This window comes from Bos indicus, chromosome X (assembly GCF_029378745.1).
Source record: "Bos indicus isolate NIAB-ARS_2022 breed Sahiwal x Tharparkar chromosome X, NIAB-ARS_B.indTharparkar_mat_pri_1.0, whole genome shotgun sequence".
Lineage (NCBI taxonomy): Eukaryota > Metazoa > Chordata > Mammalia > Artiodactyla > Bovidae > Bos > Bos indicus.
The window spans coordinates 83,308,018-83,409,439 of NC_091789.1; the positions used below are offsets into that span (position 1 = coordinate 83,308,018).

The window sequence follows — 101,422 nt, forward strand, 5'->3', positions numbered from 1 at the left end:
GTGGTGTTGGAAAAGACTCTTGAAAGTCCCTTGGACTGCAAGGAGATCAAACCAGTCAATCCTAAAGGAAGTAAGTCCTGAATATTCATTGGAATGACTGATGCTGAAGCTGAAGCTCCAATACTTTGGCCACGTGATGGGAAGAACTGACTCATTGGAAAAGACTGTGATTCTGGGAACGATTAAAGGCAGGAGGAGAAGGGGATGGCAGAGGATAAGATAGTTGGATGGCATCACTAACTCAATGGACATGAGTTTGATCAAGCTCCGGGAGTTGGTGATGGACAGGGAAGCCTGGTGTGCTGCAGTCCATGGTGTCACAAAGTGTCAGACATGACTGAGCCACTGAACTGAGCTGAATCTGCTTGCATTTGCCACACCTTCTGGGATTGTAAACTGCAGTTGCATCTAGTTCTGCCTTTAGCATTCTTGCTGGCTGTGGTGTAGTCTGGGTTTTTCTACCTTTGGCATTGCACAGTTTATAGACACTGCTCATCCCACCTACGGCATTCTTGAAGGCAGGTTCCTGTGGTCTATGAGCACATAGATTAAGATAGAGTGTCCCTGTGGCATTGACCTCTTGCCTTTCTGGGAAGCCCAGGTTTTTCTCTGGAATCCCTCAGCTGTGTTGTACTAGTTCCTTCAAAGTGTCTTCGCAGCGGTCAAGCCTGGTCTTCTCCCTGGGCCCTGAGCCCCTACCTTAAGCCTTGGCACCCAGCCCCCACTTGTTGTGGTGGATATGCAATCTGCTTCTAGGCTGGTAATTGCTGTTTGGCAATGATCTCTGTGGTGAACTCTCTTCATTTTGCCTTTCAAGCACCTGTTGCTTCATTCCCTTCTGAGGTTCTGAAGCCCTCGTCTTGGCCCCTCCCATGAAGGCATTTCTGAGAGTGTGCAGAAACTTTTCCTCCTTTTTGGCTCCCTCCCAGAGCATAGGTCCCCATCCCCAAATTCTTTGTCTGTCTTTTGCCCTACCTTATTCTGCAGATATTGGCTTGCCTTTTAGGAAATTTGGGGTCTTCTTCTGGTGTTGAGAAGGTATTCTGTAGGAGTTGTTCCACATCCAGATTTATTTTTGATGTATTTGTGGGAAGGAAAGTGGTTTTTCTGTCTTACTCTTCCACCAGCTTCACCATACTGTTTTGTAGTATTGCCTGATGTCAGGGAACCCAATTTCTCCAGCTTTGTCTTTTTCCCCCAGGATTGTTTTGGCCATTTGGGGTTTTTTGTGTTTCCATACAAACTGTAAATTTTCTTGTTCTAAGTTTGTTTGTTTGTTTCTTTGTTTTTGAAGTATAATTGACCTGGGACACTCTGATAGTTCCTGTTACACAATACAGTGGTTCAATATTTGTAAACATTTTAAACTGATCACCAAGATTTTTTTAGTTACAGTATGTCATCATATAAAGATATTACATAATTATTCACTGTTTTCCCTGCACTGTACATTTCACGTCCATAACTCATCTGTGTCACAATTGAAAATTTGTACTTCTTTGTCTTCCTCACCTATGTGTTTCCTCCCCCCAATATTTCTCCCCTCTGGCCTATTTGTTCTGAACCTTTCTGTTCTGTTTGTCTGAATCTATTTGTACTCTGTATCTATAACTTTGGCTCTGTTTTGTTGTGTTTGCTCATTTGTTTGCTTTTTAAAATTCCACATGTAAGTGAAATCAAGCAGTATATGTCTTTTTCTCTGTGACCTATTTCACTCAGCATAACTTTTGCTAGGTTCATCCATGTTGTTGCAAATGGCAAGATTTCATCCTTTTTATTGCTGAATAATATTATATACACACATGCACACACACATCTTCTTCTTGTTTATCCATTCACCAGTTGACTGGCACTTATATTGCTTTCATATCTTGGCCATGCAATGAACATAGGGGTACACATATCTTTTCTAATTAGTGTTTCATTTTGGTAAAAATCTAGGAGTGGAATGGTTGGATCATATATTAATTATATTTTTAGTTTTCTCAGGGACCTCTATATCATTTCCACAGTGCTCCAATTTACATTCTCATCAACAACACATAAGAATTCCCTTTTCTCTACATCCTCACCAACAGTTGTTGTTTGTAGTCTTTTTGATGATAGCCATTCTGAAAGGTGTTAGGTGATTGCTTTGTGACTTTGATTTGCATTTCCCTGATGCTTATCATCTTTTCATGTGCCTGTGGAAAATTGCTATATCTTCCTTAGAAAGATGTCTATTCATATCCTCTGTCCATTTTTAATTGCCTTTTTTAATGTTGAGTTTTATGTGTTCTTTATGTATTTTGGATACTAACCCCTTGTAAGATATATATATTATTTGGAAATATTTTCTCCCATTTGTTAAGTGCCATTTTCATTTTGTTGATAGTTTCCTTCACTGTGCAAACTTTTTTTAGTTTGATACAGTTCCATTGTTTATTATTTGGTTTTGTTTCCCTTGCCTTAGAGACACACACAAAAAAACATATGACCAAGACCAATGCCAAAGCATATACTTTGTTTATTTTCTTCTAGAAGTTTTATGGTTTCAAATCTTATGCTTAAGTTTTTATTTTTGGTTTAGTTTTGAAAAGGGTATGAAAGCATATCCAGTTTGACTATTTTGCATGTAGCTTTTCAATTTTCCCAACACCATTTATTGAAGACATTGTCTTTTCTCCATTAAATATTCTTGCCTCCTTTGATATAAATTAACTGCTCATAGAAGTTTGAGTTAATTTCTGAGTTGTTTATTCTTTTCCATTGATCTGTGGTGTATATTTTTGTGCCAGTGTCATACTGTTTTGACTAGTAAAGCTCTGTAGTACATTTTGAAATCAGGGAGAGTGATAAGAGCAACTTTGTTCTTTATCATGATTGTTTTGGCTATTTGGGATCTTTTGTGTTTCCATGCAAATTTTAGAATTATTTTTAGTTCTGTGAAAAATGTCATTGTTATTTTGATAAGGATTTCATTGAATTTGTAGATTGCCTTGGGTAGTATGGTCATTTTAACAGTATTAGTTCTTCTAACCCATGAGTGTGTTATATCTTTCCACCTGTTTGTATCTTTTTCAGCTTCTTTCATCAAAGTCATATAGTTTTCTGAGTACAGATGTTTTACTTCAATAACTTTATTCTAGGTATTTTTGGATGCAATTTTAAGTGGGGTCATCTTGATGTTTTCTCTTTCTGGTATTTCATTATCAGCTTATAGAAATGCACCAGTTTTTTGTATATTAATTTTATTCTGTAACTTTATGCAATTCATTGGTGAGATCTATGTTTTTTGGTGTTGTTGACATTTTAAGGAGTTTCTATGTACAGTATCATGCCATCATCTGCAAATTGATAGTTTTATTTCTTCTCTTCCAAATTGGATTCCTTTTATTTCTTTTCCTAGTCTTGTTGCTATGGCTAGAACTTTTCCAATAGTATGTTGAATAAAAGTGGTGGGCGTGAGTATCATTTTCTTGTTACTAATTTTAGAGGAAATGCCTTTAGCTTTTCATAGTTGAGTATGATGTTAGTTACAGACTTGTTATATATGGCCTTTAGTATGCTGAGTTATGTTCCCTTTACCCACTTTGTTGAGAGTTTTATCTTAACTGGATGTTAAATTGTCAAAAGCATTTTCTCCATCTACTGTGTTGATACATTATTTTTATTCTTTAATCTATTAATGTAGAATATCACATTAATTGGTTTGCATATATTGAACCTCCTTGCATCCCTGGGATAAATCCTGCTTGATCATGGTGTATGATCCTTTTAATATATTGTTGAATTTTGTTTGCTACAATTTTGTTAAATAATTTTACATGTTCATAAGTGATATTGACCTATAATTTTATTTTGTGATATCTTTGCCTGGTTTTGATATCATGGTAGTGCTGACCTTGTAGAATGAGTTTGGAACTGTTTGTTCCTCTGCAAATTTTTGGAATGGTTTGAAAAAGATGGTTGTTGACACTTTAGATTTGGTAGAATTCACCTCTGAAGTAATCTGGGTTTGGACTTTTATTTATTGGGATTTTTTTTTAAGTTACTGATATTTTTTCATTGCTGGTTATTCATGTGTTCATATTTTATATCTCTTCCTATTTCAATCCTGAGAGATTGTATTTCTAGGAATTTGCCCAGTTCTTCTAGGTTGTGTATTTTATTAGCATATAATTGTTCATAGTAATTCTTATGATTGTATTTTTGTGATACTAGTTGTAAATCTCCTTATTCTGATTTTATTGATTTCATTCCTCTCTTTTTCTAGTTGAGACTGATAAAGGTCTATTAATTTTTCCTATTCAAAAAACCATGTCATAGTTTCATATATCTTTTCAACTGTTTTTAGTCTGTATTTCATTTATTTCTGCTCTGATCTTTATGATTTATTTCTTGTCCTTAATTTGTGTTTTGTTTATTCTTTTTCTGGTTCCTTTAGTTGTAAGGTTAGGTTGTTTATTTGAGATATTTGTTTCCTGAGGTAGGTTTGTATCACTATAAACTTCCTTCTTATAATTTCTTTTTCTGTATCCCATAGGGATATTCTATTTCTGTTTTGTTTTTCTAAGGCATTTTTTGATTTATTCTTTGATTTCTTCCATGATCCATTAGTTCTTTAGTAGTATACTGTTGAACCTACACTTGCTTGTGGTTTATTTATTTTTCTTTAGTTAATTTCTAGTTTCATAGCATTGTGGCTGGAAAAGATGCTGACATCATTTCAATGTTCTGAAATTTACTGAGATTTGTTTTGTGCTTCCCTGGTGGCTCAGATGGTACAGATCTGCCTGCAATGTGGGAGATCTGATTTCAATCCCTGAGCCAGGAAGATCCTCTGGAGAAGGGAATGGCTACCCATTCCAGTATTCTTGCCTGGAGAATCCCATGGAAAGAGGAGCCTGGCAGGCTGCAATCCATGGGTTTGCAAAGAGTTGAGCATGAGTGACTAACACTTTCACTTCACTTCATGTAGTCTTTTATATTCCATGTGTTATTGAAAACTTTTATTCTGATATTTTAATGAAATGTCTTGTGTATGTGTGTGTGTGTACGCATGCTCAGTTGTGTCTGACTCTTTCTGATCAAGTGGACTAACTGTAGCCTGCCAGGCTCTTCTGTCCATGGAATTTTCCAGGCAAGAACACTGGAGTGGGTTGCCATTTCCTACTCCAGGATTGTCCTGTAGATGCCTATTAGGTCTAACTGGTCTAATGTGTTATTAAGGCTGCTTCTTTATTGATTTCCTATTTGTATGATTTGTTCATTGATGTAATGGAATTGTTAAAGTCACCTTCTATTAATATTATTGCAGTATTGTCAATTTATATTCTATTAATATTTGCCTTTTATATTCAGATGCTCTTATATTAGGTGCATATATGCTTACACATGTTATATCCTCTTCTAGTATTTATCCCCTTATCATTAAATAATGTCCTGTCTTGCCTTTTATTATAGACTTTATTTTAAAGTTTACTTGGTCTAATATGAATATTATTACCTAGATTCCATTTTGTTTCCATTAGCACAGAGTATCATTTTCCATCTTCTCCCTTTCCATTTGTGTATGCTTTTAGCTCTAAAATGAGCCTCTTCTAGGCGGTTATAGATGAGTCTTTTTTAAAATCCAATCAGCCACTTTATATCTTTTGATTGGAGCATTCAATCCAATGACATTTAGAGTGATTATTGATAGGTATGTACTTATTGCCATTTTGTTACTTGTTTCCTGGTTGTTTTGCAATTCTCTATTCTTTTCTTCTTCTCTTAGTCTCTTCCCTTGTGGTTTCCTGATTTTCTTGAGTTATATATCTGTGTTCCTTTCACTCTAGATTTTGTGTGTCTATTTTATGTTTTTGATTTGTGTGTACCATGGAATTCATATTTGTTGACATAACTATGTTTGCTTGTATTAAACTGATAGTTCAAACATATTCCAAAGATTTACATTTTTGAATCTCTCACTTTCTTGATTCTGATGTCATATTTTATATCTTCATGTCTCCACCTTAAGTGTCTACTGCAGTTATAGGTAATTTACAAATTTTAGTCTTTGTATTTGCTCATTAAATGCATTGATCTTCAACTTTTAGTATATATTTGCTTTAACAGTGTGATTTTTCCCTTCCTGAAATTTCTTATTTATTTTTGCAACTTTTTTTTCACTTGAAGAAGACCCTTTAACACTTCTTGGAAGGTTTGTTTAGTATAATGAACTTTTTTTAGTTTTCGCTGGTCTGAAGAACTCTTTATCTTTCCTTCAATTCCAAATGCTTAACTTGTTGGGTAGTGTGGCCTGGGTTTTAGGTGTTCTCCTTTTAGCATTTGAATTATACCATAGATGAACAGATTGCCTAAAGAACTATGGATGGCGGTTGGTGATCTTGTAAGGAGGCAGTGATCAAAACCATCCCCAAGAAAAACACATGCAAAAAGGCAAAATGATTTTCCAATGAGGCCCTACAAATAGCTGAGAAAAAAAGAGAAGTGAAAGAAAGGAAAAGGAGAAAAGGAAAGATTTATTCATCTGAATGCAGAGTTCCAAAGAATAGCAAGGAGATATAAGAAAGCCTTCCTCAGCGATCAGTACAAAGAAATAGAGGGAAACAATAGAAAGGGAAAAACTAGAGATCTCTTCAAGAAAATTAGAGATACCAAGGGAATACTTCATGCAAAGATGGGCACAATAAAGAAAATAAACAGTATGGACCTAACAGAAGCTGAAGATATTAAGAAGAGGTGGCAAGAATACACAGAAGAACTATAAAAAAGATCTTCATGGCCCAGATAACCATGATGATGTGATCACTCACCTACAGCCAGATATCCTGGAGGGCGAACTAAGGGGGCCTTAGGAAGCATCACTACAAACAGAGATAGTGGAGGTGATGAAACTCCAGCTGAGCTATTCCAAATCCTAAAATATGCTGTGAAAGTTCTGTACTCAGTATACCAGTAAATATGGAAAACTCAGCAGTGGCCACAGGACTGGAAAAGGTCAGTTTTCATTCCAACCCCAAAGAAAGGCAATGCCAAAGAATGTTCAAGCTACCACACAATTGCACTCATTTCACATGTTATCAAAGTAATGCTCAAAATTCCCCAAGCCAGACTTCAACAATACATGAACTGTGAACTTCCAGATGTTCAAGCTGGATTTAGAAAAGGCAGAAGAACAAGAAATCAAATTGCCAACATCCATTGGATCATAGAAAAAATAAGAGAATTCCAGAAAAACATTTATTTCTGCTTCATTGACTATGCTAAAGTTTTTGACTTTGTGGATCACAACAAACTGCAGAAAATTCTTAAAGAGATGGAAATACCAGACCACCTTACTGCCTTATGAGAAACCTGTATGCAAGTCAAGAAGCAGCAGTTAGAACTGGCCACAGAACAATGGACTGGTTCTAAGTTGAGAAAGGAGTATGTCAAGGCTGTATATTGTCACCCTGCTTATTTAACTTATATTCAGAGTACATCATGCTAAATGTCAGGTTGGATGAAGCACAGGCTGGAATCAAGATTGCCAGGAGAAATATCAATAACTTCAGATATGCAGATGACACAACCCTAATGGCAGAAAGCAAAGAGGAACTAAAGATCCTGTTGATGAAGGTGAAAGAGGAGAGTGAAAAACTAATTTAAAACTAAACATTCAAAAAATGAAGATCATGGCATCTAGTCCCATCACTTCATGGCAAATAGATGGGGAAGCAACAAAAACTATGACAGACTTTATTTTTTTTGGGCTCCAAAATCACTGCAGATGGTGAGTGCAGCCACGAAATTAAAAGATGCTTGCTCCTTGGAAGAAAAGCTATGACAAGCCTAGACAGCCTATTAAAAAGCAGAGACATTACTTTACCAACAAAGGTCCATCTAGTCAAAGCTATGGTTTTTCCAATAGTCATGTATGGATATGAGATTCAGACCACAGGGAAGGCTGAACGCTGAAGAATTGATTCTTTTGTGCTGTGGTGTTGGAGAAGACTCTTGAGAGGCCCTTGGACTGCGAGGAGAACAAATCAGTCAATCCTAAGGGAAATCTATCCTTAATATTCATTGGAAGAACTGATGCTGAAGCTGAAACTCCAATACTTTGTGTAGTGTAAATTTCTAATAATGTAATTTCACAGCCTTGAGAAATTTCATGGAAACAGCACCTGGACAAACAGCATATATTAAGAAACTGTGTTGATGATTATTTTTCATGTCTTTCTTAGAATAATAGCTTTTTTACAAACCCCAGGGTCAGATCCAGAAGGGAGTATGACTGGGATCATAAAAGCATGGACCTTGGAATACCGGGTCAGCATCAGGCATGAATGCTGTCTAATTGTTCCAGAGATTAGCCCAGAAGGGAACAGCCTAAACACAAGGAGATCTGGACTATGTCAGTGTAGTCCATGACATTTAGGAGTAGGTGATTAATACAGTATGTGTCTTGAAAAGGATAAGACTTGAGAAAGTCTTGTAGTCTGCAATTAGGAATAAAAACTGGACTTAGAGTGTACTCTGCCCCTCAGTCCAATAGAGGATGCAGGTCCTCTGACCCATTGCACCAGATTTCGTGTTCTGTCTTCATTCTCGTTGCTCACTCCCAGACCATTAGGGCAACAATTGGCACCCAATGTGGGACTGGAGCGAAAGACCACTATGAGCAAAAGTGAAACTACAGTGATGCAGAACCTGAGACGGTTGAGAGGCCTCTGAAAATTCCTGCTGGTAAGTCCTCAGGGATTTAATTAGGGTTAAAATGGGAAATGTTGACAGTGCAGGACACTATCGCCCATATATTTGTTTATTAAGACAGCTCCTGAAGGCAGGAGGAGCTTCTATTCGTGAAGGGTGATTATTAGAATTGTTGCAAAAGGTGAATAAATACTGCTGCTGGTTCCTGTTGATAGGAACCTTAGATTTAAAAGTCTGGGGAAAAAAGTCTGGGAAAAGGTTGGAGCCGAGTTAAAGAAAGAACATGCAAAAGGAACTCTGCTCCCTCTTTCTATTTGGAGCATGTAGGCATTAATTAAGTCAGTACTGGAACCTTTGCAGACTTTTGAATCTTTTGATGAAAATAATGGTGATTCTCTTGAAAAACCTCAAAGTTCAGAGTATGTGAAGTCTGAGGGAAAGGGCAAACCATCTGCAAAACCCACTCCCTTGGCACTTGAGGAGGATGATGAAGGAGTTTTTCCTCCACCTCCTTCCACTTCCATCACCTGCTTTTGCAGGGAACATCTTTAGTCCAGAATCTATGCCCATTCCTCGTCTTTCATCCATACAGAAAGGAATTTTACAAGAACAAGGGGAAAGAGCTTTAGAGGCTTTTTGTGTTGCCTTTCCCATGGCTATTCATGAGAGGATAGCTCCTGGTGTCGAGCCTAATAACCCTAATGGAGTCTATGAGGCAGTTCAAGAACCTTTTCCTTTTAAAATCCTAAAGGAGTTAAAACAAGCAGTACAAAACTGTGGTGTAAATTCCCTGTTTATGGTGGGAATAGTTCAGAGTGTGGCAGAAGGCAATTGCCTCATTCCAGTGGATTGGTTGACATTAGCAAAAACAGTCTTAGCCCCAGGGGAATTTCTTCAATTTAGAACTTGGTGGCAGGATCATGCTGAGACTCTGGCTACACATAATCAGACTCATAATATTCCTATTTTGTTGGAACAACTTATGGGGGACAGTTCCATGGGGGAGAGTGCAAGACCAAATATGTATGAATGATCAAGCCATAGAACTATTGCGAAGGTGTTGCTTGAGGGCCTAGGAGAAAATAGAGTCAAAAGTCTGTTTCCTTTCAAAAAAATTGTCCAGGGGCCTAAGGAGCCCTATACTGAATTTATTGCCCAATTACAAGAGGCAATCTGCCGACAAGTTACAAATGCCGAGGCCACAGATGTCATATTACAATTGTTGGCTTATGATAATGCTAACACTGATTGCAAGAAAGTAATGAACCCATTCAAAGGAAAAGCTAGTTTGAATGATTATGTTAAGCTATGCCAGGGAGTGGGAACTGAATCCTTTAAAGCTGATTTATAAGCTCAGGCTATGGCAGGATTATGACTTCCTAAATTCCCTGGCACTTATTTTAATTGTGGGAAACCTGGACATACTAGAGTTGAATGTAAGTTCAAAAAAGGAAACTTTCAAAAAGGTAATTCACAAAAAGGGAATGCCCCTGGCCTTTGCCCAAAATGTAAAAAAGGAAACCATTGGGCAAATCAATCCTGTTCTAAATTTCATAAGGATGGCTCCCTCCTTTGGGGAAACAGCCTCCGGGGCAAGCTCCCAGCCCCATCAAACAAGGGAGCCTATCCTGTTCAGACTTCACAAATATCTTTCCCAATTACTCCTGCCAGCAACAACAACAGTCAGAATTACCATGCCTTGTCATAGAATTATCCCCAGTAACCCAAGGAAACACAGCCCTTGATATAAGTAGTAGTCAGGATATTATTGTTAATCATGGAGAGATACCAACTATTATTTCAACAGGAATATTTGGACTGCTTCCACAGGGGACAGTTGGATTATTGTTAGGAAGATCGGGACTAACTTCCCAGGGAGTTCAGATTCATACTGGAATTACAGACAATGATTATGAAGGAGAATTGAAGGTTATGGTCTCTACCACTCTTCCCTGGAAGGTTTCTAAAGGGGATAGAATTGCTAAGCTTTTAATTCTACCTTATATGTGGGTATAGGACATTCAAACAAAAAAATGGGGCTCTGGGGGATTTGGAAGCACAGGCCAGGCTCGTATTTTTCTCACTGAAAAGATTTTGAAATCCAGACCCACTTGTAAAGTCAACATAAGTGGTAAAAACTTTCAGGGCTTAATAGATACTGGAGCTGATGTTTCTATCATCAGCTCTCAACACTGGCCTAAAGCATGGCCAACTAGGCCTGCTCCAATGTCTATTGTAGGTCTGGGACAGGCACAAAGACTAAAACAAAGCACTATGGTATTGTCTTGTTCAGGGCCTGATAAACAACCAGTCACTATCCAACCTTACATTGCTGATATATCTATCAATCTATGGGGTTGTGATCTCTTAGAACAATGGCATGCTGAGATACATATTCCTCCAAATCATTATAAGGAGGCCAGTCATCAAATTATGTTCAATCAAGGTTATATACCAGGACTGGGACTGGGAAAAAATCAACAAGGAAGAATTTATCCTTTGACTACTCAAGAAACCCCCACTCCCCAGGGAGGATCCCCAAGCCTGTGATATCGCCCTCCTCTTCTATGCAGGTCCTGACCAGATTGTTTCTCCTCCTTTCCTGCCAGTCTCTGTATGGATTTTCTCCCATGTCAACTTCAGCCAGAGCCACTCTGCATGTAGATTAAATGGACCTAATAAACATATACAGAATATTTCACCCAACAGCATCAGAATACATATTCTTCTCAAGAGTACATGGAATATTGAATATTCTTCAGGATAGATAAAATGTTGGGGCACCAAAAAAGCCACAAAAAATTTAAGAAGTTTGAAATCTTATCAATTATATTTTCTGATAACTAAAATGATATAAAACCAGAAATCAATAATAAGAAGAAAATTTGTACTTATGTGAAAATTATCACAATACTGTAACAATCAATAGATCAAAGAAGAAATCAAAAGGGAAATAAAAATTATCTTAAGACAAACAAAAGTAGAATTATAACATACTAAAACTTATGGGAAACATACAAGACAGTTCTAATAGGAAAGTTTATAGTGACAAATGCCAACATTAGGTAAAAAGATCTGAAATAAATAACATAACTTTACATCTCAAGATTCTAGAAAAAGTAAGCAAACAATGCTTAAAGTTTGGAAAAAGAAACAGTAATAAATGAAATAGAGACTAGAGAGACAGTAGATAAGATCAATGAAAATAAGACATGGTTATTTTGAAAAAATGAATACAATTGACAAAATTTTTGCTAGACTAAGAAAAAAGAGGAAGGACTCAAATACATAAAATTATAAATGAAAGAGGTTATATTACAACTGATTATCTAGAAGTCCAATGATTATAAGAGACTATCTTGGACAATTATACACCAACAAACTGAATAATCTAGAAAAAAAAAAAAGACTAAATTCCTAGAAATCTACAAACTACCAAGACAGAATGATCAAGAAATACATCTGAAGAGAATAATAACAAGTAACGAGATTGAATCGATAATCTAACAGCAAGGTTCTTAACAAACTAAAAATAGAGTTATCATGCTGCTGCTGCTGCTAAGTCGCTTCAGTCGTGTCCAACTCTGTGCGACCCCATAGACGGCAGCCCACCAGGCTCCCCCGTCCCTGAGACTCTCCAGGCAAGAACACTGGAGTGGGTTGCCATTTCCTTCTCCAATGCATGAAAGTGAAAAGTGAAAGTAAAGTCGCTCAGTCGTGTCTGACTCTTAGCGACCCATGGACTGCAGTCCACCAGGCTCTTCTGTCCATGGGATTTTCCAGGCAAGAGTACTGGAATGGGTTGCCATTGCCTTCTCCTAGAGTTATCATATGATCTTGCAATTCCACTCTTGGGTGTATATCTGGAGAAAACTATAAGTCAAAAAGATATATGCACCCCAATGTTTACTGCAGCACTACTTACAATGTTCAAGACATGGAAGCAACCTAGATGTCCATCAACAAATGAGTGGATTTTATATATGACATCTATGTAAGATGTCATGTATATATATAACATTTATGTCATATATATATGTATGTGTGTGTGTGTATATATATATATCTATATAGCTTCTTCTGTGTGTGTGTGTGTGTGTGTGTGTGTATGGGCTTCCCTGGTGGCTCAGTGGTAAAGAATCTGCCTGTGATGCAGGAGTCACAGGAGGCACAGGTTCGACCGCTGGGTCAGGAAGATCCACTGGAGGAGGGCACGGCAACCCACTCCAGTATTTTTGCCTGGAGAATCCCATGGACAGAGAAGCCTGGTGGACCACAGTCCACAGATTTGCAAATAGTCAGACACCACTGAAGCTATTTAGCATGTATGCATGTATGTACACACACACACACACACACACACACACACTGGAATATTGCTCTTCCATAAAAAAAGAATAAAATAATGCCATTTGCAGCAACATGGATGGACATGAGATATCATACTAAGTGAAGTATCCCAGACAAAGACAAATATCATTTGATATTTTTTATAATGTGCAATCTAAAAAGTTCCCAACAAGATACAAATGGACATTTTTTATAAAACAAAGAGAAACTGACGGACATAGAAAACAAACTTATGGTTACCAAAGGTGGCTCAGATGGTAAAGAATCTGCCTGCAATGCAAGAGACCTAAGTTTGATCCCTGGATTAGGAAGATTCCCTGAAAAAGGGAATGGACACCCACTCCAGCATTCTTGCCTGAAGAATTCCATGGACAGAGGACCCTGGTGGGCTACAGTCCATGGGGTCTCAAAGAGTCAGACAGGACTCAGCAACTAACATGTTTCATAGATAACCAACAAAGATGTACTATATAACACAGGGAACTATACTCAATATTTTATAATAACCTATAAAGGGAAACAAAGCTGAAAAAGAAATATGACTGAATCACTGTGCTGTACACCTGAAACTAACATAATACTATAAATCAACTATACTTCAAGAAAAAAAAATCAAATAACACCAACAAAAATATTCAGGACCAGATGGTTTCCCTGATGAATTCTACTAAACATTTTAAGAATTAATATTGATTGTTTTCTAACTCTTCCAAAATGTTGAAGAAGAGGAAATTTCCAATTTCTTTTGAGAGGCCAGCATTATCCTCATACCAAAGACAAATAGATGTTTCAAGAAAAGAAAAGCACAGCCCAATATCCCTGATGAACATAGATGCAAAGATCCTCTACAAACATTAGCAAACCAAATTCAAGAGCAAATTAAGAGGATTATACATCATGGCCAAGTGTGATTTATCCTTGGATACAAGGATAGCTCAATATATGCTAATCAATAAATGTAATACACCACATTAACAGAATGAAGGATAAAAATTATATGATTATCTCAACAAAAGCAGAAAAAGCATTTGAAAAAAAGTCAATATGCTTTTGTAATAAAAATTGTCAACAAATAAAGTATAGAAGAAATGTACTTGACATAATAAAGGCTATATATGATAAATCTACAGCTAACATCATGCTTAACAGTGAAAATCTCAAATATTTTCCTCTAAGATCAGGAATAAGAAAAAAAAATTCATTCTCATCACTTCTATCAAACATAATACTGGAAGTTTTCACCAGAGGAGTTAGCCAGAAAAGAAATAAAAGGCATCCACATTGGAAAGGAAGAAGCAAAACTTCCCTATTTGCAGATGGCATGATGTTATATATAGAAAACCCTAAAGATTTCGCCAGAAACTGTTAGAACTAATAAATTCAGTAAAGTTGTAGGATACAAAAGCAATATATGCTAATGATAAAGTATCCAAAAAATAAATTAATAAAACAATTTCCTTTTTAATAGTGTCAAAAATATAAAACAAACTTAGGAATAAATGTAACCAAAGAGGTAAAAGACCTGTACACTGAAAAGTCTAAGACTTTGATGAAAGAACAGACAAATGGAAAGATATCCCTTGTTCACACATTAGAAGAGTTATCATTGTTAAAATGTCCATACTACCCAAAACAATATCTAGATTCAATGTAATAAATATCAAAATTTCAGGTATATTTTTCACAGTAGTCATAAAAAGAATCTTAAATTTCTTTTCTTTTTTTTGTTTAAATTATCTTTTATTTATTTATTTATTTTACTTTACAATATTGTATTGGTTTTTCCATACATCAACATGCATCCACCACGGGTGTACACGTGTTCCCCATTCTGAACCCCCCTCCCACCTCCCTCCTCATACCATCCCTCTGGGTGTTAAATTTCATATGGTACCACAAAAGACCCTGAATAGCAAAAGCAATCTTGACCAAGAACACAGCTGAAACATCACACTTACTGATGTGAAAAAATGTAACTGTATGAAGTGATAGATATTAACTAAATTTGTATTACTCATTTCACAAAATATATATGTCAAGTCATTATGCTGTACACCTTAAACTTATACAGTGTTGTAAAGGGGACGACAGAGGATGAGATGGCTGGATGGCATCACTGACTCGATGGACGTGAGTTTGAGTGAACTGTGGGAGATGGTGATGGACAGGGAGGCCTGGCGTGCTGTGATCCATGGGGTCTCAAAGAGTCCGACACGACTGAGCGACTGAACTGAACTCAGCTGAACTGATGTCAATTATATCTTAATAAAACTGGAAGAAAAAAAAAAACTTTAAAAGAAAACCCACTATGCTACAAAGCTATAGTAATCAAACCACTATGTTACTGGCATAATAACACACCTTTAGACCAGTGGAACAGAGTAGAAAGTCCAGAAATATGAATAAACCCATGCACATATGGTCAAGTAATCTTTAGTTAGGATGCCAAAAAAATATAAACTTGGGCAAGTGTAGGCAGTTCAATTAATTCTGTTGGGAAAACTGGATTTCCATGTGCCAAAGAATGAAATTGGGCCCTTACCTTACACCACACACAAAAATTAACTCAAAGTGGATTAAATGTAGGACCTGAAATCAGAAACCTCCTTGGAGAAAATATAGGGGAAAAGCACCTTGAATTTGGTCTTGGCAATGAACTTTTGAGGTATAACACCAAAAGCACAGGTAATAAGTACAAAATTAAACAAATGGGATTACATCAAAATAAAAACTCAGCACAACAAAGGAAACAACCAACAAAATGAAAAGATAAGGCAGGGAATGGGACAAATATTTTCAAACCATATATCTAATAAACAGTTAATATGCAAAATATATAAGGAACTCATAGAACTTAATAGCAAAATAACAAATAATGTAATCAAAATAGACAAAGGACCTGAAGAGATACTTCTTCAAGGCAAACATACAAATGGCCAACAGGTATATTAATGTGTTCAACATTACTAATCATCAGGGAAACCCAAGTCAAAACTACAATGTGGTATCACCTTATGCCTGTTAAGATGGCTATGATTAACAAAAAAGATGAGTGTTGGCGAGGATGCAGAGTAAGGGTACCTTAGTACACTGTTTGTGGGAAAGTAAATTGCACAGCCATTATGGAAAATAGTATGGAATTTTCTTTAAAAACTATGAACAGAGCTATCAGATTATCTATTTCTGGGTATTTTTCAGAAGAAATATTAATATGAATCTCAAAGAGATACCTTACTCCTACATTCATTGCAGTATTTGACAATAGCCAAGATATGGAAACAAATGTCCAACAATTGATGAGTGGATAAAGAATATATATATATATATATATATATATATATATATATACCATATATGATATTCAGCTTTATAATGGAAATCTTGCTATTTGTGAAAACATGGATGGACTTGGAGGATGTTTTCCTAAATGAAATAGGCCAGACACAGAAAGACAAATACTTCATGATTTCACTTACCTAAAATGATCAAATTCATAGAAGCAGAGAGTGGAGCTCTAGTTAGCTGAGACTTGGCGGAGAGGATGGGGAGATGATGGTCAAAGGGTACAAAGTTTTAGTTACATAAGAAAAAATCAATTCTGGAGATCTATACAGCATACTGTGCATAGCTAACAAAACTGTATTGTACACTTAAAATTTCCTAAGAGGCTAGACCTTATTTAAGTGTTCGTACTACAAAAAATGATATTATTAAAGAGTGGGCATGAATAAAGTTTGGGAGTTGACACATGTATTTGTGATCTTGATGGTATACTTACCAAGTTGTATACATTAAATATGTACAGCATTTTACATGTCAGTCATAACCCAATAAAGTAGTTTAAGAAGAAAAGAAGGGAAGAAGTTTAGGGGAGCATGGGAAGGCTTTCATGATCCTATAGTTAGGTAACTGGAGTGCTTCCAGCAATCTGTTATGCCACCCAGACTGCACCGCTGCATTAAGGGCTATTCCTTCCATTGATCTCCTCTGGCTCCATCCCTTAAGATGTTGCCTGATACAACTGGTCTCTCATCCTGCCTAAAGTTTCCTATGAACTGTCTGAACATAGTACCCATCCAGCACTACAGGTTGTAATGGAGTCAATAAATTTTTCCCAAAGGTTATCACTGAAGTGATTTCATGAAATTGCAAATAACCAAGCTCAGGTTTCTATTCTGTACATTTGTATAAGTCAAGATTAGCTACCGGGAAACAGCAGAAGCTTAGAAAATTGTGTCACACAGAAACACTGATTTCTTCAACTACAGTTTTGTAGAATGGGAATGTTCAGTTAGGGGCTAGACTGAGTTCTAAGTTCCAGCCCTATAGGATATTTCAGGTTGTGTTCAGGCCTCAGTCTAGAGTTTCTGAAGTCTGTAATGGAACTTAAGTTAGAGACATATGTCCTCTGAGGAACTCACCAGCTAAACTTTATTCACCCTACATATTTTGTAGCTCTGGGCTGTGAAAGGAGGCAGACTTTCATGCCCACTCTTTAGGCAGGATGAGAGACCAGTTGTGTCAGGCAACATCTTAAGGGATGGAGCCATAGGAGATCAATGGAAGGAATAGCCCTTAATGCAGCGGTGCAGTCTGGGTGGCATAACAGGTTGCTGGAAGCACTCCAGTTACCTAACTATAGGATCATGAAAGTCCAAAATGAACAGGAATTTGGAGATCACATAGTAAAATATTTCATTTTATAAATAGGGAATTGGAAGCTCATTGGAAGCTCATAAGGATATAGGAACTTCTTCAAGGTAACACAGAGAGAAAATGCATTATTTGATGAAACAGTGAAGTGAGAACACTGTGTTAGGACTGATAGATGAAACATGTCTTCCCCTTGAGCTGAGAAATCCAGAAACAAAGGGCCTGAGCAAAGAGGGCGGTAGATGGATCCAGATAGGTCATCATGGCAAGGATAACCAGGATCCAAGTCATAGCAGTGGTATTATTAAAAGGGTATAATGTGTGATTCTGTGTGTGTGTGTGTGTTTAAGTCAGTCTCTGCCGAGTGGTGAATAGGGCACTGTGTGCCTGAGCTGTCTGTGTGTGGGGGGTGGAGGTAAGGAATACAAGTGAAGTCTTGTTGCCAAGTCCTGCTCCATTAAATCCCACCACTGTCACTAGAATGTCTAGTGCTGCTTGCCAAGTTATGCCCCCTTTTGGCATTTTTTCTTATACTTGGGTAACCACCTTTCCAACAAAGTGAAACATGATCAGAAGGTAGCCTCCTTAATTCTCCCTGAAGATAACAAGCCATATGAAGATACAGAGACACCTGGCCCATTTAACAGAATAAAATAAATATCTAGAAACTCAGATCTGAAAAAAAGCTTGAGGAAGCTAATATAAGAGACTGGTGTTGGCTTTTATTATGGTGAAAGGGTGAGATTGGAGTGATGGTCCCCTTTCATAGTTTAAACTTCCAACTGGCACAAAAGTAGGGAGCTCCTAGGTTTTCTGAGCACCTTGCCCAGATTTAGGCCAAGAGAAGAAGAGGTAACGGTAAAGCTTGAAAGTTGTAAGCAGTCAAACATCAGAATCTTCCTCATAGTAAGCATATTATATTTCCATCTTAGCTTTTGTAAGTCAGACTTATTTGAGATCAACTTTGTTATATAGTCACATGACCTGATGGTGATAGTTGTTTGCTTGAGTTATATGATACTTGTCAAGGTAGGTAGTCAAAGGAATTTTTTCTACTTGTCTAAAATTTATGAGAATATAGATGTGTGTTTGGGTATATGTGTGTGTATTTCTGCATGTGTGTGTAAAGCTTGACATTCTACCACAAGCAATGTAAATTGTTCCTTCCACATCCTGCTTATGAGTCTCCCTAACTTGCTGTACTTGAATTTACACATTAACAAGTGGTTGAAGCTAAACAAGTCATTCAAAAAGAATATGATTATTTAATTCAAATCAACGTTGTAGAGTCTTTGGCCTTCTGAAGAGGCCCAAGAACCTTGGAATAAAAAGGGGATTCATAGAATCACCACCACACATTCTACTACTACCCATAGCTGTGCTCAAGATTACACAAGTTTTTAGTATCTGTGTGAAGCTTTCATCAGGCTTTGAACAAGGAAAAGATAAAAGAGGTGCCAACCTGGAAGGTGGAAGTTAGTCAATCTTGAGGAAAAAGGGGGAATAAGAAAGACATCTGAGGAAAGAGGCTTCTTTTGGTCTATGCAACAAAGGAAGGACAAAGAAGACTCATGTTAAATGTACAAAGACACTTGTCAAAGTTTGGGCTGCTATAATGAAATACCATAGAGTAGTGAGTTAAACAACAGATATTTCTTTCTCACAGTTCTGGAGACTGGGAAGTACAAGGTTGAGATGCTGGCCAACTCAGTGGATGAGAGCCCACTTCCTGGTTTGTAGACAGCTGCCTTCTTGATTATGCTGACATTGTTTCCTTAGCCACATGCATATGGATATAGAGGGAGAGATCTCATCTCTTTCTCTTCTTTCAAAGACACTAATCTTATTATGAAAACCCCAACCCTCATGACCTCATCTAAGCCTAATTACCTCCCAAAGGTTCCACTCTAAATACCATCATATTGTGGCTTAGTGCAAGACATGAATTTGGGAGGAAGAGTATATTTAGCTCATAATATTTTACCCCTGGCCTCCCAAGATTCATGTCCTTCTCACATATAAAATACTTTCATTCCATCCCAATAGATTCAATGTCATAATCCATTCCAGCATCAACTCTTAAGTCTAAAGTCCAAAGGTTCATCTAAATATTATTAAAATTAAATATAGATGAGACTCAAGGTATGATTCATGTTGATGAAAATTCTCCTCTGGCTGTGAAACTGAAGCCACGTTATGTGCTTCCAAAATATAATTGTGTCATGAACATAGGATAGACATTTCTATTTCAAAAAGGAGAAAAAACAGGAAAGAAGGAAGGGGTGATAGTTCCCAAATAAGTCCAAAACCCAGCATGACAAATACAATTAGCTCTTAAGAGGCGGTCCTAAGATGGCGGAGGAATAAGACTGGGAGATCACTTTCTCCCCCACAAATTCATCAAAAGAACATTTGAATGCTGAGTAAATTCCACAAAACAACTTCTGAATGCCAGCAGAGGACATCAGGCACCCAGAAAAGCAGCCCATTGTCTTTGAAAGGAGGTAGGAGAAAATATAAAAGACAAAAAGAGAGACAAAAGAGGTAGGGATGGAGCTCCGTCCCAGGAAAAGTGAAAGTGAAAGTGAAGTCGCTCAGTTGTGTCTGACCCTCAGCGACCCCATGGACTGCAGCCTACCAGGCTCCCCCGTCCCTGGGATTCTCCAGGCAAGAACATGGGAGTGGGTTGCCATTTCCTTCTCCAATGCATGAAAGTGAAAAGTGAAAGTGAAGTCACTCAGTCGTGTCCGACCCTCAGCGACCCCATGGACTGAAGCCTACCAGGCTTCTCCGTCCATGGGATTTTCCAGGCAAGAGTACTGGAGTGGGGTGCCATTGCCTTCTCCTTCTGTCCCGGGAAGGGAGTCTTAAAAAAGAGAAGTTTCCAAACACCAGGAAACACTCTCACTGCCGAGTCTGTGGTGAGCCTTGGAACCAAGGAGGGCAACATAACTGGGAGGAAATATAAATAAATACATAATAAAAACCCACTGATTACGTGCCCAACTGTAACTCCCCCAGCGGAGAAGCAGTGCAGACCCCTGCATCTGCCACTAGCAAGCAGGGGCTGGGCAGGGAGGCATGGGCTGCATTGCTTAGAGTAAGGACTGGGCCTGAATGACCCAAGGGCAATTTGAGGGAACTAATTTGGGCTATCAAACAAGACTGTGGGATAGCTACCACGCGAAAAGCCCTAACCTACGACAGTGCCAGGCCTGCTCACAGAAAAAAGGACTGACTAGAGCTACGCAAAAAGCCCTAACCTAAGACAACATCAGGCCCGCTCACAGAACAAAGGACTGAGCAGAGCTAGCCGGCTGCAGACTATCCGCCTCTGGCGACAGGCAGCCAGAGCCAGAAGGGGGCAATCGAGGCCCCAGAGAGGCATTATGTACCAAACTGCAAACAGGCTTCATTGCTAATTAAGACTTCCTGGGATTCTGGACGGTCAACATCCGCCTGAGAAGGTGTGCCGGTTGTACACCCAGAAAACAGAGCAGCAAGGACGGGGGAGGAGATAAGTCACAGTGACCGCGCTTGCCAAACACCTGGTCACCTGAGCTGCTCGGACCTGGGAAGGGCACAAAACGCAGGACCAACCGAGTCTGCGCCTCTGAGGACTACCCAAGTACCTGAACCAGAGAAGCTTGGACCTGGGAAGTTCATACAACCCAGGGCCGGCCTCAGACAGTTCCCAGCAGAGCAACCGAGAGCCTAAGCAGTGTTGACACAGAAAGCACACACACTGTGAGCGGGGGCAAACCCAGTGTGGCCGAGACACTGCAAACACACGCCAGTGTTATTCATTTGCAGCGTCCCTCCCTCCCCACAGCACGACTGAAAAAGTGAGCCTAAAAAAGTGTCCCCTTGTGTCAGGGCGGAAATTAGACACTGAAGAGACCAGCAAACAGAAGAAGCTAAAACAGAGGGAACCTCCTTGGAAGTGACAGGTGCAATAGATTAAAACCCTGTAGTTAGTACTGACTACATAGGAAGGGGCCTATTCAGTTCAGTTCAATTCAGTCGCTCAGTAGTGTCCAACACTTTGCGACCCCATGAATTGCAGCACGCCAGGCCTCCCTGTCCATCACCAACTCCTGGAGTTCACCCAGACTCACGTCCATCGAGGCAGTGATGCCATCCAGCCATCTCATCCTCTGTCATCCCCTTCTCCTCCTGCCCCCAATCCCTCCCAGCATCACAATCTTTTCTGATGAGTCAACTCTTCGCATGAAGTGGCCAAAGTACTGGAGTTTCAGCTTGAGCATCATTCCTTCCAAAGAAATCCCAGGGCTGATCTCCTTCAGAATGGACTGGTTGGATCTCCTTGCAGTCCAAGGGACTCTCATGAGTCTTCTCCAACACCACAGTTCAAAAGCATCAATTCTTCGGCTCTCAGCCTTCTTCACAGTCCAACTCTCACATCCATACATGACCACAGGAAAAACCATAGCCTTGACTAGACGGATCTTTGTTGGCAAAGTAATGTCTCTGCTTTTTAATATGCTATCTAGGTTGGACATAACTTTCCTTCCAAGGAGTAAGCGTCTTTTAATTTCATGGCTGCAGTCACCATCTGCAGTGATTTTGGAGCCCCCCAAAAATGAAGTCTGACAGTTTCCATTGTTTCCCTATCTATTTCCCATGAAGTGATGGGACTGGATGCCATGATCTTCGTTTTCTGAATGTTGAGCTTTAAGCCAACTTTTTCACTCTCCGCTTTCACTTTCATCAAGAGGCTTTTGAGTTCCTCTTCACTTTCTGCCATAAGGGTGGTGTCATCTGCATATCTGAGGTTATTGATATTTCTCCCAGCAATCTTGATTCCGGTTTGTGTTTCTTCCAGTCCAGCGTTTCTCATGATGTACTCTGCATATAAGTTAAATAAGCAGGGTGACAATATACAGCCTTGACGTACTCCTTTTCCTATTTGGAACCAGTCTGTTGTTCCATGTCCAGTTCTAAGTGTTGCTTCCTGACCTGCATACAGACTTCTCAAGAGGCAGGTCAGGTGGTCTGGTATTCCCATGTCTTTCAGAATTTTCCACAGTTTATTGTGATCCACACAGTCAAAGGCTTTAGCATAGTCAATAAAGCAGAAATAGATGTTTTTCTGGAACTCTCTTGCTTTTTCCATGATCCAGCGGATGTTGGCAATTTGATCTCTGGTTCCTCTGCCTTTTCTAAAACCAGCTTGAACATCAGGAAGTTCATGGTTCACATATTGCTGAAGCCTGGCTTGGAAAATTTTGAGCATTACTTTACTAGCGTGTGAGATGAGTGCAATTGTGCAGTAGTTTGAGCATTCTTTGGCATTGCCTTTCTTTGGGATCGGAATGAAAACTGTAGATCTTGAGAAATATAAGCTGGATCAAGGAACTATCCAAAAATGAACTGACCCCACACTGCCCACAATAACACCAGAGAAAGTCCTAGATATATTTTTACTATTTTTACTATCATTCTTTATTTTTTATTAATTTTTTTATTTTAAGTCCTCTATTACTCCTTAATTTTCATTTTTATAACCTACTATCACTTTGCAGAAAAAGAAAGACCACATTTTTAAAAGCAAACTTCATATATATATATATATATATATATATATATATATTTTATAATTATTGTGACTTTGTTTCTTTTCTTCTTTAATATTATATTTTTGAAAATCCAACTTCTACTCTAGATATTTAATCTTTGCTTTTTGGTATCTCTTATCAATTTGTACCTTTAAGAACCCAATCTTCAGTACCCATTTTTACTTGGGAGCGAGATTGCTGGCTTGAGTGCTCTCTCCCCCTTTAGACCCTCCTTTTTCTCCATCAGGTCGCCTCTATCTCCTCCCTCCCGATTCTCTTCTCTACCCAACTCTGTGAATCTCTTTGTGTGTTCCGGATGGTGGAGAACACTTAGGGAACTGAATACTGGATCTGTCTCTCTCCTTTTGATTTCCCCCCTTTATCCTCCTGGCCATCTCTGTCTCCTTACTCACTCTTCTCTTCTCTGTATAACTCCATGAACATCTCTGAGCGGTCCAGACTGTGGAGTGCACATAAGGAAGTGATTACTGACTAGCTTGCTCTCTCCTCTTTTGATTCCACCTCATCTCATTCGGGTCACCTCTATCTCCCTCCTCCTTCTTCTCTTCTCCATGTAACTCTGTGAACCTCTCTGGGTGTCCCTCACTGTGGAGAAACTTTTCATCTTTAACATAGATGTTTTATCAACAGTGCTGTATAGATGGAGAAGTCTTGAGGCTACTGTAAAAATAAGACTGAAAACCAGAAGCAGGAGGCTTAAGTCCAAATCCTGAGAACACCAGGGAACTCCTGACTCCAGGGAACATTCATCGACAGGAGCTCATCAAACGCCTCCATATCTACACTGAAACCAAGCACCACCCAAGGGCCAACAAGTTCCAGAGCAAGACATACCATGCAAATTCTCCAGCAACACAGGAACACAGCCCTGAGCTTCAATATACAGGCTGCCGAAAATCACTCCAAACCAACTGACATCTCATAACTCATTACTGGACACTTCATTGCACTCCAGAGAGAAGAAATCCAGCTCCACCCACCAGAACACCGACACAAGCTTCCCTAACCAGGAAACCTTGACAAGCCACCCATACAACCCCACCCACAGCAAAGAAACTCCACAATAAAGAGAATTCCACAAACTGCCAGAATACAGAAAGGCCACCCCAAACACAGCAATATAAATAAGATGAATAGACAGAGGAATACCCAGCAGGTAAAGGAACAGGATAAATGTCCACCAAACCAAACAAAAGAGGAAGAGATAGGGAATCTACCTGATAAAAAATTCCAAATAATGATAGTGAAAATTATCCAAAATCTTGAAAACAAAATGAAATCATAGATAAATAGCCTGGAGACAAGGATTGAGAAAATGCAAGAAAGGTTTAACAAGGACCTAGAAGAAATAAAAAAGAGTCAGTATATAATGAATAATGCAATAAATGAGATAAAAAACACTCTGGAGGGAACAAATAGTAGAATAACGGAGGCAGAAGATAGGATTAGTGAGGTAAAAGATAGAATGGTAGAAATAAATGAATCAGAGAGGAAAAAAGAAAAACGAATTAAAAGAAATGAGGACAATCTCAGAGACCTCTGTGACAACGTTAAATGCCACAACATTCGAATCATAGGAGTCCCAGAAGAAGAAGACAAAAAGAAAGACCATGAGAAAATACTTGAGGAGATAATAGTTGAAAACTTCCCTAAAACGGGGAAGGAAATAATCACCCAAGTCCAAGAAAACCAGAGAGTCCCAAACGGGATAAACGCAAGGCGAAACACCCCAAGACACATATTAATCAAATTAACAAAGATCAAACACAAAGAACAAATATTAAAAGCACCAAGGGAAAAGCAACAAATAACACACAAGGGGATTCCCATAAGGATAACAGCTGATCTTTCAATAGAAACTCTTCAGGCCAGAAGGGAATGGCAGGACATACTTAAAGTGATGAAAGAAAAGAACCAACAGCCCAGATTACTGTACCCAGCAAGGATCTCATTCAAATACGAAGGGGAAATAAAAAGCTTTACAGACAAGCAAAAGCTGAGAGAATTCAGCACCACCAAACCAGCTCTCCAACAAATGCTAAAGGATCTTCTCTAGACAGGAAACACAAAAAGGGTGTATAAACTCAAACCCAAAACAATAAAGCAAATGGCAACGGGATCCTACTTATCAATAATTACCTTAAACGTAAATGGGTTGAATGCCTCAACCAAAAGACAAAGACTGGCTGAATGGATACAAAAACAAGACCCCTATATAAGTTGTCTGCAAGAGACCCACCTCAAAACAAGAGACATATACAGACTGAAAGTGAAGGGCTGGGAAAAAATATTGCACGCAAATAGAGACCAAAAGAAATCAGGAGTAGCAATACTCATATCAGATAAAATAGACTTTAAAATGAAGGCTGTGAAAAGACACAAAGAAGGACACTACATAATGGTTAATGGATCGATCCAAGAAGAAGATATAACAATTATAAATATATATGCACCCAACATAAGAGCACCACAATATGGAAGACAAATGCTAACAAGTATGAAAGGGGAAATTAACAATAACACAGTAATAGTGGGGGACTTTAATACCCCACTCACACCTATGGATAGATCAACTAAACAGAAAATTAACAAGGAAACACAAACTTTAAATGATACAATAGACCAGTTAGACCTAATTGCTATCTATAGGACATTTCACCCCAAAACAATGAATTTCACCTTTTTCTCAAGCACACATGGAACCTTCTCCAGGATAGATCACATCCTGGGCCATAAATCTAGCCTTGGTAAATTCAAAAAAATTGAAATCATTCCAAGCATCTTTTCTGACCACAATGCAGTAAGATTAGATCTCAATTACAGGAGAAAAACTATTAAAAATTCCAACATATGGAGGCTGAACAACACGCTGCTGAATAACCAACAAATCACAGAAGAAATCAAAATTTGCATAGAAATGAATGAAAATGAAAACACAACAACCCAAAACCTGTGGGACACTGTAAAAGCAGTGCTAAGAGGAAGGTTCATAGCAATACAGGTATACCTTGAGAAACAAGAAAAAAGTCAAATAAATAACCTAACTCTACACCTAAAGCAACTAGGAAAGGAAGAAATGAAAAACCCCAGGGTTAGTAGAAGGAAAGAAATCTTTAAAATTAGGGCAGAAATAAATGCAAAAGAAACAAAAGAGATCATAGCAAAACTCAACAAAGCCAAAAGCTGGTTCTTTTAGAGGATAAATAAAATTGACAAACCATTAGCCAGACTCATCAAAAAACAAAGGGAGAAAAATCAAATCAACAAAATCAGAAATGAAAATGGAGAGATCACAACAGACAAGACAGAAATACAAAGGATCATAAGAGACTACTATCAGCAATTATATGCCAATAAAATGGACAACGTGGAAGAAATGGACAAATTCTTAGAAAAGTAGAACTTTCCAAAACTGAACCAGGAAAAAATAGAAAATCTTAACAGACCCATCACAAGCACAGAAATTGAAACAATAATCAGAAATCTTCCAGCAAACAAAAGCCCAGGTCCAGACAGCTTCACAGCTGAATTCTACCAAAAATTTAGAGAAGAGCTAACACCTATCCTCTTCAAAAGGTAAACTTTCAAACTCATTCTATGAGGCCACCATCACCCTAATACCAAAACCAGACAAAGAAGCCACAAAAAAAGAAAGCTACAGTCCAATATCACTGATGAACATAGATTCAAAAATCTTTAACAAAATTCTAGCAATCAGAATCCAACAACACATTTAAAAGATCATACATCATGACCAAGTGGGCTTTATCCTAGGGTTGCAAGGCTTATTCAATATCTGCAAATCAATCAATGTAATACACCACATAAACAAATTGAAAAATAAAAGCTGTATGATTATCTCAATAGATGCAGAGAAAGCCTTTGACAGAATTCAACATCCATTTATGATAAAAACTCTCCAGAAAGCAGGAATAGAAGGAACATACCTCAACATAATAAATGCTATATACGACAAACCCACAGCAAACATTATCCTCAATGGTGAAAAATTGAAAGCATTTCACCTTAAGTCAGGAACAAGACAAGGGTGCCCACTTTCACCACTATTATTCAACATAGTTTTGGAAGTTTTGGCCACAGCAATCAGAGCAGAAAAAGAAATAAAAGGAATCCAAATTGGAAAAGAAGAAGTAAAACTCTCACTGTTTGCAGATGACATGATCCTCTACAGAGAAAACCCTAAAGACTCCACCAGAAAATTACTAGAGCTAATCAACGAATATAATAAAGTTGCAGGATATAAAATCAACACACAGAAATCCCTTGCATTCCTATACACTAATAATGAGAAACTAGAGAAATTAAGGAAACAATTCCATTCACCATTGCAACAAAAAGAATAAAGTACTTAGGAATGTATCTACCTAAAGAAACTAAAGACCTATATATAGAAAACTATAAAACACTGGTGAAAGAAATCAAAGAGGACACTAATAGAGAAATATACCGTGTTCATGGATTGGAAGAATCAATATAGTGAAAATGAGTATACTACCCAAAGCAATCTATAGACTCAATGCAATCCCTATCAAGCTACCAATGGTATTTTTCACAGAACTAGAACAAATAATTTCACAATTTATATGGAGATACAAAAAAAAACTTGAATAGCCAAAGCAATCTTGAGAAAGAAGAAGGGAACTGGAGGAATCAACCGGCCTGACTTCAGGCTTTACTACAAAGCCACAGTCATCAAGACAGTATGATACTGGCACAAAGACAGAAATATAGATCAATGGAACAAAATAGAAAGCCCAGAGATAAATGCACTCACCGATGGACACCTTATTTTTGACAAAGGAGGCAAGAATATACAATGGAGAAAAGACAATCTCTTTAACAAGTAGTGCTGGGAAAACTGGCCAACCACTTGTAAAACAATGAAACTAGAACACTTTCTAATACCATACACAAAAATAAACTCAAAATGGCTTAAATATCTAAACATAAGACCAGAAATCATAAGACTCCTAGAGGAGAACATAGGCAAAACACTCTCCGACATAAATCACAGCAGGATCCTCTATGACGCACCTCCCAGAATATTGGAAATAAAAGCAAAGGTAAACAAATGGAACCTAATTAAAATTAAAACTTCTGCACAACAAAAGAAACTATAAGCAAGGTGAAAAGACAGCCTTAGGAATGGGAGAAAATAATAGCAAATGAAGCAAATGACAAAGAATTAATCACCAAAATATACAAGCAACACCTGCACTCAACTCCAGAAAAATAAATGACCCAATCAAAAAATGGGCCAAAGAACTAAACAGACATTTCTCCAAAGAAGACATACAGATGGCTAACAAACACATGAAAAGATGCTCAACATCACTCATTATCAGAGAAATGCAAATCAAAACCACAGTGAGGTACCATTTCATGCCAGTCAGAATAGCTGCTATCCAAAAGTCTATAAGCAGTAAATGCTGGAGAGGGTGTGGAGAAAAGGGAACCCTCTTACACTTTTGGTGGGAATGCAAACTAGTACAGCCAGCATGGAGAACAGTGTGGAGATTCCTTCAAAAACTGGAAATAGAACTGGCATATGACCCAGGAATCCCACTTCTGGGCATACACACCGAGGAAACCAGAATTGAAAAAGACACGTGTACCCCAATGTTCATCACAGCACTGTTTATAATAGCCAGGACATGGAAGCAACCTAGATGTCCATCAGCAGATGAATGGTTAAGAAAGTGGTGGTGCATATACACAATGGAGTATTAGCCATTAAAAAGAATACATTTGAATCAGTTCTAATTAGGTTGATGAAACTAGAGCCTATTATACAGAGTGAAGTAAGCCAGAAAGAAAAACACCAATACAGTATACTAACGCATACATATGGAATTTAGAAAGATGGTAACGATAGCCCTGTATGCAAGATAGCAAAAGAGACACAGATGTATAGAACAGTCTTTTGGGCTCTGTGGGAGAGGGCAAGGGTGGGATGATTTGGGAGAATGGCATTGAAACATGTAAAATATCATATGTGAAATGAATCGCCAGTCCAGGTTCAATGCATGATACAGGATGCTCGGGACCTGGCACTGGGATGACCCAGAGGGATGGTATGGAGAAGGAGGTGGGAGGGGGTTCAGGATGGGGAATACGTGTACACCCGTGGTGGATTCATGTTGATGTATGGCAAAACCAATACAATATTGTAAAGTAATTCAGTTCAGTGCAGTTCAGTCGCTCAGTCGTGTCCGACTCTTTGCAACCCCATGAATTGCAGCACGTCAGGCCTCCCTGTCCATCACCAACTCCCGGAGTTCACTCAAACTCACGTCCATCGAATCGGTGATGCCATCCAGCCATCTCATCCTCTGTCGTCCCCTTCTCCTCCTGCCCCCAATCCCTTCCAGCATCAGAGTCTTTTCCAATGAGTCAACTCTTCGCATGAGGTGGCCAAAGTACTAGAGTTTCAGCTTTAGCATCATTCCTTCCAAAGAACACTCAGGACTGATCTCTTTTAGAATGGACTGGTTGGATCTCCTTGCAGTCCAAGGGATGCTCAAGAGTCTTCTCCAATACCACAGTTCAAAAGCATCAATTCTTCAGCACTCAGCTTTCTTCACAGTCCAACTCTCACATCCATACATGACTACTGTACCTCCAATTAAAATAAATAAATTTATGTTAAAAAAAAGATCTTAAGGCAGGAGAATAATCCTCTTTGCTTCAATGCTCCACCCTCCAGGGCCACTGGGAAGGCAACTATGACTCACTGGGGAAGCTCCACTCCTTCAGCTAGGCAGAAAAAAGCCCACATGGCTCTCTATGAAGGCCTAGCCCATGCTGCAGCTCTCTGTAGTGACCCTGCCTCTTGAAACTAAGGTAGAGATAGCATTCTACTCCAGGCCTGTGCACGCTGGGCCTGTGGTGGAAGTAGTAGCCCTGATGATCTCTGAATTGTTTTTAGGATTATTCTTCCTTTTACTTCAGTTCTTGGTGATGGTCCACTTCCTAGCCTGTGTACAGCCATTGTCTTCTTTATTGACTGATTGATTGATTGCAATATAGTTATTGTGTTAACTTCAGGTGTACAGCATAGTGATTCAGTTATATACATATATATACATATAACTGAATATATGTATTTTCCATACTTTTCAATCATAATTTATTGCAAGATATTAAATCTAGTTCTCTGTGCTATACAGGTCAGTTCAGTCACTCAGTCATGTCCGACTCTTTGCGACCCCATGGACTATAGCATGCCAGGTTTCCCCTGTCCTTCACCAACTCCCAGAGCTTGTTCAAACTCATGTCCATCGAGTCGGTGATGCCATCCAACCATCTCATTCTCTGTCTTTCCCTTCTCCTCCTACCTTCCATCTTTCCCAGCATCAGGTTCTTTTCCAGGGAGTCAATTCTTCACATCAGGTGACCACAGTATTGGAGCTTCAGCTTCAACATTAGTCCTTCCAATGAATATTCAGGACTGATTTCCTTTAGGACTGACTGGTTGGATCTCCTTGCAGTCCAAGGGACTCTCAAGAGTCTTCTCCAACACCACAGTTCAAAAGCCTCAATTCTTTGGTGCTCAGCTTACTTTATGGTCCAACTCTCACATCCATACATGACTACTGGAAAAATCATACCTTTGACTAGATGGACCTTTGTTGGCAAAGTAATATCTCTGCTTTTTAATATGCTGTGTAGGTTGGTCATAGCTTTTCTTCCAAGGAGCAAGCGTCTTTTAATTTCATGGCTGCAGTCACCATCTGCAGTGATTTTGGAGCCCAAGAAATAAAGACTCTCACTGTTTCCATTGTTTTCCCATCTATTTGCCATGAGTTTTACAGTAAACCTTTATTGTTTATCTATTTTGTATGTGGTTGTATGCATCTGTTAATCCCATACTTCCAATTTATCCCTCCCCTACTTACCCTTTGGTAACTATAAGTTTGGTTTCTATATCTGTGAGTCAGTTTTGGACAGCCGCCTACTTTGATGTGTGTTCAGATAGTTTCTTCAGTGTGTGTGTGTGTGTGTGTGCGTGCATAGATCATTTCTATCTTCCTCTTCTTATAAGGATACTATCAAATTCATGAGCACTCCATCCTCATGACTTCATAAAAGTCGAATTAGTTATCTCCCAAAGGCCCTACCTCTAAATACTATTAGGTTGGCACAAAAGTAATTGCACTTTTGGACCATAAACTTTAAATCATTATAACTAGGCTCAAAGACATCTTTATTAATCAAAATAGGAACCATTGCAATCAACACATTTTTGCCAACAAGAAATAAATTTGCTTATTCCTGTAGCATAAAAACCATACTTCAGGATTTGATGAACTCTTGGAAAGCATTTTCTGCATCCTCCTGGTTGTGGAAGCATTTTCCCTGCAAAAAGTTGTCAAGATGCTTGAGGAATTGGTAGTTGGTTGATGAGAGGTAAGGTGAATTGTGCAGATGAGACAGAATTTTATAGCCCAATTCGTTCAAGTTTTGAAGTCTTGGTTGTGTAACATGTGGTTGAATACTGTCATAGGAAAGAAATGGGCCATGGGCTCTTCCTGTTGACCAATCCTGGCTGTAGGCATGCAGTTTTTCATGCATCTCACTGATTTGCTAAGCATACTTCTCAGATGTAATGGTTTCACCAGGATTCAGAAAGCTGTAGTGGATCAGACCAGCAGAACACCACCAGTGAGCATGACACCCCCCCACACACCTTTTTTTTCTTTTTTGGTGCAAATTTGGCTTTGGGAAGTACTTTGGAGTTTCTTCTTAGTCCAAACACTAAGTTGGTCATCGATGGTTGTCATATAAAATCCACTTTTCGTCACATGTCACAATCCAATCAAGAAATGGTTTGCTGTAGTTGCATAGAATAAAAGAAAATGACATTTCACAACATTTTTTTTTTTTTTGGTTTCTCAGTCTGCTCAGGAGGCACCCATGTATTTAGCTTTTTCATCTTTCCAATTTGCTTCAAATGCCAAACCACTGTAGAATGTTTGATGTTGAGTTCTACAGCAACTTCTAGTGTAGTTGTAAGAGCATCAGCTTTGGTGATTGCTCACAGTTGGTTGTTGTCAACTTCAGCTGGCCAGCCACTACACTCTTCATCTTCAAGGCTCTTATCTCCTTTGTAAAACTTCTTGAACCACCACTGCGTTGTACATTCATTAACAATTCCTGGTCCAAATGCGTTGTTGATGTTGCGAGTTGTTTCTGCTGCTTTACAGCTTATTTTGGATAAGAAAATCGCTCAGATTTGCTTTTTGTCTAACATCGTTTCCATTGTCTAAAATAAATATAAAACAAACAAGTAATAAGTCCTTAACCAAAAATATAAACTGAGAGCTATGCATTAAAATGATGTATACATGACTATATTTATTAAGAATGTATTCTAATATCAAGTGGCAAATTTCAACAATGCAAAAATCGCAATTACGTTTGCACCAACCAAAATATCACACTAGAGATTATGGCTTTAATGCAAGAATTTGGGGAGGATACAGACATTCAGTATATAACAGTGCTTCAGAACCTAGAATGAGATAGAGAGCTAAACCAACAGGAGGGAAATCAAGGATAGGGTGAGATGCAAAGGGTATATTTTTGAGTATCAGTGATGAAAGCAGGAAGGAGGAAAATAGGGCTATCCAATGAGCTATCTAATTCTATCCGTATAAGTCAATCCTTTTGTGATTCACATGTTAAAATCCGCGTTGGCCCCAGACTGGTGAAAGGCCCTTATTTATGGGAATTGGTGCATTGCTACAGCAAGGGACAGTAAAAAGATTCCTTCCTTCTTCATTCTAAGAGGCAGAGAATGATTAAGTGCCTAACCTTCCAGTACGAATCTTCATGTAAGCTATGTGTCCGCTTTGCAACAGTCACCAGGCTGTCAGATTTTAAAATAACCTCATCTCCAATTTCTACTTGAAGGTTTTAACTATAAATTTAAGGAGTGACACGGGCACTGACTTACTTCCCTGTTTATCAACCAGCTATTCAGAAGACCGCTGTGCTACAAGGTATCAACTTTAGAGTTGAACATATCTGAGTTTGATTCCTACTTCAACTGTGTTCAAATTTCCAATTTCACCCTTGTGAAATTTCCTTTAATCTTCCAACCAGAGTTTCTTCATCAGTACAGTGGCAGGTAAAGTAAAATGGAGCAGATTTAAAACCCATATTTGAGGCAGCAGGAAAAAAAATGTATCACACAAAAAAAGGAAAATCATATATTCAGATCAGATCAGATCAGATCAGTCGCTCATTGGTGTCCGACTCTTTGCGACCCCATGAATCACAGCACACCAGGCCTCCCTGTCCATCACCAACTCCTGGAGTTCACTCAGACTCACATCCATCAAGTCAGTGATGCCATCCAGCCATCTCATCCTCTGTCGTCCCCTTCTCCTCTTGCCCCCAATCCCTCCCAGCATCAGAGTCTTTTCCAGTGAGTCAACTCTTCACATGAGGTGGCCAAAGTACTGGAGTTTCAGCTTTAACATCATTCCTTCCAAAGAAATCCCAGGGCTGATCTCCTTCAGAATGGACTGGTGGGATCTCCTTGCAGTCCAAGGGACTCTCAAGAGTCTTCTCCAACACCACAGTTCAAAAGCATCAATTCTTCAGCGCTCATTAATGGTATCAAAAAATGCAGTGTAAAAAAATTGTTGTTGTTCAGTTGCTAAGTCATGCCCAACTCTTTGTGACACCATGGACAGCAGCATGCCAGGTTTCCCCATTCTTGACTCTTAAACTCATGTCCATTGAGTCGATGGTTTGCTCAAACTCATGTCCCTTGAGTCGATGATGCCATCCAACCATCTCATCCTCTGTCATTCCCTTCTCCTCCTGCTTCCAATCTTTCCCAGCATCAGGGTCATTTCCAGTGAGTCAGCTCTTCATATCATGTGGCCAAAGTACCTGGAGGTTCAGCTTCAGCATCAGTCCTTCCAATGAATATTCAGGACTGATTTCCTATAGGATTGACTGGTTGGATCTCCTTGCAGTCCAAGGAACCCTCAAGAGTCTTCTCCAACATCATACTTTGAAAGCAACAATTCTTTGGTGCTCAGGCTTCTTTATGGTCCAACTTTCATATCCATTCATGGCTACTGGAAAAAGCATAGCTTTGACTAGATGGACCATTGTCGACACAATGATGTCTCTGCTTTTTAATATGCTATCTAGGTTTGTCATAGCTTTTCTTCCAAGGAGCAAGCATCTTTTAATTTCATTGCTGCAGTCACCATCTGCAGTGATTTTGGAGCCCAAGAAAATAAAATCTGTTGCTGTTTCCATTTTTTCCCCCATCTATTTGCCATGAAGTAATGGGACCAGATATCATGATCTTCATTTTTTAAAATTTATTTATTTATTCTAATTGGAGGCTAATTACTTTACATTATTGTAGTGGTTTTTGCCATACATTGACAAGAATCAGCCATGGGTATACATGTGTTCCCCATCTGAACCCCTCTCCGACCTCCCTCCCCATCCCATCCCTCAGGGTCATTACAGTGCACCAACCCTGAGCACCTTGTCTCATGCATCGAACCTGGACTGGCAATCTATTTCACATATGATAATATACATGTTTCAATGCTGTTCTCTCATATCATCCCACCCTCGCCTTCTCCCACAGAGCCCAAAAGTCTATTCTTGAAAGTTGAGCTTTAAGCTAGCGTTTTCACTCTTCTCTTTCAACTTTATCAAGAGGGTCTTTAGTTCCTCTTCACTTTCTGCCAATAGGATGGTGTCATCTGCATATTTGAGATTATTGATATTTCTCCCAGCAATCTTGATTCCAGCTTGAGGTTCATCAAGCCCAGCATTTTGCATGATATAATCTGCATAGAAGTTAAATAAGCAGGGTGACAATATACAGCTTTGACATACTCCTTTCCCAATTTGGAACCAGTCTGTTGGTCCATGTCCAGTTCTAACTGTCGCTTCTTGACCTGCATACAGGTTTCTCAGGAAACAGGTAAGGTGGTCTGGTATTTCCATCTCTTTAACAATTTTCCACAATTTGTTGTGATCTAGAAAGTCAAAGGTTTTACATAGTCAATGAAGCAGAGATTGGTGCTTTTTTTTGGGGGGGGGGGGGAATTCCCTTGCTTTTTATATAATCCAACAGATGCTGGCCATTTCATCTTCGGTTCCTCTGCCTTTTCTAAATCCACCTTGTACATGTAAAATTTCTCAGTATGGTATGGACATACCACACCTATTTACTGTGCCATTTACCTACCATAGTATATTTTGGTTTTTCCCAACTTGTACTATTACAAATAAAGTTACTATAAATAAATGTGTTCTGATTTTTGCGTGAACATGAACTTCCATTTATCGAGGATAAATGCCCAAGAGTGCATTTGCTGGGTCATATCATAGCTACATTTTTTTTTTTAAAGAAACTGCCAAACTATTTCCAATAATAAATGTTACACTTTACATTCCCACCATCAATGTATGGCTAATTCAGCTTCTCTGCATCTTTGTTAGCATTTGTCACTATTTTTTTTTTATTTAGCCATTCAGAAAGCTGTGTAGTAATATTGTGATTTTAATTTTCATTTCCATAACAGCTAATGAAGTTGAACAGCTTGTCATGTGTTTATTTGTCATTCCTATATCCTTTTCAGTGAAATGTCTGCTCATGTTCTTTGCCCATTGTAAAAAATATTTATTTATTTGGCTATGCAGTGTCTTAGTTGAGGCATGCAGGATCTTTAGTTGTGACATGTGATATATGCTTTGCAAATCTTTTCTCTTAGCATGTAGCTTTCTATTATCTTCATAAGAGTGCTTAAAAGAGCTAGTTATCAATTTTTATTTTCAGTGTTAAACCAGTCTTCCATTCTGAGTGAACCTTCACTTGCTCATGATGGATTATCCTCTTTTATGTAACAGTAGATTAAAATTGATAGTATTTTAATAAGGCATTTGGATTTATGCTAATGAATAATATTGATCTGTAGTTTTATTTTTAATGTCTTTGTGAATTTTAGTAGCTGGCCTCATAAAGTGAGTTAAGATGTGTCTCCTCCTTTTGCTCAATGATATCCTGGATGGCAGGGGCATTTGGGAGAGAATGGATACATGTATATGTATGGCTGAATAGCTTTGCTCTCTGCCCGAAACTAGAATAGCACTGTTAATCAGCTATACTCCAATATAAAATAAAACGTTATAAAAATATGTGTTCCCTCCTTTATTTTCTTATAAGGTTTGTGTAGCTATGGTTTTTCCTGTGGTCATGTATGGATGTGAGAGTTGGACTGTGAAGAAAGCTGAGCACCGAAGAATTGATGCTTTTGAACTGTGGTGTTGGAGAAGACTCTTGAGAGTCCCTGGGATTGCAAGGAGATGTAACCAGTCCATTCTGAAGGAGATCAGCCCTGGGATTTCTTTGGAAGGAATGATGCTAAAGCTGAAACTCCAGTACTTTGGCCACCTCATGCGAAGAGTTGACTCATTGGAAAAGACTCTGATGCTAGGAGGGATTGGGGGCAGGAGGAGAAGGGGACGACAGAGGATGAGATGGCTGGATGGCATCACTGACTCGATGGACATGAGTCTGGGTGAACTCCGGGAGTTGGTGATGGACAGGGAGGCCTGGCGTTCTGCGATTCATGGGGTAGCAAAGAGTCGGACACGACTGAGCAACTGAACTGAACTGAACTGATGTTTGGTATTAATTTTTGCTATGTATTGATTGGGTTCACCAGTGCAAAATATTGAGGACTGCCTAAAAATTGTTTAATGATGAGAGTTCATCGTTTACATCAGATCTTTCAATGAGTTTCTTCTGTGTTCTCCAAATTGTAAATAAATGCTACTCATTTACAGATTTATAAGTGGCTGATTGTGGCATGTGTTTTTGGCTTGTTAATTTTATCTCAGAAGTAATATACATGATCACTCTGAAATATATAAATTGAAAATTCCTTAAATTCTCTGAAGGTCTTTATTCTCTTCCAAATTCTTTACTCTTTCTTGGAAAATGCTATGTTTCAATTTCTATCAAGGGCAGCTGAGGAAGGGGGAAATCATTCTAATGTGAGAAAGAACAACCTGAAGTTGGGGGTGGTGTGCTATGTTGGTGAGGTTCTGTTTAAGGATATGTGCTTAGTCGCTCAACTGTGTCTATTTGCAACCCCATGGACTGTAGCCCACCAGGCTTTTCTATCCGGGGATTCTCCAGCCAAGAATACTGGAGTGGGTTGCCATGCCCTCCTCCAGGGGATCTTCCCAACCCAGGGATCGAACCCAGGTCTTCAGCATTACAGGCGGATTCTTTACCAGCTAAGCTACAAGGGAAGGCCAACCTAGCATATACTCGTATCCAAAACAATTGTCAATAGAAATAAAATTTTCATAGGCTATGATAAAATACATAGGACCATAGAATGGTTAATGTGTCAACTTGGTTAGGCCATGGTATCCAAATATTTGTTTGAACAGTATTCTAGATGTTTCTGTGAAGGTATATTTTAGAGAGATTAATGTTTTAAATCAGGAGACTTTGAGTAAAGTAGATTACCTCCCATAGTGTGTGCCTCATCCAATCAGTTGAAGACTACAATAGAAAAAAGATTGACCTTCCCAGGGGAAATGGAATTCTGCTGGAAGACTGGCTTTAAATTTAAATTGTAATTCTTCCTTAGGTCTCCAACCTGCCAGCCTACCCTGCAAATTTTGGACTTGCCTGGCCTGATAATCGCATAAGTCAATTCCTTAAAATCAATCAGTCAATCTACATATAGATAGACAGATATTGATATTCATTATATATATAAAATCAATATATTACAAGTATATATAACCAATATCAAAATATATGATATATATGTGCATTATATATACATATATATGTATATGTATACTTGTATATATATACATTATATATACATATACAAATAGTATACATTATATATATAATGGAAGCAAGGTCCAATGCTGTAAAGAGCAATATTGCATAGGAACTTGGAATGTTAGGTCCATGAATCAAGGCAAGTTGGAAGTGATCAAACAGGAGATGGCACAATTGAATGTCGACATTTTAGGAATCAGCGAACTAAAATGGACTGGAGTGGGTGAATTTAACTCAGATGACCATTATATCTGCTACTGTGGGCAAGAATCCCTTAGAAGAAATGAAGTAGCCACCATAGTCAACAAGAGAGTTTAAAATGCAGTACTTGGATGCAGTCTCAAACAACAGAATTATCTCTGTTCGGTTCCAAGGCAAACCATTCAATATCATGGTAATGCAAGTCTTTGCCCTGATCAGTCTTGCTGAAGAAGCTGACGTTGAATGGTTCTATGAAGACCTACAAGACCTTCTAGAACTAACACACAAAAAAGATGTCCTTCTCATTATAAGGGACTGGAATGCAAAAGTAGGACGTCAAGAGACACCTGGAATAACAGGCAAATTTGATCTTGAAGTACAGAATGAAGCAGGGAAAAGGCTAATAGGGTTTTGCCAAGAGAATGCACTGGTCATAGCAAACAGCCTCTTCCAACAAACCAAGAGAAGACTCTGCCAATGGACATCACAAGATGGTCAACACTGAAATCAGATTGATTATATTCTTTGCAGCTAAAGATGGAGAAGCTCTATACGCAGCAAAAACAAGACCTAGAGCTTACTGTGGCTCAGATCATGAACTCCTTATTGAAAAATTCAGACTTAAATTGAACTACTAGACCATTCAGGTAAATGGACCATTCATAAATCAAATCCCTTACGATTATACAGTGGAAGTGAGAAATAGATTTAAGGGACTAGATCTGATAGACAGAGTGCCTGATTAACTATGGATGGAGGTTCATGACATTGTAGAGGAGACAGGGATCAAGACAATCACCAAGAATAAGAAATGCAAAAAAAGCAAAACGGCTGTCTGAGGAGGCTTTACAAATTGCTGTGAAAAGAAGAAAAGGGAAAAGCAAAGGAGAAAAGGAAAGATATACCTATCTGAATGCAGATTTCCAAAGAATAGCAAGGAAAGATAAGAAAGCCTTCATCAGTGATCAATGCAAAGAAATAGAGGAAAACAATAGAAAGGGAAAGACTAGAGATCTCTTCAAGAAAATTAGAGATACCAAGGGAAACTTTCATGCAAAAATGGGCTCAATAAAGGACAGAAATGGTAGGGACCTAACAGACGCAGAAGATATTAAGAAGAGGTGGCAAGAATAAAAAGAAGAACTATACCAAAAAGATCTTCATTACTCAGATAATCATGATGGTGTGATCACTCACCTAGAGCCAGACGTCCTGGAATGTGAAGTCAACTGGGATTTAGGAAGCATCACTATGAACAAAGCTAGTAGAAGTAATGGAATTCCAGTTGAGCTATTTCAAATCCTAAAAGATGATGCTGTGAAAGTGCTTCACTCAATATGCCAGCATATTTGGAAAACTCAGTAGTTGCCATAGGACTGTAAAAGATGAGTTTTCGTTCCAATTCCAAAGAAAGGAAATGCCAAAGCATGCTCAAACTGCTGCACATTTGCACTCATCTCACACTCTAGTAAAGTAATGCTCAAAATTCTCCAAGACAGGCTTCAACAGTATGTGAACCGTGAACTTCCAGATGTTCAAGCTGGTTTTAGAAAAGGTAGAGGAACCAGAGGTCAAATTGCCAAAATCCATTGGATAGTTGGAAAAGCAATAGTTCCAGAAAAACACCTATTTCTGCTTTATGGACTATGCCAAAGCCTTTGACTCTGTGGATCACCACAAACTGTGGGAAATTCTGAAAGAGACAGGTATATCAGACCACCTGACCTGCCTATTGCAAAACCTGTATGCAGGTAAGGAAGTAACAGTTAGACTGGACATGGATAAAGAGACTGGTTCCAAATAAGAAAGGAGTACATCAAGGCTATATATTGTCACGCTGCTTATTTAACTTATATGCAGAGTATATCATGAGAAACACACGGCTGGATGAAGCACAAGCTGGAATCAAGTTTGCCAGGAGAAACATCAATAATCTTAGGTATGCAGATGACACACACCTCATGGCAGAAAGCAAAGAAGAAGTAAAGAGCCTCTTGATGAAAGTGAAAGAGGAGAGTGAAAAAATTGGCTTAAAGCTCAACATTTAGAAAACTAAGATCATGGCATCTGGTACCATCACTTCATGGCAAATAGATGGGGAAACAGAGTCAGATTTTATTTTTTCAGGCTCCAAAATCACTGCAGACAGTGACTGCAGCCATGAAATTAAAAGACGCTTACTCCTTGGAGGAAAAGTTCTGACCAACCTGGACTGCATATTAAAAAGCAGAGACATTACTTTGTCAACAAAGGTCTGTTTAGTCAAGGCTATGGTTTTCCAGTGATCATGTATGGATGTGAGAGTTGGGCTATAAAGAAAGCTGAGCACCAAAGAATCGATGCTTTTGAACTGTGGTGTTGGAGAAGACTCTTGAGAGTCCCTTGGACTGTGAGGAGATCCAACCAGTCCATCCTAAAGGAGATCAGTCCTGGGTGTTCATTGGAGGGACTGATGCTGAAGCTGAAGCTCCAGTACTTTGGCCACCTGATGCAAAGAACTGACTCTTTGAAAAGACCCTGATGATGGGAAAGATGGAAGGTGGGAGGAGAAGGGAATGACAGAGGATGAGATGGTTGGATGGCATCACTGACTCAATGGATGTGAGTTTGAATAAACTCTAGGAGTTGGTGATGGACAGGGAGGCCTGGCGTGCTGCGGTTCATGGGGTCACAAAGAGTCGGACACGACTGAGTGACTGAACTGAATTGATACCTATATCTATCTATGTCTAATGTCTATCTATATCTATATATATAAAGAGAGAGAGAGAGAGAAATTATTGGTTTTGTTTCTCTGGAGATCCCTAATACAGACCTCAATTCCTGGTTATCACAAATGAACTGTTAAATACACTTCTTGGTATTTTATTCATACTAATTGTCCCTCAGCAGCTTTCCCAATGAAAGTAAATCCCATGATAATATGAATTTTTAATGATCACTTCTCTATACAGGTGATAGATTCTTGGAGCTAGTATCACACACACACACAAAATATATATATATATATATATATATATATATATATATATATATATATATATATATAATATCTTCTGTTTGGTTTAACATGTATATTCTCATTTTGTTGTGACTGTAACAATCAGGTGTTCCTATACTCAATAGCCATTGATCATTCCAGAGCAGATGAGTCTGAATTAGGAATATCTATATTTTCTCTCCAAAAAAATCATAGACATGCACAGGAACTCAAATATTCCTATTCTTTAAAAAAATTCAAAACTATACCAATGGTCAACAAATACAGAGTGACAATTCCCCCTATAATTGACCTGCTGGTTATTGCAATCTCTGTTTCTTTTCAAGGTATTGCTGTGTAAAATGTCTGGCACATAGCAACCCTTCAGGAAATATCATTGCTTCCAGTCCTGTCTTGCACCTCCCACAAAAGACATAGCTTTTGTCTGAACTAAATATCAGAGTTAGCAAAGCAAGAACTTGAAAATATAAGCACAAGAAATGAAATAAACGTGTGGTAACATTATACCTGTCCCTCTGGCAGGCACTAAAGTGAAGCCCAAGATATACCTGTTTTAGATAAATCCACAACTTGATCAGTTTTCTGAATTCTTGCCTTATGTCCCAGCTCTCCTCTCAAGGCAGTTACATGACAGTCAGAATGACTATGTAGAACATAATTTCGTTTTCTCCCAGATAAAAGGCAGCCAGACCCAGAAGCCTGCCCCAACTCTCTTGTAAAATCAGGACTCATCTGTAGATGTAAGTATGCACCCAAACTATTTACAGGTTAAGTCAGCAGCAGGTCCCCAAACTTTGGTTATATATTGCATAAATTTGAAAAGAAAGAGTAAAGCACATTACACGGTATTTTGTGGAGGAAATAGATTCTATCTACTCTGACATTATTATTTCAAACCACCAGTTCCATATTGGGTGTCTACAATGTTTCAGGCACTGTTTGATCTCTTTCCTGCATGACCTCAATTACTCCTCACAATAACCCAATCTACTGGGTTTTAGTATCCTTATTCTCCTACTGAGGAAGCTGAGGTTTGTGATGATGAAGCAGTTTGCCCAAATTTATCCAGAGCTAGGCAATGCCTGAGCCAAGAATTATCTAAGGTATTTTCTGCATGCATGTTTGATGCACTTTTCTCTAAGATGTTCTTTCTGAAGGGCATATGGGTCCTATAGTAACCAATGAGATCTCTCAGTCCACAGAGACATATGGAGCCTCCATTATCACCATCAGCAAGAAGTGGTGTTGGGTGGAAGTCACACATGTATGCACGAAACACTACTGTCAAAGGAAAGATGAAGTAACCGGGGACTGGCAATAGACTATGAGGCTATCTATTCAAGGAAAGAGCTAGTGTTTTTTTTCTTTCTTTCTTTCTTTCTTTCTTGACTTTTGATTGTCAAGATGCCTAAAACAAAGAGTATTGTTGTCACTTAAAATTTTTTAACAGAAATGGATTCAGTATTTTGTCATTTGAAAGGCAGTTAACTCATGGATTCTGATATTTCCATCCAGGTAAGCTAACTGACCACTTGAAGATTTCTTTAGGATTGTTCTTGTGTTTTAGCTGCTAAGTTGTGTCTGGCTCTTTTGCGACTCCATGGACTGCAGCCTGCCAGGCTCCTCTGCCCATTGTCTCCTGCGTTGGCAGGTGGATTCTTTACCACTGAGCCACCAAGGAAGGTCTCCTTTAGGACTAGCCAATGGCATATTTCCAGAGAGGCAGTACAGTGTAGTGTTTAGGTAGGTAGGTTTAGTCGCTCAGTCGTGTCTGACTCTTTGTGACCCCATGGACTGTAGCCTGTCATGCTCCTCTGCCCATGGGATTCTCCAGGCAAGAATACTGAAGTGGGTTGCCATTCCCTTCTCCAGGGGATCTTCCCAATCAGGGTTCAAGGCAGACTCTTTACTGACTGAGCCACCAGGGAAGCTGCAGTGTAGTGTTAAGATGCACAAATGCTAGAGCTGAGGTGCCCGTGCTGAAATATCAGGGTTTGCCACTTACTAGCTGTGTAGATCGGCTAGTTACTTATTCCTCCTCCACTCTTCTGTTTCTACATCTCCAAAATATGGATAACAATACTACCAACATCATAGGATTTCTGTGGGGATGAAGTTAATAAATACACATAGAAAAGTTGGCACTCTTGAACATTGGCCTTTTGGAGCATCCAGGTGAAGGAATCGGTGGTGAATCTTTAATTGAGGATAGCCTCAGGTGTCAGCATATATCAGTCCAGCTCAATACAGCAGATACCTTTTGAGGTCTTCTGTGTTTTAGTCATTCTTCTAACCATTTGAGTAGGGCAAAAACAAGACAGACACAAATCACTTGAAATGACATCCTAGTGGAGTGAGAAGTGAAGTCGCTCAGTAGTGTCCAACTCTTTGCAACCCCATGGACTGTAGCTTAAAAGGCTCCTCTGTCCATGGAATTTTCCAAGCAAGAGTACTGGAGTGGGTTCCATTTCCTTCTCCAGGGGATCTTCCTGACGCAAGGATTGAACCTGGGTCTCCCACATTGCAGGCAGACACTTTACCCTCTGAGCTGAAACCATAAACAAAATAAATCATTAAGATTAAAAGATAGCTTTCTTGCAACAATTTTGCCACCAGGACACAGGTGTTGTGAAAACCACCGCTAAACCTAAGCAAAAATGGGAAAGGAGAAGACCCACATCCACATCCTTGTCATTGGGCATGTGGAAAGTCTACCACTACTGGCCATTTGATCTACAAATGTGGTGGGATTAACAAAAGAACCATTGAAGAGTTTGAGAAGGAGGCTGCCGAGATGGGAAAGGGCTCCTTCAAGCATGCCTGGGTCTTGGACAAACTGAAAGCTGAACATGAGTGTGGTATCACCATTGATATCTCCTTATGGGAATTCAAGACCAGTAAGGGCTATGTGACCATCAATGATGCCCCAGGACACAGAGACGTCATCAAAAACATGATTACAGGCACGTCCCAGGCTGACTGTGCTGTTCTGATGACTGCTGCTGGTGGTGGTGAATTTGAAGCGGGTATCTCCAAGAATGGGCAGATCCACGAGCATGCCCTTCTGGCTTACACTCTGGATGTGAAACAACTAATTGTTGGAACTAACAAAATAGATTCCACTGAACCACCCTACAGCCAGAAGAGAAATGAGGAAATTGTTGAGGAAGTCAGCACCTACGTTAAGAAAACTGGCTACAAACCTGACACAGTAGCATTTGTGCCAGTTTCTGACTGGAATGGCGACAAGATGCTAGAGCCAAGTGCTAACATGCCTTGATTCAAGGGATGGAAAGTCACCAGTAAAGATGACAATGCCAGTGGAACCACACTGCTTGAAGCTCTGGATGCATCCTGCCACCAACTCACCTGACAAACTCTTGTGTTTGATTCCCCCAGGACATCTACAGAATGGTGGTACTGATACTGCCACTGTGGATCAAGTGGAGACTGGTGTTCTCAAACCTGGCATGGTGGTCACCTTTGCTCCAGTCAGCGTAACAACTGAAGTCTATTGAAATGCACCATGAAGCACTGAGTAAAGGCCTTCCTGGGGACAATGTGGGCTTCAGTGTCAAGAACGTGTCTGTCAAAGATGTTTGTCATAGCAATGTGGCTGGTGACAGCAAAAATGACCCACTGATGTAAGAAGTTGGCTTCACAGCTCAGGTGATTATCTTGAACCATCCATCCCAAATCAGTGCTGGATATGCACCTGTGCTGGACTGTCAAACAGCTCACATTGCTTGCAATTTTGCTGAGCTGAATGAGAAGACTGATCGTCATTCTGAAGATGGCCTCAAAACGCTTGATGCCACCAATCATTGACATGGGTCCTGGCAAGTCCATCTGTTGGGAGCTTCTCTGAGTATCCTCCTCTGGGCCATTATGCTGTTCATGACATGAGACAGGTGATTGCCGTGGGTGTCATCAAAACAGTGAACAAGAAGGCAGCTAGAGCTTGCAAGGTCACCGAGTCTGCCAAACAAGCTCAGAAGACTAGATGAATATTATCACTAACACCTGCCAACCCAGCCTTAGTGGTGGAAGAAGGGTCTCAGAACTGTTTGCCTCAATTGGCCATGGAAGGTTAATGTAAAACACTGGGTAATGATAACAATGCATCACAAAACCTTCAGAAGGTGAGGTGAATGTTCTGTGGACCATGAGTTTTGTGTGTGGCAGTTCAGAACTTTTCAATAGAAACAATTTGACCAAAAATCTGTCACAGACTTTGACACCCATTAAAAACAATGGTTGAAAAACTTGTGTCTCCTTTTGGCCAACACTGTAACTTCCTATAGTACTACTTAGGTAAGATTTGCCCATAATCTATCTCTGGTGAAACAAAAGAATTTTAAATTTCTGGGTTGGAGCTTCAGGTTTCTTAAACTTGTATAAGGAGAACTCATCTCTTTAAATAGATCTTAAAAAGTGTTGGTTTGACAATTCATAGGTTAGGATAGATGAGCAAAGAGTTACTATGTTTTATATGAAAGCAAGTTTATAAGAAGGTCAAATTTATAACACGAAAGCTCATGTAGCATATAAAATCTTTTATGGTTATGTAAATATCAAGTAAATCAGTTACATCAAATTTTAGTTTCCCGGTTTTGAGAATGTGCATCCATTTATGATATTTAAGTAATTAATCTCAAATGTGAGGCTTAAACAGAATTGAGCCCTGCCCTGCTAGATTTAATTGTATCTAGAGTCTAGTAAGAATAAAAGATGCTAGGAGCTAAAAAGTAAAAAAAGATATTATATGAAAGTGCTATAGAGAAAAGAAAATGTTTAGCTCTCTAGACATAAAAAATGGTACCTTCATAAAGCCCTTCAGGATCCATGCCAGGTTGGTCAGAGAGTGTTATGCTTCTTATAATGAGACAATGAAGAGAACCATAAATGTGAGAAGTGTACATCTGCTGAGACCTATGCTTTGCATTTTGTAAAGAAAATAACATTTGGATGACTTCTGAACTATTTGTTGATCCATCAGAAAAGATCACTATATCATTTCCAAGATGTCAGTATAAACCTCATGGTACAGCTCGCCTCTTATTCAAAACTACGAGCAGTGAAAAAGCAAATGGATTTAAACAGGGCTCTTGAAATGAGATGTTCTTGAAAGAAGGATTTCAACAAGAGGACAGGACTAGGAAAATCTAGGCCATGGCTTGCATATAGAAATATAAAGTAAACAACAATATACAGACCAAAGTATCTTAATAAGCACTCCAAAAACAAAGAGTTACAGCAACAAGGTAAACCTCCTCAGAAAAGATTCCACTAAAGATGATGAAGTCCGTGGCATTTTGTCTTACACTTGCATAACCACCTTCCCAGCAGAGTGAACCATGATCAGGAGGTAGTCTCCTAAATTCTCACTAAAAGATACCAAGGCATATGAAGATACAGGGATACCTGGCCCATTCAAGGGAATAACAAACATATCCAGTAACTCACCATGAAAACTACGTGCATAAGTCTTACTTGACAAAGAATTCAAAGCTATCATCTTAAATGCTGGATGAGCTAAAGAGGGAACACATATAGTAGGTTAAAATAAATCAGGGCACTAGAATTCCTAGTGCTGCTTGCCAAGTTATGCCTTTGTCTGTCCACTGGATCAGTTGGCGAGTGGCAGCATCACAGCCAGGGGGTCCCCTTTCAAAAACTCTCCTGAAATGGCAGAGGGAGAGAGGAAGCCTCAGCACCTTGCCCCTTGGGCCTGGGATCTGTCATCTGTGGTAACATTGACACCCATCTCTGTATCCCTTGTGGCCTCACACCACTTGCCCTACCTATATTTGGCCAGACCAGTTTCATGTCAGGAAAGCCTTTGGCACCTCCAGGGAGACTTCTCTCAGCCCAGACTTGGAAAACATGCAACTCCTGCTGGGCGGGAGGCTTTGGACTCCCTGCTGGAAGAAATAAAAGGATACTGCTCACCATTGTCCTAGATCAGAGATACGTGCATGTGTGCTCAGTCGCTAAGTCGTGTCTGACTCTTTGTGACCCAATGTACTGTAGCCTGGGTGTTCCAGAACCAATAAAGCATACTTCCTGCCCCAGAGGTGAGAGTCTGGGTGGGACAGTCGTGCAAATTAACTTACCAGAAGTGACAGTTCAGTTGTGCAAAATGCTGTGATGGAGAAAAGTCCCTGGCATGTTTGTGTGCACAGCAGAGAGGGGACAGGAGACCAAGGGCTGGGGTGATCTTGGAGCAAGAAAGGGTTCCTTATGGAGGAAGGAATATCAAAGACTAGAAAGACAAGTGCAAGATCAAAATGGGAAATAGTGGTTTCAGAGGAGAGCTGTAAGTGTAAAGGCCTTGAGACAGGGCAGGACTGAAAGTGTGTGTGTGTATGTGTGTGTGTGTGTGTGTGCGTATGTGTGTGTGTGTGTGAATGGGGAGGGTGACTGAAGGCAAATTTGAGACATACTGTAGAGAGAGATGAGGCTGTAGGAGAAAAACATAGTTCAGATGTTCAGGTGGAAGGTCTGGGGGATGAGAGACAAAATCCTGGATGAAAAGGGGCTCTTATCAAATCATCTCATTTGGGGTATGGGGGATCCAGAACAAAGTCTCCACTCCACTGGTCTGGAATGTGTCTTGAGCTGCTGTCCTGTACAGACGTCTATCCTGTATAAATGGGGCCCTCTAAATGCACCATCTCTAGGGAATAATGAGAATGTTAAGGTGATTCCCACCTCAGCTGTTCTGCAGAAGCCAGTGACCAGGGACTTTCCTCTGTGGCCTGAGGGAGCCAGAGACCAGTGCATAGTGAGAGTGTTGATATGAGTTTATGCAGTCTACCACAAGAAAAACATAAGGAAGTTTTGCATGTTTAGTAGACATGACATCAGGGAAAAGAGGCAGAATTGCAAAGACAGGACCTTGAAAACGGGCAACGAGAAAAAGGAATGGAATGAGGGAGGAAGGGAGAAATAAGAGTATTTGTCCTTTGTGTCCCTTGATATTGCTTCAGAATTGCATCCAACTGGGCCTGCCTCCCTCACATCAGAAGTTTTATAAAAGTGTCTGTTCAGATAAGCCTCCCTTCCTGGAGAACAAATGCTTTTGTACTACTTGATAGGGAAATAATTTTCCCTGGATTGGTTTTTTGAGTACTGGACCCTCCAGGATCACTGGGGAGCTTCTGCAAGGTGGGTGCAGGGTCTCACATCAACTATGTCAATACTCACGGCTGCCATTCCCTGAGGGCCTAGTATGTATCAGACATCCTGTCATGTGAGTTACAAATAAACTGGCAGTTATCTTTCCAACAGTCTTGTAAGCTGAGTATCAGTTAAGTGTTAACAGAAGAGCAAAACTGAGCCAGAGACTTCAAGTGATTTGCCCAAGGTGACACAGAGGATTAGTGCCAAAGCGGGACAAGTCCCCAAAGTGTGGGCACATCCTTCACCACCCTGGCCCCTGAGAAGCTCTCCCAGGCTGGGTCAGGCCTCTGCCTCCTGCCCTGAGCCCCTAGAGGTTCCTGCTCTCTTCGTTATTCCTGACTACTGCATAACAAGTTACCCCCATACATGGTGGCCTAAAATGATACTGTTATTTGCTCCAGCGTTTGTGCAGCAGGGACCCAGGTATGAATTAACCAGGTCCTCCTTTATCCATCTCTCACAAGGCCATGATCAAGGTGTTAGTTCAACTGTGGTCTCGTCTGAGGGTGTGACTGGGGGAGGGTCAACTTCCAAGCTCACTCATGCGGCTATTGTTCGGATCCAGGTCCTTGTGCGTTATTGGACTGGGGGCCTCAGCTCCTCTCTGGTCTATCGTTGGCCAGAGACTATCATCAGATCCTTGCTATGTGGCCCTCTCCATCAGAGCAAGAATGCAAAATGCAAACTGAATCAGAGAGAGAGAGAGGGAGAGAAGGAGAATGAGTGCCAACAAGACAGAAGTCACAGTCTCGGTATAATCTAACCTCAGAAATGACATGTCACCATGTTTGCCAAATTCTGTCGATTAGAAGCAAGTTACTAAGTCCAGTCCACACTCAAAGGGAAGGATTATACAGGGCAGGAGTGCCAGGTTGCAAGGGTCTGCAAAGCCATTTTAGAAGGCTGTCTACCACACTTGCTCTCTGTATCCACCTCAGTATAGTGAGCGACTGCAGGTATCAGCGGCTTTGATGTGGAAAATGGTTGATGGGTCACCTTGGAGAGTGCTGTGTGGTCTGGTGATCCTAGCCGGCTCCCAGTAGACCCATTGGATGAGTCTCATCAGGACTCAGATCTGCATAGTCTTGCCTTCCTCCCCATCCCCATCAGTCATACCTGGTCATTGAGCCCAGGGGGTGTGATAGCAGCTGACAAGGGACCAGCCCTCTGTGTGAATGGAACACTCCTATCACTTGAGCAAGGCTGGGACTCAAGGTGGTGCTTTTGGCCTCTCTTGGTAAAACAGAGAGCTCAGCTCTACCACTGAGACAGGGCCCACTTCAAGAGAAGAAATTTATAGATGGGAGAGGGCTGAGTGCTGGGTTATCTGGAAAAGCTGCTGAGATGTTCTTGCTTGTGCTCTCTGACTTCAGATTCCGGGTTGTAGAATCCTCCAAGTTCACCAGGAGGCATCAGGGGACTATTTCCAAGGCGATATGGAGTCACCCATAGAGGAGGCAGAACGGCTGTGAAGCTGCATAGAGACATAGGGTTATTCAAACGCCCAGGAAGGGGACCTACTTCAGGGAGGACATGAGTGAGTGTGAGTCAGGGAATTATGTAAAGTTTAAAAATAAAATAAAATTTTTAAAAAAAGATATTTAATTCAAAACTAGAGAGAGCTGTAAAGCACTTATGGCAAAGTGTTATTAAATAGGGGTGCTAGCTGTTGTACTAGTCTCTCTGTTTTTCTGCACATTTGAAATATTATAATAGAAAATACTCCAAAAAGTGGAAAACAGCTGAGGAGAAACTCTCAGGGCCCCTGCATCCCACATTTCCTTGATGTGGCTCAGAGCCAAGCACAGCAAGTCAAAGGGGCCTGGAGGACTTGGGAGTTTCCAAGGAAACAAATGGTTCTCTTAGGCCATGGGAGTATGGAAGCCTTAGGGCTGGACTTCCCTAGCAGAGACTAAGCCAGGAGCAGAACAGTTCCAGAAGAGCCTAGGCTCTTCTCAGTTCTGGGAAGCACTCACCAAACATAGCTCTTCCCCTACTGCTGTTTTCCTGCAATACATACCAAGAGCAGCTTACAAAAGGACATGGCATCATATTATGTGATCAACAACCTGAGGTTATAGATGAGATCATGTGCTGGAGGGATTCTTTCTAAGGGTGGCTGGGGGTCTTTGGGATCAGTGGCTCTAATGTCTCTAAAAGCTTTGAGTTCTGTGACATCTTCTATCCTTTTGTCCCAGCCACCCTGTCCATTTACTCAGGATCCTTGCGGTCCCACCACGCCCCCACCCCCACCCCAATGGCTATCACTCAGTCACACCCAACAGCCGCCCTTTTTGAAATGTTTGAAACTAGTAGAACAATTACTGTCCATCAAACACATTCCTATCCCAACAGTGACTGAGAGATAAGCAGTTCTGCTCTAGGTACAGGAGTACTGACTCTTATGGCTAAGCAATGGGCTAGCTCCCTCCTCCAACATGTCCCCCCAACCCCCACCAACAGAGGCAAGCCATAACCACAAGAGGTGGATATCGATGTGCAAAGGGACAATAAATATCATGGAGCCAAAAGAATCAAGAGTGCCCAGTGACAGAGAAACCGGGAAGATGGGGCAAGTGGTAGCTTGATCACCATGCATGGGTCTGTGTCTCTGTGTCCTGAGGTCTCAGCTTCCCAGTGTCTGATATCCTCCCCTACAAAGGAAAGCAGAGTGACAGCTGAACCCTTGGGAACCCTGGGGGAAGTCAGGCCTGGCCTGGGGGCTCTCTGGGCCAAGCAGGAGGGGAAGCATGTTGGCTTGGTTGTGAGCAGTGAGAGAGGCAGAGGCTGGCTCTGAGCCTCTCACCTGAAGGACTTGGTGAAACAGGCCAGGGCTCTCTGGAACTGGCTCCTCTAGCAGGCTCCCTAGGTTAACTTGTGCCTAGGTTTGGATGGATTCTCCACTGTGCTGACAAAACGCCTTTAGCTGAGCCAGTCCTGTTCTAGAAAAGAGAGAAAAAACATCCTGGCCAGCACTAACATTCATTCCTTCTTTCAGCAAGCGTTTGTTGAGGGCCTACTGAGTGCACACCAGGGTCACTTCTAGGCACTGGGGATACAAGAGTGAACTCTAGAGACCTAGATCCCAGTCTTCCTGGAGCTGATGATCCGGGGTGCTGGAGAAAACTCACAGTCACCAGGTTGGATGCCAGTGAAGTTCACATTTTCTGTGACGTGCAGTAGGCATGTCATCTGAAAGGGCTTATTGTCAGAGGCCAACAGAGCTCTTCATCATTTTGCTGGGTGGAAAGAGGCTAAGGGCCTGTCCCCTCCTTGAAATCCCATCTCTGCCTCCCTGGCCTGGATTTCCACTACCCGACCCTGGAGAGAAGTACACTGTGTTCAAGCAATCTATACATTTTCCTGCACTCCTCCTAGTACTGAGATGCGTCATTGACTAATATCATTGTTTCCCTTTCTTCTCCCTCACTCTCCCTTAAACCTACTCTAATCAGGCTTCCAGCCCCACCATTCCACTTTAACACAGATGCCTGCATGACTAATTGAAAGTGATGGTCCCCATTTTTTTTGTTACTCTATATATGAATATATAAGCCTGAAGACTTATAGAAAGACTAACTTGCACATTGTTTATTTTAATTCAAATCCAGGTAATTGTTGATCATACTTCCCTTCACCAGACCCATCCTCGTATGGAGAAACTCAGTTTGTAAAGGAGAAGGCACTGCCAAATCCCTGAAACTGCCCTTGAATTTGCAGAGAGTAGAGCCACAGCTTTGCTGGGGATGCACAATCAAACTCCAGATTTCTCTCCCCCGAGGTAGTGGAAGCCAAGGTAGGGCAGTTGAGGGAAGCACGGATCTAGAAACTGGTGTTTCTCAGGCTGCTTGCTCAGGTAAGGCTCAGGATCAGCCCTTGGCACCCTCACAAGGTCCAGACCTTGAGGATGCCCAAGGGTGTGTCCAGGGCTTGAAACAGGTTTTGTAGAACACTGTGATGGGTCTTATGGCGGTGACACCTGAGCCCCTAGGGCTCTGGTCTAGGAAGCATCAGTTGTCCCAGTCTTTCAATTTCTCGTCTGTGGCAGGAGGAAGAAGGAAAATGTGGAGATGCATAGAAGGGCCAGGAGATTATGGTTGATCAGTCCCTGCTAAAGGGCTCTTCAAACAATCTGCACCAATTCACACACCCAACATCAGTGTATGTGACACTTTTGATATCATTAATCTTTATCAATTTGCAGTTTGAATAGTATAACCCCATTGTTATTTTGTTTCCATTATTTCTTGTGGTGTTGAGCTCCTATTTCTTTTATATTGACATTTGTATTTCTGTAATCAACTTTTTCAGGTTCTCTGCTAACTTTCCAATTGTTATTTGTTTGTGGGTATGTGTTTCTTGAGTTGTTTCAGCAGAGTTCTCTGTATACTGTAACTATGATTCTTTAGTGTGTTGTAACTGAAGAATGTGTCTACTCCCAGCCTCTCACTTCTCTTTTCATTTTGTTTCCTGTATCTTCTCACGTGGCTTTTCATTTGGGGTATACACACTGGCTGCTTTATTTAGTCCTCACCACAGCCATGCAAGGTTGGTAAGACTCAACCCAATTGTCAATAACTGAAAACAAGTCCTTGAGAAGCTGCAGTGATTTGCTCCTTCATGCCAACCTGAGATCCTCACCTACGTGTGTGCAAGAATGAAAAGCTGTGTAATGAGTTGGGTCCATGACAGTTTGTCAGCCAACACTAAAGCCCCTTCACATCTGCCTCCTCCCAAGCATAGAAGGAATAAAGCACATAGCAAAACTAGAGCCTTTTACCCGTCGAGGTGCATGCCTACTTTTTAACCTCCGAGACAAGGTATCTCAGAAGAATGGGACATGATAACAGGCCCTCTGGACAGAAGGTGATATGGGGGCCAGGATCAGACCCATCCCTGACTGTGACTTTGGTGAAGTAACTGATTCTCTCCTGGTCACTTCTCTAAAACCAAAATGATAGTTCTGGCCCTCATTTCACAGAGTTGGGTTGGGGGGAGATCTTTGACCTTAGCTGGGTTAAAAGGGAAGGAGATGTGTTATATCTCCAGCAATCGTTTCAGCAGCCCATAGCTCTCCTCATTGCAAGCTCTCAGCTATTGCGTGTATTCGTGATTTTCACGCAGATGGCTGCTGGGACAGGTTGGGGGCGGGGAATGGGGGCACAAATGAGATCCAAAGCCTGCCCAAAGTGCCTGACCTCAAAGAAACTGCTCTGTGGGCTCTGGGCCTGGTTCAACACCTGCTGCTCTGTGAAAAGGGCATCCCACTTAATCCTCACAGCCTCTCTGTGAGACAGAAGCTGTTGTTCCAGTAAGTCCCTGGACTCACCCTTCCCCCCAACCCCAAAGTCCCTCTCAACCCTCCAGGAATGCTGTGGATACTGACGAGGTAAATCCAACAGCACTGGGAGATATTAGAAAGCACTGAGAGTGGTACAAGTCCAACCCAGCTCGTCAATGGCAGAAGAAATGGAGCTGCTTTTAGCCCATTGCAATGGATGGTAACTGTTACAACTCTTCATTATTAAATGCCCACTGGTGATCATATGTCTGGTAGTGTTACCACTGAGTCTGAACCCCACCTTCACACCATACCCCAAAACATAACACACTTCTTATGTGCAGTATCATGTATGTAGAAAAATAAAGGAGTGAAACAGCATATGTATGCACTCCCAAGTGGCATGGAATGTTGTTGATTTCCTCTGTCATTGCAAGCATATTTAAGGTAGCTTTCCACCATCCCATCAGCTCTGTGAATTTTAGTAAGAGTCTAAGTCTAGACCTGATGTCTTCAGCCTCTCACCTGTGATCCCTAGCTTTGGTGAATGGCAACCCCAGGCCACAGGTCACTCAAGCTGGAGACTGGGGTATCAGCCTTGGCCCCTCTTTGTCCCTCCACTCTGGTGCACCTAAGACTATCTGTCCCGTGTAAAACATATCTCAAATCATGTCACTTCCCTCCACTCCCTTGTCCACTACTTTCAGCACACATTTAAATCCAACAAGTGAGTACGGGCAATTTCTCTGTCTGCCTCTCTTTTGTCTGTGGTTGAGACCAGGAGTGTCTGAGGATGGGCAGTGAAGAACAAAATCGACTGGCAGAATTGTGGATATAAGTAAATCCCACCTTGGCCCCCACTGGCAGGATGTCAGTACATTTCCTCACACTGGAGTCACAGAAAAAGAGAGTCCCTCTTTATGCTTGGCACAGGAAGGATGGGCCAGCCTTTTGTGGTTGTGGTCCTCAAGAGTGTGCTCTCAGGGAGGTGGGAGGGGGCTTCAGGATGGAGGGGACACAGGTAAACCTATGGCCAATTCATGTTGATGTATGGCAAAAAACGATCACAATATTCTGAAGTAATTATCCTCCAATTAAAATAAATTAATTAATTTAAAAAAAGAAAAAGAGTGTGCTCTCCATTCAATAATTGAACTCCCTACCTTGGGTAACTGAGGACCGCACACTGGGGGGTCTCAGTGGGATGCAGCTTTCCCCATACTGTAAGAAAATGGAAGATTAATATGATTTGATGGGGACCTCAATGAGGTCCTCCCTCTTATTATTCTGTGTTTGAAAGGCCCACCATTAGACTCCAAATTTTGCACAAGATCCGTGGTTTTCAGAGCACTCTGAGGTGTGCCTCAGAGGTCTGTGGAAGTGCCTCAGGGAGCAACATGTAAAGGGTACAGCAGATGTTGTTTCTTTTTCCACTGGATTACCACCATCATTCTATTAACATAAATAATACCCCAGTGTGGTGTGGTGTGGTGTGGTGTGGTATGAGACTGGACCTGGAGTAGTGGCAACTCTCTCCAGGTGATCCAGTCACCTAGGAATGCTGACCCTCTAGTGTTTTAGCTTTGTTGGGTGTAGGACAGCACGTACAGAATTGCTGTCCCTAAGAGGATGAACCGTGATACAGAGCAGACTGGCAACCCAGGGCTCCTAGCTGGGGACAGTGGCACCTAGACTGCATTGTTGTAGCGGAAGGGCCTTTGCCCCAGATCAGCCATGGACAGAATTCTGACTCTGCCCCTTGCTGGTGATGTGATCCCAGAATGGACTTCATACAACTCCCCTTGTTTTGGAAGACTGGAGAATAAACTGAATACATAGGAAGACCCTGTAATGCAGCAGGCTGTGTAATGTTTGGTAGAGCTGAAGAAGAATGTTGCCCCCTTCCTAAGGTTGACCAGGATTCACTGGGATGTAGCACCAGAGGGAAAGGGGGTGGACGGGTAGAAAAAAGAAGAAAAAGAAAAAACTCAAAGAAACCATGCTTGATCTCGTGCTCACTCATAGGCTCCAATGGTCATCTGTTCACCATAAGAGCCAGGAGGTCCTGCTGACCCCACACTGTCTCTTGAGGAACTGCCCACTTTCTTCACCTACCTGAGCTATCCCTACAGTTCAGGGATTGTGTCATGACGCATTTGGGGGTCAGAGGGATGAAAGCAAAGGAGGAGAGCTCAGAACTTGAGCTCAGTCATGTTTCAGAAATAAAGATTGAAAACTGATGACCCACACCACTCCCTAATGCTGACCTGTCTGTCCACTTCCTCCACGCAATTGTCCTGTGTGTTCTGATGGTTCATCTGACTGTTCAAGGGGTACCAGGGCCCCTCTTGAGATGCACAAGTTCACTCATTCCTAGTCATGGCTGACAGGAGGAAGAGTTGTGTTTGATGCTTTCCAGTTGATTCTGAGCCCTCCACAAACAGAGAAGGACCAACCAGAAGTCTTAAGGATGCACACAGCTAGGAGAACATGACTTAGTGAAAATCCAGGCAAACATTTCTTTAAGTGCCAAGCCCAAACGGGAGGAAGGACTTGCCCAAGGACTTGCAAGAGAGATTATGGTCCTCCCAGGTAGGAAAACTGGGATGCTAATGGGGAGGCATATGGGCAACGGCCTGAGTCTGGGGCCAGCAGAGGAAACGATCTCCTGCTGTGAGGCTGCAGAGTCCAAAGGCCTGTACAAAGTGGGAGGCAGGTAGGGCCACATGGTGCATCAAAGCCAAGAGGGGCTGAGAGGGGTGACGGCAGCCTGAGGTAAATCAACAGCAGAGGTGTTCCTTTCAGGAGATGGTGTATATAGTGTGGTATATGGGTGTCAGTCGGTGTCTGGCCAGTAGGCGGCAGATGGCTCTGGGCCTAGAGGGCTTGGAAAATGTTAGGGTCAGATTTGAGAAACCCAGCCAGGGTGCGGTTGTGCCAAGGGTGAGGAAGAGAGGTGAGGACTCCTTGGTGCCGTGTCCTGCTATATAAAATCTCATCTCTGTTGCTTGGGGTTCAAGTGGGGCTGCTGAGCCCTGCCCCATGTTTATCCACTAGACTTCACCATATAATTCCTTGTTTCCACAAATATTCACAGCTTAAACACACACACATACACAAACACACACACGGACACGGACACAGACACACACTGTAAGCCTCAGTGGTGTCCAGTGACTGACGTGAGAAGTAACAGCAGCTACAAAGGAGCAAAAGCCCAGCAGGCTCCCCAGCCCCTGGGAGCTGGAGCTTCTCACATCTTTTGGACAGGATAGAGCCTCAGGATATGAGATCTCAGCTCCTTTGGGAGAAGTAGTGATATGGAACTGAGCACCCCCATGAGTTATGGCACAGCCCAGGAGAACAGAGCCATGTGGGGAAAGGGGTGGATCCTAGGCCACCAGGAATAGCTGCTGAGCTACTAGACGTAAAGCAAACCAATCACACCATTATTCTATACCTGTGGGTTCCATCTTGGCTGCCCACCCCCCCTCCCCAGGGATGTAGGGAAAGGGCTATACAACAGCTATCTATCAGACTCCCAAATGTTGTTTCCTACCAGAGGCTTTTCTTTGGGATTGCCTTTCTTTGGGATTGGAATGAAAACTGACCTTTTCCAGTCCTGCAGCCACTGCTGAGTTTGCAAAATTTGCTGACATATTGAGTGCAGCATTTTCACAGCATCATCCTCCAGGATTTGAAATAGCTCAACTGGAATTCCATCACCTCCACTAGCTTTGTTCATACTGATGCTTTCTAAGGCCCACTTGACTTCACCTTCCAGGATGTCTGGCTCTAGGTCAGTGATCACACTATCGTGATTATCTGGGTCGTGAAGATCTTTTTTGTACAGTTCTTCTGTGTATTCTTGCCACCTCTTCTTAATATCTTCTGCTTCTCTTAGGTCCATACCATTTCTGTCCTTTATCGAGCCCATCTTTGCATGAAATATTCCCTTGGTATCTTTAATTTTCTTGAAGAGATCTTTCCCATTAGTTGTTTTCCTCTATTTCTTTGCATTGATCGCTGAGGAAGGCTTTCTTATCTCTTTTTGCTATTCTTTGGAACTCTGCATTCCGATGCTTATATCTTCCTTTTTCTCCTTTGCTTTTCACTTCTCTTCTTTTCACAGCTATTTGTAAGGCCTCCCCAGACAGCCATTTTGCTTTTTTGCATTTCTTTTCCATGGGGATGGTCTTGATCCCTGTCTCCTGTAGAATGTCACGAACCTCATTCCATAGTTCATCAGGCACTCTAATCTATCAGATCTAGACCCTTAAATCTATTTCTCACTTCCACTCTATAATCATAAGGGATATGATTTAGGTCATACCTGAATGATCTAGTGGTTTTCCCTACTTTCTTCAATTTTAGTCTGAATTTGGCAATAAGGAGTTCATGGTCTGAGCCACAGTCAGCTCCTGGTCTTGTTTTTGTTGACTGTATAGAGCTTCTCCATCTTTGGCTGCAAAGAATATAATCAATCTGATTTCAGTGTTGACCATCTGGTGATGTCCATCTGTAGAGTCTTCTCTTGTGTTGTTGGAAGAGGGTGTTTGTTATGGCCAGTGCATTTTCTTGGCAAAACTCTATTAGTCTTTGCCCTGCTTCATTCCATATTCCAAGGCCAACTTTGCCTGTTACTCCAGGTGTTTCTTGACTTGCTACTTTTGATCTCACATGCTAGTAAAGTAATGCTCAAAATTCTCCAAGCCAGGCTTCAGTAATATGTGAACCGTGAACTTCCTGATGCTCAAGCTGGTTTTAGAAAAGGCAGAGGAACCAGAGATCAAATTGCCAACATCCGCTGGATCATGGAAAAAGCAAGAGAGTTCCAGAAAAACATCTATTTCTGCTTTACGGACTATGCCAAAGCCTTTGACTGTGTGGATCACAATAAACTGTGGAAAATTCTGAAAGAGATGGGAATACCAGACCACCTGACCTGCCTCTTGAGAAACCTGTATGCAGATCAGGAAGCAACAGTTAGAACTGGACATGGAACAACAGACTGGTTCCAAATAGGAAAAGGAGTACGTCAAGGCTGTATATTGTCACGCTGTTTATTTAACTTATATGCAGAGTACATCATGAGAAACGCTGGACTGGGAGAAACACAAGCTGGAATCAAGATTGCCAGGAGAAATATCAATAACCTCAGATATGCAGATGACACCACCCTTATGGCAGAAAGTAAAGAGGAACTCAAAAGCCTCTTGATGAAAGTGAAAGCGGAGAGTGAAAAAGTTGGCTTAAAGCTCAACATTCAGAAAACTAAGATCATGGCATCCGGTCCCATCACTTCATGGGAAATAGATGGGGAAACCATGGAAACAGTGTCAGACTTTATTTTTTGGGGCTCCAAAATCTCTGCAGATGGTGACTGTAGCCATGAAATTAAAAGACACTTACTCCTTGGAAGGAAAGTTATGACCAACCTAGATAGCATATTGAAAAGCAGAGACATTACTTTGCCAACAAAGGTTCGTCTAGTCAAGGCTATGGTTTTTCCTGTGGTCATGTATGGATGTGAGAGTTGGACTGTAAAGAAAGGTGAGCGCTGAAGAATTGATGCTTTTGAACTGTGGTGTTGGAGAAGACTCTTGAGAGTCCCTTGGACTGCAAGGAGATCCAACCAGTCCAATCTGAGGGAGATCAGCCCTGGGAGTTCTTTGGAAAGAATGATGCTAAAGCTGAAACTCCAGTACTTTGGCCACCTCCTGCGAAGAGTTGACTCATTGGAAAAGACTCTGATGCTGGGAGGGATTGGGGGCAGGAGGAGAAGGGGACGACAGAGGATGAGATGGCTGGATGGCATCACTGACTCGATGGATGTGAGTCTGAGTGAACTCTGGGAGTTGGTGATGGACAGGGAGGCCTGGCGTGCTGCTATTCATGGGGTCACAAAGAGTCAGACACGACTGAGTGACTGAACTGTACTGAACTGACCAGAGCCTTATACCACCTGGGATTCGTTAATTCTCAAAGGCATTGGGACTCTAAACAACTAAAGGACAATTCCTTCACGTAGCAGGTGCTGTTCAAGCACTTTTTTCCCACTCTGGCCTTGAATAGTGGACTACGTGAGTTAAGAGAAAAGAATGTTTGGCGTGTGCCAGTTATCCTCTTTGATATTGAAGAGCTCTTCCTATATGTTTATCTGCTGCCTGGTAATCTTTGGTGTTGCAACACCTAACAGGGCCTTCATGTGTTGTTGGGTTAAAAGGAACAAATAGGTTCCAACCCCTGGGACAGACTTGCCCTACTGATATTATGTTGCAATACATATCAAGGTCACCTTACGAAGGCAAAAAAAAAAAAAAAAAACCCTCATCATATGAAAATGAATAATCTGCAGTTAGGGACGAAGTTGCCTGTTGGAAGGGCTGTCTTGTGGTGGAGTGGGTGTGCTTGGGAGTTGACTCTATGTATGTGGGGCTAAGAGTTTTTCTTTGGATCTAGAGATTTTTTTTAAGGGTACCTCCCCCATCCCCTTCCATATAACCACTGCGCAGTTGTTCTCAGACATGAAGACTCCCTGTGGTGTCAAGAGAAGAGAGATGTTATTCCTTTCTTATTCCTGGCTTAGTCCTTCCCCATGAGGGTCAGAGCTCTCTGCTGTGGAAAATTCACTCTTTATTGGCTGAAGTCTATTGCAACCATGACCGAGGAGCCAGTGGCACTGCCCCAAGAAGGAGCTAGTACAGCCTTAAAGGGCAAAGTGAGATGCTATCTCCCACCCTTCACCACCCCACCTCCACCACTGACATTCCCCAGTCCACCTGAGGCTGGAGTCAGTGTTGAAAGCTTCATAGTTGTAAAGGTGAAGTGAAAACAGTCCAATGTGCCAGTATTTATTTCAGGCCCAGTGACCGAGAAACTGGGGAAAGTAGGGATGGGTGGCAGCAGAGGGAGCTTGGTCACTGTTCATGAGTCTGTGTCTGTGGGTCCTGAGGTCTCAGCTTCCCAGTGTCTGATATCCTCCCCTAGAAAGGAAAGCAGAGTGACAGTTGAACCTTTGGGAACCCTGGGGGAAGGCAGGCTTGGCCTGGGGCTCTCTAGGTCAAGCAGGAAGGGGAAGCATGTTGGCTTGGCTGTGAGCAGCGAGAGAGGCAGAGGCTGACTCTGAGCCTCTCACCTGAAGGACTGGGTGAAACAGGCCAGGGCTCTCTAGAACTGGCTCCTCCGACACCCTTGGGGACCAGAAGGCTCCCTGAGCAAGCTTGTGCCACTGGATGGGTTCTACATAGTGTCAGATGAAACCACAAATTCCTCAGTGTCTTTAAGCTGGATCTTCGTGTTCTGCAGGAAAAGAGACAGAGAGACAGAGAGGGCGAGAGAGAGCGGCCTCATCCTAATCTCCGTGCCTTCCCTGATATTCACTACCTCATTCAACAAGTAGTATGTGCACTGCAACACTGTTCCAGATGCTGGGGATACAACCGTGACCTCTACAGACCACATCCCAGCCCCAGGGGCTGACATTCCATGACACCAAGGGGAAAGCAGACTTGCCAGGTCAGGAGGTGGAAGGAAGGGCCTGCTTCTAGGAAGGTGTGATGTGTGTGTAGTGACCAACAGGACTTCTTTGAAGAGACCAGCTAAGCTCTTGACTCTGCTGTGTGCAAAGAGGCTGAGGAGCTGGCTCCTCCACATCCTTCCAGCCCCTCTGGCCCCGCCCTGTCTTTCCTCCCTCCTGCAACCCGGTGCAATGTGCTCAAGCAGTGGATACATTTCTGGTATGTGACGTCCCTGCTGTTGTTGTGTGTCTTACTCCCACCCTTCCCTTCTCTCTGTCTCTCTTTTTCTTCTTTCCACTGAACCTCCCAGCAGGCTCAAGCCAGGTTTCTGAGTGCTGAAGAAAGAAAGCAGATGGTGAGTTGTCATTTGGTGGGGATGTGATAGACAGGGGTGTGTATGTGGACCCTCCCCACATTTAGAGTCATAGGATTGTGTACCTAAAAGCCCCAGGGAGGTATATGGGTCCAAATGGGTTATCAAAGAAAGGAGGGTAAACTTGGTGATGGCATCCACAGTCCCAATCAAGACCGGAGTTTTTCCTCTCGGGTGGCAGGGGCCGGGGTGCGGGTTATGTGAGATGCCATGTCTGTGAGACAGTCAGCATCTAGTGGGTAGTGGACAGGCGATTTGGGGCCTGGTGGGTGGGGGGAGGTCTTGGAAAATGTGAGGGACAGAGGGGAAGGGGAAGGGCCTGGCCTGGACTAAGCTGAAAGCAGAACAACTGAGGTGAGTGCTCCTTGTTACCTAGTCCTATGTTATATGAGATTCCATCGTTGATACTTGGATTTTAAGAGAAGCTGCCTAGTTGTGGCCCCTGTTTATCACCTAGAACTATGAGGCTGTGCTCCACTGACTTCAAGGGAGCCCCCTGCAAACAGTAACTGGAAGGAAAAGAGGACGTAGGTGGCCTAAGAGTCTTTATCTGGTTTTTGAAATAATGGTGTTGCTTAGGAAGACATCTTTTATATACATGTGAGGATACAGGACTGATTGATTGTCTTCAGGAGCCTACCGCAGGTCATGGTCTGAGGTTATAAAATGGATGAGGTTCTGTTACTGCTTCAAGTCATTCAGTGGGACAGAAGTCAAAAAAAAAAAAGAAACAAAAAAGCAAGAAACCCAGGATGATAACAATACAGGGAGATGGCTATGAGAAGATGGAGGAGGGGCAGCCACCAGCCTTGAGAGTTGGAATGGAGTCTTAGAGATTTCCCAGAGAAGGCATGCCTGAAATGAGTGAAGAAAGAAGTTGGCCAGGAAATAGAGAATGGGGAGAGCTATGCAAGCAGTCGCCTGAGACAATAAAGTGCAGATTTTGCAACTGAAAATAAGTAGACTCGGGTTTCTCTTCTAGGGTTTCAGAAGAAAGTCAGTCATGCCACTTAAGTATAGGGGTAAAAAGTGGTGCCACACAGAGATACAGAGCCCTGGATTTTGAGAAGCAAAAGATTTTGAGTATTGTTAACTTTCATGATGGAGAAGGCAATGGCACCCCACTCCAGTACTCCTGCCTGGAAAATCCCATGGATGGAGGAGCCTGGAAGGCTGCAGTCCATGGGGTCGCTGAGGGTCGGACATGACTGAACGACTTCACTTTCACTTTTCTCTTAGACGCATTGGAGAAGGAAATGGCAACCCACTCCAGTGTTCTTGCCTGAAGAGTCCCAGGGATGGGGGAGCCTGGTGGGATGCCGTCTATGGGGTCACACAGAGTCGGACACGACTGAAGTGACGCAGCAGCAGCAACTTTCATGATGGTCCATTGATTATTTATCCTTTATTATTCAGTTTTTGAATGAAAGTTCTACCTAAGATATCTTTGCCTAACCTCATGGCACAAAGGTTTTCTCCCATTATTTTCTTGTAGGTTCACAACTTACACTTAGCTCTATTATTTATTTTGAGGGCTTTTGCATGCAGTGAGAGGTATTGACGTTTATTGGTGGTTTCCATACAGAGATTCCCTTTCTCCAGCTCTATTAGTTAATTATCAGTTAATTTAATTATCTTAGCACCTTTTGTCACAAATCAACTGACCATATTTTTGTGTACATCTGTTTCTGGGCTTTCTATTTTATCCACTGATCCATACATCTAGTTTTATGGTAATACCACACTGTCACGACTACTATAGGTTCACATTAAGTCAGGGAATTTGGTACCGTAAGTCCTCCATCTTTGTTCTTTTCCAAATGGCTTTAGCTATTCTACGTCCTTTGCATTTCCATATAAGTTTTAGAAATAACTTTTCATTCTAATTATGATTATGACAAATCGATAGATGAATTACTAGAGACCTGACATCTTAAACCTTCTGGAGTCTTCTGATCCACAAACATAGTATGCTGCTGCTGCTGCTGCTGCTGCTAAGTCACTTCAGTCGTGTCCAACTCTGTGCAACCCCAGAGACGGCAGCCCACCAGACTCCCCCGTCCCTGGGATTCTCCAGGCAAGAACACTGGAGTGGGTTGCCATTTCCTTCTCCAGTGCATGAAAGTGAAAAGTGAAAGTGAAGTCGCTCAGTCGAGTCCGACTCTTAGCGACCCCATGGACTGCAGCCTACCAGGCTCCTCCGTCCATGGGATTTTCCAGGCAAGAGTACTGGAGTGCGGTGCCATCGCCTTCTCCGAAAACACAGTGTATCTCCATTTAATTTGCATCTTCTTTAATTTTTCTTAGCAATATTTAATAGATACCTGTATATGAGTCTCGCAATACTACATTAAGCTTCTTAATAGGTATTTCATTTATTTCAGTGCTATTGTAAGTGATATTTAAGTTTCTTCCATCTCCAATCATTTGTTCCTGGTATGCTGAAATAGAGAGGACTTTTTCCCGTTGAGTTTCTATCCTGTAACCAGGTTAAATGCATATCAGATCTGAGAGATGATTTTGTTTTCTGTAGACTACTAAGTATTTTCTAAGTATTACTAAGTATGATCCCTTTAATGTATTGTTGCATTCAGTTTGTGCCTCTAGGTGTTCTTGCCAAATGCCATCAGGGAAAAGGATTTCAAACTGGGTAAGGTCTGTCAGAGAAAGCCACCCAAGTGAGTCTTCTAGGGAACTACCAGACAGGACAAATAATGACCTGGGAACCTTATCTGGGAACAAGGCTCTGCAGGAGGCCTGTCCCATTTCTGCTCCCTCTGGTGGCTGCCAGGCTGCCGGTTTTCACCATGATTGCAGGCTGTCAGCATTCAAAGCTGAGCTTCCCTTGTGGCTCAGCTGGTGAAGAATCTGCCTGCAATGCAGGAGACCTGGGTTCGATCCCTGGGTTGGGAAGATTCCCTGGAGAAGGGAAAGGCTACCCACTCCAGTATTCGGGCCTAGAGAATTCCATGGACTGTATAGTCCATGGGGTTGCAGAGTTCGACAAGACCTAGAGACTTTCACTTTCACTAAAATTAGTGAGTTTACCGAGTGACCAATTTGCCACATTTACTGGATTTCTTGATTGTCACGTTAGCAACCTTTACGGGAATAGCTGGGCTTCCCAGATGGTATTAGTGGTAAAGAACCTGCCTGCCAATGCAGGACACATTAGAGACATGGGTTCGATCCCCAGGTGGAGAAGATCCCCTGTGGAAGGCGTGGCAACCCACTGCAGTATTCTTGCCTGGAGAATCCCATGGACAAAGGAGCCTGGTGAGCCACAAGTCTATAGGGTCACAAAGAGGCAGACGCGACTGAAGTGACTTAGCACTGCTGCTGCTGCTGCTAAGTCGCTTCAGTCGTGTCTGACTCTGTGCGACCTCATAGACGGCAGCCCACCAGGCTCCCCCATCCCTGTGACTTAGCACACATGCACAGAAAAAATCATTTTTATTTTAAAGATGAATAATATGTTTCTGAGTATTAACTCAACAAAGTAGATATACCTTAGACATTTGGAAAAATACCCAAAATTAGGGACTGAAAACTTTCCCCATGAAAGGATCGTTCTAACCCAAAATTTGGATTTTACCTATGATGAAACCATTTTAATTATTCCTGATTTATCTGGGAATATTCTGAATGTTATTTTCTATCTTTTCAAGCCACATGGATTTTGTGTGTGCGTGTGTGTGTGTGTGTGTGCATATTTTCAAATAGATTATTAGATAGAACTGCTGGTTTCTTGCATTTATAATTTTTAATCAAAGATGGGTATGTTAAATTCAAAAACTATATTTAATTTTAATTTTAAAAACTGTTATTTTAAGCTGAACTAAAATTAATTAATTTAAATTGATCAGATCAGATCAGTCACTCATTCGTGTCTGACTCTTTGCAATCCCATGAATCACAGCACGCCAGGCCTCCCTGTCCATCACCAACTCCCAGAGTTCACTCAGACTCACGTTTTGAATTTAGATTGAATTTTAAACTTGAATATGAGCTAAAAGTCAAAATTTATATTTAAGTTCATATGGACAACTCTGCTTCTGGGAAGACAGAGTGGATGAACGTTTCCTATTCTTCCCACCAAGTACCACTTAAAACCCTGGTTGCCATATATAAAATAAACATAAGGCTCTGCAATGTGGGGAGGAGAAGGTGGATCAACTACGGATCTCAGAACCTGAGAAAGGACACGGTGGTGAGTTCCCTGGGTTTTCTTTCTGCATCATGTATCCCAGGCTTGGAGCTGAAGAAGCCGGCTACTGAGAGAAATGCCGAAAGGTGGAGACAAAACAACAGTGACAACAACAGCAGCAGCAGCAATGAAACCCAGCTGAAACAGAAAGAAAAGTCTGCTCTCTCTAATGTAAGGATCAAGAATGACAAGACAGAAAAGGTTTTCTGCATGACTGCTCTACTCCAGCCAAGCCGTATGGAAAGGAAAAAAAAAAAAAAAAGGATTGTGGCCTGCCCGCCCCCTCGCCGCCCCTCCTCCCCGCCCCCGCCACCCCTCCCCCGCTTCCACCCCGCCAAGCCAGCGAACATCTAGCAGGGTATCTAGAATTCCACGTTTTACTGGCGGGAACAGGAGCCACCTTCCCCTCTTCACCAGGTCCCTGGAAATCAAACACATGGAGATTCTGGAATTATACCTCCACTTGGCAGTAAGATGGCAATCCTCCCCATCCCTGCTGGGATGATTTCAATACTTTCACCACCACTCAGTAGTAAGGAGGCCGCTCAATCCGTGGGCTAAAGAAAAGTTTCCCAGCACATTAAGAGATGGCTTGAACTAAATGGAGATGATTACAAACCATACCCAAATTTGTGGGATGAAGCTAAAGCATTGCTGGAAGGGAAATTTACACCAGTAAAGGCTTACATTATGGAAAGGGAAACGCACCAAGTCAATAATCTAAGTTCTCACCTCAGGAAACTAGAAGCAGCAGCAAAATAAATCCAAAGCAAACAGAAGGCAGGGGATACAGAAGATGACCCCAGTAATCAATGGAATTGAAAACAGAAAAACAACAGAGAAAATCAAGGAAACAAAAATCTCAGTTTTTGAAAAGATCAATAAAACTTACAAACCTCCAGCGAGTCTGACAAACTAAACCGCAGTGATTCACTGCATTTACTGAATGACTTCAGTGACTATGTTCGTGAAATAGTCTATTTTAGAAACCACGTGTAAAATAGATAAACCAGTGCAAGCTTGATGCATGAAGCAGGGCACCCAAAGCCACTGTTCTGTGACAACCTAGAGGGATGAGGTGGGGGTGGGGGGATGTGGCGGGGGACAGAGGTGGGAAGGGTGTTCAGGATGGAGGGGACACACCTATGGCTGATTCATATTGATGTATGACAAAACCCGTCACAATACTGTAAAGTAAATTTCTGACATAACAGCTGGATTGATGTCCTTCATACAGAAACTATTTGAGGTAACATTGTTTTGTAATTAGCTCAAATTCTTTTCTAAGTGATAGAAATAATTGCCTGACATCTACTCCACAAGTTCAAAATTTTTAGGCTATAATCATATCTTTGCAGATTGCAAAGTCCTTGGAGAGAAAAATGTACCTAAAATATTAATTGGCCAAGGTTTCATGCAGCATGACTCATGAGAAGAAGGTATTTGAAAAGTAAGGTGTTTGAAATGCTTTCCTGGTTTGAATCAATTGCTCTTTCACGTTGTTGGAAAGGTCCTGTATTATATGGGCTTAGTTGCAGATCTTAGGCTTTTAGTAAAATGATGTATATGGTCCTGCAATTCTCTAACATACGTTCTGTAACTGTAATAAAATGCATTTATTTTTATTTGTTTTCTATGTGCTGTGCTTAGTCACTCAGCCATGTCTGACTCTCTGCGACACATTGGACTGTAGCCCACCGGGCTCCTCTGTCCATGGGATTTTTCAGGCAAGAATATTGGAGTGGTTGCCATTTCCTTCTCCACGGGATCTTCCCAACCTGGAGATTGAACTCGTGTCTCCAGTGTCGCCTGCATTGCAGGTGGATTGTTTACCTGCTGAGCCATTGGGGAAGCCCTATTTACTTATTTCTTTATATTTTACTATATCTCCATTTAAAATGTCTGTGTGTGTGAGAGAGAGTGAGTGCATAAGTGTGTGCTTGCGCCCAGGATCCAAGCTACTTTATAGCGGCCAAATTTATAACCCAGGTTCTCTTAATAATTGTTAAAAACTGTTTCTAGTTGTTGCTGAACAGTTACTTCCGATTTCAGGCAACAGATCTTGTCATTCTCTTTGGACTGTTAGAGGAAATTCTTTTTGAATTCGTCTTATATTTGCTTACATTTCTCTTCGTATTGTTCACTTTGTTTTCTTCATATTTCTTTGAACACAGCAAATAAATCGCTTTTCCTCTTTATTTTGTTGTTGCAAACACAGCAACCGCAGCAACAACAACAATGGAAGGGGTTGGAGGCTGAGGTGCTCAACTTTACAGCAAAATGCCCACTAATTAAAAGTAGACAGGAATTTCTAGAAAACAGAAATAGAGTATAGCCATGTTTCCAACCACCAAAGCAATAATCAAACCAGACCCAGAGCACTGAATAAAAGCTAAGGCCAAGAGGTGAGAATGTTTTTCGAGAACAGACTACCCACATGGTATCAGAATATCATGCCACAGACTGCTTACATATACGGCAAAACCAATACAATATTGTAAAGTTAAAAAATCAAATCAAATCAAATCAAAAAGGTACCTTTACCGTGAAATGATCTCTACAACAACCCCTTAAATAAGTGATCAGACTCAGTAATGCCAACTGTAGCAATGACAGCTAGACACACTGAACTTGGGGGCCTACAGATGTGAGGCTCATGACCTATTTAATATACTTGCCAAGAATATTAAATCTGAAGACATAAATCTAAACAAGAGGAAAATATCAGGCAAATGCATACTGTGGACACTTTACAAGCAAACGAGCCTAGGCGCCATGACATGAAAATGTCATTGCAGTGGAAGATTGGAGTTGAGGGACTGTTTGGGACTGCAGGATACTAAAGAGACATGACAACGGAGTGCAGTGTGTGATCCTTGATTGAACTGTGGATCCTCAAAAGGATATTATTGGGACAATTGGGGAAATTTGACTATGGACTCTATATGGACTCAGATGACACTATCACCTCATTGTTAAATTCCTTCGACATGATAGCAGTACTGTGGTCAGACGGGAGAGCATCCTAGTTCTTAGGAGACAAGTTCTGAAGTAATTGGATGAAGTGTTTGGAACTGTTACGTGGTTAAGCAAAAAAGAAGAAAAAGAGAGCGAGAAAGCAATGGGATAGTAGGAATCTAGGTAAAAGAATGCTTACTCTTTATGCATTTTCAAAATAAAAAGCTGAGGAAAATGGATTGCTCATATTTTAGAGTTATGAATTGAAATATTTCCCAATAAAAATAAGAAAATTTCTGATGCTTTCTTGAAAATAGTCTGGGAGAGGGGTAGAGGAGAAGATATATGCGAATCGAGTTTGGCTATAAGTTGTTGCTGGTTGCAGTTGGGTGATGGGATAATCGGAGGTTCCTTCACTGTTCTCTCGCGTACAATGGTTCTCAAAGTGTGGTTCCCTCCCAACAGCACCTGCATCACCAGGGAACTTGTCAGAAAAGGAAACTCTGGGTCCCACTCCAGAACTTTTAATCTGAGACTATAGATATGGAGCTCAGCGATCTGTGCTTTAACAAGCTCTCTGTGTGATTCTGCCGCAAGTTCCCATTCCAGGACCACAGCTCTAGTGTCATGAACTTGGAGATTGAAAATTTGTATACAAGCTCTATTTGCAAATGTTTGAAATCATCCACAGTATAATTTTTTAATGTATTTATTTTTTATTGAGGGATAATTGCTTTCCAGAATTTTGCTGTTTTCTGTCAAACCTCAACATGAATCAGCCATCAGATCAGATCAGATCAGTCACTCAGTCGTGTCCAACTCTTTGCGACCCCATGAATTGCAGCACGCCGGGCCTCCCCGTCCCTCACCAACTCCCGGAGTTCACTCAGACTCACATCCTTTGAGTCGGTGATGCCATCCAGCCATCTCATCCTCTGTCGTCCCCTTCTCCTCCTGCCCCCAATCCCTCCCAGCATCACAGTCTTTTCCAATGAGTCAACTCTTCACATGAGGTGGCCAAAGTCCTGGAGTTTCAGCTTTAGCATCATTCTTTCCAAAGAACTCCCAGGGCTGATCTCCTTCAGAATGGACTGGTTGGATCTCCTTGCAGTCCAAGGGACTCTCAAGAGTCTTCTCCAACACCACAGTTCAAAAGCCTCAATTCTTCAGCGCTCAGCCTTCTTCACAGTCCAATTCTCACATCCATACATGACAACAGGAAAAACCATAGCCTTGACTAGATGAACCTTTGTTGGGAAAGTAGTGTCTCTGCTTTTGAATATGCCATAGGTATACATATATCCCGTCCCTTTTGAAACTCCCTCCCATCTCCCTCCCCACTCCACCCCTCTAGGTTGATACAGAGCCCCTATTTCAGTGTCCTGAGCCATACAGCAAATTCTGGCTGGCTATCTCTTTTATATATGGTAATGTATGTTTCCACGTTACTCTTTCCATACATCTACCCTTTCCTCCCCTCTCCCCATCACAGTAAAATTTTTTTAAGCAAATAAAACAGGCCTCCTAGCTTAGTGGTCAACCTAGATTAGTGGTCAGGTTTTAATGAAAAGTTTCAAGACAGATCACACTAATCTTACCTGAACACTGCCAGAGGATAGCAAAGAGGGCAACTAAGTTGCTCCACTTAGTCTATGAGACTAGAAAACCTTGACCCTGGAACCAGCAATTATGCTCTGAGGAGAGAAACATCAAGTCAATCTTGCTCATGAACAGAAGGCAGGCAAATTCCAGGCAAAACTTTAGCAAAGTGAACTCACCAGTGTACACAAAAGATGATACACTGTGATGTATAGCTACGTCTATCCTAGGAGAGCAAATCTGGTGGAAGGGGGCATGAGAGAGGTTTGGGTCTTGCTAATATATTCTGCTGCCTGCTCCAGGTGCTAACTGAATGCGTATGTTTAATTTTTGAAAACTCACTAAGATGCACATGTACGATTTTGATTCTTTCTTGATTATAAGATATACTTCACTAAAAAATTTGAAAGAAATCTTATAAATAATCCTCATTATATTAACAGATCCAAATGAATAGAGCCCTGATCATTTCAATAGAGGCCCCCAAATTAAAACCCAATTATCTATTCATGATTTTTAAGACAAACTTATTAAACTAGAAATATAAGGATGCTCCTTAATCTGATAAAGGGAAAGAAGGAAAGAAAAAGAGAGAGGAGGGAGAGAGAGAGAGAGGAAGAAAAAGAAACAAAAGTGAGAAGGAAAAAATAAAGGAGGAAGGGAGGAAAGACAGAAAAAGGAGGAAGAGAGAATAAAAGAAAGAAAGTAAACAATGAAACAAACACAGAAAGCCCATTTTAATATGGAAATGTTGGCAACATTCTGTTTAATATTAGGAACAACCCAAAGATGCCCAATTTTGCCATCTCCATTTGACCTGGTAGTGGATGTCCTAGCCAGCCAGTAAGAAACTTGTAAACTCACAGATTCACAGAAAACTGCAGACCACCTCTAGACACATGATAAAATGTCACAGAGTTTAGCATGGTGGCTGACTTTAAGATCGAGATATATATATATCTTATATATCATATATATATATATATATATATATATAAGTCAAATGGATTTCTATAAATTAGAAAGAGATAGAAAATGTCATTTTGAACAGATATCAAGCACCAGAGCAACATGGTTCCAGAGTATCTTGAAAGTGCAAGTCGCTCAGATCACGTCTGACTCTTTGCGACCCCATGGACTGTAGCCCACCAGGCTTCTCTGTCCTTGGGATTCTCCAGGCAAGAATCCTGGAGTGGTTTGCCATTTCCTTCTCCAGGAGATCTTCCCGTCCCAGGGAATGAACCTGGGTCTCCCGCATTGCAGGCAGATTCTTTACTGTCTGAGCCACCAGGGAGTATCTAGGGATAAATACAAAAAGGAGGTACAAAATCTGAACGTAAAAAAGATAAACACTAAGCTGAAGGATTCCAACGTTAAAGAAGAGCCACAAAAATAGAGAGCCATTCCATGTTGGTGACTAGGAAGGCTGAATATCATAAAGATAGTCAATTCTCCCTTAACTGATCCACAGATTCAATGAAAATGTAATCCAAATCTACCGCAGATGAGTTTTCAGGGAACACGACATGCTGATCCTGACATTTACATTTTTGAGTTTAGGAAGGACAAAAGGCAAAGAATAGCAAAGATGTGCCTGGAAATGATGAATAAGGTGTGAGGACTTGTCCCACCAGAGATCAAGATGTCTTACTAACAGATAAAAATTAAGAGAGTGTAGTACTGGCCCAGGAATAGATTGACTTATCTGTGGAACAGAACAGGGAACTCAGAGACACAAATGAAGACCAAAATGACTCCACACACTGCCCATTGTTCCCTGGGGCTGCAAAATCGGATTTCGAATTGAGAATCCCTGACATAGGAATTGATGCTTTTGAACTGTGGTGTTGGAGAAGACTCTTGAGAGTCCCTTGGACTGCAAGGAGATCCAACCAGTCCATTCTGAAGGAGATCAGCCCTGGGATTTCTTTGGAAGGACTGATGCTAAAGCTGAAACTCCAGTACTTTGGCCACCTCATGCGAAGAGTTGACTCACTGGAAAAGACTGATGCTGGGAGGGATTGGGGGCAGGAGGAGAAGGGGACGACAGATGGCATCACTGACTCGATGGACGTGAGTCTGAGTGAACTCCGGGAGTTGGTGACGGACAGGGAGGCCTGGTGTGCTGCGATTCATGGGGTCGCAAAGAGTTGGACACGACTGAGTGACTGAACGGAACTGAACTGAACTGACTGACATAGGAATACGGAGGGATCTTAAAAACACAGGCTGAATTTTGTAAAAGTAATTTACAGAATACCAAGGATGCCTGTTTAAAATGCTCGCATATACAGTATTTCACAGGGCTTCCCAGGTGGCACTAGTGGCAAAAATCCTCCTGTCAATGCAGGAGACTTAAGAGAAATAGGTTGAGTTTTTATCATAAATGGATGTTGAATTTTGTCAAAGGCTTTCTCTGCATCTATTGAGATAGTCATATAGCTTTTATTTTTCAATTTGTGAATGTGGTGTATTACATTGATTGACTTGCGGATATTGAAGAATCCTTGCGTCCCTGGGATAAAGCCCACTTGGTCATGGTGTATGATCTTTTTAATGTGTTGTTGGATTCTGATTGCTAGAATTTTGCTAAGGAGTTTTGCATCCATGTTCATCAGTGATATTGGCCTGTAGTTTTCTTTTTTTGTGGGATCTTTGTCAGGTTTTGGTATTAGGGTGATGGTGGCCTCATAGAATGAGTTTGGAAGTTTACCTTCCTCTGCAATTTTCTGGAAGAGTTTGAGCAGGATAGGTGTTAGCTCTTCTCTAAATTTTTGGTAGAATTCAGCTGTGAAGCCGTCTGGACCTGGGCTTTTGCTTGCTGGAAGATTTTTGATTACAGTTTCAATTCACATGCTTGTGATGGGTCTGTTAAGATTTTCTATTTCTTCCTGGTCCAGTTTTGGAAAGTTGCACTTTTCTAAGAATTTGTCCATTTCTTCCACGTTGTCCATTTTATTGGCATATAATTGTTGATAGTAGTCTCTTATGATCCTTTGTATTTCTGTGTTGTCTGTTGTGATCTCTCCAGTTTCATTTCTAATTGTATTGATTTGATTTTTCTCCCTTTGTTTCTTGATGAGTCTGGCTAATGGTTTGTCAGTTTTATTTATCCTTTCAAAGAACCAGCTTTTGGCTTTGTTGATTTTTGCTATGGTCTCTTTTGTTTCTTTTGCATTTATTTCTGCTCTGATAACATGATCCTCTACATAGAAAACCTTAAAGACTCCACCAGAAAATTACTAGAACTAATCAATGATTATAGTAAAGTTGCAGGATATAAAATCAACACACAGAAATCCCTTGCATTCCTATACACTAATAATGAGAAAACAGAAAGAGAAATTAAGGAAACAATTCCATTCACCATTGCAACGGAAAGAATAAAATACTTAGGAATATATCTACCTAAAGAAACTAAAGATCTATATATAGAAAACTATAAAACACTGGTGACAGAAATCAAAGCGGACACTAATAGACGGAGAAATATACCATGATCATGGATTGGAAGCATCAATATAGTGAAAATGAGTATACTACCCAAAGCAATTTATAGATTCAATGCAATCCCTGTCAAGCTACCAACAGTATTCTTCACAGAGCTAGAACAAATAATTTCACAATTTGTATGGAAATACAAAAAACCTCGAATAGCCAAAGCTATCTTGAGAAAGAAGAATGGAACTGGAGGAATCAACCTACCTGACTTCAGGCTCTACTACAAAGCCACAGTTATCAAGACAGTATGGTACTGGCACAAAGACAGAAATATTGATCAATGGAACAAAATAGAAAGCCCAGAGATAAATCCACGCACATATGGACACCTTATCTTTGACAACGGAGGCAAGAATATACAATGGATTAAAGACAATCTCTTTAACAAGTGGTGCTGGGAAAACTGGTCGACGACTTGTAAAAGAATGAAACTAGGACACTTTCTAACACCATACACAAAAATAAACTCAAAATGGATTAAAGATCTCAACGTAAGACCAGAAACTATAAAACTCCTAGAGGAGAACATAGGCAAAACACTCTCCGACATACATCACAGCAGGATCCTCTATGACCCACCTCCCAGAATATTGGAAATAAAAGCAAAAATAAGCAAATGGGACCTAATTAACCTTAAAAGCTTCTGCACAACAAAGGAAACTATTAGCAAGGTGAAAAGGCAGCCTTCAGAATGGGAGAAAATGATAGCAAATGAAGCAACTGACAAACAACTAATCTCAAAAATATACAAGCAACTCCTACAGCTCAACTCAAGAAAAATAAATGACCCAATCAAAAAGTGGGCCAAAGAACTAAATAGACATTTCTCCAAAGAAGACATACAGAGGGCTAACAAACACATGAAAAGATGCTCAACATCACTCATTATCAGAGAAATGCAAATCAAAACCACTATGAGGTACCATTTCACGCCAGTCAGAATGGCTGCGATCCAAAAGTCTACAAGCAATAAATGCTGGAGAGGGTGTGGGGAAAAGGGAACCCTCTTACACTGTTGGTGGGAATGCAAACTAGTACAGCCACTATGGAGAACAGTGTGGAGATTCCTTAAAAAACTGGAAATAGAACTGCCTTATGACCCAGCAATCCCACTGCTGGGCATACACACTGAGGAAACCAGAAGGGAAAGAGACACGTGTACCCCAATGTTCATCGCAGCACTGTTTATAATAGCCAGGACATGGAAGCAACCTAGATGTCCATCAGCAGATGGATGGATAAGAAAGCTGTGGTACATATACACAATGGAGTATTACTCAGCCATTAAAAAGAATACATTTGAATCAGTTCTAATGAGGTGGATGAAACTGGAGCCTATTATACAGAGTGAAGTAAGCCAGAAAGAAAAACACCAATACAGTATACTAACGCATATATATGGAATTTAGAAAGATGCTAACAATAACCCTGTGTACGAGACAGCAAAAGAGACACTGATGTATAGAACAGTCTTATGGACTCTGTTGCAGAGGGAGAGGGTGGGAAGATTTGGGAGAATGGCATTGAAACATGTATAATATCATGTATGAAACGAGTTGCCAGTCCAGGTTCGATGCACGATACTGGATGCTTGGGGCTAATGCACTGGGACGACCCAGAGGGAGGGTATGGGGAGGGAGGACGGAGGAGGGTTCAGGAAGGGGAACACATGTATACCTGTGGCGGATTCAATTTGATATTTGGCAAAACTAATACAGTTTGTAAAGTTTAAAAATAAAATAAAATTAAAAAAAAAAAAAAAGAGAGGGACATAGGTTGGATGCCTGGATCGGGAAGATCCCATGCAGAAGGAAATGGCAACCCACTCCAGTATTCTCGCCTGCAGAACGTCATGGACAGAGGAGCCTGGTGGGCTATATAGTCCATAGGCTCTCAAAAGAGTCGGACATGACTGAAGAAACAGCACACAGTATTTCACATCCAAAAAGCAAAGAGTTTGGGAAACAAGGTTTGGGGAGCACAAAGCTCCACTTCAGTTCTGGAGTCGAATGGCAGGCCCAGTAAAGCCACCCAGCAGGAGGAGAAGTGCAAGGGAGTTGAAGAGAGCGCAGGGCTTTTGTCGTGACCTTCAGACGAACTTGAAGCTCATTGGTCACTGACCACAGCGGTGGGAAGTGAAAAGCAGAGCTGGAAGCTCACTGTCTTTTGAAGGAAGGGCGGGAAAGGGACTGAGAGCTGGGTCTTCCCTCGGGCCTCCTGTCCCAATAGATTGATCCTGACCTGCTGGGGGCTGGGGTAACCATAGACTGGCATCAGGAACAGGACCCTCATTCTCTGCATCATTTCTTTCCTCCCTCCCTCCCGCTCTGGATCCCCAGTCCCTCTTCTCTCCTCCACCTCCGCAGGGTACCTCGGATCCCACCCCGCCCCACCCCTCCCCCCACTCCACACCCCACACCGCATCTCTCCTTGGCTGAAGTCCTGTGAGATGATCGCTTGCTCCAGACTCCTGACCCCTGGCCTCTGGCCGCTGGGGCAGGGCTTCTGTCCCCCCACCCACACCCCCGCCACCTCATGATTCTGAGGTGGGGGTGACAGGGAATGGTTGGGTAAGCTGAGAGCAGGGAGGTGGCGAACTCTGGGTTTGGCAGGAGGGGAAGCTGTGCTCAAGCATAATTGTTGAAGGTGTTGGAGAGGAGCTGGGAAGATTGTTGGGAGGCTGAGGAGGGGATGCACGGGTTGCATGAAAGCAGAGAGGGTGTGCTGCTGCAAGAGAACAATTAGTGCAGTGAGGAGTTGGCTGTTGACTAGATCAGCGTCTGGCGTTCAATAGGGGGCTCAACAAACATCTACTTGGTAAGTCGATGAGGGGATGAGTGAAAGTAATCATTGAAAGAAGGGCTTGAGATGCAGGAGGAGTATAGGATTTCATGATATGATATGATTTCGGGGTGTCACTTTAAAGAGGGAGCACGAAAACAATTAAGATTTTGATAGAGTGCAAGAAAAAATTGGAATGGAAGATGAGAGGAAAATTGAATGTAGGGCATACATGAGACCAATAATAGAATTGAGTGCAGGACATAAGAATCATGAGCAGGGAGTGGATGAATGCAGGAGGCGAGGAAGACAATTGTGGAAAGGGATGCCAGGAATAATAGTTGGGCATAGCAGAATACAGGATGATAAACATGAGACACGGAAGTAGTATTTGTTGAAGGAGGCACGAGAGTGCATGTGTATGCCTGAAGGGGTCGGGGGTCCATGGGAAGTGAAGGTAAGCAGGGGGGAGTAATAATTGGATTGGAAGTATACAGGACCCACGCCCAGAGTTTCTTGGAACTGGCCTATATGTGAGTGGGGCTTCCTGGGAAGGAGGCTACATGAGCAAGAAGAGAGGGTGCAATCTCATTTCAGCAGTGAGCTGGATGGAGAAGAATCCAGCCACCTCAGATGGGGTTTTCCAGGGGCAGAGGAAGTACGTAGCGGGTAGGGGATCATGTGGCCACTCTGACCTCCACTCCTTGCCCTAGAACCATGGATCCCAATGAAATGCCTGGTATGCCCTCCTGCCTCCCCGACTCCACCCCTGGACTTGAGACCGGAGCCCCACGTGGCATTGAACTTGGCCCCAGAGGATCTATACGTCGCTGTGCCCGCTGCCACAACCATGGCATCACTGACCAAATCAAGGACGAGGAGCACCTCTGCCTCTTCCAGGCCTGCAAGTGTCACAAATGTGTTCTCTCCTCGTGAGTATGGCATCTGACAAGGGCAGGGGAGGAGGCCTCCTCTAAAGGTGACTGACCTTAGACCCACAATCCTCCCACTTTAGGGAACACGACAGCATCTTGCCTGCTGAACGTGACTTGAAGACGGACCAGGGGCCACACCTAAGGAGGCGCCCGACTCGAGGACGGATCAGGGGTGGGACTACCTCTCCCAGAGCTCGCAGCCGTGGCAAGAAGTCGGGCACTCAAGCAAGAGTCCCCGGTGAGTGTCTCTGGCCAGGGAGGGAGTTGGCGTTTCGGGTGTAGGGAGCATGAGTAGTTCTGTCAGCAGTCCTACCACCCAGTTTCTATGTGGCTTTCCTCCTTGGGAAAGTTACTCTTCAGGCCTTAGCTCCCCCAACTATAAAAATGCCATCAGTATTATCTACCAAGTGTTGGTGGGAAGGAGAGATCTGGGAAATCAAAAAGGGTCTAGAGGGGGACAGGTTGGGGATGAGGTAGAGTGGGATGGGGCCAGAGGGTAAGGCTCACCTAAGGTGTCCCCAGTGTCTCACAGTTGGGAAGGAGAACATCACACCTCAGCTCGAGGCTCACCCCTGTGCAATCCCCGAGGAGGAGTCTGGGGCCAGTGTGGGAAGCTCTGACCTCAGCCACTGCTCAGAGCCCTTTCTGTGTCCTGAAGACCTGGGTACCATCTCTAACCCTACTACAACTTGCCATATGACCCTGAGGGAAAACTACTTCTCTATGGATCTCATAGTCTTCAGTCCCAAAATGAAGAAGAGGACTAGGTGGTCTTGAAGGTCTTCTCAGCTCTGGCATTCCGGGCTCCTATCCTTGCCCCAAAATATGCCCACATCTCCTCTCCATGGCCGGCTTGGTTCCTGGCTCCAACCTGTGCTCTCTGTTCCTGCAGACAATCTTCGAAGGCGCTCTGCTGCTCGGTCAAGTCCTGGACTCTTTGTCTCTGTCCTGGACTCCAGCACCCTTGAAGAAGCAACTAACAATTTCTCTTTTGAGGGAGTCGCACAGATCCCCTGCCCTGCCCAGCAGGCGAGTAGAGTGAGAAAGACCATGGGGCTACTTGTATATTGTGTTACTGAGTGTCCAAACCTTCTGCTTAAGGCTCTGGAGCTAGAAGGAGGAGATGGAGGCAGTACAGGGCAACTGGGGGCGGGGGGCGAGGTGGAGGAAGGGGAGGAGGAGCAGGCATCTCAGACTTAGGGGCTCTCTCAGCTCTGCCATTCCCAATCTGTGAGACTTTGGACACGTGACTTTACATATCCGAGCCTCTATTTCCTACCAGTGTGCTGAGAGGGGACAGTATTCTACACCTATAGAGAACTGCCGACTCATTGGAAAAGACCCTGATGCTGGGAAAGATTGAGGGCAGGAGAAGGGGGTGACAGAGGATGAGATGGTTGGATGGCATCACCGACTCAGTGGACATAAGCTTGAGCAAACTCGAGGAGATAGTGAAGGACAGGGAAGCCTGCCATGCTGCAGTCCGCGGGGTCACAAAGAGTCAGACATGATTTAGCAACTGAACAACAACAGCAACATAGCATTGCAAAGAGGACTAGCACAGGGCCTGCCACATCACAGGCCTTTGACAAGTGGAGGCTGTTATTCCACATGAAACAAACAGATGGGAGAGAAGCTTCTGCTGAGAAGGGGAGCCATAATGGTGAGGGACACCATCTTGCCCAGGCCAGAGTCTAATAACCATCAGAGAAAGTGTCCTGGAGATGAGTCAAGCTGGCCCTTCAAGCCCCTTGGGGATTGGGGAATATAGGGGCAAGAACCAGTCCCTGGACAGGAACAGTAAGCACGTCTCTCCAGGTGCCTCGCAGATTAAAATGCAGACACCTCTGATGTCCCATAGCACGGGTATACCTGTGGCGGATTCATTTCGATATTTGGCAAAACTAATACAATATTGTAAAGTTTAAAAATAAAATAAAATTAAAAAAATAAAATAAAAAAGCTGAGAGGAATTAGTGTCTCTGGAAAGATACAGGAAAAAAAAAAAAAAAAAAATGGAAAAGAGGACAGGCCAGGCAGGGGAAGCGACTTGTCTAAGCCACAACACCTAATGGCCATTCAGACTCCCACATGCAGATATTGTAAACTCTCGGCCCCCTCCTCACTGGTAGTATGTGCCTGCCAAAGGGATAAATCCCCTGGTCTCTCCTTTCCTTGTTCCTAGACACTCAACTCTGATCCTCCAGCCCCATGCCACCCTTAACCCCCTTCTACTGCAGCCACAGAGTCTGGGGAGATTGTGGGGTCCAGAACCCTGGCAGGGGCCAAGCTTAGTGAAGGAGAAGAGCAGAAGGCCTCGGGGTAGCTGGGGACTGAAGGGGCATTGAGGGAGTGTGGGTTCCCAGCTCCCATTCTCTCACATCCTTTGTTTTCAGGCTCCCGAAGCTTCCAACCAGGCCTCGGTTTCTGCCTCCTCAGAGTGGCAGCAAAAACTGGAAGCAGCCCAGGCTCTGCTGACTCTGAAAAGATCTTCCTGGGCCCCTTCTGGCTCCATCTCTGTGCCCCAGCCCTGCGTTGCTCCAGGTAGCCTGGTCTTTGAAAGGAGAACAAGGGGTTGGGGACAGTTGGGAAATGGGAGGCTGTTGTGGTAAGCAGGGGCTAACTGGGAAGTCAGAGTTGGAGGGAGGAAGGGGGGTTGAACTTCTCTGGACCCAGGCTGCCAAGCTCCTCAGTCGGACTCTCGAAGTGGCAGTAGATGGTTGTTCAGAGAATCACTGAGCGTTTGTTGAGCATTGTGCTCAAAAGCAAATGCTCACTGCCCCGATGTCAAGAAATAAGGAAACTGAGTCCCTGAGAATGGCAGGGACTTACCAAGGGCATGCAGCATATCAAGTGGAAGAATCAGGTCTCCTGACTCCCAGTCCAGAGTTTTCTACCCAGACTCCTGCAGTCTGCTGTGATCTGGGGAGGACGTGTATAGGTGATAAGTGTCTGGTAGAGAAGATCTAGTTCCTGCCTTCAGGGAGCTTCCAGTCTTGATGTGGAGCCTGGATGCCTCCACAGGTCATGTTTTGGGGCTGAATCTCAATGATGAGCCTGGAGAAGAAGGGTGGAGGAGAGCTAGACACCTGGGAAGGCTGAGGGGGAAGGCTGGGCACTACCAGATCAAAATGGACTGTGATATGGAGTGTGAGTGAAGCAGGCAACCCTGGAGGAACTGCTAGAACGCGATGGAAGAGATGAGCGGGGAGAGGCTACCAGTCACGGAGGTCTGCCTGCCAGGCTTAAGAGGTTTGGCCAGCAACTGTGGGTGATGAGGGACCAAGGAATGTCTGAACTAGAGAGGAGCATGTTTGGAGACCCTGGGCTTGACAAAAAGAAATGTGGCTGCTGTGATGGAGGGATTGGAGGAAGCGAGAATTGAGATGGGCAAATCAAGGGAGTTCTGTGCAATATAGTCCAAGGTGACACAGCTTTGACTGGGTGGAACAAAAAGAGGGGAGAGCTGGGAGGACAAATGGATGTGACCTGGCCCTGACCCTTTTTTTGTGTGTTGACAGCTCCTGATGAAGATAAAGGACCTCAGCCTTCTAGCCCCTCTCTTTGACCTAGGCCGGCCATCTCCATTTCTCTGCCTATTGGTCACCTGGGGTGCATCTCCCTCTTGAACTAGAAGCCCAGAAGTGGGAAACTCATTAGAATGCTGTATATTTATGCATTTGCAAAATGCTTAATGTCCAAAATTCTTACTGTATTTAAAAAAAAAAAAAAAGCGTTTAGGCTCTTTTATAAGTTTTAGGTGCTTTTTATTATATGGGACAATTCCTTGACTGAGGGTGGATATTCCTCTACCTCCATCCTTTACTCTCTTGGATCCTGGGGTCTTATAATGTCTCTTATGAAAACAGGGTTTTGCAATCTAAGCTCATCAGTCTCTAAGTAGGGTTCTGTCTGAGTTCATCTGTTCATCAGCCAGAGGTTATTTTGATTCATGATACCCGCATGCTCATGTACTTATCCACGCATCTGAAAATCTGAGGATGTTTTCATTTTGTGTCTAGGTTTGTGTATGTGTGAAAATAATAAACCTTCATTGTAAGGCACTGAAATATTGGTGTTGCTTGTTACCACAGTATAACCTAGAGTACCCTGAGTTTACCATGTTCAATTCACTTTTCAAAGGGACAATCACTTTCCTCAATAACTGGGATTTCTTAACATGGTTGTTAAGGAAGTGGTAGAGAAAAAAAATGGGTAGGAGATTTACTCATTCAGCAAGTAAGTGCCTACACCCTGCCTGGCAATGACTGCTTCCAGTTGTCCAGAAGGCCACAAATTCAGATGTCTGCAGGATCAAGCAGATTATATAAATGAGTAGAGCAAGCCAGATGGGGCCTGGCCAACTGAGAGTGCATGCTCTACCTAAGGGAGCAGCTGTCACTTGGCTCTAGCCAAGTGCTGCCCTACAGGAATGCAGACTCATTGTTGCCACATCTCTTGATAAATCTAGCCTTGGTAAATTCAAAAAAATAGAAATCATTCCAAGCATCTTTTCTGACCACAATGCAGTACGATTAGATCTCAATTACAGGAGAAAAACTATTAAAAATTCCAACTAATGGAGGCTGAACAACACGCTGCTGAATAACCAACAAATCACAGAAGAAATCAAAAAAGAAATCAAAATTTGCATAGAAACTAATGAAAATGAAAACACAACAACCCAAAACCTATGGGACACTTTAAAAGCAGTCCTAAGGGGAAAGTTCATAGCAATACAGGCATACCTCAAGAAACAAGAAAAAAGTCAAATAAATAACCTAACTCTACACCTAAAGCAACTAGAAAAGGAAGAAATGAAGAACCCCAGGGTTAGTAGAAGGAAAGAAATCTTAAAAATTAGGGCAGAAATAAATGCAAAAGAAACAAAAGAGACCATAGCAAAAATCAACAAAGCCAAAAGCTGGTTCTTTGAAAGGATAAATAAAACCGACAAACCATTAGCCAGACTCATCAAGAAACAAAGGGAGAAAAATCAAATCAATAAAATTAGAAATGAAACTGGAGAGATCACAACAGACAACAGAGAAATACAAAGGATCATAAGAGACTACTATCAACAATTATATGCCAATAAAATGGACAACGTGGAAGAAATGGACAAATTCTTAGAAAAGTGCAACTTTCCAAAACTGGACCAGGAAGAAATAGAAAATCTTAACAGACCCATCACAAGCATGTGAATTGAAACTGTAATCAAAAATCTTCCAGCAAGCAAAAGCCCAGGTCCAGACGGCTTCACAGCTGAATTCTACCAAAAATTTAGAGAAGAGCTAACACCTATCCTGCTCAAACTCTTCCAGAAAATTGCAGAGGAAGGTAAACTTCCAAACTCATTCTATGAGGCCACCATCACCCTAATACCAAAACCTGACAAGGATCCCACAAAAAAAGAAAACTACAGGCCAATATCACTGATGAACATAGATGCAAAAATCTTTAACAAAATTCTAGCAATCAGAATCCAACAACACATTAAAAAGATCATACACCATGACCAAGTGGGCTTTATCCCAGGGATGCAAGGATTCTTCAATATCCGCAAATCAATCAATGTAATACACCACGTTAACAAATTGAAAAATAAAAACCATATGATTATCTCAATAGATGCAGAGAAAGCCTTTGACAAAATTCAACATCCACTTATGATAAGAACTCTCCAGAAAGCAGGAATAGAAGGAACATACCTCAACATAATAAAAGCTATATATGACAAACCCACAGCAAACATTATCCTCAATGGTGAAAAATTGAAAGCATTTCCTCTAAAGTCAGGAACAAGACAAGGGTGCCCACTTTCACCATTACTATTCAACATAGTTTTGGAAGTTTTGGCCACAGCAATCAGAGCAGAAAAAGAAATAAAAGGAATCCAAGTTGGAAAAGAAGAAGTAAAGCCCTCACTATTTGCAGATGACATGATCCTCTACATAGAAAACCCTAAAGACTCCACCAGAAAATTACTAGAACTAATCAATGATTATAGTAAAGTTGCAGGATATAAAATCAACACACAGAAATCCCTTGCATTCCTATACACTAATAATGAGAAAACAGAAAGAGAAATTAAGGAAACAATTCCATTCACCATTGCAACGGAAAGAATAAAATATTAGGAATATATCTACCTAAAGAAACTAAAGACCTATATATAGAAAACTATAAAACACTGGTGACAGAAATCAAAGCGGACACTAATAGATGGAGAAATATACCATGTTCATGGACTGGAAGAATCAATATAGTGAAAATGAGTATACTACCCAAAGCAATTTATAGATTCAACGCAATCCCTGTCAAGCTACCAACGATATTCTTCACAGAGCTAGAACAAATAATTTCACAATTTGTATGGAAATACAAAAAACCTCGAATAGCCAAAGCTATCTTGAGAAAGAAGAATGGAACTGGAGGAATCAACCTACTTGACTCCAGGCTCTATTACAAAGCCACAGTTATCAAGACAGTATGGTACTGGCACAAAGACAGAAATATAGATCAATGGAACAAAATAGAAAGCCCAGAGATAAATCCACGCACATATGGACACCTTATCTTTGACAACGGAGGCAAGAATATACAATGGAGAAAAGACAATCTCTTTAACAAGTGGTGCTGGGAAAACTGGTCAACGACTTGTAAAAGAATGAAACTAGAACACTTTCTAACACCTTACACAAAAATAAACTCAAAATGGATTAAAGATCTCAACGTAAGACCAGAAACTATAAAACTCCTAGAGGAGAACATAGGCAAAACACTCTCCGACATACATCACAGCAGGATCCTCTATGACCCACCTCCCAGAATATTGGAAATAAAAGCAAAAATAAGCAAATGGGACCTAATTAACCTTAAAAGCTTCTGCACAACAAAGGAAACTATTAGCAAGGTGAAAAGGCAGCCTTCAGAATGGGAGAAAATGATAGCAAATGAAGCAACTGACAAACAACTAATCTCAAAAATATACAAGCAACTCCTACAGCTCAACTCAAGAAAAATAAATGACCCAATCAAAAAGTGGGCCAAAGAACTAAATAGACATTTCTCCAAAGAAGACATACAGAGGGCTAACAAACACATGAAAAGATGCTCAACATCACTCATTATCAGAGAAATGCAAATCAAAACCACTATGAGGTACCATTTCACGCCAGTCAGAATGGCTGCGATCCAAAAGTCTACAAGCAATAAATGCTGGAGAGGGTGTGGGGAAAAGGGAACCCTCTTACACTGTTGGTGGGAATGCAAACTAGTACAGCCACTATGGAGAACAGTGTGGAGATTCCTTAAAAAACTGGAAATAGAACTGCCTTATGACCCAGCAATCCCATTGCTGGGCATACACACTGAGGAAACCAGAAGGGAAAGAGACACGTGTACCCCAATGTTCATCGCAGCACTGTTTATAATAGCCAGGACATGGAAGCAACCTAGATGTCCATCAGCAGATGAATGGATAAGAAAGCTGTGGTACATATACACAATGGAGTATTACTCAGCCATTAAAAAGAATACATTTGAATCAGTTCTAATGAGGTGGATGAAACTGGAGCCTATTATACAGAGTGAAGTAAGCCAGAAAGAAAAACACCAATACAGTATACTAACGCATATATATGGAATTTAGAAAGATGGTATTAATAACCCTGTGTACGAGACAGCAAAAGAGACACTGATGTATAGAACAGTCTTATGGACTCTGTGGGAGAGGGAGAGGGCAGGGAGATTTGCGAGAATAGCATTGAAACATGTATAATATCATGTATGAAACGAGTCGCCAGTCCAGGTTCGATGCACCATACTGGATGCTTGGGGCTGGTGCACTGGGACGACCCAGAGGGAGGGTATGGGGAGGGAGGAGGGAGGAGGGTTCAGGATGGGGAACACAGGTATACCTGTGGCAGATTCATTTCGATATTTGGCAAAACTAATACAATATTGTAAAGTTTAAAAATAAAAAAAAAATTAAAAAAAAATAAAGATAAGATGAAACTCTAGATTTCTATGCAAAATATCTCAATTGTGAAATGTTGGCTCTGGTTTCCTCTAAACTCTTCAAATGGGCCAAACAAAAACTTCCAAGCAGGCCAACTTTGGCCAGTAGAATGCTGGTTTGATTCTAGTCCAGTACGTATTTTACAGTGGGGAGAAACTAAAGCCAATCTGGACAAGAAGACTCAAAGAGGGGAAATTAGTTAGATATGGGACCTATTTTGAAGGACCCAGGAGATACAAAGAAGAATCATTATCATTTGGTTAGTCTGTGTTCACTGAACACTAAGCTCATATAACCTCATAGTAGTTCTGTAAGCTCAGCGTTCAGTTCAGTTCAGTTCAGTTCAGTCACTCGGTCGTGTCCGACTCTTTGCGACCCCATGAATCGCAGCACACCAGGCCTCCCTGTCCATCACTAACTCCCGGAGTTCACCCAGACTCACATCCGTCGAGTCAGTGATGCCATCCAGCCATCTCATCCTCTGTCGTCCCCTTCTCCTCCTGCCCCCAATCCCTCCCAGCATCAGAGTCTTTTCCAGTGAGTCAACTCTTCACAGGAGGTGGCCAAAGTCCTGGAGTTTCAGCTTTAGCATCATTCCTTCCAAAGAAATCCCAGGGCTGATCTCCTTCAGAATGGACTGGTTGGATCTCCTTGCAGTCCAAGGGACTCTCAAGAGTCTTCTCCAACACCACAGTTCAAAAGCATCAATTCTTCGGCGCTCAGCTTTCTTCACGGTCCAACTCTCACATCCGTACATGACCACAGGAAAAACCATAGCCTTGACTAGACGGACCTTTGTTGGCAAAGTAATGTCTCTGCTTCTGAATATGCTATCTAGGTTGGTCATAACTTTCCTTCCAAGGAGTAAGCGTCTTTTAATTTCATGGCTGCAGTCACCATCTGCAGTGATTTTGGAGCCCAGAAAAATAAAGTCTGACACTGTTTCCACTGTTTCCCCATCTATTTCCCATGAAGTGATGGGACCAGATGCCATGATCTTCGTTTTCTGAATGTTGAGCTTTAAGCCAACTTTTTCATTCTCCACTTTCATACCCTTTTACACATCAGGAAATGTGCTCAAAGAGGAAAAGTAACTTGCACAAGTACTTGAAGGGAAATTTTAAGGCAAAGGTGGTTGGGGGGCGGGGGGAGACTCCTTTCTCTTTGATTTGCCCGAAATTAGCTAATAAGTTTACTTTTCTTTTCTTTTCTTTTTTTTTTTTTTACAAAATGTCCAGTGAGAGGTTCGAAACTTGAAGTGGCAGACACCCAGCTAGGGGGGTCTTTCAAAAACCATCCCTTTATTTTGTACTCAAAGTAACATTCTGTGGTGATCAATCAAATCTTACTTTCACCTGTTTCTCAGTCCTCTGCTGATGTTCAAGATCCTGCCCACCCACCCTCACCATACCCCCACACGTGTTGAGCTATACCTTTTTAAAAAGTCTCTGAATGGCATAGTATAGGCATCGTAGGATATTGTTATAAATGTTAGACATCTAACATCTTTTGTGAACTATCCTTTGGTCACTACTCCAGTTCACGCATTTAAAATATCACTTTACATAACAGTGTGAGTTAGCTCTTGACTCTGTTATGTTGTATGACAGCATTGATTAGGTCTGAGGCTATCCATCACACCAGAGCATCTGCAGAGTGGATTAGTCTCAACCAATGCTATGCAGGTAAATGATTAACAACAGGCTGGGGGAAGAAGGAGGGTTGCATGAACCGCCCTGTGTTGTAGCATTTGCCAATTTCAAGCTACCAACGAGATGTCCTTTGATGCGGAGTTGGGAAGAGATGCATTTCCATCATTCAATTACAATAAATATACATAATCTCAAGAGCATAGATAATAGTAAAATGTAGGAAAGTAATTAGAAATCGATGACTTTTGATCATATATTATGTTCATTTTCAATATAATGCATATGTAATGCATTTGTTACTTTATACATTTAGTTTTAATAACAGCTGTGTTTAACAGCTGGCTCACGAAATTCCTGACAATGTGATACTCGCCTTTTATGTTCCAGTAAGAGTCCTCTCCAGCACTCTACTGCTTTCAGCTCTTGCCCAGAAAGGCATCTCTTTCAACGTAGGGCACACTAACACTGCAGGGCTGCTGCCACTGGTTTCTGACCAAGAACAGCCTAAAGTGAGGGGAAAGTATTCGTTACTGATTTTTAAAAATCGAATGATCTGGAACAAATATTGAGCAAAATGAGTTGTCAGCATTGTTTATGAGCAAACATGCCTTGTCTGGTAAAGGCCAGAATAAGCAAGACTCATGCAGGGATGTTGTTAACAGATTTCTTAAAGGTTAAAGGGATGGGGCAACTGGTGTTCCCTGGCCATGGGATCTGTATCTCTCATCAAGAGACAGACATTCGCTACCCTCCCTCGTCTTTCTCAGATGAATGCTGCATAATCTACACAAACTTCTCCACCTTGCCTTTTTTCACTTAAAAACATGCCCTTTGTCGTTGAGTACAGGCACCATGTTACACAGCAGATCTCCAGCACACACTCATCTTGTACAACTGTAACTTTATATTCGCGAAACAACTACTCTCCATAGCCCCCTTCTCCCATCCCCTGGAAACCACCATCCTATTGTCTGCTTCTGTACGCTTGACTATTTTCGATGCTTCGTGTAAGATGTATTGTGGGCTTCCCAGGTGGCACAGTTTTAAAGAATCCGCCTGCCAATGCAGGAGACACAAGAGACACATGTTCCATCGCTGGGTTGGGAAGATCCCCTGGAGAAGGGAATGCCAACCCACTCCAGTATTCTTGCCTGGAAAATCCTGTGGACAGAGAAGCCTGTCAGGCTACAGTCCAGGAGGTTGCTGAATCAGACAAGACTGTGTGACTGAGCATGTATGCGCTCTTACTATTACAAATATATCTACAGTGAATAGACTTGTATATATATATAAATAAAATATATTTATAAATATATTTAATATATATTATATATATTATATACATTCTGTGTATATATACATTATATATATAATACATATTATATATACAATATATTATATTGTAATCAGACAAGACTGTGTGACTGAATCAGACAAAACTGTCTGATTATATATATATATACATATATATATATATACAATATAATATATATATATATTATATATTTTATATATTATATGCATAATATATAAAAATATATTATGTATACATAAATAAAATATATTTATAAATATATAAACCTGAGCAACTGAGCACTTCCCAAGGTTCTAGGGTCTTAGTCCCTCTTGCTTTTGGTCTCTGCCCTGGTTGGTTGAGGTTGGTACAGTGGCTTGTTTAGGCTTTGTGTTGGGAAGGCATTGTGCCTGTGTTCTAGTGGGAGGAGGAGAACTTTTCCCCCTTTTGGTCAAGGCTGTGTGATTTGGTGTGTTTTGGGATGTCTGTGGTAGTCCTATCTGCTGATAACTGGATATGCGTTCTTGTCTTGCTTGTTGTTTGGTTGAGGTATTCTGTGCTGGGTGCTGCCAGCTATTGGGTGGTGCCAGGTCTTCAATACAGTTGGAGTCTTTCTTGGGAATTCTTCTTAATTAATACTCCCTGGGGTCAGGAATCCTCTGGCAGTGTAGTGTCCTAGACTCAGCACTACAACCTCAGAGGTTCAAGCCCCATCTCTGGTTGGGGAACTAAGTCTCCCAAGCCATTTGTTATGGCAATAAAGGGTATTAAAACAATCAAACAAAACAAAACTAAACAAAAAACAAGAAACAAAAATGAACCTTTTACCAATGGCAAATGCAAAATCATTCAAACAGAAACAAAAACAAAGAAACACACACACACACACATAAAACCAAAACAATCTAAAGAAAACAAAGTACAAGGAATGATCTGGCAAGCAAAGGAAACCAAAAATGATACAACAAATTAAAAACAAAACTAACTAAAATGCAAAACAAGACCAAAGCAGAATGCCAACTGAGGAATGAAGCAAACAAAACAAAACAAATTGACAAACATGGTGAAAAAAAGAAGAAAAGAAACAGAGAAGCAAAGTTAAATAGAAGCATAAAATTTACATATCAAAGAATGACTACAAGAAGAAAAGAACAAAACTCAAAACAAAACAAAACAACAAAAAAAGACCACAGAACCACAGAAAGCCAACTTTAGAAGTACATAAAGGAAATAAAAATTGTGACTTTAATTCTAAAATCTTAGATAGAGTTAATAATAACACAACCACAGCAATGGAGAAAAAAAAAGAGGAAGAAAAAAATCCAGAACAAATTATAGAATGAATAAAAATATAAAAATAATTACAAATGTTTTTCTCAGGTCTTAGCTGTCAGTGTCCTTTCCCTGCTGTGAGCCACAGCCCACCTCCACCTCCCTAGGAAGCCCTCCAATACTGGGGGCTGCCGGTCTCTGGACCTGCTGTGGGGATAGCTCAGACTCTAATCTGGCCCTATTCCCTGTGTATTCTTGCCTCCAGTGTCCACAGCTGTCAGAATTAGGGCATTTTCTTTTGTGGAAACATCCAGCTTCCTTTTATATATTGCATAGACACAAAGTTTACCTAGTTGATCATGTGGATTTAAACTGCAGCTTGTACAGCTGGCAAAAAGGTTTTCATTCCTCTTACTTAATTATTCCACCCCTGGAGCTCAACTGTGGTTTTATCCCCACCTCTACATGTGGGTCATCTACAGGAGTTTGCTCCTGAGGCTGCCCTGGAGGACTTGGGTCTGCCCCAGTGAGGACTAGGTGTGGAGGAGGCATGGCTACTTGGATTGCAGGGACCTTGGCAGCACCAGGTGTTCAGGGAAGCCAGCCATCATGGGCTCAGGTGTTATGGTACTTTAGACTTTTTTCCTTGCTTCTGGCGTCTCTGCCCCATGAGAACTGAGCATGGAGGCAGTATGGCTGCTTGGATAGTGAAGATCCCAGTGGCACCAGGTGTCTAGTGAAGCCAGTGGCCATGGGCACAGAAGATATGGCGCTATTATAGTCCTTTTCTAGCTTCTGGCAGCTGACACTCAAAGTGCCTCCCTGGCTGGTCCTTCTCTATTGCTTGGCACAGGAGGCATTCAAAGGACCCCCCTGGCCAGGGTCCTTCTCTATTGCTTGGTGCATCAGGCACTCAAAGGGCCACTCTCTCTGTGGTCTTTCTCTATTGGTCAGCTGCTGGTTCCAGTGTGTGGGGACCACACAGTGATGGCTCCACCCCCTGCACATGATTCAGTAGTAGCACCCTGCCTCCATGGCTGCCCAGATTTACTCCAAAGGCATTCCCCACTATGAACTCCTCCACCCCATTCACTTGGGCCATCTCCCTGCAGTCAACAGCAATCCTTGCCCTGGGATTGGTCTCCAGTCCTTGTGTTTACATCCCTGTCTCTCTCTTCTTCTTGGATTCCCATCATGTTTATAACAATCTTTTTGATAGCTCCCCATAGGCTTTCCTCACTTTTTTTCACTTGTCTTCATTCTTTTTTTTTTCTATTTCTTCCTCTGACTCAATGATTTCTGATGAATTGTCTTCAATTTCACTGATTCTTTCTTCTCTGTACTCAAGTCTGCTGTTGAATTGCTCTCACGAAATTTTCAGTTCAATTATTGTATTTTTCACCCCCAAGAATTTCTAGTTGGTTCCTTTTTGTAGTTTCTGTTTTTATTGCTATTTTCATTTTGTTCAGGCATCCTTTACATGATTATTGTTTAGTTGATTATGTGTGTTTTCTTTTAGCTCTTTGAGTATCTCTATGCCAGTCAGTTAAAATTCTTTCTTTGACAGCTTGTAGATCTGAGTTTCATTAGGGTTGGTTTCTGGAGTTTTATTTTATTCCTTTGATTGGGCCAGGTTTGTCTTTTCCTTTGTATGTCTTGTAACGTTTTGCTGGAATTTGGGCATTTTGGAAAAAACAACCACCTCTCCCAGCCTTTACATACTGGCTTTGTACATGGGAAGGCCATTGCCAATTAGCCCAGCTAGAGGTTCTAGGTTCTTCTAAACTTTTTCGCGTCTCCTGCTCCCCCTGGAGTTTGCCTATGGAGTTGTAGCTCTAATGTGCTACTGGCCTGTTTTCAGCAACTTCCAAATTCTATTAATAGGAGTCCCTAAAGATACCATAAGTGAAAGTGAAGTGGCTCAGTCGTGTCCAACTCTTTGCAACCCCATAGACTGTAGCCTACCAGGCTCCTCTGTCCATGGGATTTTCCAGGCAATAGTACTGGAGTGGATTGCCACTTCCTTCTCCAGGGGATCTTCCCAACCCAGGGCTCGGACCTGGGTCTCCCGCATTGTAGACAGACGCTTTACCATCTGAGCCACCAGGGAAGTCCAAAAAGATATCATAAACTCAGCAAAAAAAAAAAAAAACTGGGAAAAACGTTTTCCACTTCAATCAGAGACAAAAAGGGCAAGATTGTAGCAAATCCCTAAGATATAAAGAGGGCTTCCCGGGTGGTGCTAGTGGTAAAGAACCCACCTGCTAATGCAGGAGACATAAGAGATGTGGGTTTGATCTCTTGGTCAGGAAGATCCCCTGGAGGAGGGCATGGCAACCCACTCCAGTATTCTTGCCTACAGAATCCCACAGACAGGAGAACCTGGCAGGCTACAGTCCATAGGGTTGCCAACTTTTTTTTGAAAAGAAGAAAAAGTCAGAAACCCTATAGAAATTCGGCCCCAAATGACAATTAATAGTACAAAAGGAAGAAGAAAACAGGACTGGGTTTTAACCATATAAAAAAGATACGCAAATTTGTCCACATTGAGGGAAATGTAAGTTAAAACATACACTGATATACCACTTATCTACCATCTGATTGGCAAAATTCAAAACTCTGGCAACAGTACTAATGAAACACGGGGAAATTGGCACTCTCATATACTGATGAAGAAAAGGCAAAAGGTACAGCATTTCTGAAGGAGAATTTGGCAGTAATGAGCAAGATTATATATGCTTTCTTTACACCCTTACTTCAATAGTATATCTCAGGATCAAACTCAAAGACACACTGATAAAAACTGTATAAGATGATGTCACAAGTCTATTCACTGTAGATATATTTGTAATAGTAAGAGCGCATACATGCTCAGTCACACAGTCTTGTCTGATTCAGCAACCTCCTGGACTGTAGCCTGACAGGCTTCTCTGTCCACAGGATTTTCCAGGCAAGAATACTGGAGTGGGTTGGCATTCCCTTCTCCAGGGGATCTTCCCAACCCAGCGATGGAACATGTGTCTCTTGTGTCTCCTGCATTGGCAGGCGGATTCTTTAAAACTGTGCCACCTGGGAAGCCCACAATACATCTTACACGAAGCATCGAAAATAGTCAAGCGTACAGAAGCAGACAATAGGATGGTGGTTTCCAGGGGATGGGAGAAGGGGGCTATGGAGAGTAGTTGTTTCGCGAATATAAAGTTACAGTTGTACAAGATGAGTGTGTGCTGGAGATCTGCTGTGTAACATGGTGCCTGTACTCAACGACAAAGGGCATGTTTTTAAGTGAAAAAAGGCAAGGTGGAGAAGTTTGTGTAGATTATGCAGCATTCATCTGAGAAAGACGAGGGAGGGTAGCGAATGTCTGTCTCTTGATGAGAGATACAGATCCCATGGCCAGGGAACACCAGTTGCCCCATCCCTTTAACCTTTAAGAAATCTGTTAACAACATCCCTGCATGAGTCTTGCTTATTCTGGCCTTTACCAGACAAGGCATGTTTGCTCATAAACAATGCTGACAACTCATTTTGCTCAATATTTGTTCCAGATCATTCGATTTTTAAAAATCAGTAACGAATACTTTCCCCTCACTTTAGGCTGTTCTTGGTCAGAAACCAGTGGCAGCAGCCCTGCAGTGTTAGTGTGCCCTACGTTGAAAGAGATGCCTTTCTGGGCAAGAGCTGAAAGCAGTAGAGTGCTGGAGAGGACTCTTACTGGAACATAAAAGGCGAGTATCACATTGTCAGGAATTTCGTGAGCCAGCTGTTAAACACAGCTGTTATTAAAACTAAATGTATAAAGTAACAAATGCATTACATATGCATTATATTGAAAATGAACATAATATATGATCAAAAGTCATCGATTTCTAATTACTTTCCTACATTTTACTATTATCTATGCTCTTGAGATTATGTATATTTATTGTAATTGAATGATGGAAATGCATCTCTTCCCAACTCCGCATCAAAGGACATCTCGTTGGTAGCTTGAAATTGGCAAATGCTACAACACAGGGCGGTTCATGCAACCCTCCTTCTTCCCCCAGCCTGTTGTTAATCATTTACCTGCATAGCATTGGTTGAGACTAATCCACTCTGCAGATGCTCTGGTGTGATGGATAGCCTCAGACCTAATCAATGCTGTCATACAACATAACAGAGTCAAGAGCTAACTCACACTGTTATGTAAAGTGATATTTTAAATGCGTGAACTGGAGTAGTGACCAAAGGATAGTTCACAAAAGATGTTAGATGTCTAACATTTATAACAATATCCTACGATGCCTATACTATGCCATTCAGAGACTTTTTAAAAAGGTATAGCTCAACACGTGTGGGGGTATGGTGAGGGTGGGTGGGCAGGATCTTGAACATCAGCAGAGGACTGAGAAACAGGTGAAAGTAAGATTTGATTGATCACCACAGAATGTTACTTTGAGTACAAAATAAAGGGATGGTTTTTGAAAGACCCCCCTAGCTGGGTGTCTGCCACTTCAAGTTTCGAACCTCTCACTGGACATTTTGTAAAAAAAAAAAAAAGAAAAGAAAAGAAAAGTAAACTTATTAGCTAATTTCGGGCAAATCAAAGAGAAAGGAGTCTCCCCCCGCCCCCCAACCACCTTTGCCTTAAAATTTCCCTTCAAGTACTTGTGCAAGTTACTTTTCCTCTTTGAGCACATTTCCTGATGTGTAAAAGGGTATGAAAGTGGAGAATGAAAAAGTTGGCTTAAAGCTCAACATTCAGAAAACGAAGATCATGGCATCTGGTCCCATCACTTCATGGGAAATAGATGGGGAAACAGTGGAAACAGTGTCAGACTTTATTTTTCTGGGCTCCAAAATCACTGCAGATGGTGACTGCAGCCATGAAATTAAAAGACGCTTACTCCTTGGAAGGAAAGTTATGACCAACCTAGATAGCATATTCAGAAGCAGAGACATTACTTTGCCAACAAAGGTCCGTCTAGTCAAGGCTATGGTTTTTCCTGTGGTCATGTATGGATGTGAGAGTTGGACCGTGAAGAAAGCTGAGCGCCGAAGAATTGACGCTTTTGAACTGTGGTGTTGGAGAAGACTCTTGAGAGTCCCTTGGACTGCAAGGAGATCCAACCAGTCCATTCTGAAGGAGATCAGCCCTGGGATTTCTTTGGAAGGAATGATGCTAAAGCTGAAACTCCAGGACTTTGGCCACCTCCTGTGAAGAGTTGACTCACTGGAAAAGACTCTGATGCTGGGAGGGATTGGGGGCAGGAGGAGAAGGGGACGACAGAGGATGAGATGGCTGGATGGCATCACTGACTCGACGGATGTGAGTCTGGGTGAACTCCGGGAGTTAGTGATGGACAGGGAGGCCTGGTGTGCTGCGATTCATGGGGTCGCAAAGAGTCGGACACGACCGAGTGACTGAACTGAACTGAACTGAACTGAACGCTGAGCTTACAGAACTACTATGAGGTTATATGAGCTTAGTGTTCAGTGAACACAGACTAACCAAATGATAATGATTCTTCTTTGTATCTCCTGGGTCCTTCAAAATAGGTCCCATATCTAACTAATTTCCCCTCTTTGAGTCTTCTTGTCCAGATTGGCTTTAGTTTCTCCCCACTGTAAAATACGTACTGGACTAGAATCAAACCAGCATTCTACTGGCCAAAGTTGGCCTGCTTGGAAGTTTTTGTTTGGCCCATTTGAAGAGTTTAGAGGAAACCAGAGCCAACATTTCACAATTGAGATATTTTGCATAGAAATCTAGAGTTTCATCTTATCTTTATTTTTTTTTAATTTTTTTTTTATTTTTAAACTTTACAATATTGTATTAGTTTTGCCAAATATCGAAATGAATCTGCCACAGGTATACCTGTGTTCCCCATCCTGAACCCTCCTCCCTCCTCCCTCCCCATACCCTCCCTCTGGGTCGTCCCAGTGCACCAGCCCCAAGCATCCAGTATGGTGCATCGAACCTGGACTGGCGACTCGTTTCATACATGATATTATACATGTTTCAATGCTATTCTCGCAAATCTCCCTGCCCTCTCCCTCTCCCACAGAGTCCATAAGACTGTTCTATACATCAGTGTCTCTTTTGCTGTCTCGTACACAGGGTTATTAATACCATCTTTCTAAATTCCATATATATGCGTTAGTATACTGTATTGGTGTTTTTCTTTCTGGCTTACTTCACTCTGTATAATAGGCTCCAGTTTCATCCACCTCATTAGAACTGATTCAAATGTATTCTTTTTAATGGCTGAGTAATACTCCATTGTGTATATGTACCACAGCTTTCTTATCCATTCATCTGCTGATGGACATCTAGGTTGCTTCCATGTCCTGGCTATTATAAACAGTGCTGCGATGAACATTGGGGTACACGTGTCTCTTTCCCTTCTGGTTTCCTCAGTGTGTATGCCCAGCAATGGGATTGCTGGGTCATAAGGCAGTTCTATTTCCAGTTTTTTAAGGAATCTCCACACTGTTCTCCATAGTGGCTGTACTAGTTTGCATTCCCACCAACAGTGTAAGAGGGTTCCCTTTTCCCCACACCCTCTCCAGCATTTATTGCTTGTAGACTTTTGGATCGCAGCCATTCTGACTGGCGTGAAATGGTACCTCATAGTGGTTTTGATTTGCATTTCTCTGATAATGAGTGATGTTGAGCATCTTTTCATGTGTTTGTTAGCCCTCTGTATGTCTTCTTTGGAGAAATGTCTATTTAGTTCTTTGGCCCACTTTTTGATTGGGTCATTTATTTTTCTTGAGTTGAGCTGTAGGAGTTGCTTGTATATTTTTGAGATTAGTTGTTTGTCAGTTGCTTCATTTGCTATCATTTTCTCCCATTCTGAAGGCTGCCTTTTCACCTTGCTAATAGTTTCCTTTGTTGTGCAGAAGCTTTTAAGGTTAATTAGGTCCCATTTGCTTATTTTTGCTTTTATTTCCAATATTCTGGGAGGTGGGTCATAGAGGATCCTGCTGTGATGTATGTCGGAGAGTGTTTTGCCTATGTTCTCCTCTAGGAGTTTTATAGTTTCTGGTCTTACGTTGAGATCTTTAATCCATTTTGAGTTTATTTTTGTGTAAGGTGTTAGAAAGTGTTCTAGTTTCATTCTTTTACAAGTCATTGACCAGTTTTCCCAGCACCACTTGTTAAAGAGATTGTCTTTTCTCCATTGTATATTCTTGCCTCCGTTGTCAAAGATAAGGTGTCCATATGTGCGTGGATTTATCTCTGGGCTTTCTATTTTGTTCCATTGATCTATATTTCTGTCTTTGTGCCAGTACCATACTGTCTTGATAACTGTGGCTTTGTAATAGAGCCTGGAGTCAAGTAGGTTGATTCCTCCAGTTCCATTCTTCTTTCTCAAGATAGCTTTGGCTATTCGAGGTTTTTTGTATTTCCATACAAATTGTGAAATTATTTGTTCTAGCTCTGTGAAGAATATCGTTGGTAGCTTGACAGGGATTGCGTTGAATCTATAAATTGCTTTGGGTAGTATACTCATTTTCACTATATTGATTCTTCCAGTCCATGAACATGGTATATTTCTCCATCTATTAGTGTCCGCTTTGATTTCTGTCACCAGTGTTTTATAGTTTTCTATATATAGGTCTTTAGTTTCTTTAGGTAGATATATTCCTAATATTTTATTCTTTCCGTTGCAATGGTGAATGGAATTGTTTCCTTAATTTCTCTTTCTGTTTTCTCATTATTAGTGTATAGGAATGCAAGGGATTTCTGTGTGTTGATTTTATATCCTGCAACTTTACTATAATCATTGATTAGTTCTAGTAATTTTCTGGTGGAGTCTTTAGGGTTTTCTATGTAGAGGATCATGTCATCTGCAAATAGTGAGGGCTTTACTTCTTCTTTTCCAACTTGGATTCCTTTTATTTCTTTTTCTGCTCTGATTGCTGTGGCCAAAACTTCCAAAACTATGTTGAATAGTAATGGTGAAAGTGGGCACCCTTGTCTTGTTCCTGACTTTAGAGGAAATGCTTTCAATTTTTCACCATTGAGGATAATGTTTGCTGTGGGTTTGTCATATATAGCTTTTATTATGTTGAGGTATGTTCCTTCTATTCCTGCTTTCTGGAGAGTTCTTATCATAAGTGGATGTTGAATTTTGTCAAAGGCTTTCTCTGCATCTATTGAGATAATCATATGGTTTTTATTTTTCAATTTGTTAACGTGGTGTATTACATTGATTGATTTGCGGATATTGAAGAATCCTTGCATCCCTGGGATAAAGCCCACTTGGTCATGGTGTATGATCTTTTTAATGTGTTGTTGGATTCTGATTGCTAGAATTTTGTTAAAGATTTTTGCATCTATGTTCATCAGTGATATTGGCCTGTAGTTTTCTTTTTTTGTGGGATCCTTGTCAGGTTTTGGTATTAGGGTGATGGTGGCCTCATAGAATGAGTTTGGAAGTTTACCTTCCTCTGCAATTTTCTGGAAGAGTTTGAGCAGGATAGGTGTTAGCTCTTCTCTAAATTTTTGGTAGAATTCAGCTGTGAAGCCGTCTGGACCTGGGCTTTTGCTTGCTGGAAGATTTTTGATTACAGTTTCAATTCACATGCTTGTGATGGGTCTGTTAAGATTTTCTATTTCTTCCTGGTCCAGTTTTGGAAAGTTGCACTTTTCTAAGAATTTGTCCATTTCTTCCACGTTGTCCATTTTATTGGCATATAATTGTTGATAGTAGTCTCTTATGATCCTTTGTATTTCTCTGTTGTCTGTTGTGATCTCTCCAGTTTCATTTCTAATTTTATTGATTTGATTTTTCTCCCTTTGTTTCTTGATGAGTCTGGCTAATGGTTTGTCGGTTTTATTTATCCTTTCAAAGAACCAGCTTTTGGCTTTGTTGATTTTTGCTATGGTCTCTTTTGTTTCTTTTGCATTTATTTCTGCCCTAATTTTTAAGATTTCTTTCCTTCTACTAACCCTGGGGTTCTTCATTTCTTCCTTTTCTAGTTGCTTTAGGTGTAGAGTTAGGTTATTTATTTGACTTTTTTCTTGTTTCTTGAGGTATGCCTGTATTGCTATGAACTTTCCCCTTAGGACTGCTTTTAAAGTGTCCCATAGGTTTTGGGTTGTTGTGTTTTCATTTTCATTAGTTTCTATGCAAATTTTGATTTCTTTTTTGATTTCTTCTGTGATTTGTTGGTTATTCAGCAGCGTGTTGTTCAGCCTCCATTAGTTGGAATTTTTAATAGTTTTTCTCCTGTAATTGAGATCTAATCGTACTGCATTGTGGTCAGAAAAGATGCTTGGAATGATTTCTATTTTTTTGAATTTACCAAGGCTAGATTTATCAAGAGATGTGGCAACAATGAGTCTGCATTCCTGTAGGGCAGCACTTGGCTAGAGCCAAGTGACAGCTGCTCCCTTAGGTAGAGCATGCACTCTCAGTTGGCCAGGCCCCATCTGGCTTGCTCTACTCATTTATATAATCTGCTTGATCCTGCAGACATCTGAATTTGTGGCCTTCTGGACAACTGGAAGCAGTCATTGCCAGGCAGGGTGTAGGCACTTACTTGCTGAATGAGTAAATCTCCTACCCATTTTTTTTCTCTACCACTTCCTTAACAACCATGTTAAGAAATCCCAGTTATTGAGGAAAGTGATTGTCCCTTTGAAAAGTGAATTGAACATGGTAAACTCAGGGTACTCTAGGTTATACTGTGGTAACAAGCAACACCAATATTTCAGTGCCTTACAATGAAGGTTTATTATTTTCACACATACACAAACCTAGACACAAAATGAAAACATCCTCAGATTTTCAGATGCGTGGATAAGTACATGAGCATGCGGGTATCATGAATCAAAATAACCTCTGGCTGATGAACAGATGAACTCAGACAGAACCCTACTTAGAGACTGATGAGCTTAGATTGCAAAACCCTGTTTTCATAAGAGACATTATAAGACCCCAGGATCCAAGAGAGTAAAGGATGGAGGTAGAGGAATATCCACCCTCAGTCAAGGAATTGTCCCATATAATAAAAAGCACCTAAAACTTATAAAAGAGCCTAAACGCTTTTTTTTTTTTTTAAATACAGTAAGAATTTTGGACATTAAGCATTTTGCAAATGCATAAATATACAGCATTCTAATGAGTTTCCCACTTCTGGGCTTCTAGTTCAAGAGGGAGATGCACCCCAGGTGACCAATAGGCAGAGAAATGGAGATGGCCGGCCTAGGTCAAAGAGAGGGGCTAGAAGGCTGAGGTCCTTTATCTTCATCAGGAGCTGTCAACACACAAAAAAAGGGTCAGGGCCAGGTCACATCCATTTGTCCTCCCAGCTCTCCCCTCTTTTTGTTCCACCCAGTCAAAGCTGTGTCACCTTGGACTATATTGCACAGAACTCCCTTGATTTGCCCATCTCAATTCTCGCTTCCTCCAATCCCTCCATCACAGCAGCCACATTTCTTTTTGTCAAGCCCAGGGTCTCCAAACATGCTCCTCTCTAGTTCAGACATTCCTTGGTCCCTCATCACCCACAGTTGCTGGCCAAACCTCTTAAGCCTGGCAGGCAGACCTCCGTGACTGGTAGCCTCTCCCCGCTCATCTCTTCCATCGCGTTCTAGCAGTTCCTCCAGGGTTGCCTGCTTCACTCACACTCCATATCACAGTCCATTTTGATCTGGTAGTGCCCAGCCTTCCCCCTCAGCCTTCCCAGGTGTCTAGCTCTCCTCCACCCTTCTTCTCCAGGCTCATCATTGAGATTCAGCCCCAAAACATGACCTGTGGAGGCATCCAGGCTCCACATCAAGACTGGAAGCTCCCTGAAGGCAGGAACTAGATCTTCTCTACCAGACACTTATCACCTATACACGTCCTCCCCAGATCACAGCAGACTGCAGGAGTCTGGGTAGAAAACTCTGGACTGGGAGTCAGGAGACCTGATTCTTCCACTTGATATGCTGCATGCCCTTGGTAAGTCCCTGCCATTCTCAGGGACTCAGTTTCCTTATTTCTTGACATCGGGGCAGTGAGCATTTGCTTTTGAGCACAATGCTCAACAAACGCTCAGTGATTCTCTGAACAACCATCTACTGCCACTTCGAGAGTCCGACTGAGGAGCTTGGCAGCCTGGGTCCAGAGAAGTTCAACCCCCCTTCCTCCCTCCAACTCTGACTTCCCAGTTAGCCCCTGCTTACCACAACAGCCTCCCATTTCCCAACTGTCCCCAACCCCTTGTTCTCCTTTCAAAGACCAGGCTACCTGGAGCAACGCAGGGCTGGGGCACAGAGATGGAGCCAGAAGGGGCCCAGGAAGATCTTTTCAGAGTCAGCAGAGCCTGGGCTGCTTCCAGTTTTTGCTGCCACTCTGAGGAGGCAGAAACCGAGGCCTGGTTGGAAGCTTCGGGAGCCTGAAAACAAAGGATGTGAGAGAATGGGAGCTGGGAACCCACACTCCCTCAATGCCCCTTCAGTCCCCAGCTACCCCGAGGCCTTCTGCTCTTC

General features: G+C 41.6%; 2 pseudogenes; both read left to right on the forward strand.

The window, feature by feature from the left end:
* Nucleotides 1–44,025: 44,025 nt before the first annotated feature.
* On the forward strand, nt 44,026–45,375 carry LOC139181347 (elongation factor 1-alpha 1 pseudogene; annotated as a pseudogene).
* Nucleotides 45,376–61,552: 16,177 nt separating this feature from the next.
* LOC109555076 (doublesex- and mab-3-related transcription factor C2-like) lies at nt 61,553–82,072 on the forward strand (annotated as a pseudogene).
* Nucleotides 82,073–101,422: the final 19,350 nt, after the last annotated feature.